The sequence below is a fragment of the Nyctibius grandis genome, chromosome 10 (genome assembly GCF_013368605.1).
Source record: "Nyctibius grandis isolate bNycGra1 chromosome 10, bNycGra1.pri, whole genome shotgun sequence".
NCBI lineage: Eukaryota > Metazoa > Chordata > Aves > Nyctibiiformes > Nyctibiidae > Nyctibius > Nyctibius grandis.
In genome coordinates, this window is record NC_090667.1 from 27759751 (window position 1) to 27899443 (window position 139693).

The following is a 139693-nucleotide window of genomic DNA, read 5'->3' on the forward strand; positions in this document are numbered from 1 at the left end:
GTCACCTGGTTGCCTTCCTGGGAGCTGGTTCCCATGTTTGCTTCCTTTTAACTCACATTTCTTGTACCTGAATTTTCTTGTATATTTGATACCATTTTTTCAAACTTAGAAAAGTTGATTTTTTTTTTTTTTCAGATTTCTTTAAATAGCACTGCGAGCAGTGTGGACCAGGTCCAGTATCCCAGCTCATCCTTCAAAAACATTTGCAAAATGAACTGTTTGGCTCCCTTATTGTCCCATGGCGAGGGATGTCCCTGGTGCGTGGATGGCAGCACCAGCCGGACACCAAGCACCTCAGAGTAGCACATGAGGCACTTCTCAGATATGCTCATGTATGTTCTGTACCTTGGGGCATTGCTCCTCCAGACAGAAACTGGGAAGCACCAGTCTATCCAACTGTCAGGGCACGAGTGGATGGCCGTGCCATTCTCCAGGATGGTCCCTGGACCACAGACTCCAACGCAGGCTTGAGGCAGGGCTCCATACAAACAACATTACTGCCTTCCCTTGTTCCTTTTGCACGGGACAATCAAACAAGGAACCCAAAGCTTGGAAATAAACACCAGCACAGAAAGGAATGCTTACCATTCAATATATTATTCCCTTGCATACAAAGTATTTTGCCTCTATAATAGCACACAGGTATTGAAATACGATGGCAAATGCAGAAAGACCATACAGACGTGTCTTATGCGTCTTTTAATTTCCTTTTGAGTATAAGCAGAAAGAAAAGAAACACGGTACAGGAAAGTGCTTACAAAACAACCCCCAGTTTGTAGAAAAACAATAGCATTGATATAAAAAACCCAGAGTTGTTTCCTGAAAAAGAAATGTCTAACGTCTCTGGTCCTCAAAGTCTGTTCCTATTTAATGAAGGCCATTAATGAACCACAGGATCAGTGCTCCATCATTTTTTTCCCTTATAGTTATTAAATATTTTTCAAGGTTTCTCTTACTCTGTTAATAGCTGCTATGAAACTATATGGTAGAAATTAATGTGTACAGGTCAAAATAATATTTCTTTTTATAAATAGCCATTCACTTCATTAGAGAAAATATAATAAGCCTGTACTTTCTAAGCACCACTGTTTCTTTCTAAAGTTCATAGTGCAATTTTCCCTTTCCCCCTACAGAAGTTATACATAAGCAATTATCATTAAAAAAAAATCACTACTCCATTACTACTCCTTTCCCTTTTCCCCTTTTCCTCTTTCTCTTTCCCTTTTCCCTTTCCCTTTTTCCCTTTTCTTTTCTTTCACCTTTGAAATGGTATTTTTGGCATTTTTCACAGAAAGGTAGAATTTGTTATTGTTATGCATAGACATACAACGTAGGCAAAATACCAGTCTGTCTAAGACATGATCGTATCTACTTATGCATTATTAAGCCAAAAACCCCAAATTATGGGTAAGAGTCTCATTCTTTCCTCTAAGTCTGAACACTGATAACAGCAGCAGAGGCACACACAAATAGCTGCCGCACTGTAACGCGGCCCTGCTCGCCTGCGAGATGTCTGCCAGCTGATGTGACCGCGTCGATCCCTGACTGCCAGGCTGATGGGTGTCACCCTGAGGTCTGAACACAGCCCAGCACATGCATGGGTTATGAATCCAGGGATCGGATCGTTTATCACTATTGATCCGGGTGTTTGGTTAGAGACTGGTTGCACATCCTTTGGGGAGCTCTGCAAAAGATCCCAAGGTTGGGTTCATTAACTATTTGCATCCAAAATTGCAAGACTTATCCGAAGTAGCAGATAAGCCTCTTTGGTTTTCCAAACTGCTGGCAATTTTGTGCTGAAAAGCTTCCTTTCCTTGTACTTCGTGCTCCTGGCTGCCCCGACATATAAGGCGACGGGGCAGCATCTTCCTATCGCTAAGTAAAATCGTGGAGAAAGAGATAAGGGACATAGTCATAGACTACAACAATAATCTGGTCACATCACCCCCGTTCGACGTGCTAGGAAGCTCTGCGAAAACGTGGCACAGCACAAGCGGCGGGCTATGTACAGGCAGGAGCCACCGCCCAGCCGTGTTGGGTGCTCGTGGGAGCTGGCTCCTCAAGTTAAAATTAAAAAAAAAAAGCCAAGGTCTGGTTGTACATAGAATGGCGGATGGGCAAGGAGCGCAGATGCCTTACCAGGAAGAGCCGAAGCAACACAGAAGTAGGCGTAAAGCAGGCTGTTTGTGAAGGGGGGGGCAGAGTTATCTGTGAGTACAGAGCGATCTTGTTGAAAGGAGGCAGAGCCAGCGCTGAAGCCTCCGTTTGCAGATGGTCTGCGAGTGAGTAGGAAGCCGGGGAAACACTGCAGGTGCCTGCAGTGGAGTCCCCTGGCCAAGAGCAAGGGGTGGCTTGGCAGGGAGCCCCCCCCATGCCCTGCCGCAGACCCCGCAGGGTGATAACCCAGCAGGGACGCTTTCGGCTTCACGTTAGGGTTTTGTGACAACGTCCATAAGAAACTGCATTGCTTCTCAGCGCACAGCCCCCGGGAACATATGGCCTGATCAGCCTGTCTGGGGTGAGTTAATACCCCGCTGCCAGATGGAGCCAGGAAGCACAGTGGCACATGCAATTAGGAGACAAAAAAATGTTTTTTTTTTTTAAAAAGCGAGTTCACTTCAGAGCCCTGTGAAAAAGGGGCTCGAGCTGAAGATCCATCTGCAGGAATTTTCCTAAACCTGGGGTAGATCTTGATTTATTTGAAACACCTGATGATTTTTTTTACTGCTTTCTTCCCTTTTTCACTGATAAAGGCACTGGATTAACTAAAACTACAGAGCATTAATAAATATCATGTTAGCACCAAACCAGTGCTTTTAGCACTGGCCACAGAGGTCATGTGAAATTCGAAACATACCTAAAAGATAAAGATTGCTAATGCAACTAGCACTGTATTCATTGTCATGTTTTCCTTGAGTGCTGTCGGCCTAATCCCTAAAATAAAATTTAAGCACATCTTGTCTATTTTCCTTACATAAAAACAGATTGAAATGCCAAAAATACCCCTATGCAGATTGTGTAGCACCGTAGAGGGCCAAAGCAGCCCGTAACTGAAGGAAAATTACGGATTGAAAGTAAACAACTGAATACAGTGACAATAAAGTATCACTTGTCGTAATGCTACATATAATGTAGAGTACACAAAATGCAGTGGTTTGACTGCAGGATTGAACAATAAAAAATAAAAAATAGTAAAAGCAGCCTTAATATAATGATTTTACGTACAAAAATATTAAATCGAAATAAATAATTCCAAACATAAATATTATACTGTACATCAAGAATAATATGCGATCTATATACACAAATAAACAGATTAAAAAGTGGAAGGGAGAGGTATTGCATCGCTATCCTTCATCCGTCTCATCTCCGCTGGCTGCTGTCAGAGAACCTGGAAAATACAGACAAGGTGCACATTAGAGTCACATCATCACCTTCGCCTCTGAAACCTGTAACTAGAGATCAGCACAAGAGCGGAGCCAAGGCGGGTGCCAGTGAGGTGGGAAGTGTGTTTCCAGCTGACAGTGCTATACCCGTAAGGGTTGCTGGGGGAAGCGAGGACTGGGAGTGCGGGATCCCACCGCTCCCCGGACACTGCATGGGGTGGGCGGCTGTCACCAATCCATTCGACGCATGAGTGGCCTGATCTGCTCCTTCAGGACCTTTTTGGGAAGATTTCCCTTTGTGCAGAAGCAGCTGGGAACTCACCATCACTATAACACCTGAACATCGAGGCCTGTTCCAGATGATGGAGTACATTTCCCACAGTAACCGCCACATTTCCCGACTACTTTGGTACCATCCTGCAGGCAAAATCAGAAATAACATCTCACGTAAGGGCTCAGGAACTCCACGCTGTGAAAGGGCCAGATCTGGGTTATTCTAGCCAGGATTTTTAATAGAAAATGTCTTGGAAGGAAAACAAATTATGCCTAAATCAATCTACAAAATCACTGTTATATTTAAATGTATGCAAATGTAATTCCCTTTAGTGCTACCAGGTCAGATGGTGAACAGAAATAAGAAAGGGTAGTTTTGATTTAATACACTGAAAGATGCCCAAGGAGAAGGCCATTTGGAGGGATATCTCAAGGGTATCTGCTTTCTCCAATTTGCCCCACAGTGAATAACCGTAATTAGCGGAAAACTTGGCTCACACAAGAGCAAAACCACATCTAGACAATAATAGCTCCTCAGTTGTGCCTGAGCACATGAAGGGCACGGGAAGGATACATGCAGGCAGCACCAAGAAACACCCACTGGGAAGGGAAGACCTGGAGTGGCTCCAGAGCCAAGGCGAGAGGGACAGTGACGGGGTGAGGCTGAAGTGCCATCCCCTCTCATCTCTGCATTGCCACAGCCAGGAGAGACAGAGGAGGATGCAGAGTGGTCCTGGGGTTGGCCCGGTCTCCAGGAGAGCCCAGCAAGCGTGGTGCAGCTCCGGTCTTGAGTCAGAAGATGAATACCTCCATCTGGCCTTCCTTATCCCACCTCTGCAGAGTCTTTCTTCTCTTGGTCATTACAATGGGCAGACAGTCCTTCAGGGCAATTCAACCCTCAATTACCAGAAAATTGGACTTAAGTGCAGGACAAGCTTGCACAAAGCATTTATTTTTAAACGAGCTCCATCCTGCCCTTGACACTATTGATCTGTGATTGCAGCAGGCTGCTATCATCTCTTCTCACTATACCTGCCTTTCTTCTGCTCCTGCGGGCAATTACACCCCTGGAACAGCGTTTGACAGATGCCACTGGGTGACGGAGGTAAGTAAGAGTTGTCTCTTAGACCCCTTGTCCCTTAAAGTTTGTTTTAATTCTCCCAGCTGTGATGGCGGCTGCTCCACGCAACCCCAAAGTCAGCTGTCCGGGCTTCTCCTTTCTGAAGGGGAGAAAAACAGCAAAGCACCTGCCAGAACTAAGCCATGGAGTCTGTGCTGGTCCTCTTCTACCTGTGCTGAAGGATGCTTTGCTGCAGCATGGTCGGACCAGGAGCATTTAATTCTCCTTTAAGAGCCCCAGCACTGATGAGGCTCATGGGTTTAAGGGGCTCCCCAGAGCCAGGGAGATTGAAAGCAGTAACAGGAGAGGATTTTTGCAAATTGCTTTTTGTTACATTATTGTGGTGACCTCCTTCGGAGAGTTTTAACAGGGGCAACCGGGACGGCTCACATGAAGTAACAGCCAAAGAAGCGACCCTGGGTTTCTCTAATTTCAGAGCATGACACAGAAGCAACGCTGTGAAGGTACGCAGCGATGGAGGTGTTAATGGGAAGGAAAATTAAGCTGTACAAGTTCAAATTTGGCTGTGGAGTGATTTTGAAGGCCTGCCTGGCTTACCTGGAGGCCTCAGGTCAGCAGAGCCACAGGCAGCCGCAGGAGACAGTGCCCCGGGGTGCAGCACGCTGCGGGGCAGCCCCAGCCCATCGGAGCTCGGGTCTCTCCCAGGGAGATAAACCCAGCCCAGCCCAGCGGGAAGGGCCACGTTCTCTACAGTTTACTGGCCGTATTTTGGGAACAATTCCTACTCAGGGCACTCGCCTGGTACCCAGACCCTCTCCAGCAGGTCAAGCCCTCCTCTGCAGCCCTGACCCTGCACACCCCGGTCCTGCCTGCTGTGTGATGCACGCTCCGTGCCGGACACCTCAGACAACTAATTAAGGATATGTCTGCCCCACAGCATGCAGCGTTTTCAGCTTCACAGTTAAGCAGGCTCACTAATTAATTGCAATAATTCAAATCAAGTTAAACCTGCTAGGGACCCCCCACCTACAACACTTCTTTTCTGGTGTCAGATGTTAGATTTTTGTTAGTCTCTACTTGGAAGATGTCACCACGAAAGCCAATGCAGCAATTGAAAACTTCTCATGAGCAGGTATAACCATAATTAAAGTTACAACTTACTGGGGATTTTTGAATTTCTGACACTGCGTAATTCCCTTGCGAGAGCCACTTTGCCATTCCCGTTAAGGACAGGCCTGTCCCGTAAAGGTCTATGCTGAAGCGACCCTAAAAAACAAGCAAATGAGCCTGGTTATCCCAAAATGCCATATTTTCGTCTCCCACAGCTTGCCACGGCATCACTCTTCTAACAGCACCTTGACGGCAATGTTTTCAGTTTTTCCCATCGCTCTGATAGCGATTAGCACATATTGTACAAATCACAGCATGTCTCGGGTCAGGGATTTCCTTCTCGTTGGTGGCTGCAGGGAAGGAGGGGCTTTATCTCGGTTTTGCACCGTTTTTTCTCGGTTTTGCACTGCCTTTTCGCGGTTGGCCGGCTGAGGGCATTCTTGGCTTTTCCATGGCGAACTACAGAACTGACGTGCTCCAGCAGCTGATGGGAAAGGTACCCCAGGGATGTGCTGCAGCCGCTCTCTCTGCTCCCTCCTCGACTGGAGAGGGCACACTTGTTCTTATTTTCCTTATTTTATTTTCCATTGGGCTCTCTTATTTTTTTTTTCCCCAGACTTCAGTAAAATCAAAACTCTTTCATTTGTTTATTTCTTAAATATGTCCTTCACTTCATTCCACCCTGTCTCCAAATGTACAAAATGGGTGGAAAATTAAGGGCGATGTCTGCATCCAACACCGTTCCCCCCAGCCTTCCCCTTACTGCCATGGCAGACCCCAGCCCTGCCTGTTTCTGGACCCAAGGAGGGATCCTGTGGCCACATCCCCAGGCTGACCCACAGCCCACCACAGCCGTGCGGTACCAGATAGCTATTAGCTTTGCTCCCTGCACTTGCTGCCTTGGGAATGTTGATTTTCTGCAAGGAGCAAACTGTCTGGGTCAGGTGGATGGATATTAACATGCATGAGCCTTCCCGAGGTAAGAAGTCAATCCCTAAGCCGCCGAACTGTGTGGAGAAGTGTCAGCGCTGAAAGGAGGGAGGGGAGGAGATGGAGAGGTTTGCGCTCTGCCGTCTATTACTGCGACTCCCTAATTAATGTCCTTTGCAAGCGTGGTCCACCCGATACCTTGGACTATCTGACTATCCAAACACATGACTTGCCATCCCCCACTCCACAAAAACTAGGTGTGCTGGGGACACGGAGCAAGCCACCTGTAGCACAATGTTAATTAGTCTCCTAAAGACTTTCAAGAAAGTATATTTCTTCCAAGCCACGGGGCTAGACATCCTGCATCGCCTCCTGAAGCTACTGAGGATGTGACTTAGCCTGTGCCCAGCTCTGTGCTTTGTTGGCTGGGCACCCTGCGGTGCTGATACAGGCTGGATTTGCCCTGACGTGCAGACACCACCTTCGTTTCATTGGCGTTTTCCCAGCCTCAAAGTGGAGTGAGTGGTGGCCCCACCGGGCTGCTGTGAAAATAAGCAGCAGGGCGTGGGGATGGTGGGGCAGCAGCTGGCAGGTGCCATCGTGGGCTCTGATGGATGGGCTCCATCGGTCCAGTGGCAGAAACTCGACCTGTTCCTGCCCTGCAAAGGCTCTCCCTTCTCCCTCTTGGGCATCTCCCCCCTAAGCTGGCTTGGCAGGAGTCCTGATGTCTGTCTGCTGCCTTCTCCATCCAGAGGCGTTATTTATCTCACCCATCTTCTTGCACCCCCATTTCAGCAGAGGCACAGAGGCAAGGTCCCAGGGCATCCTGATGGCCTGACTCACTGCTGCTCTCCCTGCCCAGCATTTCCACCAAGCTCTGCCACGGACCGATCCCCTGCCTTCAACTACACATGCAAAGCCCAGCCCTTCTCCCACAGCTTATTTCTTCTTCCTATTCTCTTCTACTGTTGACTATCTGAGGCCCTGGGGAACGTCCCTTAGCCGGTCCCGATGCTGGCCTGATAATAACCTGATATTTTCCAATATGGAAAACAGAAAGTGCTTTCTGCACAGACAAAGGGAAAAGTTTCTGACCACTGAGACGAGAATGTGACACTCACTGGAGTTGGGCTGATGTGATCAGCAGTAATTAATAGAGGGCCTGAACATAACAAATGGCACCGATACCTATGAAATGCTATTGTCAAATACCTGCGGGCATTTGGCTGCACTGTAGCAGTCCCCAGCAGTGGCATAAGGAACGGGTCGTCCATCATGTGTCCGTGCAAACTGTAAATCAGTCGCTGTGGAGAGTATTTGGTGAATAATACAGAAAGAAAGATGCAGGGAGAGAGACAGAATAAATGTAAACATGCTCTTCGCTAACGTTTAAATTCACTAAAGCTGGTTTCATGCATTAATCTTGAGAGTCAAGACCTCATCTGCTGGATTTTTAATATTAAATCCCCAATTCATCCCATATGTGACTCCCAGTATGCGAGCATTGAATTTAACGGGACGCTCACACGCTCAATGCTTACAGCTCAGTTTAACAACATTGGTAATTCAGGTCCTAGGTAGAAGTAACAACAAAACTCAAATCCATGACTTAGGTTTTATTTCTCTATCAGAAAATTCCCCACTTTCAAGAAGGCCACGGGACTTCCTAAATCTCCCTTTCAAACAAAGGCAACCAACCATTTCTGTGCTCTCGGGGCTGCCCCAGCTCAGGGGCAGGGGTTGCAAAGGCAATTGGGGTATTTTGCTCTGGAGGGATCTGAAGTAACCAAGACTCATTTAGATGGGGACATGAGATAGCTCCTGCCTGACAGAGGTAGGTGCCCAGCTCCTTTTGAAATTCAAAGGAAGCTGGTATCAAATTCCCCCGAGAGTGGTTCCTTTGAGATCTTTACCTAGGAGCTTTTACAGACTATTAGTAGCTTTTTACAGACTGATAGACTGGGAGGTCTCATGGCTTGAAAATTAAGTGATTAAAAAACCCTATCAGATAAAAAGTCATTTACTAGGAAGGATTTTGATTTGCTAAAAAATCTCCACTATTTTCTGACTGAATCCCCAAAAATATGTTGTATTTTTAAGCATTTGCTGGAAACTGACAGCATCCCTGGAGTCAAGGGGACTGAAACTGTAACGCTATGGGATGCTGCAGGCTCTCTGGCAGCAGGATGGCTCCCAGCTCCCATGAATGACACGAGAGACAGCGTATGCCTTACACTGCACAGCTACAGTCCCCTCCTCCCCTGCAAATCCATGGCCCCAGCCCCATCACTCTCAACACACGTTATTTCCCCATGGTCTGGCTCTGCCAAGAGCCTCCTCTGCCCCAGCCCGGAGGGAGCAGCATCCCCGACCCCAGCAGAGTCCCCTGCACTGGGATCCCCTGACACATCTGTGTGTAAAACGGGGTCCAGCTCCTGCCTGGTTAACCTTTCTGTCTGAATCCAGTCTGAAAACAGGAGACCAAATGAAATAAAATCCTCAAAAAAATACGCTGGCCTGCCGGGAGCACACAAATACTCATTCTGCATAGCAGATGCACCAGCAACTGTCTTAATATTTTCCCGTATTACAGAGAAATTGTGTGAGCATCTCTGATGTACTCAGGTCACAGTCTCTAAGTGTAAAGCAGCAAACAGCTGACCAAGTTTAAAAGCGGTTTTTAACAGGAGAGCACACGAATATTGCTCACTAGAGCACTACTGCTCGTTTGTAGTTACAGCTATATTTGTGTAAAATAAACATTTTTTTTTAATGGCAAGGCCCTGTTTTTACTCACTTATTATTTGCATAGTGTTCAGGTCCAGCCTTACTTTGCTGAAGGTGGAAAACCCAGCTGCTGTGTAATCTTTCCTACACTGGCAGTCTTCTCGTCTGCTCCCGTTATACGGACATTCAGTCGGGTTATGCAATCTAAATCAAAAGAAAACCCTTTCTACTCATGACCGGAAAATATTGCCATGGAAAACAAAAATATTGCGAAGCTCAGGATTAAGGGATTTCTTACCTGTATCCATACACTTCTGAAAAATTCTCTGCATCCCCATTTACAAGGGTCACGTACTCCTTTGGGCTGTCAGTCTGCATCCCAGAGCAATACACCTGAGCGAGAGAAGCCAGAACTTTGTCAGGTATCATGTGCAAAGGGATGTCCGAGAAAACTGAAGGTAAGAAATGCAAGAGTGGAAGCGAAGAGCACACGCAGGGTCCTCTTGCATCTTCAGGAAATGCATTAACTATCAATCTGTTGCTGAAATGCACCTTTAATGTCTTTCCTTTGACTTGAAGGAAATATTCGCCATCTTCAGTGACACCTTTGAGAGCCTTAAAGTCTTTGCAACTCCTTGGTAATTCACCTGAAACAAAACAGAAATACTTGTAGTCACTGAGCAACTGTACGTTAAAATTCCTTTTGTAACACTGTGAAGCATCTAAAGCATCAAAACACCTTATTTATTTTTAAGAGGTCTCCCTGAAGTGCCTTAGTACTTAGCTGGATGGCTCCCAATGCTTGGAAATACTGCACATCTCTAGGAGTTTGATGGGAACAGATGCGCAAGCCACGAGAAAGGCAAAGGAAGGTACAAATCTGCAGACTTACAGTCGTGGACGTTGTGACATGTCCTCCTCTCTTCGGGTTTCAGATCCGCGTGGCACAAGCTGCTGACCTGGTCATCATTCGTCAAACACTGCACTGACCGGTGCATGACTCCAACTCCACAGGTGACAGAGCACTGCAAGGCAGAAGACAGAGATTCGTATTTTATCTCGAGTGTTTCTGGGCTCCAGAAGAACAGAGACAGCCTGTTTCCCTTGTATCAAAAGACTGCAGCAAACACCCTAGTCCTGCAAAGTGTTCAAACACAGGCTTAATTTTAATCAAACAAGTAAACCCTTTGATTACTAATCCTTTCATTATTATCATCGTCAGTAGTTACTTCAGGAAGACTACTGAACTTCACCTAGCACTTAAACACTTTACAGGATGAGGCAGTATTGGTTAAGGTGAACCATGCGCTCATGGGAAATTATTTATTTTTCACACTAGGAAGGTTGTACAAGAGAGAAATGTCCACCAGAGGCCTGAATGGTAGAAATCCTCTCCTGGTGGCTGGGACACATTGCTTGGGTCACTGACAGGGGCCTCTGAACAAATATGACATGGGTTGTTGTTTTCTATCCAAATTGCACCAAAACACCCACAGCCTCCAAACCCTCTGTCCCCTCACCCTCTGGAAAAATGCCTAAATCTGCACAAGCACCGTGTCATCCTCAAATGGTCCAAATCAAGGGCAATCTTAATGCTGAAACTGCACAAGTTACTGCAGCTACTGAGCAGCAGCTCGTCTGGGCTGGCTGCTGTTGAGCATGGGCTATGGGAGGTAGGAGCATCTTGCTTCCCCTCCACAACTTGTTCTTTCAGTACTTCAGAACTGAAAATCAGCTCCTTCTACAGGTACCAGCTTAGGCTGCCAAGAAAACAGCGCTGCTCATCTATTTAGAAATTACTAATCTAAAGGAGCACACCATGAAGGAAATGGTCTTCAATGGCTCATGGTATTCGCAACTTGGCATTTACTCTTTATCAGGTCCAAATCCATAAAACTTAACCAAGGAGGTGAGCAGGACTGTCGTGTCCATCAAAGGTGATGGCATTTTACATTAAATCCCTTTGAAAATCAGAGATAGAAAGGGTCGTGGCACTTGGTAGTCACTGGAACATTCAGCGGCCCAAAGCAAGGAGAAATGTCTTACTCTCTGAAATGGATACTCTTCGCAATGAAGTTGTATTAACGAGTTGGATATTTTGCACTGAAATTTTGGGGGAAAATACCAATTAATTGAGGCTGAGCTCTTTGCTGTAACTCCTCTGCCCTGACTCGCAGGGAGGATCTGAGGCTTCCTATGGGGCAGGAGGAACTTATGTTTCAAACGGCTGTGCCATTTACTGTGACAACTTCCACTACGTTTTGCTTGACTTGACCCTCATTGACTTGTAAAGGTTTGACAAATTCCTACAAATGCCTGAGCTGGGTTAATAAATCAAATTTATGGGGGAAATACCACATTTCAAAGAATGTCAGAAGCCCAAAGAAGTGAAATGTTATCACCTTAACTAAAATTCAATCTTGTAGTTCAGGCCCCAGAAGAGGCTCAACACAAATAACTTTGGCAGAAAGGTGAAGATCTTTCCCCTGCCCTGTCCCAGCATTTTTAAGAAAGGGTGGGGGGGAGAGGGGGGGAGAAAAAGAATGAAAAATCCTTTTAAGGCTAAAATTACCAGGTTTTGGCCTATTGGTGATTCCCAAGTCTTGCTCACACATGTGGGCAAGTGGGATCAACCCCAGCTGCCAACTATCCATCACTCCCTCTAACCTAGCACAAGGCTTTCAAGCCCCTTGTTTTCTGGCAATGACCCCACTTTCTGACTAAGCATTCAGCATGACCCTCAACACTGCGACAAATTTTGGCTACTACCAAATTTTCATGGAGATTGTGACTTCACTGGTGGCTGCTGGGACTCCCGCATACAATGGGGTTCAGTCTGGAGCACAGAGCCCTACACAGACCCACGCTGCTGCTGCATGAGGGTATTCATCACATTAATTTATGCAGTTCTTAAACGTTCCCTGGCCAAACCTTGGGACTGTGTCCCCTGTGTAAAAAAAAAAAAAAAAAGTTTCTTTCAAATTTTTCAGTTAAAAAAAGAAGCTTGCCAAACTTACGCTTCCCCAGTTGCCGACGCGCCAGGACGCCGAGACAGGGCACTCCCCGAGGTAGCAGGGCTGGATGTTGGGCGGCTGCGTGCCAGGACAGTTGACCGTGTTCTGGTACCCGTACTCGTAGTGGTCCTTCCCGGTGTAAATCTCGCTGCAGGACACCAGGCGCTGCCTGTATCCCTTCCCACACGTGACGGAGCACTGTGGGTGGAGGAAGCAGCTGTCAGCACCGCACATTGCTGTGCGTGGAGAAGAAAAGCAGCCTTGCCAGCTTGGAACATGGCAAGCTGCTCCAAGGGATTGCTAGTAACTCTTCCAGCCATCCATGGGTATTACGAGCAGCTACAAGCAGGCTGGTGCCCGACACTGTCTTTGAGCACCCAGTTCCTCCCTATAGCTGCTCCAGGACCCCCTACTCCAGGTCGGCTCCTGGACACAAGTTATCTCTCCCCAAGGGCAAAGAAAGGAGCAGAAGATCCTTGGAAACTCAGAAATGTCTCTGTTATTTGGGTTTTCTTTTTTTTGCCCTTTTTTTTTTTTTTTTTTTTGCCATAGGATGCACAGAGAAACAAAATGGTCAAGATTGACCCTGAATTACAGGTACTTGGCAGAAACTGGAAGAAAGGGGAGGTTTTCCCTGTAATGAGAGGACAAACAGTGCTTCTACCCTCCTCACCAAAAGGCTGAGCAGGAGCTGGGGTGAGCTGAGCTCCAGCTCTGTGAGCCCTCACCCACCTCCTCGTCTTTTTGGGCCTGAGAGCTCCCAGGGGGTCACAGGCGGTGGGAGCGGGTAGAAGGTGTCCGGGCAAGGGGCACCCTGATATTTCTCTTAGGAAACTACCCAGGAGACCAGGCTGCTCTGAAAAATTCTCATCTCTCCACATTTCTGCCTCCTGTGCTATCTTGGATGGCTTGTCTCTCCTCCCCCTCGGTCCCGGCATGTTTTTCTTTTTCCCTTTTCTTGTCCCTTCTTCCTAATCAGTGCTGTGTCAGCAGCTGCCTTGTCATTTCCCTCTGCTGTTCCTCCAAGTGGAAAGTAATCCTTCACTTGATGAAGAAGGAAACAGGCTGAGATTAGCCCAGGTCCTCCCACATGCAGCGCCTGCCACAAAGAAAACTCATCTGTTTTCCTTGCCGAGCCCTCTCCCAGTTGCAAGGGAGAACCTGCTGCCTTCGCTCATGCTGGATCCTCACTCCTGCCAAAGATGGCACCAAGGAAGGATGTGTCCCTGTGGTCACATCCAGGCTCGCCCTTCCCCCAGGATGCTCACCTGGACCCTCGCACATCTCGTGGGGCCCCGGAGCTCCTCAGGAGGGGAGGGGAATAAAACCAAATAAATAAACAAATGAAATAAAATGGCACAAAACCAAAGAGGGTGCGTGCTGGATGCGATGCACTTTGGAAGAAAATTGCCTCTAGATATTAGCTAGGACTCTGAGCACGCTGGCGTTTAGTTTTTAATATCTTGGTCTTCTCCCACAGCCTGGCTCCTTTCTCTCCAGCAGGGAAATTGCACACAGAAACAAACCAAGAAATAATAATTAAACCACGCAGCACTGCCCTGCCACTGTCGATTTGGGTTGCAATATCTCAGCGAGGCTGGTGGCGAGAGGAAGAGAACATGACCCGGTGCCGAGTGGTGCGGTCCCTGCGTGGGGACGGGGACTCACCTCTGACCACTCCCCAGTGATCCAGATGTACTCGCAGGGCGGCAGCCCGCAGCTCTCGATTTCGGGGGGCCGTTTGCTGGCGTCGCAGTAGCCACTGTTCTGCACCTGCTTGTTCTCATCCACGCAGACCACCTTGCGGTACCGGGATGCTTCCCCGCACGTCTTCACGCACTGTTTGCAAGAAACAATGGCTCATGCAACCCATGAGGGACTTCAGCAAATTAATCCGCATCCAGAGCAGCCCGAGTGAGCACATGGCTCTGTGCCCTATGCTGGCATCTCTCCTTGGTATCACCTGGGGGCAAATTTGAGACCAGGGCCCCGCTGTGCCAGGCACCACGGGAGCATCCAGTGACAAATTGTTCCCATCCTCTAGAGGTACTAACCCAAATCACAGACGTAGGGAGAGAGGAGAAACCAAGGTAACAGGCATTGGGATGGGGCAGATGCGGGGTCCAGCTGTGACAGGACCAAGAGATGCAGGGGTGGGCATGCCGGGTCAGGAGATGGGCCAAGGGGGAAAGAAAGGGGCCAATCCACAGAATCACAGAATCAATCAGGTTGGAAGAGACCTCTGGGATCATCGAGTCCAACCATTGCCCTGACACCACCATGTCAACTAGACCATGGCACTAAGTGCCATGTCCAGTCTTTTCTTAAACACATCCAGAGATGGTGACTCCACCACCTCCCCGGACAGCCCATTCCAATGTCTAATAACCCTTTCTGAGAAGAAATTCTTCCTAATGTCCAACCTGAACCTCCCCTGGCGAAGCTTGAGGCTGTGTCCTCTTGTCCTATTGCTAGTTGCCTGGGAGAAGAGGCCAACTCCCACTCCGCTACAACCTCCCTTCAGGTAGTTGTAGACTGCAATAAGGTCACCTCTGAGCCTCCTCTTCTCCAGGCTAAACAACCCCAGCTCCCTCAGCCGTTCCTCATAGGTCACACCCTCCAGACCCTTCACCAGCTTGGTCGCCCTCCTCTGGACTTGCTCCAACACCTCAACATCTTTCTTGAAGTGCGGGGCCCAGAACTGGACACAGTATTCAAGGTGTGGCCTCACCAGTGCCGAGTACAGAGGGACGATCACTTCCCTAGACCGGCTGGCTACACTATTCCTAATAGAGGCCAGGATGCCATTGGCCTTCTTGGCCACCTGGGCACACTACTGGCTCACGTTTAGCCGGCTGTCGATCAGCACCCCCGGGTCTGTCAATCAGTACCCCCAGGTTCCCATCATTTCAGCCCTTAGTAAATACAGCTGCCTGGAGAATGACAACACAGCCATCCCCCTTCCAAAACACCCACCATCACACCCTTGGCTGTGGCTGGTGTGGGGGGAGCCCCTCCTCTGGTCCCTGCCCGCAGGCAAGCAGCAGTGCTCTGCCCTGGCACGCCGTGGGGACACAGCTGTGACCCCACTGCAGCGGAGACAGCCCCGTGGGTTTGTTCTCTTTTAAATGCTGCCCTGCCCAATATCAAGAGGAACCCGTGCTAGCCGAGCACAACCGCTCCCCTGCTTCTGGAGACTTTAAGGACTCGGTTCTTTCTCTGCTTGTCTCTGAAAAACCAGCCCGGCTGCGAGGCTGCGCTCCTGGGAGTGGGTCTGTGCTTGGAGTGCATCTTACAAAACACACACATAAAACAAAATAAATCAGCGTAAGAGCAGCTGTCTGGATAAAATCCTATTTCCTTAAAGTTATCGCCTGTAATGGACTTCTAACACTTTCAGCTAACTGGATTAACAAGGAGAAAAATGCATGAAAATAATCATTTTATATAACGTGCAGGAAACGTCTCCCCTAAGGAAGAGGATAAAACATTCCATCAGACCATCCCTATCTGTACAGAAACACCATTTGAAGTCACCTAGGCTTGGAGGACCGTGCCAGTTTAATCTAGTTAACGTCTCACCCTCCGAACATCATTTCCAGCCTCCTCGAAGCAGCTCCTGCTCTCCTGGCTAGCCCACAATTAGCAAGATCTTAGTGGGTTCAGCTAATTGTGAAATGCAGGCACTGTCAGGCCCCCCTTTCTGTAATCAGCTGTCAGAACCAAGACAGCAAATTATGTGAGAACTTAGAAAAATCAGATCAATCCGTGGCAGGAGCAGCAAACCAGGAGAGCCGCAGCGAGCACAACATCACGTTGGTTGTAAATATTTAGTAACTGAGCAAAGTGGAGGGGGACGGGGAAAGAGAGGCAGCCCCACAAAGCAGCATTTATTCTGAAGGAATAACTTAGCAGCTCTTAGGCAACAGTCAACATTGCAAAATCCGCAGTCTGCCAAAAGACCCCAAGGGCTTCATGTGCTTTCAACCTTATTTACTCTTGCTTTAAGTCCTCAGAGTGGAAGCTCCTTCAAGGTCTGTGCCAAAACACAGCGATCCTATGGGGGCTGGAGGAATTTGCTGGAGTGTGATTTCCCCAGAGAGCAAACAAGCTGTGCTATATTTGCCCTTCTCTGACACCTCCCTAGTATATAAGTAAAATCTGAAAGGGGGTTATTGCATATGAATAAGGCATCATGAGCGCTCCATCGTCACGCAGCTTCCCCGAGCGGCACCTTTCAGGGGCAGCACTAACCCCGACCCTCCTGCTCCCTCCTAACGAAGGGCTCTCCAGCACAGTGGGAGCAGGGCTACGGGATGCTGAAAGTTCCCCTTGTCTCTGCTTTGGCATACGGCAGCCCAGCACATGGCCACCAGCGCAGGGTGAATCGTTCCAGCCCTGCATCACTCACAGCCAAAGGAGGCACGTTGCAAAGAGTGGGAAGAAACAAGGCTGATTTAATCTCCTCCCCTTTTTCCCTCCTTCATATATATTTAAGCCTAAATTTGCAAAGTACATTGGCTCACGATTAATTTTAGGAGGGTGAATAATCTCCATGCCATCAACGGGTCTTCCAACATTGGCCATGAAGAACATTGGTCTTCCAACAAAGCCCATCCTTGTTTAAAATCTTTAGTTGCTGGTGAGGGATTGACACTCTCGGGCACATGCCAGCCCGCTTTGGGTTTCTCTGCAAATAACAGTCATATGGCCAAATAAACCTGAGCCATCTCTGTGCTTTCCATCATCATCAGTAAATTAAAGTTTGATTATTTGTATTTTTAGGGATAACTGGCAATTAAAATAATCCCACTGAGATATTAAATATGGCTCAAAGACAGTGAGACCATCATAAAGCAAATCAAAGAGAAACACTGCAGAGGTTCCAATCAGCCACCCCAAGGTTAAAAAACATTTTTCAGATAGAAAGTGGACAGTTCAGCTAGTGTGAAAAAAGGCTATTTTTCCTTTTAATACGGTGATAGATTTTGTATGAAATCTCATGTTCATGACTGATCTAAATCTCACATAAAACAGCAGAGCCAGGGGATAACAGACATTAATAGCAAGAGCTGAAAAACAGGTCAGGCATTTGACAACATTTGTCTCTTCTGCCTCATTTCCCAAATTTTGAACTATTTTCCTGGCAGTTCAAATTAAGGACCATTTCAAGCACTTCTGCAAGTGTTTTAGAAGAGTAATAATAATAATTTAAAAACCCCAAAGGCATTGCTTTGCAAAAGCGTTCATTGTTGTCTTTTTCTTTTTTTCTGCAATCAAAATCTTTCACAGGGATGAAACAAAACCCCATGCCACGAACACTTCAAACATGCCTTGGGTAACTCTGCAATCCAAATTAGGCAAGGATGGCACGATTTTTCCCCAAATGGCAAATGACAAAGATTCAAGAATTGCATTGCAGCTTCCAGAGCTGTGAATTGTCCTTCCACAAAGGCTCACATTAAAAAAAACCCACCAAACTCTTCTTTCTCCCAATTTTTCCTTTTTCTTTGTGACCCTGGTCTGGGTTTTACTTTGACATTAGCAAGGCCCTTTCTATTGACTTTCTTCTGCCTGGCGTGGCCACTGAGAACAGCTAATTAATGGTGATCAACAGAGCAATAAACGGTTTCCAAAGAGTTCCCTATTCCTTTTCATTGGCAAGACCAACTTTTTTTCTAAACAACAACAAGAAGAAAAAGGAACAATAAAAAAAACCCTCTCCACAGATTCCCTTTAAAGATAAGAAATCAGGAACAAGACAGCACTGGGATGTTATATTACATCCTGCCTTTCATGTCAATTAGGGTCCATTGCTGTTCCCTGCTCAGAGAATACTAATGCAGTCTGTACCTCCTCACTATAAATAAAATGTGGCCAGTACTTATGGCTGGGGACAAGGTGCTATTACTTTTTTTTCACCAGGTACATCAGAACAAAATAAGAAGTGCTCAGTAGATGAACTGCTTGGAGTCAGCCATGGGGTGAACTCACACTGGCCATCTCCTGTAGGTTTCTATTAATGGTTATTTATGGGTGAGGAAACTTCCAGCCCACCCCTCTAGCAAATCTCCCCTGGGGAAAAAAAAAAAATCTCCATAACACATTAAAAATTTCCCCAATGCAATGAGGAGCCTGGGAAAACTTAGGTAAAAACATCAGCATCCACCTCCCACCAAGGGCTTGGCAGGGTTGGGGCAGGCAGGGGCCTCTCAGTGCTGGTTTGAAAAGTTGCAAAAATAAGGGAAAGAGGGTGAAAGGACGGGGTAGGAGCCATGGCTTTTCAGGGCTAATTACACTGTTGGGTAAGGACTGCAACTGCATGCTGTTTGGTGACCTACTTTACCGCCTGTAAATTTATTAGCTGAAGAAATTTAACGGGCTCTGTAAAAGCAAAAGTTCATTGCAAGGAATTTGCTAGAGACCCCTCAGCCGTTCCTACGTTTCTTTTCCAGGCTGGGATGTTTCCATGGGGGACCACTGCGTGGTCAGCTCGGCTTTGCCTCTTGCTGCATCCCATCACACCTCGGCTCCCCAGCAGGTGGGAATGGGAAACAGTCCCCTCTGGCCTCTTGTAGCTGTGGCCACGTTACATGGGATTATAAACCCATTTCCAGTGCTGCTGAGACCGGGGACCTCAACCAATTTCATCCCCTTTCAAGACCCCCATGGGCCATGCAGGAGCAACACAAAAGCAGCCTGACTGACAATGAAAGCCAGGCCCCTGTTTGATTAGTATTTCTCCTGCTCCCCAGAGTCGCTCACTGCAGGTGTCAGGGTGGTCAGGATCAGGCTCTGATCATGCACTTCCAAAGTCAGTGGGATCTTTGCTGTTCAAAGGGTGCGTGATCGAGCCCCTGCTGCCCTGTCACCGGGGCCAGCAATGGCTTTGCAGGGAGGCTGATGGACCTGGTGGGAGGTGTCTTCTGCCCCTCTCCATCCCCTGCGTCCCCATGGAGGGCGCATGATGGACAATCTCCCCTCTGCGTGACGAGGACATCCTCTCCATGGGAGTGGTGGCCTCTTCCACAGGCTGTGCACTGCTGGAGTCAGCCCCCCCGAGCTGGCAGCTCCACCACCTTCCCCATTTCCAAGGCTGGCAGTCCCTGCACCGCAGGGAAGAGCCTGGCACAGTGGGACAGGGATAGAGAAGAACTGGGGCAGGACTCTCACCCAGGGATGGCTCAAACCAGAATAAAACCAGAATGAAAATAATAATTTTGGTGCCTGGTCTGAACTCTCTCTGTCATAACCTGTTGTGCACTTGAAGTCTGCCACGGTATCCTGCGGGCAGCCGATGGGAGGGCTCCTCCTGGACCCCTTCCTCCTGCCTGGGGTCCCCTTGTCCTCCTGCCACCACCCACCAGCCTCGGGCCAATCCATCGCCCACACTGCAGGCGAGTCGGAGCTGCTCCCCGAACCACTGGTGCAGCAGCTTTATATCCCCCTCTCCAGCCTCAGGGGCTGGTTTTGCTGGGGATGGATCCCAGTCACTCAGAAAAGCAGTGTCCCATGGGAGGCCTCATCTCATGTCAGCGCTGCTCATGGCTTGGCAAAAAGCACAGACCGGGAGCTCAGCGAAAGGAGAGAGCTGTCGGAAGGAGATGGGGTGACGGGGCAGGAAAGGGGGAATTACCGATGTTCCCCGATTCCTTCAGAGCCACAGACACGGGGCTCACCGCCGGCAGGGCTCAGTCCGAGGGGGGTCACCGCTCAGCCTCCGGGAACAGACCCAAACCCGCCCTACCCAAAACCTGCTCAATATTTGCATACACAGGGCAGCACAAAGCAATGCCTTAACCCTGCGGAGGTATTTCTCAGCTCTCCCTTCCAGCCAGCACACACCAGCATTTCCTCTGGGGTTTTTTTTTTTTGGCAAGCCCGGGTTGCAACCCCAAAACTCCGGCCCTCCGGCAGCCACCCCCAGCACCGGCGGCCCCCCGTCTCCAGCACCACCCCGCGCCGCACGCTTGAGAGCACAAGTGACGCGACCCCGGGAGGGCGGAGGGGGGACCCCGCTTACCGCTTGCCATTCGCCGGCTGCCCAGCGGTGCGTGGGGCACGCGGGGAGGTGGCAGCCCCGCTGCGCGGGCGGACGGCCCGACGGGTCGCACTCGGCCTCCTCGGCTGCCTTCGGGGTGCTGCCGTGGCAGTGCACGGCGCGGCGCTGGACGCCCCGGCCGCAGGACACCGAGCACTGGAGGAAGGGACAAGAGGTGAGTGGCCGTCACGGTGAGTTCCCGGGGTTCGTTTAAACTTCCAGGTGAGGCTTTTCATTGTACAATGGAAAATTTTTGGAAGTGCAGAGCAGGCAGGCTGAAATCCCTGCCTCGCTGAAGCCAGCGGGAATTTTTGCCGTTGGCTTCAGTGCGGTTGGGATTTCCTGGCCAGGATTTTTATTGCAAAAACCTCTGGAGATAGTGGCACTGCTGAACCATCGCATCATGCCCGAGGCAGCGAGGCTGTGTGTGTTATTTCTCAGGCACTCAGCTCAAAAAACTAATAGTTCAAAACATACCAAATGCCACAAGTGTCACTGGAGTGGACTTTAATGAAAAGCAAACTTGAATTATATAGAAGAAAGTCTGTAGCAGTAGAGGGGCAAAGGCATGATACAGCCAGGAGTTCCTCCAGCACGCGTCTAAACATGCACATGCAAGCAAGCCACGGCATAATGTTAGTTTGTGAAACTAAATGTCTTTTTACAATTAACTGCACTTCACATTTCCTTCACTACACTGTGGGCACATTTCTCCCCACTTCTAGGCACAGCACGAAAAGCCTGAACTTCTCTGTTCCGCAGACATCTTCAAATTATTATCTACACTACAATGCTTTTAACAGCTTGCTTTTTCTTCCACATAACATTTCTTATCGTTGTGACTGCACGCTGTAATACGTTTAAGCAGTACTTAATGTCCCTCTGTTATGGATCCTTCCTTGCTAGGTCTTAAATTATATGATATGGATTCGTAATAAAAAAGAATTTGCCTATGTAGAAGCAAGCATGAAAAAATCAAAGGCGTGCATTTAAAACACAGCTATTAGAATTAGCCATTTGCTGAGTTAACAATTAATATAAGCAACCTTATTAATACATCAGGAACTAAGAAAACAAGTTTACAGCCCGTTATTGTAATACCCATAAAAGCGAGTCTTCTTAAGGCAGGGAATTAAGCGGTGCCTAACGGGGAAGCAATTCTCTCTTCTGCAGAGTGTTCCTCCGTAATGCTCCATTCGCTTTACTGTCCGAACACCCCATAAAGCCAAGAGGACCAAAGAAAAGCTGACTGTGAATATTTGCCTGGCTTCAGATATTTGTAAGAGGGTGTTTTGCTTTTTTTTTTTTTTGTGTCTGTCACTTTTGAAAGTAGCAGTTGATCTCTGTCACTGGTGATATAAACGCTTCCCATCTGCTGCGCTGCCTCCCTGTGATTAACAGCGCTGTTTGTCCTATGCATTCCATAGGGGACAGTTAAACTGAGTAATGGCCACAAACTTGGAGAAGCATATACACCAGGATGCATACCATGCTCTAAAATGCCTTTTGGTTTGCATTCATCACCAAATGCTTTTCCTAGCCGAATGGGCTTCCTACATGCGCTCGGTGGCCAGACACGCAGAGCAGCCACAGCACGGAAGAAGGGAATACCAGCGTGGTCCCAGCTAGAGAAGACGAAGCTGCAGGTGTGGGGCTGACCCGGCCACACCAGGGCATTGCTGCTGCCGAGGAGGGGGCAAGGGTTGCGCCCGGCTTGGGTGAAAGTTGGTGAGTTGGGGCCACGGGAGGTTTCCCAGCGGATCAAGGCATCTCCTTCTGTGGGGTGCTTCCCAGCATCAGTATGGCTGTGGCTCTGGCTGGATTTATGGCTGGCTTCAAAATAACACCATCATGCTCTATTACAGGGGCAAGAAAAGGTGGGTTTTTACACCATTTTCATCCTGGCTATTTTAATCCAGAATCCTGGTCAGCCAACCTGTGTCTGCCTTGGGGAAATACAGCTGGCTGACCCTGCCAGAAGATACTGTTTTGGAGCAGCCAACTTTTGCTGTACTTATATATTCCCCCATGGGATGCCACGAGCCAGGCAGCCTGTTGGTTGGTCCTTTCTATAGAGTCTATATGTTTTCCCAGGAGCGATCCTTTCTCCGCTGAGAAAGTCAATCAACAAACTGCCCAGTGCCAGCCCCGCTACGGAGAAGCTCTACCTGATGCTCTACTTGTGTTTTTAGACAGGGCTGGATTTCAGCCTGTAGCTGAAATATGTAAATACCAGACAGCAGAATAAATATTAGTATTTTTGCTACGTGAAAGCTAAATGGCCATAATTGATACTACTTAGGAGATGCAAACACATTAAATCTGACATTTCAGTGCAGACACAAGCACATTCAAAACTTGGAGAAAAAGCCTTTTTTCTTCCCTTCTGATTATTACGGATACATTAAAAATGCTTTGCTGCAGGCAAGTGGATTCATAACAAGCTAGAAAAAAAAATCACCCAGCCTCTGAATACATAATATCCAGAGAGAAAAAAACCTGGCAGCGGAGCACTTGGCTCAGCCGGCTGGGATTCATTTTTAACCATTCCTGTATTTTTAATCCTGATTTTTTTAATTATTCCTTTTCCCAAAAGGAAAAGAAAAAAACCCCTAAAGGTACAAGCAACAGGTCCTGCGCACATATGGCGACAAGGAGGACGCACTTTTATGGGAAAATCTCGCCTTAGTTCTCACACAGACTTTTGCTAGTTTTCCCAGGACAAAAGGTGACCAGCTCACAGCAGCTCAGCTTTGGGATTATCTTTCGGAGGCAATTAGACCTTTGGAAAGCTTCTTTGATAGTATCTAAGTGCAAACTGATCGTGGCTCCCTATTTTCAACAGTGTCACCAGTGATGGGGAAGGTGACACGGAGTTTCCGTGTCCATTTAGATCCTGATCTACCGGGTATTCAGAGTGCCATATCCTTGCCTGTTTCATAGCCTTGATGAGAAGCTCAGCACACCTAAATCCACCTTTATTTTTTCCCAAGCAAGATCCTGGCTAGCTGAGCACACACAGCATCAGGGACCTGGGCTGAGGAGCTACCCCACATGCTGGAAATGCGTTGCCTATTCTTAGTCTTATCATTAGCATACGAATATTCCTTAATTGCCTAGTCACAAGAGATTACCTCAGGCCATAAATCACCTCATCCTCCTATTAACTTGGGTTTCTTTCTCCACTCGCATGAAATTAACTCCAATCATGCGGTGGAAGTCGGAAATTTTAAAACACTTACTTTTATCAATTAACTTTAGCATACTTTAACGCAATCGATAGACCATTACGTTATTATGTTTACAATTATTAGCTGTAAAAAATTGGTTTCAGGAGCAGTTCCTTTAAATAAGGTGTAAATTGGATATGACAAGACAATCTAATGGCCTAGAGTTCCTTCCTTTTATTTTCAAATGTACAAAATGGAGGTTTCAGTCCTGCAGGTAATAAAAGAAATAATATTGACTTAATTTCCAATATGGGAGCAGTACTATGCATTTCACAGGGCTATGCAGGGCTACCTGGGTGCTCCCAGCCATACCTTGGGTAAAAGAACCCAGACCTCAGTAACTGAACCTCCATGGTGAATGCACACTTCACACACATTTGCCCTTTACACACATAATGGCAAATACTCCTATCCTATGAATTCGAAGGTAAGCATTAAAAGAAAATACATGTCTGAAAACAATTATAGAACATCAATGGGTTTATTGTCTTTTTAAATAGTTGCCATTAAACAAGAGTATGCTGTCCTAGTCCTAACATTTGCATCTGTGCCTGTAGAGATGTTAATGGTTTATCTTTCAGGGAACTTGCATACAGTGAGAACTGGTGTTTTGTACCTTAATTTGGAAGACAGACCGCAAGAGAACATGATGTTTTACAAGTTAACAGTTCATTTAGTCTGGGATTTTCAATAATTCTGCTGATTAGCACACTAATGAGGTACAGGGAAAAGTGAAGTTCAGAGGTAAAAAAGTGATGCAGCAGATTCAAGGTGATGACAAAGACATTATTTTCAGGAAAACAAGGATTCAAGGTGCTTGACAACAAGATACTTAATAACTACAAGCACTTTCACATTTCCAGCAGCCTCTGCTCTATGTGTCAGTGTTTGACTTTTTAATGAACCAAAATCAAGTGATGAGCTTGTTAAGGAACAAAAGTTAGTGAAAAGCATTTTTAATGAACAGCTCTGACTGTTCTTTGGGCTTTCCCAGGAAGCTCATAATAAAATTAATTTCAGATTTCTCAAAACTAAGGAAGATTTTGCTTGGGATGTGACATAGTTAAATAATAACAATACTAAAAACATGAATAAATAAGTAGATTATCTTATAGTATTATATACTAATGCCTATTCTAGCAGAAAATTAAAATATACAACAAAGAATTTACTTTCAGATAGACACTAAAAGCAAGTTGCTGTGTTTTCAGCTGGTACAAATAAGTGCTGCTCCACTGCTATCCAGTGAAGCTACACTAATTTATACCATCTGAGGATCTGGCCCAAAACTTTTACCCTTGAAAAACTCAAGAGGATAGAAGTATTAGGAAAACGAGCTTCTAACCAATTTGATGGAGGAAGAATATCAAAGGGTGCAAAAGGGTAAACAACATGTCTCACCTGTCCCCAATCTCCTGCTTTCCACTTCGGACATCTGCCCCCTCTGCATTTCTTTTGCACATTGGGCTTAGCAAGGTGCTTGCAATAATCTTCTTCTACATGCCTCCCTTCCTTTGACAAACAGTACACATTGCGGTGCTTTTGGCCCCTTCCACAGGAGACAGAACACTGTAAATATAAAGTAACAACAGATCAGCTTTCACGCAGGGCCATCTAGGCGGTTATACACAGGCCACAGCTACCCAGGGCATTTTCTTTTGACTGGACCAAAAAGCACATCCCAAGGTCCCCGGCAGCCTACACAAAATTTGAGGGGGATAGGGAAGGGCAGAATTTAACCGCTGGAAATGCTCCCATTTGCACTTAATATTGCATGATATTCTTGGTCAAAGCCCTCCAAAATGCCAATATCAAAACAGAGAAAGCAGCTGACATTCAGCAGGGATAACGAGCTGGATTCCTGGCATTGCTCCAGTGGTTTCAAAGGAGCAGAGTTATCTTACAGGGATCAAGGCAGGAGCCCTCATCATCTACTTAGAAAAACTCCAAAGGAACCATTTCTATTTACCTTAGTACAAAGGGAGGTCAACTGTTGGTAAATTAGGAGAGTAAAGCGCAATGACCACCTTCATGGAGGAAAATAACTGCACAAAGGACAAGGCAGAAGAGGAAAATGCAGTCTTTCCATGTCCTTGATAAAGCTCATGTATTTTTTACCAGTGTAGACTGATTTACTTTTTTTTATTGTTTTTAACACTAAAACCAGGACATGTTCATCCTTAAGATTTATGCATTTTGAAAACAACTCAGAAGGTGGCGAGAAGGCAGAGCCCGAAGAATCAAAGCCAAGAGCAAATCAGCAGGTATGTTAGCTGTAAGCTTTGTAGCGAAGCAACTAATTTCAACCTCCCTGTGCAGGTTCACTGAACTTTTTCATATGTGACCACTTCTGGCATGCAAAACCCCAAGCAACTTCACTTTGATTTCAGATTAGTCTCCTTCAAAAGATTTAGGAATCAAAGCAGTCTGGAATCGCGACAAGAATTTAATACGACAGTTTCGTGTAGAACAAGCCTCTTACTCAGCATGATGCACCCAGAGACTCAGCTTCAATTTCTTCATTACATGTTATGCAAGTCATTACATGCTATGTCACAAGCATCCTGGTTTAATCCTTGAGCACAAACACACTGGTTCAACCATCTCTCAATATAAAACGTTCTGCTTTTCAGAGGTGAGGCTTCTTCCTCCGTTTTGGAGCCACTTCATCAGTATATTTCCTAAGAAATAAATTACAGCCCAAGCTCTTCCCAGTCTATGAATACATTTGAAACCTAAAAAAACTACAATTTATATATATAGCAGTTCTGGAAGATCCATTAGAATAGAAATTGGCATACGCATTGACAGCTGTGATTATTTTAAATTACAGCATTACTTCCAAATTATTCAGCCCCTTTTGTGTTAAAAGGTACACAAAGAACCAGCAAAAGAGCAGTAACTTGCTCCAAAATGGAAAAGTTCAGACCAACGTGGAGAGAAATGGATGTAACTTGTAAGATCAGACATTGCTGCTTAAAAGCTTGCATAAGTGATGTTCTGAAAAAGCTTGTTCTGCTGCAAGACCATTACCGAGCGACAAAAGGAAGCTGACCCTTGTGATTAATAGGGTTTAAGGGCATTAATGATGTTTGTTGGGGAGAGGCAGGAAACCCAGGTGAGCGTGTGGCAGGGATGACTGCCTGAGTCTTCCTGAGTCCAGCTCCAATTTCAAGATAGGCCCAAAACCCCAAAAAGCAACATTCAACCTTGCACTGAGAAACAGAGGAAATACTGTCCCTTGTTCTAAAATAAGACTTTCATGAATTACCCAGATTCATAAACTTCATCTTTTTTTTCTTTAGTATCAACAGAAAAAAAGACTGAGCTAATGTTATCCTATTTTTATAAGCCTTCAAATTTAATCAGAAATTCATTTTTTTCATTCTTTCTACATCTCTCCCCAGGCAATCAACATCAGCAGCAAGAAGGAAATGTCAAATCCTACCAAACTCAGTTATAAACTTCTAATACTTTCATCCATTTATTACCTTTGGAGTAAAGACCAACACTGATACTTTAGCAAAAAGTCAAATGCTCCTCAGTAAGCGCTCTCCTTGCAGGTTGATGCCACTTCACTGTGACAGCCAAAGCTAAAGAGTAAATTCACACATGTGATCAGGGCTCTCTCTTACCCCACATCCCAAGCCAGTACAGCCAAATGCATCTTTTTTCTAATTTAAAAAATACATTGGATTTACTACTTATTCTGAGGGAAGAATAACCACATTGCTCAACAACACAAGGATGGTTCTAGGGACCTGAAATTGGTTGATAAATATTTGATCTCACAATTAATATGGTGCTAATCATTTCCAAAATCGTTATCCCCCTCTCCAAATTGCTTAACTTTGGCACGGAGCCTGATTCTGACATTTATCTTGCGAACCCACCATCAAGCAAGACTGCACGCACGCCTCGGTGCACCCAGAGGTTGAGGCCTAATTTGCCTAATTTCGTTAATACTCAAATGTAATTCCTAGGATGCTGGAATTAATCATTTCTATGTCTCTCTTTCATATAAACCAAAGTTAGGCAGCTATGCGTTTTTAGATCTAAACCACCCATTTGCTTTCATGCACGTGTGAGTTATGATCTCATTTGCACTGATAGAGAGGTTGAATAATCTAATGTAAACAAGTATCAGACTAAAAATTCCTTTGCAAAGAGTCTACTTCATAACTGCCTTCTAATTCATCTCAGGTATTTCTAAATTTTATTAGGCATGTAGATTTTAAGCATATGTGAGCCACATGCAGAAAATAATTTAATAGTGTGCTTCATCTCAATGCCACGTGACTTAGGGAAGCAATACACCAAGCTACTGCCATCAGCCTCATCACTTATTTTAGACCCTGGAGAAACTTTGCATTTCATTAGCAGGACTCTTCATCGCTGGAAACGCTGCCACCCGCTAATGGTATCTATCAATAACAGTGCCATCATGAGGTAAACTTTGACCTTGTGTTCTTTATAAAACATTTGAAATGCACAGATAAAGCCACTCCTTTCATATTCCTCTTTCTTTTTCTTGATTTCTTTCCTATCCCCCACTTCCCATAGAAAATACCTCAAAGTACTGGGGATGGACGGGTGGCTCTGTGGAATAGCAGCCTTGTCCAAAGCTCTTTGAAGACAACAGAAAGACTTCTACTGGTTTTAATCACCTCTGGATCTAGCCCTGAAGGTGTAGCCAAGGTATCGTATTGACTTTTTTCACTCACTAGCTTCTTAGAGTCGCAAATCACATGCACTCGGGCATGCCCATGGCCAGCCCGCCTCTGCCTCCCCTCAAGTGCTTGAAAACATGTCTCAGAAATGCTGTTTCCAGCCTCTGGTAGAGGCACGGCAACAAATAGCACCCCTGGGTGAACCTGGGAGGATAGCCAGGCATGGAGTGTGGTGTGAAAACACCACATTGTGTTGGTTCTTAAAAAAAACCAAGATGAGTGTGGCACATAAAATAGTAGAGAAGTACTATTCAAAAATCAGCTATTGCCATTACACTAAAGACTCTAGTAAACCTTCCTCTTGTTATTGTCTTTATTATCTCCTAAAACTACCACAGTCACACCTGGTGCTTTACACAGAGAGTAAGAACAAAAGGACTTTCCTAATAGCATTAGGATCAAAGCATTTGAGCACAGGGTATTATGCTTATTGCATGATTAGTTTTGTTAACATGCCAAGAACTGGGGACTGGCATGCTGCTGATTTGTTCAAATAAACATACTGCCTAGTTTAAATAAGAAAAAAGTTTAAATAAATACAACAAAAATATTTCCATACCAACTGTTTCCAGAAAGGTCAGAACACGATGCTAAATCTCTCCTGCAATGCATCGCTCTGCTCCAGCGCAGCGGCAAGCTTGTGTTTTTGTTTCCACAGAAGTTTGTTTTCTGTTTCAGAGTTCAGGAATGATGAAGATTATTCTGTTTTACCAAGTATGCGCAAATTGCTTTAAAGTAACCGTTGCTGCATTTCCTACTCCGACATTCTGGAAGGTGAGGGTACATCTTGTTCATTAAGACCTCTCTAACATAGGAAGGCTGCTACTTGATTCAGCGGGCTGGTAGCAGGTAAAAAACAGACCATGTACCCCAAAAGCTCTTAAAAATTTTTACAAAATTTCTGGCTGATTGGGCCCAGGTTCTGACCCTCCCGCAAGAGACCGTGACCTGCTCTTCTGCACGGGGAGTTTGTGTCACGGCCGTGCTGCGGCCAGGCTGAAGGCTGGGAGCGAGGTCGCTCTGGCACTGAAAGGACTCCACAAACCTGGGCACAAATAAGCAAATCTTGGTGAAAAGAAAGAGGCAGCACAGAGCTGGCAAGAGCTACGGAGCGGCTCTGCTTCTCGTCCACTTTCTGCACTGAACAGGCAGCTCAACACAGGGCAGAAAAGCAAACCACCAGCAAGAATCTAGGGACATTCTCCCCCAAAAGTGAAAAGTTTCAGAAAATGCTGTCAGACCACTTTTCCAGGCCTCCCATGCATCAGCCGACGATTTGGGAGGTATTTGAGATAATGAATGCAAGCTGTGGTGATCACCAAACGAATTCCTAAAGATAGGTATGCTCCGATAGCTCACCAAGGGCAGGGCTGGGAAGAATTTGACTAAAACCCACTTTATCAGATTCTGCCAGGAGCAACTTTTTGAAGGAAATTAAAATCAATCCTTGTAGGTTTAGATTTCCACACATTAGGGATTACATGGAAAGCAAGCTCTCGTAAGTAAGCCCTCGTTCATCCTTTCCAACAATCTGAGCTGAAACATGTGCTGGATGAAATAAAGCAGAAAAACGACAGAGCCCTACAATGCTTTACACCCCCTTTCCGTGAGGGGCTGTGCTCCTGGCTGTCAGCAAACTTCTCCAGCTGCATGCAGAGCCCAACCATGCACCCTCATAGCTACATTTCAGCATCCTATTAGTATGCATCCGCTTACTATAACTTACACTGCTGCTATCAGATGCTGAAGTCACAGCCCTGTGACATCTGTACCTCTGAAGTCTCTCGAGCACAAAGGACATCAGAGGACACACCACCAAGGAAAGCCTGGCTCATTCCTCTCCAGCTGAACCTTTACTAGAAGTCTTAAAATGCCCGAGCCTTTGTGTGTTATCCAGCAACAGAGGCTCTGTGGCATCCAAAGTTAATTAGCTTCACAACAGCAAGGTATTTTAGCAGGTAACTCCCTTGGCTCCAGTGAGACAAGCACCAGGCTGAAAACAAGGGTGTAGCTCCATGTTATGGTTTCTCCAGTGGCTGCAGCACTTTAGATGTTTAGGAAATATTTGTTGCTGGCTACTTTGAAATCCCCGTTCCTTCCACCGATCTGCTTTAGCATGGTCTCACACCCGGCTCCATCGGCACAGTGAGAAGTCCATGCCCGCGGGTGGGAGCACGGTACGCAGGGCAGGATTCACCAAGCCAGGCGTTCCTTCCTCGCAAAACTCTAAGAGGGAGCCATACCTGAACACATACAGCTGCCGAGAGCGCATGGTCACAGTAATTTTAGCTGCTATGAGGCCAGAAAATACATCTGGGTGTTGTACATGTAGAAGGGAAGAGTGGTCTCTACATTCAAGGGACCGGAGACCTGAGCAAAACAAACCAAAGCATTGCACTACAGTTTGGACAAGGCTTTAGAAATGCTTAATCTGTGCTGACTTCCCAGAGAAACAGGAGGATTGAAAAAAAGACATGAACATTATGGGGTTTGGAGTGTATAGTGCAAGTATGTCCGTGAGCATTGTCCAGAAACCCTGTGGAAGCGTTCCGAGGAGCCCTCCCGGAGCCGCAGGGCAGCCCTTGGCAGGCACAAGAGCAGGCTTTGCCCCGGTGTCCCCGAGGAGTGCTCCTCGCCCCGGGCACGGGCGAGAGGGAACACCCACGCTGGCTCGCCCTGGCTCTGCAGCGCATGCAGGGTCTCGTCCTCCGGCTGCTCTGCTCTCAGCTCTGCAGCAGAGGCACAGACTTTCCCAAGTGATCATCTGCAAAAGGGAGAAATAAAACAAGCCACTAAACTTTCACCTTCCCGCTGCCAAACCAAGCTGCAGAGACTGGCCAGGGACCTGGGATGATGTCTCGTAACAGGTTTAAAAAAAAAAAAAAAAAAGAAAAAAAAAGGAGGAATTTCTCAAAGAGAAGGGTACAACTTGACGTGTTGTTGCAGTAGAAAGAAGACACTGGTGTGTCTGGAGCCCATTGCTCCAGCAGCACAGACTGCCCCAGATGAAAAGATGCTCTTGGGTGGAGGCTCTTTAACTCCTGCAAGATTTAAGTCCCTGAGCACTGAAGTCAATACAATAATTTCCCCGAGCTGGGAAACCTCACAGGATATATGGGATTAAAGCAGGTAACTGCAGCAGGAGAAGCAGCCATGCATCTCCTCTTCTATGGCATCCACCTACAAAGTAGCACCTTCTCCCCCTCTTTCCCCTGCCCCGTTGTTACATCCCGTATAAAGACTTCACTGGGTGCAGAGATCAGCAGGACCGCGAACACACAAAGCTGCCTTAAAAGCTGCGTCCCTGCCCTGCTGCAGCTATTGAACTTGAACAACAAACAAGCAAAAGGCCCCAGATAGCCACTGCAGGTCTCTCCAGGGAGGGAGGCATTACGTGGCATTTCCTCAAATTAGGAGATGTGTGAGCTACCCAAGGACCCGGTATAATGGGATGTGGAAGGCACTGATGAAGCCTATTTTCCATGCTGTGGCACTTTTGAGAGAGTAGCAATTGAAGCAGCAAGCAGCCTAGGCTAACTGACACTTCATATTTTCAGTGAACAGTTGTGTTATCATGCCATTTAGAAGTCCCATTCAAGAACAGGATTTCTCTGTGCCGGATAGAGGGAAACACAAAGTAAAGAGCTCTGCAAGGAACACCAGCCCTATTTCACAGGTGTGCATCACACCGCAGGTTTGTAGGAGCGCTGGGCTGCTTCTTGCTCCCTGGTTTTATAAAAGAAAACCTTGGTTTAACGCACTAGGGATCAAACACTCTCACCCTACACACGGTCTTGGGCATCAGACAGATTTTCATCCATGCTGCTGGCTCACTCGCCTCCCCTGTGAGCTTGTAAAAATTAAAACATGAATAGAGCATTAAGTGCCTTTGGAACAAGACTGACTACATCATTTTCCCTTAATGACTGCACAAATCAGCCACCAGGAAAGCTAGAAACACAGTAAATATCTTTGTGCTTAGTGTTCATCATCACACATCCTTGTTTCTAAATGCTGCAATCTGAGCAACGGCAGCTATTGCAGTTTGGGGTATACAGCGTGAATGTGGAACAGGGGCAAAAACACACACAGACCTCCCAGCGCCCAGCTCAGGGGTCTGCTTGAAGATGCTGAACTTCACAGCTCATCCTTGAAAGCACATATGTTACTGCTCTAATGCATCTCCTGCAGTCTAACGCATGTTTCAATTACAGCGCTCAAAGCCAGTGCTTTGGGAGACAAATGTTCCCAGCAATTGCCCTTTTATTTACTGCTTTATTTGTCCCGTGCGTGAGCGTGTGCATATGTGCGTGTATAGGAGGTCTGCAGACCTTATGAAGCCAGCAGCCATGGATGGGCCAACCATAATACGACGACTGAAGCCAGCCATCGCTGAACAGCAGTCCCACCATTTGCTGTTCAAGCTCAGGCCAGCTGTGCACGGCCTGGGAAATGACCATCCCATTGAGAAAATGTGTAAGAGGGGAGGTGTAAAAAGGCAACCACTGAGACATACCAAATACAGACAAATAGCCACTGTACGTCTCAGTATTACCCTCCCAGCCATCACCTCCTCTCTTCTGCAGGGTTTCACTGCCTACACACCCTAGGCTGCCATATAACATGCTCACGGGAGGTGCTTCTAGGGGCTGAGGAGAGACTTGCTCACTTTGGGAGCAGGAAGGCAAGTATTTTACACTAAGTTAGGGCAGAAGCATGGGTTGGACTATACACGGTAAGAAACATCAGGGAATACTAATGGAGTTACCTGCTCTGACTGGGAAAGTGCACTGAAGAACTTGCAAAAAGATGCAACATCTGGGGGCGGGGGAAAGAGAAAAGTTTTGAAATACAAGAAAATAACCTTCCTGAGTCCAACCACTGGTCCAGCTCGCGTCTGTCCTGGCAGCGGCAGGAGAGCAGAGAAGACTGGCCATTCTCTGCAGCTCATTACCCTGGCACTTCCCCAGTATTTGGCCATTGGATTAAGGGCGGTTAGAGGGGACACTCCTTTTACTTCTCCATCAGACTAAAAAACATTAGATTTAACCACCAGGTCAGATCACAATGGGTGTAAAGACTAAGGGGTGCCTGCAAGGGAGGAGTGGGGACTGTGACAGCTGAGCATTAAGTTGCAGGAAATCAGTCCTGTGAGGAGCTGATCCAGCAAAGCACTTCAGTGCAGGCTCTGTGTTAAGCACACAGTGCTGCAGGGTGGTCCCTCACCTGCAGTGCAGCAGACAGTCTTCGATGGTTGTTTTCCTGCTCATGGAGCATCAACACTAGCAACCAGGAGACAGCAGAACCGATAGCAAAAGGATACCGATATAGTTCTCCTTATTTAAGGAGAAACAGAAGTGGCAATAAAAGATGTCTGGTAGGCAAACAACAATAATGGAGAAGAACATAAAACCTGCAGATTTTAGAGTAGCAAGAGAAGAATAAACTGATGTTCCTCTGCCAGGCAACTGGGCACCACTGGCTTCACCCACCTGTAACCAGCTTAGAGAGCCACCAGCTGTGGCTCTGAGTCTCAGCAGGGATGGTGGACGAGGAACGAGCCACAGAAACATCCATCATTGCTGCCCCGGACAAGCAACGGGCTGAAACTCTACAAACAAAATCCCAACTGCATTTACCCTCTGGGGTGAGCTCCAAGAAGGGCATGAGACAGTGAATAGGTGGACGGTAAGACGGCTGGCACAGCTCTGCCCATCCCAGCCATCACCCAGGGATGTGCAGTTTTGGAGGGTGGCTGAAGCTGGGCACTAGCAGTGGGATGCTCCGGACAGGTGACACACAGCAAGGAGTACAGGGAAGGGCTGAAACAGGTCGGCTTTGCTTTTTTAAACAAAAGCAGAGGTCTGCACTGTCAAAGGCCTTTTTCTGACTGGGGAACCAAAGCAGACAACTTCTTGCCTTTCATCAGCACACCAAACCAGCAGTCCCTGGAGTCAGTCGGTCCGACTGATCCTAGAGAGGAGGCAGCCAGGAACCCAAGGGGGACATCAGCCTTGGTGGGCCAGCCTAAATGTACAGTAAACAGCTCTGAGATGGAGACAGCTTCAGACAGATGTCTGGCGATATCCACAGGCTACCAAGTTCTCATTTTGGTTTGGATCAGCTTTATTCAATCTTCACTAAGGCATCTATTTCTACCTCTTTTTCTGAAGACATGGCAAGCCACCCAGTGCATCCTCTGCCTGGGTTACAGGTGCTGGGACCATACGTGCAGCCTTCCTCTGCTGTGGCAATGTTTATCCTTCCCCCACAGGCTCTCAGGGTAGGATCGTTTTTATTAGCTTTCTGATAATACCTGGCACTACAAAGAAATACAGACTTGCTGTTGCAGTCTCAGAGCCTGAACCAACATAATCTGAACGAAGGACAGAAAAAGCAACATGAATCACTGAGTGACTGGAAAGTTCAGCATGCCTATCACTTCATTTTCAAGGATGGCTTTGTTATTGCAAAAACACGTGTAAAGAATCATACAGCAGCTCAGTAATGCTGCTGTCACAGCAAATTCATTTTCTGCAGAAGAGAGGAAGAGAACAGCAGAGTTATATCCACTTGCAACCAAATCTGCCCCTGGTTATCACTTCTGCCTTAGCAAGAGCTGACACCCTGCCTGCCAAGAATATTATCAGAACAACGACATGAAGAATATTGTTGTTGAACAGCCTATTTTCAGCCAGTTTCATGGGGAGGGCATTTTGTAAACATCGTGTTGGGGCTTTGACAGAATTAAATACAAATAACCCGAACTTCTCATTGACACCAATTTTAAGATTAAAATTCCTGAGCGCCAGCTCCCTGACACAGATGTTGGCCAGGCAGTCCTCCCGCTTCCCACCGAGTCCAGACCCCCTTCACCGCTACAACCATCCCTGCGTGCAGTCGAAGAGCCCTGCAAAGCCGTCCATGACACCAGCTTCCAGCTCCGGCTAAGAGGATACGACATCATTGTCCTAACCCAAAACTGAATTCACATCGACATAACAGAGTTTGGCATTTAGACAGTTAATACTCTGATTATTTTAAGCTTCCAGTTCTTCATTGTTAGATCAAAAGGTCTTCAAAGACTAAGATACCAGCATTTCTGCCCCTTTGACAAAAAGCTGGGAAGCACACGCTGCCGTTTTGCGGGCACTAAGAGCTACACAACCATCACATTAGCAGCTAGAACTTTTGGTACCCAAGAGCGGTAAGTACTTGACAGATTACTTTTAAAACTATAATATTCTTTAGTAAAAAAAAACCAAACCAAACCCCAAAACCCACCCATCCCTTTTCCACAGGTCAAATTCAAACGATTAGCGTCCCAGTGCAGTGAAGCCCAAATGACTCACCCGACTGAACCAGGACATGGTGCTGTGAGATAGAATTGTTTTACCTTATCGGTGCCCATTTCCTAACTCGGAAAGAACGAAAAGCCCACCACAAGTGAATTCAGCATTATTCATAAATTGGATAAAGCTGGATATTATGGTAAACTCAAAATTTCACAGAGATTATCGCAAGGAGCAGATGTGCTCCGAGAGAAGTGGGTTCAGCCTGGGGTTTTAAGTGAAGCGATGGGTAACACTCTCTGTGAACATCTCCCCCGTTCTGGAGAACACGGTGAGATTTCCTCTCGGTATTCGAGAGCGTGTATGGAGATCTGCATTCATACCGTAAGGCATTCAGAGGAGAAAAAACACTCTCTGTATCCTAGTGACAGTCTCTGCTCGTTTTCTAAAGCATTATTTTAATAAAAAGGTCAGGTCTATCACATGGTGTACAATTCTGCAGTGTTTAAATACATGTTCTTAAATAAACAAGGAAATAAAAGTGTTACCTCCTCTTAGTCCTCTTTGAACATACATTATAATGACAAGGCATCTCACCAGTCTCCTGTTATAAAATTATCATGCACATACAGAATCTGTTTATTCATTTAATTATCTCTTTAAAACCTGGATTTAACCAGCCAGATAAAATCACTTGTTTACTGTATAAAATCCCAGTGGAATTTCGTCTGGGGACTAAAGGTTGGATCTTCAGACTCTCTCTGCTTTAATTTGTATGTATTTTATAGTACTAATTTCAGTGAAACTTGAGTGAAGATAAGCCAATCAGATGCTTGCAAGAAATTAGTTATCCAAACTTCATAATTCATACACTTTTAACTGTGTTTGTTTAATTATTGAGAACGACAGTTTTGGTGGAGAACAAAGCAAGTAAAATAAAAGCGAGTCAAGAGATGGAACATTGCAGTATGATTTCAGAAAATTTAGTAAAAGTTACCCAAACTAAGTATATGACCTTAATTTAGCAAAAGACTCAAGAAATCATTATACAAATTCATTTATGATTACATTCTACTTGTCTTTAATTTTCACTGTTCAACATTAACATTAAACACCGTAAATGTATGCAATATTTATATAAAATTAAATAACAATATTGGAAAAATAAATACACTTTTACATAAATACATAAATCCATACTGCTGAAAAGTTTCAGCTAATACTATACTCTTGTTTCAAAAGTGACCAAGAAAATATGGTAGTGACACTCCATCCCAACAGATGAAGTATGTACAGCTACAGAATGATGTTTGCAACCGATGACAGAGCTAAAGCAAATCCAGGTGATACCACACTAATGAAAAAAAATTTGGACGTTACTACCTACAGTAGTAGCACGAGGTAGACATATATGGGGAGCATTCTGCAGGAGGGACACGAAGCCCTTTTGACCCCATAGATACAATTCAGTCTTCAAACAGCTCTGGGGATCCCCTACGTCAGAGCCAAAGGACACCTCGGTAATAAGACCTGAAAAATCAAGTCACTTTGTGGCAACGACTGGGGCTCAGCTCTGCAGCCCCTTCGCCTGCGGGACGCTGGGGGCTGCGAGATGCCGCAGGCAGGATAGGATGGGATGCCCTTGCCCTCTGCCTCTTTGCCTGACAACCCACCCACTCCCAAGAGATCGAGCAAGGGACAACCCACCAAGGTTAATAGTAGAGGCAAGGAAATTTTTCCTGGGTGAAAAAAAAAAAACAACCCCAAACCAGAATACAGGACTGCACCCTGCATTTCCAACACAGAGGAGCAGACGCAGCCCGGGAGCCTGCTCCTGAACAGCTCTGAAGAGGCTGAATGCTGAGTGACACCAAAATGCAACACAACTCTGTCCGCACCTTTGGTTCTTGCAAATGGTCCAGCACAGGTAACAAAGGTTGGCAGCAACTCCCAGCCGGTAGTTCTGCAGGGAGGCCACCGCACGGGTCGCTTAGGTCTGCTTAGCTCACCTCGCTCATTTTTAGCACCAGCTATGTCATTGTACAGGTGATACATTAGCACCTCAAATGAAATATTTCATATCACTGTCCCTTGTACTGGTGAAGCACCGTATAAACACCAGTTCAGCAGTTTTATGGCTATTGCATAACTCACTGAGGTATGATAAAAATATTGAGGAGCGTTAGTGACGGCATCCGCATTACTGAGAGCACCCACAGAAACGAGAGTGTGGTTATCTTTTAGCAAAGTGACTTTTCAAAACACGACAAGTAAGGAAGTCCAATACATTGCAGACCTTTTTTTTTCCTTCTAAAGTGCTTTTGAGTCAAATTATTTTTTTTTTTTAAATCTTCAGATACGTTCATAACAAAATACACAATAAAGGTCAACATTTGGTTGAAGGCCACTCCAAAACTGGCAGGTCCATGGGTTCCATCCAGCGTGCCAGAAGCGCCCCAGGCAGCACTCGCCTTGGCGCAGGGCTCAGCCCCGTGCTGCACACCGGGGCTCCGGGCTGAGCAGAAGCTGCTGCTCTGGGCAGGGAGAATTTCAAAGCTGTAGGACCCAAAACAGCATCCCAGCCCACCAGTTCAGGGCTGCTCTGCCCTCGCAAGAGCATCTCTGTAGCAGACTCCTCCAGTGGCAAAGGAGCAGTGTAAGACACCTCTGCTCCAAATGCTATTTTGTTATTAGAAAACTCCCAGGGTTTTATGCCTTCCACCACCTTGCTGGTCCCTTGCTGACTTAATGGTATCTAGAGCACCAGCTAGAGATCAGGCCAGACAATAACTCTCCAGAACCAGAGAGATGCATGAGAATAGCTTACAGGTGCCTTTGCACAGTATAATACACTCATATTCTATACACACGGGAACAGAAACAGAGCACGGGTGTGAATGCACACACGTTCAGTGTGTGTGGGGGCAGGTAGAGACATGCACACACATCTATACCCACTTGTACGTGCTTGGGAGTTGATGCAATTTAGGACACATTTTCCCCTGCCATCTTGCCTTTGGCAGAGCACACGTGGCTGGTAAAGCGGTAGGTGCACAGTGCAGTGTTACCGTTAAATATCAGAACAATTTAACTTCAGTGGAAATGTACTGCTTAAATGCCAGGTTTAAATCCATATGCAAAGACCTCAGTCAGAACCAAGACTCGCAATGCACAGCACTCGCACAGTGTAATAAAACGGACAAAGGTGGCTACTTAGCAGAAAGTGCCTTTTAAATTAAAGGACTCAAGCTCCCCTAATGTCAGCCCTTCCTGAACAGGTGTTATTCTGAATATATTGTCAATAATCCTCCTTAAGTGCAGTTTTAAGACATGAAGCATTAGCACCTTGGTTTGAAGCAAATTAAATCTGTTGTTACGGGATATCCACAAAACGGTTCACAAAGAGAAAGAGTTTATGGTCGTACCGAGCTCCAAGGACCAGCGCTCCAGGCAGCATCTCTAGGGCAGTCCTGCACATTGCACTGCTCTCTGTCTGGTGGCTTGTCAAGGATTTCACAGCTCAGATCCGTAAACCTTTCTCCATTCGGGCGCTGGCACACCACCAGCCGTGTTCTTGTCCCTGCCCCGCATGGCTTCGTGCACTGGAAGTCAGCAGAGGACACAGGAATCACCGTCTGGGCAGCAAAAATATGGCCCACAGGGCGCTCGAAGTACTAGCACCTCTCGAGACCTGACAGTTGTTTCTATTCCCAACAAACCCACTCCATCCAGATCCCCCCCAAATGCTGTATGAGCCTCAGATGGGGAGTCAGCTGCTTCAGTTTCTCTCTTCCCAAAGCCGTTCATGTTGCTCCACAATGATATTGCCAGACCCAACACCATACTGGAGGTTAACATCTCTAATTGCTCGTCTCAGATGAATTTTCAGAATGGAGTAGTGTTTTTATTAAGAAAAAAGGCCTTCAGTTAAACTAGACTTCTCTTAAAAACGAAAAAAAAAACCCTCAATTTTTGTAGAATTTGCTTTTGCCTGGGAAGAAAATTTTCCCATGACAAAAGGAAAGGAAAACACCACCAAGCAGTTGCTAGGGTTCACTCATCTATGAGGCTGCCGTCCATGCTCCAATCTTTCTAATAAATGTCACAATATCTCCCTCTCCTCCCATTTTTCAACCCCCCGCTAATGAAAGCCTTCCCCTGCACAGGGAGCCCAGGATGAACGGTGCACTCACCTCTCCCCAGTTGCCATAAGCCCACTGAGGGCAGGGGCCAGATTCGCACGATCTCTGCTCCATGGGTTTGCTTTTCTCGTCACAGTTATTTGCGGTGTATCCATTTTCATCCTGGCACACCACGACCCGTCGCTGGAACCCCCCCGCACACGTGCTAGAGCACTGGAAGACACAATTGCCCACGGCTTCGTTGAGTTCAGGAATAATTTTGCATTCCCAGCCCCTTCCCAGTGCCCTGCACCGTGGGAATGCGCAGCTAAGAAATTTAATAGAGCTAACAGGCATTATTAACTTCAAAACCCAGCTATTACTAATAGCAGTGCAATGACTTAGGTGCTGACTAAGCAAAGAAAATAAACACAGGCCTAGTTTTAAGCAGGTAAGTAATCCCCGCTGCCTTTAAAGCGGTGTTTGACATCCCATTTGTGCTTAATTCCCTTTAGGGATGTCCGTGATAAAGCGTTGCAAACTGGTTGGGGTGAGAGGAGCTGGCATTAAGGCTCTGCTGTGCTTTGGCAACAGCTCTGCACAGCTGTAAATGTCCCGGGAGACGGCCAAGAAGCAGAGGTTGGCCTTTGCCTCATGGAAAATGATGCCGTCAGCTTTCTGCCTGGAGAGCCTTGGAGATATGAGGTGTGAGAGGCTGAGGAGTGATGCCTGCACCCTTCTGCAACACTTGCTGGTGTGAGCAGAGAGCAGGGAGAAATGTCTCTCCTTTCAAAAAGCCTGGATTAGCCCAGGGGAAAAAAAACCCAACCCAAACAAACCAGTAATAAGACAATCAGGGCACTTACAGCACCCCAGGGGCCAATCCTCCACTGATTGCCTCCTGGTATATGTGCACGGTTTCGGTTGGGGCTGCCTCCGGGGTGCAGTTTCAGGCGATGATCCGGATAGAGGAAAGGGTGGATGGGCCTGCCGTAGTCATGGCTGTTTGGATGACAGGGAGACATGGAGCAGTCTTGCTCGGTGGCAGGGAGGTCGTCTGGATCGCACTCACTCCTATCCACCAGCTGGTCACTGTAATTGATGCAGATCACTTGTCGCGTTGCCTTACCTTGACCACAAGTCACCGAGCACTGCGTTACAGTGGGAAGAGGAGACACAGTCACATTTCCAGCTTTGACAATCAGACAGCCTGCTATTGCTAATAACGAACAGCAGAAAACCTTAATCTCCCCGCTTATAAAAGGGCAAGCGTGACAGATTAATGAAACGCATTTCCAGCAATGAGGTCTATAAGGCTCTCCTGCGAGAGACAGCGTGATGCTTACAGAGCTCCACTCCAAGGCCTTCCACTGCCCGCACGGTGTCACGGTGCACATTTCCGTGGCTGACGGCTTTGGGAGGTGGAAACAAGCTGACTCGTCGGCCACCGAGCCCTGATCATCCCGACAGCTGACGTATCTCATCCGGGTACCCTTCCCGCACGTTGCGGAGCACTAGGGAAGAACAACAAGCACTCCACTAGAAAATTTCCTGACATACATTACAAAGGCTTTGGAACGAAAAGCTAGTCAAATGCACTTAAAAATATCACATTGTCTACTGTAAAATAATCCTGAAAGTATTACGACACACGCTTACCGGTGTCCAGGATCCAAATCTCCACTGCGTCCTGTGAATGCCTGATATGGATCTCTTGGCTTCGGGACTATTTGGATGGGGAGGACACGCTGCTATTTCACAGTCCTGTATGTGAAATACATGAGGGAAAAGAGGGGAAATAAAGAATCTGCAGATGTTCCAGTTAAACCACCTCCTCTTCAATGTAATTATCAACCACACACAACGTCTTGAAAACCCATGACCTGCATGCTTGTGTGTTGGCAGGCTTTCTCCTTGCATCCTCTTGGTGAATCAGCAAAATTTGGTATCAATACCCCGAGGGCTTCATACGCAGAACCTCTGTGGACTTTTGACTTCTTCGGAACTCTGCTATAGGGATCCCTATAACCATGTGCCATCTCCATGCATTAAAACCAGATGTTTTTGAGGCAAAAGATGAAAGTTCATCAAGAGAGTTCTGGTATGAAGAGACATCTGCAAATCAGCAACTTTATCTCCCTTCAAAGCCCCCTTCCTTCAGCACAAGACGTGCAGCCCACTTAATAAAGGTTACGCTGTTGAGCTGATTGCAGCCCTTTGATACCCTGCAGCCGACCAGACCACCTATATCCACATGCTGATCTTCACCACACACTAAGCATGCAAGGTTTTGGGGACAGGCATGTCATTCTGCTCAGTCTTGGTACGGTGCCTAACAGGAGGGCTCTGCTCCTGTCTAGACCTCCTGGGAGGTCTGGCAACAGAAATGATGAACAGCCGTGAGTTGACTCCATGAGCCTACGAGTAGTCGTTGCCAAAAAGGAAATTAATGCCGATCGTCACTGTGAGGGAGAGAGCGGCTCTTGACAAATGGCATAAATGATTTCCGCATTGCTGTGATTTTACTTGCACTGGCGATGTGCATGCCAAGCGATGGCTGATGACAAGAGGGTTTGTTACCCCTTGACTACACTGCAATTGGTCTCCATACATGGGAAAAACAGCCCGTTCCTAAATGTTGTGGCCTCAGTTAAACTCTGAAGTCATGCAGGACTGAAGCTGGGCAGGGCATCAGCACAACAGGCTCTCCCAGATGCCAGATAGATGGTAATGTTCTGTTTTATTCAGCTCCTTCAGACACCACGGACACATCCTCTGCTTGAAATGGGAATTTACATGTTTCCTTCCAAGTACCAGTGAACACAGCATGGAAATCCTCTTCAGCAAATTTGCAGAGGGTGTGCAACATTTCTCAATTTACCCGGCGAGGCGGGATGCATCTAGAATTGCAGCTGGCACATACATATATTGTCATGTGTAGCAGACAAGAAATGATGGACCCGAGTTGTCATTTGTACCACACAGCAACGGTCCCGCAGCCAAGTGAGCCCAGACTGCAGCCAGGCAGCCCAGACCCCATGCAAGCAAAAGGAAGTGTACCCTTCCACTCTCTGGTTGTCTTCCCATAGTCATCTACTGCTACTTCTTCAGCTCATGAGCTTTTAGAGGACCAAGATACTGCTCTGCATGTGCTAGCGTTCAGGACAAGCCTTTGCTGCAGCAACACATCCCCTGGATGCCTTCGTAAGCACGCTGGCAAAAGATGGAGACAGGACAGCAGGATTTACCTGGGTATCTGTGGGCCTGGTTGCAGCATTACACTCATTGTCATCCACCACTGACAAGTAGGTGCCCACGACACACTTCACCGCTCTCATCTGGTAGCCTTGGCCACAGGTCATCGTGCACTGGGAGAGACGGAAGAAAGAAGTGCTGGGTCTGTTAGAAAGTATTAATCAGCCCAGCCTGTGTTTAGGCACTCAGCACAAGCAACAAAAATAAAACCCAGCTTCCCTTCTGGTTTCTCTCCACTTCATGCATTTCAGCTTTAAATTAAGTCAAAGTTTTAATTCACTGTGCCCACCAGAGCCTCCCACGCTTCACTTGCTTCCTCCAGAATGAAGGTGCGAGCATTTAAATGATTTACTTTGCTGCACACAGTAAATCATAGTCTGGTTGAAGCTGCATCATATCCTCCTTTAAAACCAGTTGTTCAGCCCCATGGTAGCACAAGTGGCTAATGAATAATTTTGCTGATGGGAAATAAGTCTGACTGGGACAACTGGTCTGACTTTGTTGCTTTTTTTTTTTTTTAAGTCAAGAGTTAACAGCTTTGTGGAAAAGGCAATGCCAGAAAACTCCAGGAGAAATGAGCAACTTGTATTTTAACAGAAGAAAAAAAAAAAAAACACTCACTAACCCAGAAACTGGAAAACATTAAAAGCAACAACAGCTATTCAATGGGAGCAGCTTTTCTGTGAAAATTAGGCCATGTATTTACATGCCTAAATATGGATTTAGGAGCGTAACCTTGGAAACCCTTTTTTTGAAAATCATATTAGGCCAATTTAGTATGACACGGATTAAATTTAGCACAAAGGGCAGGTACTGCTACTGCTGCCCATCCGCTGAACCCAAGTGAACAGAGGGCTGCTTTGGCGTGCAAATCAATTAACACAGTTATGCCGCTGAATTTGGATGAAAGGGTAGTGCCCAGGCTCGGCCCCCAGCACCCAGGTCCCACCGGCCGGGAGCCCCGCGGTACCTGGCCCCACGGCCCCACTTGCCACGAAGCACACTCCTGCTGCTGGCACGTCTGCACCGACTCTGGCTTCGTTTCAGGATCGCAAAACCTGTCGTTTAACCGATCTTCTCCAAACTGGCACCAGGTCTGGCGGTGTTTATGCCCTTTTCCACAGGTGACCAGGCACTGCGAGGAGTAAAGCGCAAGCTCAGGCGGTGCCAGGGATGTGCTGCCAGCTCAGCACCTGCCCTGGCACTGAAAAATAAACCTGGAGACTCGCTGCAACCACTGCTTGACCCAGAAGACGTCTTTTGCAGAGAACAATCCCTGTTCCCACTTAATTGCTTTCATTATTTCTTAAAAGAACGCGATTCATAGAAACAAGAGCTATTTGGCCACAAAGGTGACGAGCAGCCTTTGAAGACTGTTCTCCAACATCCCCAGTCCTGCTGCAGGGAGTAGTCTATCAAGAAACAGTTTTGATGCATTGCGAAGGACACGAGCAGCAGTGGAAGAGGTAATGGTAATAAACATCAGGGAGAGGGCTGAGTGAGACATTAGTAGGGTGAAATCCTGCCCTCCAGCGACAGCCAGAGCTGCCAGGGCTCGTGAGGACAATCTCAAGGGAAAATGAGTGCAGAAGATATTTTTCTTCCCAAAGCTGCAGAGGAACTGTGGAAAAACTGGGGAGAAATTACTGCAGGACTGGAGAGGAATTAACCCCTGTGGCTTTGCAGGGACGGAAACGGCCACTTGACCAGTGGTGCCAAGGCCAGAGACTTTGCTGCCTGTCTCAAGTTTCCCTGTGCCCACGCTTGGGGGGAACTTCTGCAGGAGGCACAGTGCCACCACGCCGCGGGGCACAAACAAAACATGAGGGATGAGCAGGGACAGAGCTCTCTCTTCGAAGGCACCAGCCCCTGGTGGTGGAGGACCAGCAGGGTGAGCCCACCGTTGTGACCAGCACCTACCTCCGACCAGTCTCCAGTTTTCCACTGGGGGCACAAGAAGTCGCTGCATCGCTGCACCGTCAGCTTCTCCTGCTGACTGCACTTGCTGTCATCCAGGACGTCGTTGTAGGTGTTCACGCACATGGCTCGCCGCCGCCGCGTGCCCCCACCGCAGCTCTTGGAGCACTGGGAAGGAGAGACGCTGAGTAAATACTTTCTGCCACTCTATTACAGGCTGAAAGCCCATTTATTTCCTTCTCCCTCCTTGCAGTCAGGACTGTGAATAGACTGCAGAAAACCTCCGGAAGAACAACTTGTACTTTAAGTAACAGGCTATTACTTTATATATTCCTTTAAAAAATCCAATATTACTAAGCTTAATAAAAATCTCACAGCAATAAGTTTCACAAATTCATTTTGGGTTATAACCCCATTATTGCTTTTACAAGTGTTGCCTTTCAGTTCTCCCCAATGGCTGTTGCTTGTTCTCATTTTAGGAGAGATTAATTCTCTCTAACCAGCTGGGCTCCCTTCACTGTGCCCTCCCTAGAAAGCCCTAGTCTCATCGTTCTCTTGGTGCTAGGTGTGCATTCAGGAATATCCTTGGCCATGGAAAAGTGTTCTGCTAAATAGTGTAGAGGAAACAAATGGCAGAAGTCCTCCACTGATGGTAACACATCTTCCTGGCTCCAGCTGGCTGTGATGGGAGAAGGCAGCCAGCAAGGCTCGGCATAACAAAGAGACACCCTGGGATGCTTGAAAGTGTAAATTCATTGCAGTGGAAAATAAGGAGTACCAGGCTGAGCTGGACTACAGCGTCCCCCAGAAAAAGCAATGGAAGCAAAATCACCGTGGCTAACTTTTATACGCTGTACGCAACCTAGAGAGCCTGACAGCCCTATGTGAGCAGGAGACAGTGTCTGCCATACCGCTGAGCATCCCTTACCTCGGTCCAGGCCGAGTACCGCCACCCTCCCACATTACAGTCTCCGGTGCACTTCTCCCTCGTGCTCGGCTTGGGCTGGCTGCTGCAGAAGCGGTCGTCGACCTTCTCTATCTTCCCCTCCAGCCTGCTGTACTTGGAGCAGTAGATCTCCAGGGTGCGGTACCCCAGCCCACACTGGGCCGTGCACTCGCTCTTCCTCGCGATGTGCCACCTGAGCCAAGGAGAGCAAACGTCAGCCCTGGTGCAGCAAAAACCCACGACCCCACACGAAGGCATCTGCCTTGGAGAGTATCAGAAGAGGCAGAAGGAGCTGTGGGGCTCTGGGACGCTGCAGGTAACACGCTCAGGGGTGTTTGATGCAAATAAGGAAGACATACTCTTGAACTGGAAGTTTTGGTTCTTTACAACACTTCCCAATGCTTTGCGGCTTCCAAAAACCCAAGGCATTTAACTCTGGCATTGCTCCTTGCGGGGAAGGAACCGTCACCAGGTTCCTCTGACAAGCAGCAAAGCCACGCTGCGACCCTGTGGGACCACACGAGGTGGCGGGGGGAGTCTGTGGCCAAGCATGGAGCAGTGCTTTGGAGGCTTTCTACCCCACGCTCCCCTGCAGGAGTGCCACCTCAGCCTCTAAAAACGAAAAGCTGAAAAATACAGCATCAGAAAATGATCCGCACAGGCTTGAAAGGTGTGAACTAGGCATTCCACAAGGCAGGACGCCTGCAAAAGAGTTTCAGCTCTCTGAAGTGTGAGTGAGTTACTTGATTCAAGACACACGAGCCCCAGAGGTGCCAGCGGGGATGAGGGTTGCTCCCTCAGGATGGATGGACTCCTGCCCTGGTGCCTCCTTCCCGGGAAGGGCAGCAAGGGCCGGCGCTGGTGGCCCTCAAGGACCCACCTGGGGATACACCCCTGCTTTACGTCAGCCCCGGCCCCAGCTCTGGCAAGAGATGCTGGACACGAGGCCTGATCCAGGGAGACGTCGGAGACCCTGGAGTCAACAGGAGCCGATTGTCCCCTGCGCCTCGCAGGGGTGGCTCCCGGGAAGGAGGCAGTGACATCCCCTGCAGGTCCTGGAGACACCCGGGCTACTGCAAGGGCCCGTGTGGGGAGCGCAGAGCCCCACTGCTGAGCCGAGAGAGCAAACCAGCTCGGTTAGGAGAAGAATAAGATCAAGGGGATCTGGAGTTAACAGCTGCTCAACGGTGGGAGTGCTCACAGCCCTGCCTGCTTTCCAAACTCCTGCATTGGCCCTGCTCAAGTTTCCAACCTGTTGCAAAGGCAACAGCTGTTACCACAATAACCCGACCTACAGCCCTTATACATACAGCCCCGGGTTTAACACAGCCAGAGAAACCCCTCGGGAAACACGGCCATCTGAATTGCTCCACCAGCAGCCGTTTAATGCCACCATTTTTAAGCTCCAGAAAGCAAAAAACAGATTGCTTTTTAAAGGAAACCGGGTTGTAATGATTTAGGCCATGCTCCATCAATTCCAGCTCGCCAAGAGTTGTCTGGGGACAGCCCCAAACCTGCTCTACACTTAAGCCTATTCTTTGCTCTAACCAAACGATGACAAATCCAAGTCTTAGTTACTCTTTTGCTTTGAGCATATGTTTTTCCCTCTTTGCAGACTGTTTGTAGGATGGTGCTGAGCATTTCTGATCCAGGCAGATGTGAATTTCAGGTACTGTATTGCACAGGGAGATTTTTCAACATTAGGTGAATTTTTTTTTATATTTAGCACTAATTTAATCCAACAAGATAAACGTGAAAATGTAGAAGAGTGCCTCTCAAAACGCAGCTGGTGGTTGTCAATCCCTCTTGGTTGACAAAGAGGCAACTGCTAATCCTTTTCTTTTTTAAATCTAATACAGGCTGGTGAGAAAAGGAATTATGGTGAGAGGTGAAAGGACAGAGGAGTAAACAATAAATATACGATGTAATGTATACACACAGCTGAGTAGAGTGCACCTTAATTCACATTCCGTGCTGCAAGGCTCAGTGATGGGGTCAGGCTGAGGAATTCGATCGCATCGCTGGTCCGACACCGTGAGCTGATCCGACTCTCTCGTACACATGGGTTTCCTTTTTCGCTCTCCTACACACAAAAAAACCGCACGTTGTTTAAGTCATACAGGAAAGTGAACAAATCGGTTATTTCTCTTACTCCTTTTATAGTAGCAATTAAGAGACATTTAATTATGCTTTTAAATCTCTTTCAGAAACAGGGAGGGGGTTAAGGGCTCTCTAAGGAGAGCAGAAGGGGTTTAACGCAGGCGAGATGGACGCAGGCAGAGCTGCAGATACCTGCAAGGATGGGCTCGGTGCATTTATCAGGCTCAGCACTGGTAGGTGGGAACAACCAGGCATCAGACCCAAAACACACACCGATGCCCTTTGCAGCCTTAGGAAATGCCACGGAACCTATTTTGCACTTGGGCTTCCTCAGCTGCAAACCAGGCTGCATGGCTTACCTGGTTGAGAGGGGCTGTAAATGTGCCCTGCTCCGACACCGAGGAGCAGCAGAGCAGTGACATAGTATCTACTGCTGCAGCCCAGGAAAACAATCATGCCCGTAATGTGAGAATCTCAAAGAAAGCAAACGGAGAGGGATTTAACAGCATTGCCCAGATCCCAGATGAATCCAGGACAAAACCGTGTCTTCTTTAAAGCCTTCCCAAGCACCCACCTTGGCAGAGCTTACTGCAGGGCTGCCATGGGCCATAGGCATTCCAGTAAAACTGCTGAGGTTTGTCCTCAATGGGGATATTAAACGTGTAACGAACGTCGGGATTGTACAAATTACCCACTGATAAAACCTGAGGGGAAAAAAGATGAAGCAGAGTAAACCAGCAGACTTCGCCGCCCACTGTTTTCAGTCCAACAATGCTGGGCAGACTTTTCCACACGCACAATGTATACTTCACCTGAAGCGTTATTTCTTGCTCAATCCGATCTGTAGAATTAATCCTTTCAATAGTATTATCCGATCCGCTGTATTCGATCACAGCATTCCCAACTTTGATTTCCCTTTTAAACATACTGACGACAAAGTCTCCATTTAATATAAAGTCTCCTTGACTGTTAGATAAGGCTGCATAGGTGCAAAAAACAAGAACTAAAGACGCAGAATTAACTCATACGTACATAATAATGTGGGTCATGCGCTCTCGGGGCTCCCTTTCATTGGGGTGGGAGGAAAAGCCCACCGGCACTCTCAAACAGAAAGGATGTAAAGAGAGCAGCAGAGCTCTTACAGACTTTGTGCCTTCTCCTTTTCCCACCGAAGAGCCTCATTAAAAAAAAGGCTGAATGCCTGAAGTTGTTGCTAAACAGTTCACCCATAACCCAGGGCAGAGAGATACCCAAAAGGCACGCCGGGCCGCTGCTGTACGCAGCGCATGCGGCCTGTATCCCCTCGTATACCGCATTAAGAACCCTGCCCAAATATTTTTGTGTGGATAGCGTGGCTTCCCTGTTGTTTCCAGGCATGTTCTTAGGGTAAATGCATGTACCCTAATTGCCCAAATGTCATTTTCTAGTAGACAATCACAGGGAGTTTGGTTAGTATCGCCCCCTCTCTCTCCCTCTCCCTCCTCCTCCGATACCTTTTATTATTCCAAATCTTAAGGTATGTGAAAGCACTGAAGGCTTAAAGCCTAAATGCTTTATAAAAGGAACAGTTTCCTGAAAACAGCAGTCTGCTGCACAACTTCACACTAATGCGATTATGTAGCTAATTTCCTAAGTTAGTTTCCCCACCATTTCACCCATCACAGCTACATTACTACAAAGCCTCTGTACTGAAAAATCTAAACTTAACACCAAAACACCAAAGGGAAGGTTTTTTTACACTGAATGAGGAGAGATAATGAAGCAAAACACTGCTCGGTAGCAAACAGACATAGATGGAGGAAAAACTCACAAAGCAGACACTCTACTCAACCAAATTCCACACTTTGGAAGCTTTAATGTCATTAGGCAGTAGTAAAACTCATTAAAGGATTCCTTCCCATTTACTATATCTCCTACAACAGTAGGTACACGTCTTGGACTTGACGACAACATCAAATTCCTCCTAAATTGTTAAGCAACTACAAGGTTCACAGTACTGAGGGCCCAAGATTTCACACTCAGTGAGCTGCAAAATAAGTGGACACATGCACACTTCTCATTTGCTTCTAGTCAGGCCTAATGTGAAGAGATGCTTTCCCAGCAATATTAAAGCAACATTAAAGAAGATTTGACTTCATTGCTTTAATATTGCTGGGAAAGCATCTCTTTCCTGAGTAGCTCTTTGGGGCTCCTTCTGGGGTGAACCAGTTTGAATAGGCACAACACAGGAAGGACTGTTTTTCTAGAAAAGATGGAATAATGAAATGTATCTCCCTCCCCCAGGATGGACAACTACCACACCTCAGTAAGGTTTTCTTGTTATTGATGTGCATTCGTGCTGCACCATCTCATTTCATCGCTGTGAATGTGCAGAAATGATGCAAGGCGGCTGCAACTGAATGGCCACGTGTGTGCAGGGACAGCCAGCCTCGTGTGACCCCAGTTGGGGAATGAGGACAGGAAGGACCCGCTCAGCTTTTTACCGAAATGAAGGGTCCAGCCGCTTGGATGGCATTTCAGAGCGACTGCCAAAGCTGTCGGCACCATTTCCCTTTGGCGCACGATAGTTCCTCTACTTGTTTCTCAAGTGAGTTCCTTTACCTTCAGCGGGCGAGGAACCACCAGCCTAGTCCCGTTTTTAACATACCCAGTTACAGCAAGCACTTGGGCTAAGCCTCATATTTTGCAAAAACACTCAACAACATGGGGATTTCGCGAGATGAAACGAGATGAAGTACGGGATGTAAGTATGGGACCCCGTGCCACCGGAGCGCAGCTGGCAGTGCCAGGGATGGGGCATGCAGAAGAGAAGGAGCGGAGCCAGGAGAGCAGCCATCTGCCTGGGACTGCATGTGGCCACAGACTGACTCCCTGCCCCGTCAGTGGCCTGAACAGACTCTGAGGGACACAAACAGGGCTTAATGGCAAAAACCAGCCTTCAACTGGCAGGTGTAACATCAGTCGTAATGTTGTGTTATCTCTGCTATTGAACCCAAACAGAACTCTCTATGGTGGAAAAGAGACACGTGGCCATGCTAAAAGCATATATGCATGAGGCAGACTGGTCTAACATACCACCACAAGCATTTTCATCTGGCTCTAGAGACATACCCACAGATCAGAGAAAATAGTGACTATGTCCAACAGCCAAAGGTCAAGCTATTGTTAGGTTTAAATCAAACCAACACCTTCGGCACAGGGTATTTAATTACAGTAACATATCACTGTCAGGCAGGGACAATGAAGGGCTCAGCCTAAATGCAATCAGAATTATTATTCTCAGCGGAATAGAAAGTAATTTCTCTTTAGATTTGTTTGTACACACGTCTTTCAGAGTATGGCATATTTGCTCTCCAGCCAAGGCACAGTGACAGCAGAGATGTGTTAAGTTATGAGGAGGAGACTGCAGCAGAACTGAGAAGCCTGCTTGGTTCCCAGCTTTGTGCCTCAGGTCCCACCCACAGCCTGGGCTTGATAGTCCTTCCCAGCCCCGGAGACACTCTAATGGGATATTATAATCTGTGAGCTTCCCAAACTTTGCATCAAGGACGGCATGAACAAAAAGAAGGAGCAAGATAAGGCTAAATGTCTAGTAGACATATGAGCTAAATTCTCGGTAAGAAAACATGTCCCTTAAACGAATTCTTCATCCTCCCTAGCAGAGAGCAGCCAGTAGATATATCACTGCAACCAGACAATAAAGCAGAGTTCTGGACTGAAACAAGGACTGCAACTCACCCAGGTAGTTGTCATCCTCCGGTTTCCCTGAGTAACTGTGCTGACGCACATCAATATTTGTTGCACCAGCTGGGATGCGGACCACAACGTTATAGCCTAGAAAAGATTTAACAGAAAGTCAAGGCTGTTATACAGGCATTTCATTTGCTTTTTACAGGAGGAAGGGAAACGAGCAAAATTACCTCACGTTACACAAGCCGATACTTTTCATTTAGGGATAGCATAAATAGTTCTGAAATGGAATATCCTATAGCTAGAAGGATTTTGCATTTTACTTCAGTGTTTTTGTAGATTAAGTGTGGTAATGGATTTTATAGACTTGCATTTTTCACTATAAAGTTTTTAGCAACAGATTCTTACCATAATGCACCGTGTTAAATGTGCCCGCAACAGTTTTGCATGAAGAATTATCCCCACCACAAACACCACATTTATCTCTTCTTGCTTTTGAATTCAGCACATGATCGCATCCAGCTTGCTTTAAGAGAGAATTGAAAAAACTAGATTGAGCAAATGCAGACTAAAACAGCATTTACAAACCTCCCAATTAAGGCACACAAAAGCTTTGTATGCAAAAGGCTGCCATGAGACAAATTGTTTTGCTTCCCCACATTTTTCCACTGATTTACAGCGTGGCCATCCCACACCATTTTCCAACAAAAGGCTTTTTTACAAAGCAAGACTCAGAACTGCCATTTGCACCAGGCGACTCCTTCGCTAGAGAAAACTTCTTGCATCGTTGTTCTCATAGAGAAGAATGTGAAAAATAATTGTGAATGGAAATGTAAAGTGCTCCGAGGTCTGACTGGGGAGAACCAGGGCAGAGCACAGAAGGAAGCATCATTTGGATTCAGGCTTGGACCTCCCCAGCCCTGAGTAACTTAGGGCAGACGTACAGACATCCTCCAAGCACGGCTCTTCTGCAAATCTGGAGGTCACCACAAGCTTCAGCGCAGCCGGGGCTCGCAGAGCCTGCGGATGCTGCCGGCAGCCCCCAGTGAAGAGGGCAGCCGGCAACTGGGTGGAGCGAGGCGTGCAAGTGCCATCCTGCCATGCAAAACTGCAACCACCCTCACTAAAGAGAAGGGAAAATAATTACCCGGCAAAGGCCTTGCACGCAGATGTCGTTCGTGTCGGGGCCACAGGGCGTCCCGTCGATGACGCGATCCCGCAGCTGGTAATACGCTGTATTCCCCGCCACTCGGCAGAACAACTTGCACCGATCCTTCATCAGGACTGGGGATGGGAGGGAGGAAAAGCAGAAGCACGTTAGCCGAACGCGGTGATGCAGGAGGCAGGATCCGCATCCCCCCCCCGCCACTTACTGCCGCTGTATTTGGGAACCCAGCGCACGTTTGTGGGCAGCCCATTGATGTTAAAGTGCTTCCCGTCGAAGTCAGCGCACTGCTCGTCCCGGAAATCCTTCTTCAGCTTCGAGCACGGTTCGGTGTTGCAGGATTTAAACTTCATGCGACGACCCACGCAGTATTTCCCACCGTTTTTAGGCCTGCAGAAACATGAAAGAGAAGCTGGCTGGGAGCGGGCTGGAAACGAGATGCTCTTCTCCCAGGCAACTAGCGATAGGACAAGAGGACACAGCCTCAAGCTTCACTAGGGGAGGTTCAGGTTGGAGATTAGGAAGCATTTCTTCTCAGGAAGGGTCATTAGACATTGGAAGGGGCTGCCCAGGGAGGTGGTGGAGTCACCATCTCTGGATGTGTTTAAGAAAAGACTGGACATGGCACTTAGTGCCATGGTCTAGTTGACATGGTGGTGTCAGGGCAATGGTTGGACTCGATGATCCCAGAGGGCTCTTCCAACCTGACTGATTCTGTGATTCTGTAATTGCACTTCTGCAACCTGTTCAGCACAGTCGGTATTTGCAGCACCATTCTGATGGCTCTGTCCACGTCTATGCATGTCTTTAATTGACATCCCAGGCTGACAAACAGGAAAGATTATGCAGGTGTCTAATAAAAAAAGACCATATGCTAAAAAAGGATGAAAAAGGGAATATTTGCTCTCTGACAAATGCAGCAGTAGTGAGAGAAGCCAGAGAGTAAAGCAACACCTTCCTCCCTAACTGGGGATTTAGTTTCACAGGGAGGGATCCCATACAGCAAGATCCCTCCACAACCCCATCAATCCTATAGATTTGGTGGCTGGGAGTTTGCATCCAATTTACTGGGTTGCAAATAACTAAACATCACAGCAGAAAGGAGAAAGGGCCTCCCTGCAGAGGCTGAAAGGCCAGGCAGCACTTAGTCCTTCAGGATTTCTAGCCCACAACGGTAGAAATGGTAATGCCAGACACTTTAGAACAACTTTATCTCCACATATGCCAGAAAGCACCAAAGACAGCCAATAAATACTTTTCCCCTATTTTATAGTAAGATGACTCTGGTATAAACTGGCCAATAAATACTTTACCCCTATTTTATAGTAAGATGACTCTGGTATAAACTGGGGAGAGCGATATCATCCAAGTCACATAAAAGCCAGTGGATAAGCCTAGGAGAAATTCTCATTTTGCATTTCCTGACTCCCAGATTCAGGGCTGTAGTCATAAAACTATTTTTGTCCTTGTATGCAGACAGAGCCTTTGCCAGATAACAGCTCACTTCGGGGACCGAAAACCTCTCTCTTCAAAGGACATTTCTTCCAGGAACTCAGGTAAGATTTTGCATGCCCATCTATGTGCAGTCTTCTATGCATATAACAAATTGTAATAATAAAATAAAAAAGGATGCACCATTCTTTAAATGCTCCAAAAAACCCCCACCGTCTCTGCTGCTTTCTCCTGAAACGTCAAATGAAATTGGGAGGGCACGGTGAAGGCTTCTACAAGCTACCACCATTAACACGCATAATAAAAACTGCAGTAGCACCCCAGCAGCTTTGCTTTTCTCTGATGTTACAGACAGAAAGGTATTGCAATCTGGATGAAACATTGCCAGGGTCAACTTGGGCAAAGCTATAGTTATCCAAAAGGGAAAAATTATACCAACTAGGAACTATGCTCAGGGGAGATGAAGTTAACATGCATCCCAGCCATCAGCATGGGAAAGCCTCCACTGGCTGAGGTTAGCCGTGGCTCCTCCCTTTAACAGACTGTTTCAGAGGAGTCGGCGGAGGCCAAGAGCATCCTGAGCAGCTGGAGCTGCCGTGCCCTGACCGTGTTGCACCAGGGCACGTGTATGGAGACGGATAGTGGCCCTCAAAGCTCAAGACAACATCTGTGCCCAGCTCCAGCCTCTGCTGCAAAATAACCATTAAACCTACATACATCAGCTGCCCAACTCCTGAACAAAACAAGTGCCTTCACTAGCAAGGAGCGCAGATGAGAAAAGCTCCTTGCCAGGCACTGAAGCGCTGGCTCTCACACCTCCTGCCTTTCAGGGCTTTTCTTCAGGATCAGCTCTGCCTTGCCCTGGGACCAGATGGCCATCAGTGCCCCAGGGATGCTGGCAGAGCACACCTTCCCGTTGAGCCTCCTTGGGAAGGAAGCTGGTTTGCACGCTCGGATACCCTCCGACACGTGAACCAATGAGCGACAAACAGGAACACTCAGAAGATACACCCCTGCCCTTAGCATGGAGATGCCAGCCGTTAGCTCTCCACATTGCATGCAGCCAGTGCCTCCTAACATAACAGGGGCAGAAATCCCCTGCACACGTACGAGGGTCTCTACACACAGCCTAAGTCAACAAGCTCCTACAGCTGGACACAATTTTTAGCATCTCTTGAAGTACAGGCACATCAACAGTCCAGCAGCACTTGTTCTCCCACAAATAACAATTCTTCACTCTAACATTTGAAAACTATTTGTGACTCAAGTAGCAGAGTTCCTGTGAAATAAATGGGGAGACAGAGACACAGAGCAGCTTGCACTTGCTGAAAGATTACTTGCAAAGTAGGGAAGGGCCCGTGTACTTCCCACCACTCCATCAGCACCACACTAGGGATGCTCACAGGTTTGGCAGAAGGAGTTGCCTCCTCCAGCAGCCATGGGCGAGATGCAGAGCACCACCAGCTACACACGTGGGATCTTTCCTGCCAGCATCCCCTTCTCGCTGAGATATGCACTGCCATAGTGCAGACCCCTTGAGTCCTATCCTAAATGCCGAGGGGTACGATTTGTCTTTAGGCACAGCCTGGAGCCATAGCTGGTAACATCAGCTCTACCTGCTCCAAGGGCAGCTCTCACACGCCATCTGGAAACTAAATGTGTGTCACTTGCAAAGGTTATTTGCAACTAAGCAAATAACAGTGATAAAAAGCCCAAGCAACCACACAGTGCCTGGTGCAGATTTCAGTTTACAGACAATTTCACACCAATTCCTAGTGGAGCAAGTCTAAAGCCGGTTTCTACTGATTTATAGTCTATTCTCCACCTTGGTATGACAAACAACTTGGATTAATTTAACTGATTACACTTGGGACCGGTCCAGAGCTAACCCAGCGCAGCAGCCCCTGCGGACGCATCCTGAACTCCTGCCTCGCAGGCACCATGGTGATTTCTGGGGGTTTCCCATCGCCGGAGCCCATCCCACGGACTACTCCCATGCAGGCATGTTATCTACCTCCAGCTACAAAGGGACATCTCAACCATCTCACTAGACAGCACGTGGGGAAACTTCTTAGCTGTGGCAGCAGCACACTGCAGACCTCGGTGAGTCCGAATCATGCACAGGGGAGTTCACAGGATTCATCATGTTCACTTCGAAAGCATTTACACCGCAGCAGGACTGTTGCGGTTTGACAAAGGCTCTTCATTACACAAACCTCTAGCAGGGCATTTCTTTAAAAAAACTGCAATTACAACATTTTTATCACATTGCTTCCAAAATAAATCAATTTAATTAAAACGTGACTTCAAAATATCAAGTTAGTCAAGAAGAACAATGCAGGAGCCTTTTTTTTTTTTAAGGGTATGTCTAACAAAATTCAAAGATCCCAAGCTACTGTCTAGTTTCCTATTCTATAGACACAACCCATGAGACTGAGATAAAACTGAACACAAGGACACATGGCAAACCGAATGATGCTAAAACTCGCCATCACGTTGCAGTGTCAGCTTCGTAACAGTGGCAGCAAACCTCCCCGCAGCCAGCATTCGGGGCTGAAGCACGCTCACACTTCTGACATTGCAAAACAGCCCCAAACCACCCTGACAGCTTTAGGGTGTTTTTAAACCAGGATTGCTTTTCGCAGAGTCTGAGTAAACAAAAAGAGCTGACCCTGAAAAATAAGTCAGCCTCATATAACATCGATATTCAGTGTCACAAAGAAATATGGGATACTTCACACTATGTAATATTTTTAGGGATAATCATCAATGATGTACTGCAGAGACAGAAGGGAATGCAGTGCATGCACAGAAACCTCCTTCTTCTCTCTCGATTTCCCTTCTCTCTGAATCATCTATTTGATTAACTAATGGCCAGTGTGGACACGCTTTCAATCTAACATAATTCCCCTGACAAGCCCCTGCGTACAGCCCGCCTTCGCTGCATTCCCCCCAGCACCTCAGAAACTCTAAGGCCACAGCAGACAGGCCTGGGGAACAGCGAAGTCTTATGCTTGCTCCCACCCCTGTCACAACAAAAGGACCCTGGAGACCAGCTGTGGGGTACGCGTGTTCATCAGCACGCCTGCCCATGTGCCTGTGCTCTGGCAGCAACTGCAGAACAATCTGCGAAGCTCCAGCGTGCACAGAGCAGTCCAAGATCTCCTTCGCAGCATCCCGGGAAGCCCTGGGACTGGGAATTGGTACATGTGCTGCCAGTGGCCAGCACAGTTAACCGTAGGTGTGTTTACACGTCAAGCTCAGAGAGCTTTCAGCACAGGTGGATACTTTTGTGATGGACTAAAATGCAGACATGATCAGACCTGCATCCGGAGATAACGCTCCCCCATCCAGAAAGCCATTCCTGAAAACAGGGCTCCTGCTATCGACATCTTATGAAATATGCCTTTTCCCCACAACTCTCCAGCTATGCCTTGCTTTGAAAACCAGGGCTTGCACCACAGACCCTCTACGTGACGCGCTGCAGCCGTGGACTTTGTCTGTACCAGCCAGCCCCGAATTCCCAAGTGGGCAATCTTGGTGGGAAGGGTCTGGTCTGGTTAGCTAACGCATTCCTTCAGTGTCAAAACACAGGCTGCTGCCCTTTCAGAGGCTTACAGCTCTTCCTACAGCCCTGCAAGATACTCGTCCATGTAGGTGTCAGAGCACATTACAAACAGAGGCAGGAGCTGCAGCCTTATTTTCTGTACCATGGCAGAGGGGTTCATTTTCAATGCCAGATTTAACATAATATTTTATTGGCATGCAAGATACCACCCCAGATCCTCATGCCCAGGAAAAGCTTTAAAAAGCTAAACCATCTTCAAATATAAAAGACTTACTGAAAACTATTTCAGACCTTACTCAAAGTACCTGGGTTGGTTTTCCTGCCTTCTACAACAGAGGAGACCCAGAGACTAGACCTATTTTTGAAGTACTTTGAAAAGCAGGTGAGGCAGGAGAGAACCCAGCAGCATCTCACCCACTTGCATCACCTCAGCAGCCCCACGGTAACAGGGATGCAGATGGTGGGAGCCCATGTTATGATGTCGAATTATGGGGACAAAACAACAGAGTCAGTGTAAAGCTCTGTGGACGGTGCTAGGACAGATGACTCTCCATGGAGGCTTTGCGAGGGGCTGGAGAAGAGGGCAGGGCCAGCTACTTGGGTCTTGAAAGGGGGCCTGGAAAATAACCACCATAAGCACAGGGGATTTCACAGGCAGCTCGGTGCCTAGCGTATTTAGGTGCTTTTGCAAATCCCAGCCAAAGTAATATGCGTCATGAAACACCAAGATCCAAAACACAAGCTATAAGAGAAGATGGAATTTAAAATCCCTTGGCGAGCCTTTAGGATAAAGGAGGTTTTCTATCACAAAAAGCTATCAGTCCAAACAGATGCCTCTCCAGATGATTGGAATACAGCTCACTGACAGCACCCAAAGGTTCAGCAGCACAGCTATTTTTGCGTGTGGAAGGATATTTTGTTTTTGTGTCTCCATGGCTACTGGAAGACCATATGGTGTGTGCTGACTCAGCGCAGCGAGATGAGAACTCCTTCGTGCTTGTGTGTTTCTCAGCATCATTTTAATTAACGTGCTGGTGTCTATGACTCCCTCAGCCTCAACCCTTCTCTTTTGACACTTGCCCAGCCGAGCTGAGCTAGCCTCTCCTGTCACTTCATCACCAGTGCCGCAGGTACAAGCTCTCCCTTCTCCCATTAGCAGTGATGAAACTGTCACTGGCACACCACTAATGGCAATTTCCTTGGCAATAAGATGTCCAATACCAATGATGAGAAAGTGGAATGAGCCTGCTCAACCATTGTAAGACCTCTTGGTCCAAGCAGCTCCGCAGACCCCTCTCCTCTCTGTGTCTCAGTCCCAAATGGGAGCCTGGAAAGCATCCTGCCCACCCCATCTTGCTCTGGTGCGCTGAAAGGAGGCAGTTAAACAGAAGCCAGCACAGTTCACAATTTATGTAAACAGACTGTTTTCATACCAGTTGCTCAACCTATTACTAATATTTCGCTGGGCACACATTCGTGTCCTTGAAGCCCACGGCAAAATTCCCTGCCATTTCAAAGGGTGCAGGATTTTGCATTCCAGGCTGATGGCAAACATTTTTGAGTGCCACTTTTTAATGAGGCACAGATTTCTGCTGAGGTTTGGCTAGTCTGCACCAGCTGACATGTAACTGCATAAAGAATCAGCTGCAAAAGCAGCCAGAAGCTGCAAAACCAGCCAAAGCAGGAGTAAAATGGTAGAAAACTGCATAAAGGATCTGGCCTGTAGGAACAGCTGCAAAAGCAGCCAAAACAGGGGCAAAATGGTGAAAAATGGATAAAAACATGGCTCCTTCCCTCTCCCTTCTGATCCACAGCTTTGGAGGAAGAAAAACACCTCTGGAAGTGGGACCCCCCTGTGCCTCCTCAGGAAAACAGAAGGCAATAAACCCACAGTGATACTGGCTTTTTCCTTCTCTCTCTGTTGAATGGATCCCTTTTAAGTGCACTTTACCCATGAACCAAGCCTGTGACCGTCTCCTCATGGGTTCCTGTGCTGCCTCATCCATGCCAGGTAAAGCCACCGGTGTCCAGGGCAAAGCCGCCGGTCCCCGGGGCACACAGAGGCTGGGAACAGCCGAAGGGGATTTCAGCCCATTGGGGCAACCCAGCTGCTTTTCCCCAGTTCACCCACCGGCGCTTCCCCTCCGTGCACTTACTCGGGCCGGTTGCACTCTCGTATCGCCGTCTTTATGCCGCCGCCGCAGGTTCTCGAGCAGGTCCCGAAAGGGCTCCACGTCCCCCACGCTCCATCGATCACCGGTGTCTCTCGCTCTTTGGGTACACACATCCCAAACCGGCAGTGCTGCGTGCGAAGGAGAGAGACGGGAAAGGTGGGTTTGCATTGCTTTTGCATTACAAGCCCACCGCCAGCGACCAGCCTGGATGCCAAGACTCGCTTACTTATTTCTCAACCACTCACAAAACGCAGCAAAGATTTTGCAATCAAATAAAATTTAACTTCTTTACTTTTTGTCTGTCACCCCCGTGTTTTTTTTCTCTGCACCCTTAAATGAAGAAGAGAAGGCAAGCTGCGGAGTCCAGAGGAGTGATTTACGGGAAGAAGACTGAGGGCGAGAGCAACCACCGAATATTCCCTGTTTACTGGTGGCAAACAGCATGGCAACACTCGCGGCACTGGCTTTTCAAAAAGCTGCTTATCTGATTTCTTGGAGAGCAGCAGGAACCGCACTGTGCCAGGGGAGGAGACAGACAGCAGGGAAAATAACAGGGAAAACTCAAACCTCCCCACAGCTGTACGAAGCCCCAGAACAGAAGAGGAAAAAGAAACTTCCAAAACCAAAAGGCAAATAAAATAGAAAAATGAATTCCTCAATCCAAAGTATTTTTTTCACTCAGCCATAACATGGGACTTGCCAAGGCCTGGCCTGCACTTTTGTTTTCCAGCTATAACTCTTGTTTTCTTTTGTTTGGAAAACTGGTTTAAATTATCTTGGCAAGCCCCTGGCCTCCATTTTTTATGGTATAAATTGTGTCCCTTTGGGGTATGTGTGCTAGTTCAACTACACAGACTTCTGGAGAGGTGAGATCTGGGGGACAGTCACCTTCTGGCCCCACCAGAGTGGATGGAAAAGTGTCCTCAAGACCCATGAGAGCAGGGCTTCCCTCTCACTGAACAGTGCTTGCTAAAGCAGATTTAAACCCAGAGATGTGCTCATCTGCTGGCGGATGCCTAAACCTTGGCAATTATAGGAAGCCCAAACATTGCTGATTGCTCACAAATTAGAGGAGGTTACAGACTTAAAGAAGAAAACATGTAGTGCATCAATAAAACATTCCCTTGCAATATTTCTCTGCACCAGTTGCTGTTCAGGCAGGGAAACACCTGACGATCTTTATGGCAACGGGGTTCGATTCACTGATGTGCCGTATTTTTCCAGCCCTTTCACTAACAGTGGAACAAGGTTGCACCAAGACACACCATGAGCTCCATCCCCCTTTTTAGACATCCTTATGATGACCCACCTTAGAGAAAGCTATCTAGGAAACCAGAGCAAAATCCAGCTATCATGGGGGCTGTGCACTCAGCTCATAGGATGCTGCCTCCGCAGCACATTTAACACCTTTTGCCCACCATGGCCAGCTTGTTGCATTGGTTTTCTGATGAAGAAAGCTGATCTTGGGTGCATTTGTCTATGGACATGGTTTGCAAGATGGCTGAACAACTCGTAGCTTGGGCCCTAAATGTGGTGTTTGCTCAGAGATGAGCATGGTCTGTAGGCTGCAATGTGCCCTGGATTTGCTTTCACCTGGAGATTTGATTCTCCAGATAGAAACTGGCTGAAAATACTGGCTACAGCAAAGGACGGGAATAAAATAAGCTGGAATGCCTGTTTCTTTGCTGCAGGACAAAATCTTACGATGCAAAACTCCTCCTGGCATTTAGAGGGTTGAAAAACTGCACGATGGAATCCCCTACGCCAGTCCTGTACAGGGACAGAGAGGTCCGACAGCTATCATCAACGGACGAAAATACATGACACCAACCCAACGGCGCTGTCCCGGTGGAGAACTTCTCGCAGCAATGTTGATGCTCACAGCTAAATATATAACCACAGTGATGCTTAGCACCACTGACCCAGAGCAGACGACTAAATAGCTAACTAGGGAATGTACACAGCTAACAGACCGTGACATGACCTATATGTCTCCCATCCGATGGTTGAGAATTAACCAGGAAATCACCTACACCCCTTGATTTTATTAAAAATTGGGGGTTTGGAGGTTATGGTAAATCAAAGTGGGAGAAAAAAAAGAGCAGCTGTTTTAAATAAACAGCAAGATTGTCTTATGGAAACGCAATGGTGTTTCTTGGAACCACACTGTGAATAGTCTGGCTGTGCAACCTTCGTGCCTTTTGTACTCTAAAAATAATTTCTATGTTGAGTTACAACAGAAAAACTAAAAAGCCTGCCAGGGTTCTCATTCTCTGATCTGTAAGCTCATAGGAAGGAAGAGAATAAAAGAGTTTTTTGTCTGTAGCAAGCTCAAAATAATGTAGACACACAGTTGAGCAGGAGAGCAATGGCAGGGATGGGAGACACTAGAACAGACTTTCCTTTCCTTTGTCCTGCCAGTGGAGTCCCAGATAATTCACCAAATCCAGCTCCCATCCTTGGGCTGACTCTGGCTGAATAGATTAGCAGGGGGCAGACAAGTGCTGTGAAGCTTCATGCATGCATAACATATAAGCTACCTGCTGCCATACAGCAGGAGACAGAAATGATTGCTACTCGTCTACTCTTCTTTTACCATTCTTTAAACAACCCTGAAAACCACAAGAGACAGAGGCCGAAGTTTACGACCCTCTTTATTTTCTTTCAGCGATTTATTTCCACCCAACAATGCACGGGTGCTGTGAAACACCATAAACCATCACAACTGGTGCTCACCCAGCAAAGGCCAGACTCTGGGCTGGGCTTATGACTTGATTTAGCAGTATCAAATTCAGTGTCCTCACATGCAAAACATGCATAAGTTAATACTCCCATGTTGGTTTAGTAACCTTGATTTAAGAATAAATTTAGAGCCCGGTTAAGTCTACATCCCAGTAGTTTTAGTTAGATTTTTCTTAGCTGTTCAGGCTCTCTCATTTCCAAAGATATCTCCATAAAAAATGGCATGGTATTTTCTCCATCTGCCAAGCCATATTTCACGGGCTTTAAACATGCAGACTTGAGGCAAGGCATTAGTCAGCAAGCAGCAGTCTGATGGGGCTCCTGGCTACAGCAGAGTACCAAAATAGTGATTTATTCCAACGAAAAGCACTCCAGACGCACACCTCAGCACTTTACAAGCCCAAGTAAACACTGAGGAGGAGAAAGTTTATAATGATCCAAACCTTAAGCTTGAACTAGACCAACACACAGATACAAGAATTACTCCGTAAAGCCTTTTTGTGAGAATACATTCGAACGCCTGAACACAAGTGGACTGCATTAGCTTTTCTTAAGAGCCCATCTGCTCTCAGCTGAGAAGTTCAGGTCACACTTGTCTAATTTGTCTAAACTTGTCAAATTGTCTAAATTTGTGGACTGAAATGTTTTTGCTTACACAGTCTTTATTGAGAGCCATGCAGCTGGACACTGCCTCTCGGCTGACACGGGGTAACTCTAAGGAGGTGCTAATCTGCTCGACTGCAGTTGTTTGTGCATCACTCTGGTCATATCCAAGGGTAACAGCAGGTTTCTCAGAACAAAACTGCAGCCCAGATTTTTAGAATTTCAATAAAAGTTATTTCTCAGCTTCCAGCAGGGAGCAGACCCCAAGCTCACCAAGTTGAAGACACAAGGTCTCAAGTCACAGGGCAGATGCCTAAGCTTTATCCTGAGTCTCAAAAAAGGGGGGGATTTTACATAAAAACATTAAATATTGGTGCACCACTCGCTCCAAGGAGTAGCACAGGAACAGGATTTCTACATCTCTAATGCACATTGTCGACAATAAAAACAAATGTGTTGACTGCACTTTCCCCTAAGAAAGGAAGGCAAATTGATACATTATGCCCATTGTCTTGAAGGAAATCAGTCAAGTATCATTGAACAATTGACTTTTCAGACACATGCAACAGAAGATTAATTACCAAGGAGATCCACAGCATGTATGGAAAATTATATCTAAAATAGCATCCAGATATTTTTATTAAAATACGTTTGAAAGACTAAGAACTGAAATGTTGACTCTTTCTAAAGAAAACTTTAACTGTTGATCATTAACAGCCAGAAAAGCAAATTTTTAAGCTATACCTTGTAGAGTAACATCACGCTTTTTTTACTAGACCCAGATGGAGAATATTTTTGTTCAGACACAAATGATGAAAACTAGCTAGCATTTTTCTTCAAAAGCTTCAGTATCTCAGTAAAAGAAAAATCTTCTCAACTTTTTTCCTCCAGATCTGGACAACTAAAAACTAAATACTTACTCTAGAAACCACAATGCTAGCTAGAAACTAACACTGCACATGGAAATTGAAAGTTACTATGAATTACTGCCGAAACTGTTCCATACAGAAAATGTCAACCAGTTCTATATTTTACCCCGAAGTTGTCGAGATGAGGAGTCAGTTGGCAAGTCTGCATTACACAAAATTACTAATTGCTTATAGGAAATATCTAATAAAAGCCTAGGGAAGCTTTGCAAAAGTTTTGCTGAAGAGTTCACTCAAGGGCATTAATTTAAAAAGATAAGCACTCCAGAAGGAATACCTGCTTTAAACAATGTTATGCCAAGCAATTGATTTTAATCACATTATCTGGGGTAGAGTTGACCCATGCACGCCAGGTTTGAGACACACAGAGCTGCTTTGGGCTTCCACCCTTGCAGTCAGCAGCTGTAGCCCATACAACTGGTCATTGGGATAGGATGATTTTGACGGATATGCTTAGCCTGAGCCCTGGGAAACGCATCTACAAGGCATGAACCACCAGGTATTACAGACCTTTCCAGGCTCACATTCTGTCCCATCAGCCCAAGGTGTGTGCTGGGTACGACATCCCTTGTGTGCACCATCGATGTTAATACACCAAAGTCGCCGACACTGCATCTGCTTAAGTTATTGAAAAGATAAAAATATTAAATAAATATGTGTGACATGCCTTACCAGACAAATGATCCTTTATCAAACTGTCCCCCTAGTATTTATCATTAACTCACAAGCTTGACAATAATTTGATGGTTTGAGAGCCTCCCACTCATCCAACCCCACTCGGCCTTATTTTGCTCTGGCAACACCAGGAAAACCAAGGTGCGGAATTCCACTTACCATATACGGGCACACTTGAGATCCGGGTCCAAAAATTAACTCACATTGTTTGTTGACATCATAAATCAGCCCCGGGAGCTGCTGAGGCAACGTGTAAGTTCTTGATGAAGGTTCATCAAGCAAACACTCCCCATAACCAGTGCTACAACATAAAGCAGAAAAAATGGTGTTAAACAGGAGGTGATGAGACTAGAACCCGTTGGTGTTTACCTGAGCCAGCCTTGGGGCAGCCGTGCAGCACATTTGCCATATGTAACAAGCGCTACAGCAGCTACTGTAGACTCAAGCACAGGAGGGTAGGAGGCTGTGTTACCCATTCACCAGAATCCCCGTGCTGGGCTAACAACTGTCAGCCACCCTGGCAAAAGCATTTCTGAGCGTGCACGACCTGCATTTAATTGCTGAGCAAGCGCTGGTATATATTTAGAAAGAAAAATCATTGATTAGCAGAACCACCCAAGGGACCAAGCTCCTGGATTTGCCAGGACACCATTGTGGGTCTCATTCTGCTCCCCATCACAACATGTGGGAAGGCATCACGGCAAAACGGGTGATCACTGTGCATCAAACTGACCCGTGGGCTCCTGGAACAGTGTTCCCACCATGGACTAGTGCCAGGGCTTTATCTTGACCTGTGGAGCAGAAAGGCAGATTCAATCTGCCTCCTAAAACACAGCTCTGTATCTGGGCCACAGGGCTTGGAAAACTCACTCTTCACGTTCGAGGAGAACGCACATTCCTTAAAAGCAATATCCATGGGGGAAGACTTATTCTTCTTCCCCATAGAGAGGCTAGTTCCTTGCCAGCTTATCACGAGGCTGAACTGGCAGGGACTGGATGCCAGGGGTGCATTCCTACTCTATTTAAAGGACGCGTGCACACACAAATCCCTCCAATTTCCTCCAAACGCTGCACACTAGGATTTCAGATTAACTGATGAACCCCGTGGGATGCATGCACATGTAAAAACAGCCTAACACATGCATATGCAAGGCCTTACTCCAGAAATTCAGTGATGTATTTCCTACTGCATTTTGACCACATCCAGGGATTGGTGTAGAAGTTCAGTGTCGGCGCCATGACATGCTGTTGATTTTTACCTCCATCTTCTTTGCACTTATGATTGTCATCATGTGGCATGTTAAATCTAAGGGAAACACAGCAGCAGTACCGTCAGTTAAGCGGCAAATTTCAAGTATTTAGTATAGCAAAGGCAACAGGGTGAACTAAACGTAAGCAAACCCAAGAATTTTTCCTAGATATGCTGCTGACAGATGTCACAGAATAAAAGTATTAATATGCATATATTCATAAGTGCCCATAAGCGTTCCTCAAACTGGGTTCCTTGCACTTGTCTGCAAAAAGCTACGCAGCACCCCAGTAAGGTCTCCACACCGTGACTGCATATATTTAGCCAGACGAGTCCTCGAGGGAGCCTGGAATACGATGCGATCCTGCAGACAGGCTGGAGTCCAGCCCCACCTTCATTAAAAATGTCAAGTTCTCTGGAATTGAGCCAAAGAACCAAGTTTCTGAAGGAGATGAATGACTTGAGCCCACCGACCACCAGTGCCCGCCGTCCCTCGCGTACGTTGGCAGCACCCTATGTTGGCTGCAAAACATCTTCTAATGCATTTGAGTACCTCGGGCTACCCGGATCCTTCACGCTGTTGTCTAAATAGGGCTGCACCGGGGATAGATTTGGCTTCCATAGTTCATGTGGTAGGTTTACAAAATGCCATCAAGCATCACTATCAGCAGAAAGCCACGCGAAGTTTGCAGCACATGACATATTGAAGAATGCGGCAAACACACTAACAGAGACAGAACGGCTTAAAGCGCTTTGCGTTTGAAGTGGAGAAGGGGAAATGACCCGGTGTGATCCTGCGTTCGAAGGCTGGGGAGCTTATATCCCATTAAGATTACCTCCAATGAACCACCTTCTCACTCTGTTCCCTGTAAAAGAGCAAAGAGGCGTTTCCTGCTCGGGAGTGCCTCTAACCCCTCCAGCAGCTCCGGGGCAGCACTAGCGAAGGAATTAGCCACAGGTTAGGCGTGGGGAACGCCAAACCTTCGGGGACTTTCTGTCAGGAAATCTTGTTTAAACAAATACTACTGTGGTTAAAAATAGACCGTCTCAGCCAGCTCTCCGAGCAGAAAAAGGGAGTTTAAAACAACGAGAGATCTGTTCCCAAGTACTCATCCATCCCACACCTACAGACCTCCACCATAAACCAGGCATGAGGTAGTTTGGGACTGAACCAGCTGCCTATGAGTTGTAGCTGGGGGGTAAAGGACTATGTGACCTAAGACGATTTTTCTCATTACCACTCTTAAAAACAGTGAAAATCAGTTAAAATAATTTTCCATTGGAGGAGGTGCATCTTGAATGACACCACCTCTTCCGGGCTGTCCAGTAGCATGAGTTTTCCCTTCGTGACATGGTTCAGGAGGTGGGTCAGGCTCACTTACACATCCCGATCACCTGCCAGATGCCCTGGGTAAATTCCTCCCTTCACACCCAGCTGCTGCGCTGCCTTCAGCAGCACCACGCACAGTGGTGGGACGAGCTGTGGCAGGCTGAGGACCTGCTTTCAGAGGAGACTTCAGTCCCGAAGGCCAGGTGAGACTTGTCCATGCCTCTCGCCCTGGTCCTCCCTGAGGCACCCAGCACCTCCCAGCCCCAGCCAAAACCCTGGCTAGTCCCAGTGGCTTGTCTGAGATGTCACGGCTGCTGAGGAAGACCCTGCTGACCTTCGCACGTAGATATGAGAAGATGCAATAATAAGGGACGTTTTCTTAGTTCTCCTCCCCTGCTTAGGTGCTGCTTGGGGTACTCTGTCACTCACCCTCCACAAAATCTGGGTCTGCTTTTTTTACTACTCTCAGATGGGCTCTGGAGCACCCTACTGCCTCCCAGAGTCACACCACAGCCTAATCTTCCTTGGTGGTGCATCTTCTACTCAAGTATATTTATGTCCTCTCAAATAATCAGGCTCAGCAGGTACCAAGTCCTGGCCCGGCTGGCAAGCCCTAGCTAGCATAAAACTTGGGCTATTTGAATGTAAACGTATTTACGTAAAACATACACGTGGCCAAGTTCATGTGCTATTGTGAAAGCAGTGCTCAGTCCATTATCTTCACTAATTGAACAGCTCCTGTATGGGTCACAGACTGTGCCAAGCTCTGCCAGCCCTAGGAGAGAACACAAAGGTTTACAATAGAAAAAGAAATGTTGCCCACAGTTCAACACAGGCAACGAACATTGTCACTACAAAAAAGTTATTAAAAGACAAAGAAAAGGTTTTCCTTACCCAGAGTATCACATTTGTCGTGTGCTCTACAAATATCCTGTCTGAAAGCAGAACAGACCTGGCACATTAATTTTCAATGCATCAGTGAGTTAAGGTACAAGCACAGTAACGACAATATCCAAAAGCAGTTCTTGGTCCTCCACCAGACCTTCTCATGCTGGTTTGCCACCTCGTCCAGTCAGAGTCTGAACCAACTCCCTACCACAGTCAGAGTTTTTTTATCTTATGTTGAACCCATGGGCAGACCTGGGACAGTCCTGAACCTCTCAAAGTCATGTACCACTATGGCAAGACACATTATCCCAATTCTGCTCACAGTTACACTGCTCCCACGATTGCAAATGTCATTACACCCACATCAAAACTCAAACATTTCCCATAGCTGGATATATTACATGCTCACAGCCTCTGACACACGACTGGCTACAGTTTTCATGAGAATATTCACCCTACCTGGTAACAAGCACGGCTGTGTCGTGTTGAAGGTGACTTCCTTCAGGGTGGTTCTGGGATTGCTGCCACTGGCAAAAGTTTTTTAATGTTGTCTGAGCATTGTAAGATATTGCAGGACCATCCTAATAAGCAACACACATAAAGCAGGTATTTTAATTATCACAAAGCTCACTATAAATGCCAGTGTTAAACAGAAGAAAACCACCTCCATTACCTGTTCATTATGTATCACGACCAATTTCACAATAACAATATTAATTAAATTTCCAATGCTTGGGTCTTTGTAGATAGAAGCCACCTGTTTCAAAAAGAAGTATTCAGAATTATTGCTAACATTGAAGGAAAAAACAATTAAGACAACACAATGTTTTCCATTTTGCAACTGCTTTTCTCCTGAGCTGCTCTTCTGCCCCACTCAGTGGTCTGATGCTGCTTGGAGAGACCTCCTGCCTGAAGCACAATTTTAGAATGAAACAAACCTGCTGTTGTTGCAGAAACCCAACATTTTCTTTTGCTTTAACACACATTTCACCAAATTACAGGATCATTCTTCTCTGAGATACAATGACCACTGACCAAGACTGTCAAAAGCAACTTATTCTCTCAAGTGCCTCACTTTGACATGGACATTTTTAGACCACGTATTCACTGCACTTTTACCCGTGAATGGGATGAAAATCCCTCCAGTAACACAGCTATGCTGGATACTCACTTCCAGTCACTGTGCATCTACAGAGCTGCCTTTTTGGGGACTGCACTAATGCATCCTAGTACCAGCAGCTACTAAAATGCTTGTCCTCAGCCTGGAAAGCCTACCCTAGCACTATGCTAAGGATCAAGGTGACCACAGGCTCCTTTCTCCTTGGAACAGCAAGGGAAGTCAGGCAACTGCACAACCTACTAGCATCGGTCCCTCGGAAGGCACAGTCCCAAAATTTTTAATTCAGCTGCTATTTCACATGGGCTTAAATGAAAAGATGAGTACAGCATGTGGACTAAAGGGGTAGTGACACTTCTTGTGCTGTCTGGGGTTCAGAAAGCTGGATTGGAGAGGTGTGGGAAGGGTTAGGAAACATGATAGGTCTGGGAAGGAAGAAAACTCCAACCAATGTTCCTCAGCCAAGTTTCACCAAGCTTTACTCTAATCCCAGCATCATCTCCATGCCTGGCTGAGGCAAACTGATGGTACTATATAAGAAGGCAGCAGAAAGGGTGCTCTGTGACCACTAGAAAATGATCCATGGGTGAATCTACTCCCCCTAGCTGAATACTCACTATTGACATCAACGTTAAGACATAGTGCTGTAGATTAGCTCCATGGTAGGCGACCATCCTGCTGTCAGCCACAACCATCACTTCCACAAACCGAGGGTAGGAGAGAAACCGCTTTGTTCTTCTATGGCTCTTCTTTTCACTGATGTTCCCAGTCCTGTTGCTATCTGCAGAAAATGAATTCACTTCCAGGCTGTGTTTTAACATCTCCATGTCAGATAATATGCTGCTTTCTGCCCACTGTCTTCTCCAGTGTTTCCGCTTGTTCTTTTTGTGACTGTGTTCATGATCTATGATTAAAAAGCAGACAAAACCATAAAGTATTCTGGACTGAACATAGTTAATACCACATGCCCATTATGTCAAAATACCTATTTACTTCAACCAAGAGTTAGCGGGCTTGTTCCAAACAGCCAACCAAAACAGAAGCACTCTGTGGAAGCCCACCACATAATCCAACATCTAAGGCTTTTCTTAATTTTTAAAGTAATCTCACTGAAGCCGATGGCACTTAAAGGCGGACATTCACGTAAAGGCTTTCTTGTATCAGAGCCGTCTCCTTGCCCGCCCAGGAGGGATGGAGCCTGGGCTGCAGTTCAGTTTAACTCGACATGAGCCTGGTGATGGTAATTAGCCACCGCAGCAGCAGCGTGAGGATTCTGGGCACGTCCAAGGTGGCCAGGAAACCACAGGAAACAAAGGTCCAAATCCTGTATTTCTAACTCAGGCATGAAGGACGGCAGGATTTGGCCTTCATAGTGAAGCAATTATATATGATTTATTTCTGTCTCTAACAATAACATGGCTGGGCTTCAATTCCCCCCCTCCCTTTATTATTCTGTGCTACGGGAATGGTAAAGGTCATCTAATAGCACAGCTGCCACTGGCTAAAGAATAGAATTCAGGAAGTTTCACATATACTGCTTTTGATATTCAATTAGGCCAAACATAAAAGCAGCCTGGAAATATACTCCACGCTGATACAGAGACGACAAAGTGAAGAGGGAGAACAGGCAAATAAAACATATGGAACGTGTACAATTAAGATTTACCATCTGATTAGTATGTAATTACAGCATTATTTAAATGTAAGAGCAAAATCAGTCTTATTTGATGCCACTTTATTTTTAATCAGTTCATCATAGGAAGTAGCTAATTGGATGTGATTCATCCATGAGAGACTGTTCGCTTCTGCATTTAATATAAAGCCAGATCTGAACTGCTCATCTAAGACTCCAGGCTACAACCCTCATGCTCTTTGTAGCTTTAGTTTAATTTCGTCATGGTGGTGAAAAATATCACGTTTCCTTATCTGACCCACTGAGTAGGTTAAAGGAAGCATAATATTAGGGAACAAAGGAATATTCAATCCTCAAACAAGATTAAAATGATAGGAAACTTCTTAGCTATTTTTCCTGTGTGGTTTCCTTTTAGGTTATTTTGTAATAATTTCCAAACAAAGAAATATAAAAGACATTCTCCAAAATCAAGGCAGGCAAAGGGGCTTGGCCAGCTTCTACCCATCTGAAAAATGCTCTTTTTGCCCTATGTGTAAATGGGCAATAGAGTATTTAAGAATTAAATTCTGTTTACTCTGCACTACCTAAGTCCTACAAATTCCCCTTTCTTGATATAGCCCAGACCACCTTAATACAGCAGAGAGTCCGCAGTTATTTGAGTAAGAATTCGAGAAAGCCAATGGCATTTGTGGTTATAATTGGATTGCCCTAGTTCCTCTGCACTAATCAATGCCCTTGTGTTGGCAAGGTTGTGCTCTCATGCTGGCACGGCTTCACGGGCAACCGTGACATTATCCCGACTCGTTCGGTGCCAGTCAGCGCGGGAAGCCAACTGTGCATACAAATAACTTAAAGGTGAGAGGAAGACCAGACCAAGGAAAAACTGCTAACCTCAGCCCTTCAGCCAGTTCCCCTCCTCTCTGCGTGCTCAGCCAGTCACTGAAATTTCCCTTTTAAATAACTGATTTCCAAAAGAAGCAGGCGCTTAAGGAAAAACGCGTTAAGGATGGGGAGATGCTCAACAGGGCTCGAGCGAGGCTGAAGGCAAGGCTGCAGCGTGAAGGCAGAGCTCTGCACCATCCACCACCACGGATCCGCAGAGCCTCAAACAGGACCACTGGGCTCAGGCACCTTCTCCTCCAGCCAGCCTCACAGAGGGATGTTAGATGGCAGAAGAAGAAGGAAATGCAAAGGATTCTTTGAAGAGACACCTGGTATACAGGAGGTGTTCAAAAGAAATTAATTGACATTCACCGGGTTTGCACTGAAACCCTGCAGCTAGTGTTGTCACATGCTCAAAAAAAACCACCATCCAAAAACCAGAGAGGCCCACATGAAATGTCAGATCTGGCTCAGAGAGCCCTGACCTGACCCACCACGCAGGAGAACCAGAGCCCAACACAGCCAGGTACGCCCAGCACAGAGGAAAAACGACCTTTCTGCTGCAGAGCTCTGGCACAGTCATGGAATCATTTTGGTTGGAAAAGACCCTTAAGATCATTAAGTCCAATCATTAACCTAACACTGCCAAGCGTCAGTACGGTATCAGCGTACTTCCCCCATGTCCAGCACACAAATCAAGTCAGCCACATCATCCCTTCAAAAACCAACACATTTTTTCCCAGGTGTGAAGTCACTCCAACCCTTACTGCATGCTGTTTGGACAAGTAACGTACAGTATGTTTGCCAGTCTAGTTACTGTAAAACCAAGCACAAGCGAGTGGGGATCCATTGCATGTAAAACCACTCCTGGACTTTGATAGTAGTGGACTGTTATCTTCACCCATCTTTCTTGCATATAACTACGCTCAGAGATGGTGCACATTCACTTGTAAAAAATTAAACACTAGTGGCAGTGCACTGCTCGCAGCCCACCCATAAAACCCCCACCAGCACTAATGGGAGTTGCATACAGGGACTGCCAGTACTCCATGTGCCTGATGCTGTTGATATCTCGCTTCGTCACGATGGCCACAACAGAAAACTGTTGCTGCACTCTTATTGAATGGTGCAGCGTATTGCTGTTTAATCAAGCAGAAATTAAAATCTCTCACATGACACGAGAAAACTGCGATTTTACAGCGACAGCTTCCTACAGCCTCACACAACACCAAAAAAGGGTGTGATATTTTTCCACCTGGGTTTGCCTTTTTTTTTTTTCTATTGTGTGAATATATTAACAGAAATCAGGAAGGAAAATGGTTTGCTTGGCAAGCTCTCAATCTTTACAAATGACCAGAAAAACATCTACCTACACATGGCAGTAACTGGATAGGCTTAAGTAATAAAATATTTTCTTTAATTTGCAGAAAAAAACAACCCCCAATGAGTAGACAAACACTTTTAAACCATGCAAACTACAGATCAATAATTCAAGTACCAGGCGAGCCTATGCCCTGATTCGACAGCTAATTTTAATTTAAGAAGTGGCTAAAAGGCTGCTGCAATAATGTCCATTTTACTGCTTGCTTTACTAAAACAGTTTAAGGTGTTTGCACTGTCTTTAGACAGACATGGAGGTGTATGTTCATTTTTTTCCCGCTTGGTTTCTTCTTTGTTATGTGGGACTTAAAAAGGAGACCCAATCCTGTGACAGGGATATTCCTTCCTGATGGCATCTTCCCACCCGTGCCATTTATTTTTACTTGCGCAAGAAGCCTCAGCCCAGAGCCCATTGAGCTGATTTATGGATGACTCCTGCTGATTAATGGACTTTGGATCTATCCCAAGGGAGAGAGCAGCAAAAGCTCAGGCCCTATGTGAGTACTTTGCCTGCATGAAAGGGTGACAGGGCAGAGCCAGGGACTGCTTTTGAAATAGTAGCTATTGTTATGCTAAAACCAAAAATTAAAAGAAAGAGTGATCGCTTATCCAACAGTTGTAATCCTTTCCATTTCTACATTAACTTGTCCTTGGAATAGAAAGCAATTTGCACAATTAAATAAGACATGTGACAACGCAAGTAGTTCCAGTTCAGCTCCAAGTTCAGGAGAGCTGCACATAGCAGAGGGGAAAAAAAAAAGAAAAAGTAGTAAAAGAGAGAGGAAAAAATAATCTATTTCTTGAGCTAATAACATTACGAACCTCTCCCTGCTAGAAAAAGGGCACAGTCCTTTCAAACCAACTTACTATCGTACGTTTTCTGAATACGTGACCTAGGGTTTTTAACACAAAGTTTGCTGCTCAGTGGTTGGCCCATAACACTCCTAGACCTGCTCTGATCCAGCTGTGCAGATGATAAAACCATCGTTTGGAAGTTAATTATTTATTGCACACCTCCATAAAGCAGATCAAAATGCATCTGAGCTCCCCCCAGGCAGGCAGTTGGCATGTGACCTGCCTCCCTCGACTCGAGTCGGAGCCACAGCAGCAAACCCTGCCCAAACAGTTGGGTACAAGCTCCGGCTGCAGTGGGCTGGCCTGAATTTGCTGCCTGTAGCTGGTACAACAGCTGCCACTGAAGTGACTGCCATCACTTGGAAATGAGAGGCGAGAGGCAAAATGGATTTTCGTCACGCAGAAGTCAGACTAGCTAAAAATCAAGCTGTATTTTCAGGCTCTTCTTGCCAGCATATGGGATGGAAACTGCCTTCTCTTTAGGACCTAAACATGTCTTAAGCTGGACCAAAGGATTTTTCTATCCCTGGGTCTGTTTTAATTCTATATCAGTATGTTTTATATCTCTAGCTATCTTTCAATATATCTACAGATATATCTCTGATGAATTCACATGAGGCCAGATTCTCACCTCTGTTATCGTGAGTGTGCTGTTCTGGCGACATAACTCAGAGCTGAACACCCCTGTGCTGCCAGCAGCTTCTCACCCTCCTCGGACAACAGCCAGGGTTGGTAACATAACGGGGGAGCAGCAACTGCCTTGCTCTGTACCACACTGAGATGACCAGTCATATAAGCAGGACTAATCCTGCCTTCCCTCTGGATAGCTCCTTGACTGTGCAATTGGAGCTGCTGCTATAGCTAGAAAGGGAAAATTGTCTTTATTAATAAAGGTGAGATGAATGACCTATATCAGAAGAGAAATGAAGGATCTGGGCCAGCTAGGATCCAAAAAGAACAGCATTCTGCACGAAGAGTGAAAATGAAAGTTTGCTCAATTTATATAATCTCCAAACTGGAAAGTCTTCAAATGCAAATCAACCTGAACCCACTTAACAGAGAGATCAACTGGAGTTTCAACCTTCATCAGCAAGAGCTGGACAAAACTGCATAGACCAAACTTTCATGGTTGGAACTATTGAAAATGCAGTAAAATATCAGACCTTTCACAGGTGCCACTATTAGAGCAACACAAAGGAGGGAAACTTTAATTTTCCTTGTGTTGGTCATACTTCCCTTTAAATTAGGAAACAATCTGGGCTGAAAAGAGTTTCCTCCCAAACTGGTCCAGGAGATTCAAAATATTGGGATTCTACAAAAACCTTGTCTTTGCTACTAAGAGAAATGTTTGCACAAACTGATCATAAGCCCTCACAACCCAGGCACACCTGCTTGTTAATTTTCTTGCCTTCCTCCACTTTGAATCTTGCACAGACACTTTACTAAGTGGCTTCCTAGATGTCCAACTGGAGCAATGTTCAGATCCCCAGAAAGGTCCATGTCCAGGAGCACCTGCTGCCGAAATCAGTCCTGCACACCAAGCCCAGAGCCTGGAAATTTGTGTTTGTCATATGTGAAAATACTCTAAGGCCAGAAAGCAACGCTATAGAGCCGTGAGCAGTTTAGACTGGCATGAAGCATCACCGATATAAAAATAAGCAGTCCCACCTCCATTCTCTCACTGTGGCCTGTGGTGGCTTTGGCTAATGAGACTCCAGCCTTGGAGGTGCCAAAGCTCAAGGTGATGCTGAACCCACCTACGTCTTTTGGGGTGATCCTGCTTTCTTCCTGCTTCTTGAACCAGAACACTTGATAACCACAGACTTGCAGTTAGCACCAATCAGCTTCCCCTTAGTAAGAAAACAGTCTCTGTTTTTATAACATGCAAACAGCAAAGACCACGCATATTCTAGACTTTTCCTTTCCTGATGATGTATGCAAAAATGCATTCCAGCTTTAAAGAATTTTTTTTCTGCCTAAGGTAAAAAGTTGTACGTGAAACCTATCAATTTTGCACAGTAGACAGAAATTAGATTAATGAACAAAACAATAAATTGCCTCTAAGAAAGCAGATAGTAACAGGTGAGCTAATCATGCGGCAGAAAGTGATTCAAGATCATCCTACAGACAAAATAACTAAATAACTGCACCTCACAACCACAAGGCACAAAAGCACCGTTGGACTGGTACAAAATTGGTTTAAGGTATGGCTGACAGAAAGTTACAGTGCTGAAAATCACTGATACCACTTCCATGATCCACTAGTTCAGGAAAAAAAATAAACTAGCCCTGTAGAACGACTAAAAAAACCATGGCAAAATACCCTTGAAAACCACCGTGACACTGCACGGGGCTGGGCAGTTTGCTAAAGCACATCCCAGCGTTTCAGCTATGAGTAGACATGTATCTGAGTCAGGTTGCGGGTCAAACTGGTACAAATACACCACAGGGATACTGACATATGCTGCTGGCATTTGAGCACATCAGGAAAACAGCCAGGGCTGCTGCCATTTGTGCTGCCAGGGCTAATTGAACCTATTTGCCTGCAGAGCTCTACAGGCTGCGCTTGTTGAACCCAACTTCTGCCTTGCAAGCCACCTGAGCACCCAAACTCCCATGCCTGTTTGCTTGCTCCTCATGCAACTTTCAATGCATAATAGTCGCAAGTACGCCAACACGTTACCCACACTTGTGTCTAGTGATACCTACGAGGGACCATGCCAACAAGAACACCACCGAGATCACCACAACTTTGTACTGACACCCAGTAAAAGATGAGAAAAAATATCCCATTAGAAAGAAAGAAACTTTGCCTAGCAATCGGCCACAGGGATGCTGGTAATGACAATACAGGCACGTGGGAAGAGAAGTCACAGAATAGTCAGCCTGTTTATTTTCAGTAGTATATACCATGGGGTACAGATGGAAAGTACCAAAGTGATACCTCCCTGCTTCTCCTTCTTCAGCGGATGTCCACACAGGTGATGTAAAAGTAGGTGCAAAATTGCAAGTACATCCATTTTGATTTCAGGAGAAGAATTTAACTCTGTTCACTTACCATGTCCAAGTTGCAAAACAATAACCAATCAATAATTAATTTGTTTAGTCACAATCTTGGTCTTCCACCATTAGGGTGCCAGATGGATGCTTCATACATTTTCAATACTGAGAGTAAAAACAACAACAAAATGCGCGCACCTTGCTTATAACTCACATTGAGAAATTTCCAAGCAAAACCACAGTTATAGGATCTTTATCACCGGCTGTGATCAAATTTTTTAACTGAAGTCAATCTCATACCTTATATTTCACTTGCCAATACCACAGCAAGATAGCACAAACATTACAGCCTGATTCCTTTCCCAACTCCGCATGGGAAAAGCTTGTGTTTGACATCCCAGGCCCATTTGACCAAGTACTAGTTGGCTGTTACTGTGCTATTACCTCAATAGGAAGCCAGAAATAGAATTAATTACATTAGCATATGGGACTTGTGACGTAACTCTCTCGTTTGCTGTTTTTGGGAGGGAAGGAAACCTGAAATAATTACTATCTGACTATAAATTACAATTCGCTTCCTTAAGATGTGAATTTTTCTGAGGGAAAGAACGAAGTCAATGTTTTACCCTGAGGCCAAAAGCAAAGCTGACAACCTAAACAGACTTTTGAAAGAGCTCAAGGATTGCTCAACCTGGAAGCAAAGGCTTAGGAAAATGTCCCTGCAGATCTTCTGCAACCCCATGGTTACGTGAGACCCAGCAGTACAGAATTTGCCTGAAGACCTGCCTGGAAACCAGACACTTAGAATGTGAAATTCTGCTCGATGAAGGAGTTGAAAACCAAAATAAGGTCATAGTTGGAAGCAAGACAAACAGTACAAAAGAAACAGCAAAAATACAAAAGGGCCCTAGCCCAATAGCTTGACTGCAAAGGATCTGGGATTTCACCATGGACCACTCACAAGAGTACAAACATCGAGTCCCATGGAAAAGGCATTAAAAGTTTCTGCCTCAAAACTGCTATAAAGTAAGAATGTAACATATATAGGCTGTAGAATGAGTATGAAATTTTTTTTTTCATTAACGAACCCACACCCTGGCAACCTCAACCTGGGCATCCCTGCCCAAGCATGTGGGAACACAGGGACAGGACCACCTCCTGCCTGTGCTGTGGGTTCACCAATGACTTCCCATGCAGCTGGGTGGCATTGGGAGAGAGACAACAACCATCTGTAAGGGCTGAGCGGGCTGGTGCTAATCATCACACGGAAACAAGATCGCAGTCATCAAGCTGGCAGCACCAGGCATTTGCTTGCTCAAGACACAGGGCAGCACCTCTCGGCTCTGGAGGCTCCCCAGTGTCACATTCAGTGAGAAGGGCTGTTAAAGTTACTATGAAAGTGTAATCTATTACAAATTACTCGTTAATGCAACTGAAAAATCAGTGACATATTACTGATTATGCCTGTGTCACGCTAGCTCGGCAGCAAGACTTGGTTCATGTTGCTGATTTCTCTTGTGCTTTTTACAGCAACCTTCTCAACACAATGTACACACAGAGCTTCTTTTCTCCTCCTCACCCAGATGAGTACGGTACATGGGCCCTGCCTTTTCGGAGCTGCTGTGCCTGGCCGCACGCGTGCTGCCTCCCGAGCAGTCAAACTGCAACGCCTTGCACCCTTTTGCATCCGTTTCTACCAGGTACTGGGACGTGCCAAGTCTCCAGGCTGTGCCCAGCAGCCATCTGTGCTGGTAACGCTTGGTGGTTTTGGAAAGCAACCTCAGCAGCTGAGTCACCGGGCTTTCCCACCGCCGCCGGCAGCGGGTGGGGGCACGGCCAGCTCCGCGTAGGTAAGATCTGCTCTGTCCTGCACTCATCGGAGCCCACTTCCAAAAATCTCACCCACTTCAGCACGAATTGCTAGAAGGCCTCTTTGCTGGCTACAGCCCCTTGGCTCTCCTCCAGAAACAGAAAAAGCTCTAATCATCTTCCTACTAGTTTGGCACCATCAGAGTGTTATTGCTGCTTCTGCATGAGGAGTTTTGCCCATGGTAGATATTCCCACTTTAAGCGCTCTCATTAAGGAGCCAGGACTTTGTGCAAGATCCTCACACACAGCTTCAGAGCCCACGTCTAACACGAGCCTCAGGATGGGCATGGCTGACCAGCAACAAGTCATGGGAACGGCTAGCGCTCGCTATATATTCAGTCCTTGATTTATTCATCTCAGCCACAGATGGGTCTTGAATATCAAAGAATTATGAGGCAAGAACAGGGAGGTATTTAACTGTATGGGAAGGAAACAGAAAGCACTGATCAGGAGAGCAGAGAAGTGAATACAGTGGGAACAAAGAAGGAGCCCAAAAGAGTTCATTCGGGAGTCCTGCACTGTGGTCACAGTAACAGCTTCAAGGAATTTACAAAGTTCGGAGCAATAAATAGCTGAACACACAGAAGTGGGGAGATGAGAAAGCCCAACTCTTGCATTTATACTCATGGTCACAGTGCAACTGTGGCTCAGTGCCACCAGGCAGGTGGAGGCCACATCTGTCTCAGAACAAGGGGTGGCCAACAGGCAGAATGATTGGGTAAGATTCAGTAAAAGGCTAAAGCTATGACAAAACCCAACAAAACTTGAAGAAAATTGCTCCAGAGAAGCCAACAACCAAAATATACATATAAACATATCAATGACAAAAAAAGTGGGGAAAGAAGAGGCAGCAGAAAGGGACACAAGATGCAGATCAAGACGTGGCCTGAAGTGGTTTATTTAGGTGACGAACAGAGGTAGCGGTCCTGTTGGCATCTGGAGCTGGACACCTCCCTGCAAGACCAAACCTTTGGGGTTTCACATGGAAACCAGTGGGTAGGGCTCACCAGTCTGCTCCTGGACAGAGGTCAGACTGGACAGGGTGGGTAGGAGAGCTGCTGCTGGTCTCCTGAAGCCAGCCTGCATGGCGGGCGCAGCTCCCCATGGCACCGCAGGATGCAGCTAAGCGCCTTTTATCATTGGAGTCAGACTGTTCCTCCGCGGGGAGCAGGAAAGCTCCGCTCTCCAGCTTCGCAATGAGCCACTTCCTTTTTTCTTTTTTTAGGATCAGAATTTCTTTTCTCTTCCTCCTCCACCTCAGAAAAGCGGATATTTAATAATTTGGATCGGAAGAGCTTGCTATCATGAAGCGATGGGTGGTAGCGGCGCTGCACCTAGTGACATCACGCTGTCAGCCTGGCCAAGTCTTCATCCCGTCAGGGCTATTCAGTAAAACACAACTAATTATTCTGCCAGATCCTCGACCAGATGACAAATTGATTCACGGTACTAACTAAAAGAAGGGAAGGAGAAGAAATCGCATTTCCTATGACTGAAACTACATTAACCTGTTACCCCAAGGAAAAGTTTGTCAAAAGTTTTTATTGCAGCAGTTGAGCTATACGCCAGACGGCTGAAGTGCATTGCCAGGAGACCTCGGTGCTGCGTGATGAGAGTTCATACGCAGAGCACAGTTTGCATTCAATATCCATCAGCGTTCAGAAGAGAAAGACCTTTTTTCAGAACATCTGCAGAGTATCTCATATGTCACAGGACCTCAAACTGCTATCAGAAACTGCTAATTAAAACTTAAAATCAAATACCTGTTTTTCTAAGCTGACATGAGGACGCTGAAAACTAAAAGTAACACCAGGGAGACCGCTGGAAATGAAAGCTTTTACTCAATCTGTCAGTCTACTCACAAGGGAAACTTCTCCTGGATACTGCAAGTCTATAATTACATCATCATGGCAAGGGCACACCAGTATGCTGCTTATTAATCATTTCCAGGAAGAAGGCTATCAGAAAGCCATTCTTAATAGCACCACTGCCCGGCAACGCGGGCTTCCCTTGCTCACTGCAGGGTGGGTACTTCAGATTTCCCTCGCATGAATTTCCTCTTTGAGCAAATTTCAAACCCTGCCAGAAGCCTACAATGCAAACGCACCGCTTCACACGTTCTTCTGACAAAAGGCTGGATCCCACAACACCCTGCAACTACAATAAAATCCCAAACTCTCATGAAACCATTCTTCTCTAGTAGGAGCGACAGATGCACCCCATCCAAAACAGTGAGCGCTGCTAGATTTTGTGTTTTCCCCTCTGCTCCAAATACACGAGATACCTTCTCTCCACCAGATGTAACCCCAGGGGGGAAAGCCAAGGTTCAGCATTGCCCAACCTGCCTTGCACTTGCTCCTTAAATGAGGCGACCAAGACTTGTTCACCAAACGCGTATGACCAAAGCATCATTCCCTTTCAAAAACTTGGACAACGGCAAAAGGGAGAGGGAGAGATGGAGGGGAAGAGGACAGGAGGACAAGTAAGACTGCCATACCTATCTGGAACCCTTAAGCCTGTATTTGAGAGGCAAGACCTCCTCCCTCCACTACTTGAAGCGACTGAAAAAAAGGAAACCAAGACAAGCAAGAAGCAAAGCATGCTGGAAAAGAGGAGAAAGAGATATACATCATGTAGGTAATATCACGGATGGAGTATTATTCTTGTGAATCATGACTCAGAAGAACAATACCCTAAATGGAAGCTACGATACAGTGGGGTGAAATACAGCAGACTGTTACAACTGCACAGAGTAAAGTCCACAAGCGAAAGTCAGAGCCCTCCCAGCTACCTTTGATTCAATGAGTCCTGTGATCTGCTGCTCCGTTCCTCCAAGGGCTACTGATGCAATGTGCCAGATTCCGTGTTTCTTTCCAACTGTTCTGAGTCTCCTGCATCTGATCTCAAAGAAGGGAGCAGAAACAGCTGGAAGAGAGAAACCAGAATGGCATAGTCCAGCAGCAACCCTTGGAAGGACAAACAACGACAGCCTTGTGAGAGGTACCATTGTCCCCCAGCACGTATGTTTGCATGTGGACATGTATCCACATGTCTGCTAGAAGAAACACACGTTGCTAAGTGCATCAGCTCTGGCTGGTCACAGAGCACCAGAGCATCTTCTGACTCAGCGTGATCAGTGCAAGCTGAACAGACCAGCAGCTCAATACCACGGCCGCGATCCACAGTCATGGGTGCCAAACGAGTCACGCGTGCTAAATGCAGCCTAAGTTTGGCACCACACTTCTCCTCCAGTGGTACCTTTACTCCCTGAGCAACTCCACCTACTTTGCAGCACATGAGCGGCTTGCAGCCTGCGTAAGGGAAGCCAGTCAAGGTCTACTCTGTTTAGGCTTTAAAGCTCCTGTAGATCTAGCTGCAGGCCAAAGGAGGAGGGCAAAACAGCAGGTGCAACAGGAGACCGAAGGAATAAGCTTCTTCAGAGAGAACTTAGGTATTTGCTGCCAAGGGAGAGGATTAGTTGTGAAAATCAGGAAGTCAACGAAGCAGAGAGCAGCAGGAAGCCGCTGCAGATAATAGGGACAGTAGGAGCAAGGCTGTTGCTCACCAAGGCACATGAAGAGGAGATAAAAAGGCTTATGCTCTTTCATATGTGCAAAAGACTAGAACAAGGGAGCAAGAAGGTCAGGGAGATGGTGCTGGTGGAGGAAGGGCCACGAGGAAAAAAAGAGCCTTTGAAAATGAACCATGGAAAAGTGATTAATAAGGGAAGAACTGTCAGGATTGGTGTTAGGACCTTCTCATTTCCACTAGAAAGAAATAAGACATTGCAACTCACAACCAGATTTGGGGAGGAAAGACCAGGAGCACAGCAAGACCAAGACAGAAGGATGTCATTTAAAGGACAGAAACAGAATTTCAGACAGAGAGCAAATCAGATTAGGGTGGTTAGGAATTACATGCAGGAGAGGACAGAAAGCAAGTTTAAAGGCTCATAGGGTATTTAAGGCAAGACAGCCCAAAGGATCTCTTGCCAGCCTTACAGCAGGGATGAAAGGGAAACGGTAACATTTTTCCTGACCGCAATTTCCTTATAACCGATTACTAGAAAGCACAGGCACACCACATCTCTCCAGGACAACAGTACCACCGTGAGCCCGGTCCTAGCGCACATGGTACCATTTCTAGAGGGGTCCCTCTACTCCGCATCCCTTCTGCCCCACACAAACCTACTGGCTTTTTACCGCAAATTAGTTCCCTTTCATAAGCACCAAGTCACCAAGGGCAGTAACAAAACGTGTACCTGGAGTATCACAAGTCTGCCTGTCCCCTGAAGAGTTGGTTGGAGGTGTCCGGTGTCGGTAGACTAGATGTGGTTTATTGTGCTCTTCTTCGTATTCCTGTTCTTCAAGTGATTGCAGCGGCTCTACGAAATAGTCCCCATCGTCAGACTTGAATGTGCCTAGCTAAGAGGGACCAGAGAGGAACAGGCGGTCAGCTGTGGGCGATGACAAACCACAGAGCAGGACTACCCAACAAAATGAGTGGTTAATGAGGGAGGCACGTGAGCGCCTGGTTCTGCAGCGATCCCTGTGAAGGCACGGGCTGGAGCTCCAGCTCCCGCCACACCACTTGCGCCCATGCTGGGCTGCACTGCTCCCTGCAGCCATCCCGCTGGAACTTACGAAAAGCAAATTACTAATCCATAGGCAAGGAGCATGAGAGGCGAGACCCCGTCCCTATGCCAGTGACATTTACCAAGCCACCCCTACCGAGGGGGAGATGGTGCTGCAGTGTGCAGGAGGCCTCACTGCAACCCCATCACGTTGTGCTGGTTTTCATACAGCTCTCCCTGAGACAGGCTTTAAACCCACGTGTAAGGACCAGAGGGAGGTGGCCAGCCAGTGAAAATCCTGCCTATGAGAAGACACCGACACTCCTAGTTACACGTGACTGTGAATGTAGGGATTTGGCGGGTAAATAAAAGATACCCAAGACAAAAATCATCCTGCAGCCATGCTAGACTGGGAAGCATGACCAGTAACTGGGGGGGAGGCCTGCCCAGCCACACACACATGCTCTAGCCTGGGTGAACACGCTCCTGGAGCACACAGAGCCCTCCTGGGGAGCACCTGGGACAGGCACCGGGGCAGCCGGAAGGGTCAGCCCTGCCCAGAGCTTCTGCTCAGCCCTTTGCCAACAGCCCCCTGCCCAGACGGGCACCAGGCGGGCCGGAGGGGCTGCCAGGCAGCCTGCCTTCACCTCTCCTCGGGCCATGCCCCTGCCCGGCCTGCAGGACGGCTCGAGGGCCAGCGCTGCTGGGGAGCCCCCAGCCATCCCTTTGCAGCCCCCGCTGGCACCCCGGGGGACGCCAGGGTGTCCGCGCCCGGGCTCCGCGCCCGCTGACCTCCCCCCGGGGGGCCGCTGGGTGGCAGCTTGACCCCCAAAACCCGCGGAGCAGGAGGAGTTCACCCGGCGGTGGGAGAAACCCCCGACCGGGGCGAGCCGGGGCTACGAGCCCCACGGCGTAGCCGGGGGGGCGGGAGGAAGGGGCCGTCCCCATCGCTCTGCCCAGCCCTCCCTGGCCCTGCTGCTCCTCCTCCTCCTCCGCGCTTCCGCCCCGGCGCGCCGCCGCTGGGCGCCCGGCGGGGCCGCGGCCCGGAGCGGGACGCGGGTCTCACCATCCCGGAGCAGAGGCTGATGACGGCGGTGTGCCGCGGGCGGGCGTTGACGTGCCCCCGGTAGAAGCAGTGCTTCACGTCGGCGTCGGCCGCCTCGGCGTAGAGGCGCCGCTGGTCGGCGGCGGGCTCGCCCAGGAGGCTCACGGTGAAGAGCGGGGCGATGAAGGCCGAGCTGGCCGTCAGGTTGAAGAGGAACTGCTGCCCGAAGGCGGAGAGCCTGTAGTGCGCCTTGGGGGAGGCGGCGGCGGCGGCCGTCCAGGCGTCGGGGGCAGCGCTGGTGCTCCGCCGCCGCCGCCTGAAGTGGACATCGGTGGGGAAGGGCTCGCCAAACTCATTCACCCGGGTAGGAGTCACGATCTCGTACTCGCTCAGCTTCTCCAGCAGCTTGGCTGCAAGGGAAGAGAAGCCCATGCCCCTGAGCGGTGAGGCCGAGCCCCCCAGCGTCCCCCCCGGCTCCCCCCCCCCCCCGCCCCGAGCACCCCCTTACCTTGCCTGGGGTGCAGCTTCTGCCTCCTCGCTCCTATCCTCAAGCCGTCGATGAAGAGCGTGGTGAGTGCCAGCGCCAGCGGCGCCAGCTGCATGGTGCTGCGCGCTGTCCTCAGAGGAGCGCAGCCTTCCCCCGCTTTCCTTGGGCTCTTCTTTTCCTCCTTCTTTTTCCTCCCTTTCTCCCCCTTTTTTTTTTTCTTTTTTTTTTTTTTTTTCCGCCCCCTTTCTCCCCCCTCCCCGCCCCCCGGTGCGCTGCCGGGGGAAGGCGCCGGAGCCGGGCGGTGTTAGGGGCGGGCGGGCCGGCGGGGCCCGGGGAGCCGGGGGCCGCGCATGGTGCGCGGGGGCGGACGGGGCCGGGACCGACGGGACGGGCCGGGACGGGGCAGCCGGCCGCCCGCCCGCCTGCTCTCCCTCGCTTTCCGCCTCTCTCCCCCCGTCGGGCTGGTGGACGGGGCGCTCCCCGAGCCAATTTAAGGGGGCGGGCTCCCTGCATGCAGGAGAAAAGATCCCGCCCTGCAAGAGCAAGGGACAGCCCTTCCTCCTTCTCCCCCCCACACCCCTTTCCAACATGTCACTTTCTTTCATTCCCGAGGAACGCCGGAATCGCAGGTTTTCGCCAAGAAAAGCCCTCGCTGTGGCTGGACGGGGCGGGCGGGGGGAGCCAGAGCCGCTACCCCGCACCCCCGGCGGCAGCGGCCGCCCCCCGCCGGCTCCTTCCAAGTGGTTTTAAAAAGGCAAAGTGGCCCGAGCAGAGCGGCACCGGCTGCTGCCGGGTCTGCCAGGGCCCGGGGGAAGAGCCACTTTGTCACTCACCGGGAGGAGAGCCGAGTTTTCTTACATAATTGATGTTTTTCCTTCTTTTTTTTTTTTTTTTTTTTAAAGACAGCTCGAAGAAATGTACCGACAATCGAAGAATCCCCTGTGTGACGCTTTTTGTAGCAGTTGTTTTCTTCTGCCTTTCTCAGATATGAGGCACTTCAAGTAACTTTTGTTTAGGGTTATTTTTATGTTCTGCAGTTTTCAGGCACCCTGAGGGAAGAGAAAGATGATTTCTTTATCTGAGTTTATTTTCTTTTGCTTTACAGTTTGGAAGTTTTCTGTAAAAATTTAAAGACAGCCTTTAGAGCTAAATGTAATTAAGCTGTCTTCTACCCTTCCTCAAACCAAAACCCAAAATCTTGGTTTTGTTTCTTTTTTTTTTTTTTTTTTTTTTTTTCTCTAAGTGGGGAAAGATACAATGAAATTTAAAGGCTGTAGACAAGGCAAAAGAAAATAGATAGTTGCACTTCCACAGAAAATTTCAAAGTTCTGTACTTTCTTCACTCAACTCTGGGACAAAGAACAGAAATATCACTATTTGTTGCAGAAAGGGAAAACTTTAAAAAAATCAATTCAGAATCCACTTCTGGGCAAAATAGCACCTCCTGGCTCTTCTAAACTAACTGCTGAAGCCCTACAAAGCTCAACCATCAGCAGTAATATTAATTTTGTACAATGAATATAGAAGTCAAAGTAAGCAAAGCATCACCTGCAAAGCCATGTGTCTGTAGCTCTGCGGCTGGCTGGGCAGGCCCTCAGCAGCAGCTTTGCACAGCTGAGCACGGTGCAGGAATCTCCACACTGGTGGAGACCCAAGTCAGCACACCTTTAGGGCAAGGCGTAATGGCACATAAGCTCCCAGCATGGCATTGTGCCCATGCTTATAAACTATGTTTAATTTAAGTCTCGGATGCTTACAATAAGGTAACTCACCCACATTGTCTTCAGGGGTTTGGCAAAGACAGGCTGCTGCCAGACTTGAGTAGCCTCGTGTGCTGTCAGCTCTGACAAAGGCATTGGGTCTTCTCATTGTGTCCAGCCTTAGGGCTGGGGTGAGCACAGCCACTGCCTGATGGTCCCCCAGTTCTGGGGAGCAAATGTGTCTTCCCTCCTTCCATTGTGGGTGTGTAGGAGCGGTGACATGCCTCTTCTGGCAGGTGTCATCTACTGGCAAAAGCAGCTCTTTCCAATAACCCAACATGGTTTTATCTCCATGCAGTCACCTGTTTGAGCGAACCTGGACCAGACTTGCTTTTAATGCTGCAAAGGGCCTGCACGGTAACATCTTCCTGTCTTAGCAGCTAATTGCTTGCCCATGCACACACATTAAGAAAGAAATCCTCAGGAGAGGAGAAAGACCAAACTGTTCTAAAATAACTTCAATCTGCAAAGTCTGCTGGGGCTGCCACGCAAACCCCTGGCTTGCATGGCCTTTCCTGGCTCGGCATAAAAGAGCGTGGCATCCCCACCCGTCCCACACTGAATTGTGTTCTCATTGACTCGGAAAAGCCACCGAGGTCCTTGGGCTGCTGGATGAACAAAAAGGGGAATCTCGTAATATCATCGCATAGCAGCCCAGGCTTCCCTCCAGGCGTGTTTTCTCACTCCAGTTCTTTTCTTCAGGCTTTCTCTGTCTCATCGTCAAATAAATGACTTAACCCATAGCAGGAGTAATGTCTGCTCCCTGAGCTGCGGTGCTGCTCCGCCGGGCTAGTGGGAGCACCCCGTACGTCACTGAACCCCTGACAGTCTTCCAGTGCCTTCCCACAACTTCCACATGTGCCCCAAAACTTTCAGACTTCACAGGGAGAGGGATACAGGGTGATTGAGCTTGGGATAGGGCCCCAGAAGTCGTGGCAGGGGAGGGGGAGGCCATATGCCACACTCAGGTGGGTGCGGACACGTATCCCGGGAGTGCCGGGGCGAGCCAGAGCTGCCGGTTGGGCGTGTTGAGCGATATCAAGCTGCTGGTCAGTAATGGGGGAGTGAAGAAAAGTGAACCGAGTTGCCTGAGGAAGGAGCAAGTGAAAAGCTGAGCATAGCATTAGAGCTGAGTCAGAGGGGAGGGGAGAAGGCTTACGTGGAGCTAGTCCTGCTCAGTGTCCTGGGGGAGAGGGGTGCAGCCTTCGCTCATCTCCTCGTCCTCGGATCAGGAGGGTGTTGGGAAACAGGTCTGCTGCTGTTTTACTCAGGTTGCTGCCCCAGGGCAGCTGCTGTCCCTGTTGCACAAGCGCCCCATATCCCACCGCTCCCAGCCTCAGCATCCCCTCGTGCCAGGTCCAGTGCTGGTGAGAACTACCTTGATCCTTGCAGGAAAACCTATCAAAGCTTTGCTGGTTTTGCTTAGTTAGTTTTCTACAAGGTAAACAGTTAATTTGGGTTTGGGGTGGGATTCAAAGATGCTCAGGAGCTGGCACGAGGTGAGAAGTGGCAGCACATACCTGTGACTTGGGTGGGTTGGACCCTTTTCTTTTTGGCACTGAGATGAATGGATCGAGGCCGTCTTGTATAGGAGCATCCTCACGGTGTCACTCACTGATCTGAAACATTGGCACCTACAGACATGAGGGTAAGCAAGAAGAAAAACCCCTCCATCTTTCAGAAGAGGAGAGCTGACCCATGAAGGGACTAAAGTCTCAATTATGGGGCAGAGTTGGGATTGGATTGAAGTGCTCCTGAGACCAAACTCTATCTTTGCAGTGGCACTAAATACGTTGTAGGAGCGTGGCATTCCCTACTTACAATGCCATTTCCATTGATAATACAGAAAAGTTGTGTGTTGTGCAGCATTTTGAATCTTTACAGCTGGAGATTAGGAAGTGCAGAAGGAAAGCTCTAGCGTAAGTAAATAGATTAGGTGGAGTTTAGAGAAACTAAGCCACAATCTTCAAATAACTTTCCTGTTAGGAAGGATCTATTAATACTTACGGTATGGTAATTGTGCAGACTCCAAGTCCTCACCCAGTCAAAAGTAGCCCCTAAGAGCCCATACCTACCCACGGAAAAATCCCCTTAAAACACTGGGAATTTTGCCTACATAAATACTGTGAATGTTGAGCTGCAAATGCCTCTTCTATAAACTACAAAAAGAGAACTTGATCACAACAGCAAAACTTCAGTGGGAAGTTTAAGGCAGTGCACGCTGCTGCAAGAATACACTCGAGGAACCCAAGTTTCCTGTGGTTTTTGCACTGCTTTTCACCCTCGTTACCATTTCCTTTTCCCCATAGGTGAGGGCAATCCCCAGTCACTAATCTTTGTTCTTTGCCGCTCGGCCTCTCCGGGTAAGCGTCATCTTCCTTTATCTGCTGCATCCACTCGCTTGCCCAACGATTATCCCACAAGGCAGGCTGTTTCCCTTTGATGGTTGCTCTTCAATGCCACAAGATAACCAAAGACAGCAAACATTTTCTCCTCCTGTGTAATCTGTGTGGTCAGAAAGTGAAAGATTTCATTCCCTTCAAACAGATGACTGCTTGCTGGCTGAAATCCAGCCTCTCTTGCTCATCTGCCTGTGCTGGTAACAAGGATACTGCTCTGTGCTGCCTTTCTCTCAGTTTAGGAAGCTGTTCTCACATAAAGGCTTCTCTTTAAAGGAACGTTTTCAGCAATTGTGTCAAGGCTGGATTTTTAAGTTGTTTTAAACCTTTCCCATTTGTTTGCAGGGGCTGAGACTTGCAGGTTCTTGGTGTATACTTAACTTCCAAACTTATTATCTGTGCCAAGCCAACTCTTTTTGATCCTGGTTAAAAGGATTTAAATATACAGTTTAACTCATCTACAGTAGCCATTTAATCTCCTGCTTCCTCCATGGAGCTCTCTGTTCTTACCTCAAGTCGTGCCCCACATAGTGAGCTGCTTCCATCAAGATCTGAATCGCTTGGTTGCTTTGGAGTTTGCTCCTCCGACTCGTAGAGGGCTGGGCAGTGGTACTTGCCATTCCCAGCAATACCAGCACAGCACTCCTATCACTGCTGTCACAGCTTGCCCTCTGTGGACCCACATCCTGGTCCTCATTTTAGGGCCGGTGGCAGAGGGAGCTGTGAAGTGATGTACCTGGATTCTGCAGAGTGGAATTCAACCCTCAGTCCCATCCCGGTCCCCTGAATACTGAGATGTGCAAGTTGAAGTGACTAATCCAAGGTGACCCAAGCAAATAAGACCCAAATATCCTTCAGCTTGGTCCTGGGTCAAGCTGTGCAACTCAAATGTCTTCCCACCCAGCACACTGCAGCAGGAGCTGTGTCCTGTGGGAGCCATCCCTCTGCGCAGAGGAGCAAGCTGGGTGCAGTGGAAACGCAAATATAACCCTGTCCTTGCTCACATCATCCCTGCTCCTTGCCTGGGTGGGGAACCACCATTTGGGAACAGAAGGTGAAGGAGGAAAAGCAAACAAGTCTCTCGTATTGCTCCGCTCACATGCAAGGAAACTGGCTCTCAGTCTGCCTTAGAAACAACTTTGACCCTGGAAAACAGATACATGAGTAGGAACTAGGGACTGGGTGGGAGGAACAGCAAAGCCCACGTAGATGCTGCACATATGTGGGATTTTCGGCTTCAGGTCAGTGCGGATGGACAAAATGATCCCTTGAGGCTTTCCACTTAAAACTGCTGGTTCCAGCTCGCCCCTCCCCTGCTCCCAGCATTGCTGCAGACCCTTCACACACTGCTCCTTTTGCTTACACCTCTTATCTGCCTGGTGGCAAATGCGTGCTCAGAGCAGCCCAACTTCTGGGTCTCACTGCAGCCTGGCAGTTCCTTTGGCCTGACAAGCACTTACAGAACCCTTACCCCTTTTACTACAGGTAGCAATCTGAGACAGGTCCTAAAGTATCTGAGAAACGCTTAATTCTGGATCTTCCCATTTTTGTGCAAATTAAGCCATCAAGCTAAACATTATATTGGTTTATCTTTTGTGTTTGACACGCTATAAATCAAACAGGACCTGAATACACTCCTTTTGACTTGTGATATTATGTACATGTGCATCTGTGCTGTGTTCCAGGTGCCTTTGACAAAACGTTAACAGTAATACTAGGAGGACTAAACAGAGCAGATGTTCTGTAATCCCACACCAAAAGGCAACCTGGGAATGCTGGAAGTTCTGCAGGTACAAAAAGCTTTACCCCTCAAGCCATGTACTTTTATTCATATAAACTAATGATCGTAACAGCTCTGCGAGGTATCACCATCACCTTATGAAGAAGGGGCTGAGATGGTCGACTTGGCAAAGGACACAGAGTCGTGGAGCTCTCACCCTGTGATCAGTTCTACCCTCCCATTCAAGCCTACCTGCAGTGTAAGTGTACAATGTAGTATTTCAGTGCAGGGATCAGTAAACTATAAAACTCTATTTTTAGGAAGATTGTTTTCATTCTTTCCCCAAATGGTAGATTGTCTCCAGAGATAATAAAATACAAATATCCATTAGAGTAGCTTTACAGATACCAAGTTATTTTTCCCTAAGCTCTTTGATTTCCCTAGGGGTGTCACAAGGTAGCCAGCTAAAAGCAAAGATGACTCCCTGTGGGAAGTCTTTGTGATGTTGTTGTATTTGTATAGCGGTAGGAAGCCTGTACCGGTTATAAAGCCATCAAAAAAATTGTCAATGGCTAAAAAATGGGAATGTTTTAGGCCTAATCCAGCTCCTGTCAAAATTCAACAAAACTCCCACTGACTTGGAGAAGTGCAGAATCGGGGCCTCTGTGTGATTTCCAGGAGATATTTTACAGCATCACATCATGCTCATTAATATCCACCTGACAAGCATATATAACATCCAGTATTTCATTAGTAAGATGCAACAGCTTGAAAAAACATTTCTCTCTAGCTTTGAAAAATGGCTCTGCTCCCTACGGTGCAGCACCGAAAACCAGAGTATTTTAACATGCTGCCCAGGCAGCTGAGGGTAGCCAGCACAGACTGGCAGAGGGAGGGAGAAGATAATCTAATGGTAGGCTCCATCACATGGTACAACTGCTGGCATCACGTCATTACTACAGCCAGAAGGTGCACCAGACCAGAGCAGCGAGGCAGGATTGCTTCCCTGATGCTAAAGGAATAAGAGATGCTGCTTAAATGCAATGCTGGAGATGCAACTTCCAGCAAGCCTCCAACTTGCCGAGTGCAGCGTGTGCTGAGGAAGGAGCTCTCCTCCTACACGTGCTCCTACACGCTTGCACACAGTTTCCTCATCTCCTCTGAAAGCAGCATTGATAAGGCACAGAGGAGGGGTGCTTAGGCGGTTAGAGTCAGCATATAAACATGTGACAAAACTCTAAAAAGGGATTTGGTCTCTCCTCAACTATGTTATGTTTGCCCTGGATGAACGAGCGGTGAGCAAGTTCTATTTTCAGCCGTACGCTCTGCAACATCCTGCCCATTTCTCATGATGGCTATCGCCCCGCCTGAGCAGTGGGGCACAGCTAACTCAGCATCCCTCACTCCAAGTTTGTACCTGGATCATTGCTTTGCTGTCACATGCCTGCAGCCTTGGCTTTGTTACTTAACTTCACTGTCAAGCGCTGCTTTTGTAACCAAAATAGGGCACTTAACAGTAAGAATTCAGTGTTTCTTAAATGATGGAGTTTAGGTGAGATGTTAAGGAGCAGGCTCAGAAGTAGAGGGTTGCAACCAAGGGAGAGCAACCTCTGGATGATCTGCAAAGCTGAAACAGAGTTCTCCTCTCCTTCTTAACTGTTTCCATCAGCCATCTCGGCTCCACGCCTTCCTTCCTTCTCACTCCCTAAATACCTTTTTTGATGGCAAAGGCTGTGTAAGAGCAAACCTGGAATCCATACGTTCCCCTTGCAGGTGCAGGGAGAGCTACACAGATGATGTGAATTGGCTGCAGCCTTCGTAACCACATTCATGTCATGCCACTCAGGCTGGGCCGCCGTAGAGAGAATTAATGGAGTGTAAATCCCTGTTTGGAAGTACACAGCATCTCCAGCTTCTCCCTGTAACTCCTTCGCTCCCTTTGCAAACCACGTGAAGAAGGGATCTCCCCAAAGAACCACAGCTGGACATTTTGGGTCATGATAGAAAGAAGTGGAGTATTCGCACAGCCAGAGCTGCCTGGCTGGCGGGTTCAGAGTTAGCTGTGACTCCAAGGGAATCTGTAGTCCTGAGACTAAAGCCTGCTAGCAACAATCCTCTTTTAAAGTTATTGTATGGCTTGGCTACAAAGATAAGGCACCAGATGGCTTGGGAAGAATTTTTAGGAGACAGTTGTGCTGGTATGCCTGGAAGGATCTTGAGAGTTTACTTTTTCAATAGGCTATTTCTTTTGGAGGCGAATGTTTGTCAGGATCATCAGTTTTAATTACTTAAAATGTAGGCTGTTTCTAAATGCAGGCAGTGCTAAGAGAAAGGTTTTTTCTGTCTTTTTTTTTTTTTCCTGAAGAGAGGACAGCCAGCAGGAATCCCTTCCTTTAACTCTATAGGTAGCAGATTGACTTGTGGAGACCAACATCATGCAGTTTTCATCCCAAATACTATCCTGCAGCACTTTCCTTCACTGATGAATTATTCATTGGACAAGCAGGTATTTCTTTTTATCTGTTTTCAGTCAATGAAGTAAGCAGCTAATTTTGTCAACTCTAAGCACACAAAACCATGGAACAGTCCTCAAAATTCCCAAGACTTTCAAACCAAGCCTTACTTTGTCTTTTGGATGCAAGGAGGGATGAACTGGGACAGGACTCCTAAGGATCCCAGTAGGAATACACAGTATGGCTGAAAGACTTAGCTAGCAGTAGCAACCTGCCAGTAATCCAGATGTTGCTTTCATACACCCAACTTCTAAAACAAAGAACAATCAGTTTGCAAAAAGGATTATAGAGCTGTTACCTACAGTATCAGGGACTGAATTTGATGACACCAGGAACAGAGCTCCCACATACCCAGTCTGAGGATATGCCATTTCTTTCCCAGCAAGAAGTGTTACCCAGACGTATTTGGAGGATTTGGACCACGTGGGCCTTCCTGATAACCACGACCCCGCCGGAGCTCCTCATCCCCTGCAGGTGCATGGCAGACCCGAGGAGATGTGCACGTGGACATCATGTCTTGTATACCTAGAGATATGGCAGCTCTGCTAAGGAGGAAATTTCCTGTCCCATGATGCATGTGTATTGGGATATACATGTCATATTTTTCAGGCCTCTCTACTTTCCATATACACTAGAATATAAATAACATTACTGAACTTTGGTGGTGGGAATCAGGCTCACTTTTGTGAGCCAGCTGTTTCCACATTTTCTCCCCATGTTTTATCAGCTTAATTCTTAAATATCCCTAACATTTCCACCCAGAATTTTTAAAGGGAGGAAGCATGACTTGGAAATCACTGTAACATGAATGGATTTGTTGACTTAACTGACATTGTTTTGACATGACAGGGCCTACCGAGGGACCAAGACCCCTTTGTACTGACTGCAGAACAAACACAGGACTGAAAATGGAGCTGGTATCAGAGTTCCCCTGCCTTATCACACTCAGTTAATGCGTTACTCCATGCTAGCCGGCCAGCTAAGAGAGGCATTTGTTACAGGGAGAGGGAAAACTCGTACATAGAGCAGCATTGTTTCTGTATGCTGTTTTCATAGCAGGTTCCTGCCCATGGCTCTTTGTAACTCAAAGCCCATATTCAAAACACAGAATTGCCCACATCTGAGCCATTTCATCTACCAACAAGGTGGACGTTTGTGTTTGTGCAACACCAGGACAGGGAGATGCTGGCCCGTGGCTGAAAGCCCTAGACCCATCATAGCTCGTAAGCCATGCTGGCATCTCCCAGCACCCACAGGTCAATCAAACACCCCAAGAGCCAAAAGGGCACCCCCCAGAACAGATGTGTACTACCGGACTCAGTAAAACAAATGCGTGCTTGTCCTGTTTGATTCTGTGAATTAGTTAACCCCTCTGAACAGTGAGAACGTAACTTTGTAGCCCTGGTTATATAAATATAAAACCATTTATAAGTGTTTAGAGCAGCAATATCTAACTGACTGCATGAAATTTTTTTGAACACTGCTATGAATGGAATATAGGCCTCTGGGCCAGGAGTCAGCAGTTTTCAAGATCTGACATGCTTCTACCGAGAGCATCAGGAGGGATCTGGTGTCACCACCTCTCTGCTCTGACCAAGAACCATGTCCATGGCCCTTCTGTCTTGCAGCTATCCCTGAGCCTCTCTCCTGCAACCCACTGAACAGCACAAGGAACAAAGGAGGAGCTTCTGCATTGCTTCAACACATAAGAACTACTGCCCTGTTAGGCCCATTTCATGACATCTCCAGGGCATGCCAGTGGTGACCATTCAACGGTGACAGGGTAAGAACAAGGTAACCTTACAGCAGTGCCTTACCTGAGCACCAGTTCATCTGCCAGGGATCTGCCATTGGGTGACCCACACCTGAGGTGATGTCCTCGTGGCCCTCTGCTGAGCTGCTCCAGGAGGAGAGAGACCCAAGTCCTGCCTGGGGAGACATAAACATCATTGTAACTCTCACCCTTTTGTAAATGCAGTGTTGGTGTTGAAAAGCTCGACCTTGCACTGCCCTACGGTCTGATATAGATACCAAACATGATAGTTTAGCTTCCACTGAGCACCCAGAACAGATGTGGCTGTGGAAATCCCAGATTAACAAATTCTGATTAAAAAAAACCCACCATAGTCTCAATGGCACCTGTGTGCAGCCGGACTAGGATTGCCAGTGGCTGTGAGCTTTTAGCAGAAAGGGCTGTGAGATCTCTCAGTGCATGGAGCTGTAATTACAGCTGCCAAGGACAGAAGTCCCTTTCTCTTTTCTGCCCCATTCCCTGAGACTTTTCTCATGCCCCAGCCCTCTCCTTGTGTCCTTCCTTCAGGCCATGTATCACCAAGGAGTTGGGTTCCCGTGCCCAGAAACCAGCTCTTGTCTTATCGGCAGATCTTTTTCTTTCTGCAACCATTGAAATCAATAAAAATAAGACAATGCATGAGTAGCTTTTTAATCTAATTATACTTGTGTTTACTTGGCAGAATCTCAGATATTTTGCAACCAATTTATTTGGCCCAGCAAAGAGCTTCCAGGAGAAGACAAGAGCGTGTGATACAGTGACACGGATGCCTGCTGTCAGTCTGAAACGCGGTACAAGCGTACACTTCTCTATCCAAGCCCTTCGGCAAAAGTGCCTGTAGCTCATTTCCTGATTTCGGGAAATACGTGTGAATACAACCAGCCCCACCCTGCAGTTGGAGGTGTCTGGAGTAGCCTGCAAGTGTGGGTACAGCAGTGTCAGGCCCTCATGCCACAGCCATGAGCCCGCTGGCCTCAGGCGGTGTGTGAATAGCACGGCAGTTGGAAAAATTCACACAGAAGATTTTGCAAGCGCATTTACTGGTTCAAACTTTGTCCTAGAGACTCGAGTCTCCTGCAACTGTGAACAAGGAGGCTCCTTGTCATTTACAGCTGAGGTCAGTGGAGGGCCAGAGCAAGGAAGTTTGTATTGCAGCAATTTGTACCTTATCTTGTTTATTGATGTAAACAGAAGGTTTACACTTCCGTTACTGAACTCTCCTACACCAAAAATGTTCAGTGCATAGAGGAGAGGGACAGGCAATGTGTGCACACACATATTTCTTGAGCATGTTCCAAGAAGTACAGTTAAAAAGTCCGGTGTTTCTGAAATGTTTGGAAATTAAGACTCCCTCGCACCGACTGGAAAACCAATCCCTTTGCAGACTTAAAGGGGTCATTCCAGGATGTCCATAGGGTCCGGACATAACTCTTAAGTCTCTTATGGACTTAGGTCAACATCCATTGAAGCCAAGAGTCCTCTCATGAGCTTTAGGTCACTCCCAATTGCTTCTGAAGTCATTGCCCAGGCTTTTCTCATTTTAGTCACAGTACCAGAGTTTTGTATCATTTGAAAAGCTCCAAGGCAAGGGACATATGGAGCCTACAAAAGCATAGTTATTGTGCTAGCTAGCTCCAGTCCCATGCCAAGCAAATTATTCATGCACACTCTGTGGATAGGAGGCACAAGCTTTCATGTGGTTATATGGATAAAGGGAGGAGAATTTGGGCCACTGACTCAGCCTGTCAGCAATGTTTCCCCCTAAGTACAGCCATGGAGCTGCAAAGCAGATTTCTCACAGCATTGACAGTGGGGTAGTACTCTCTTTGGAAAACGTGACCCCTTATTTACATGCGACTTGGAAACCGGTATCATATAAGGGAGCCAACTCTTCCAGAAGTCTGGCCTTTTGATTATAACCTTTCATGAAAGTAAGCAATTGAACAAAAACTGCTTAGAGATAGCATTTCAAATGAGAATCAGACGGCTTGCCTGGAACAGGAGCAATAGCAAATTGCCCAGCCTGTTGGGAGACATGACCATGCTATACGATGCTGTGCTCCTGCATCCAAAAAGAAACCTGACATTCACCAGGTGTTCTGCTTTTTGGGTAGTCTCATGGAGGGAGAAGGAGTTTGAGGAGACACACTACAAAAAGGTCCTTTAAAGGCACCTACTTTTCTATTTCAGCTCCATGACCGAAGTGCTTATTTTTTTTTTTCTCTCAGCAGATTTTATTCAATTACCATTGCAGTGGCCACTGCAGAGTGTGGGGTACATTCCTGCTTCAGTTGTCTTTGTGTCCACTTGGCAGCAATCCTGAACACCCAGAAAAGCAGACAGTTGCTATTTTCCTCCACTTTTACTTTCCCCTTAGAAATATTTCTTATTTGGCCTTGCCAAACAAAAAAAAAAAAAAAAAAAAAAAAAAAAAAGTCTTATGATCCTTTCATAAAGGAATTAAATTTACTCTGTTATTTTAGTTAGTGAAAATAGAAAAGCCAATCTGCTGACTATAATTGTACAATAAAGCCAAGAGTAGTTCATTTCAATCCTTGTTCCATAATACTTATATAATTCAGACCTGGAGACAAAAGCACTAAGGTCATGGATTAACAGTGGCTTAAAGTTGAAAATAGCCCGAGGAAGTAAGGATGACAAAGTAATTACTAGTGGGCAAATCATATGTTAATGGGTATGGGAATTATTTAGTGTATGACATTTAATCAATGTAAATGGAAGAATTATAAAAGCAAATTCAACTTTTAAGGTCTCCATGAATATATATATGACTAGTCTGTACAATGGGAATAGATCTACAAAATTTAAATTTGAAATGACAATATATTAAAATAAAGTATTTTGTAATAATTAAAACAGCTGTTGAAATACAGAGAGTTCTCATGAACAGTGCTTTCTAAGTTCGCTTTTTTCAGCGATGTATAAAACTAAAACCTGTGCCATTCAACTGAGATGCCAAGCAATTGAAAAACACACTGTGCAGAAACTCATCCCTAAACACCTGCAATAAACCACACTTTTCTAGATAAAAGAACACGGTTCAGAGGTAAATAATTTTGGCAATTCACTTTGCTATATCATGTGAGATAAATCACATCAAAGCCTTCATGTGCATACCCAAACAAATTAGCAAAAGTCCATAATAAAAGCTCTGGTGGGGTCCGTCCTCACCAGTGCCAGGATTTCACAAGACACCTAGCAATGTTTCATTAGAATCACCTATTGCAAGAATTACAGCTGGTACAATAATAATTACTGTGCCAAAGATAATTGCAGAGATTAAGAAAGTGCAAAACACAGGAAAACTAGAAAAGGAATTCTGTGACAAGAATGCCATGCAGTTTTTCCCACAACAAATAAGGGAAGAAAATTAGATTTCTAAACAGAGGGTGAACACTTATTTGCCAGGGTAGCAGCTACTGCCTGTACAGAAACCATCCCTCAGAGCCCGTGGGATGTTCAGAACAAGGCGCAGCTGAACATATCCAAGGAGAACAGCAGCAATTAATTTTTTTAGTGCTTCTGTGCTAAAAGAAATTACACCTACACACATTATCACTGTGTGAAAAAACATACATCAGTAAAAATGCCTATGGCCTAGCTCTGTTATTGATCAGACCACCTCTAGCCTTATTGCCCAGGACACCTCTTTGAAGGTGAGTGCCTTGTCTCAGTGATTGGGACTTACTGGAAGAAGTTCATCTTGGCCTTAATTCATAGCTCAGTCAGAGCAGAAAGTTTACAGAGACCTTTTGGGTCTTTGTAACACTGTGTTAGTAACAGCAGAAATAAAACCACTGTCTTGGGATAATGCACCTTCTTTTATACAAACATTTCATCTCAAAGCCTTAAATGGACAATAAAACAATATTTAGTCTTATAAGTCTTCTTTTATTTAGTCTTATAAGACTTCTTTGTTTAGGTTCATAATGTACCTGCCATGTACATTCCCCACATTCAGAACACCTAGCAAGCTCTATTTATTAGTAACCCATCCCAAAGTAAATGTACCATTTGAGTCAAAGATAATCCATTCTGAAGAAGGCTGCTAGCCAGGTCCTGTGGATACAGGAGGGTAAGGTGCTCTTGATTATTTAACAACAACAAAAAAAATTTTTCCATTTCAGAAGTGAATTTTTGCACACCCTTATTCAAAGACATGTTTTCTTCATTCAGATATAGGTTGTGACCTCACGAAAATATGCACTGAGACCTTTCTCATTCCCAGCCTTTGGATGCCAACATCAGGAAGATGATGAGGCACCACATCCTGTGCCCATACATACAACAGTATCTCAGGCTGTTTCACAGTGTTTTACCTGTCCTTCAGTTGCCCCATGCAGAAGCAAAACTATTGTTACATATACGTAGTACAACTTAAAGACTGCTTAACAGGCTGGTTCTGATTCTCTGTGTCTTATGAGCCACATAATCCTATGTAGTGTTTTAGCTGTTCCATACATGAATTGGTGTCTCTGTGCTGTTCCTTGTCCAGTGATGATAGATAATAATGCCTTTAGCATGCAGCACTCAGCTAAGGCAAGCATTAAAAGCGTTAACTCAAAGGCAGGATAATGTCCTATTTGGTTGAAGTAAAAAGTAAATAAATACAGGATTTACTGCAATTTAAGGCTTAAGATGAGATCAGATGCCTGTCATCCCCAAACACCTCTCAATCAGCAAAAAAATAATCCTTTAAAAAATAGATTGTTGGGTTTTGGTGCAAGTTTTTTGTGGAGAAAATGGAGCCATATATTATTCCTCTGTAGAGTGGAGGGAGATGAAGTATGAACTCAGCTGAAATCTTATCCAGGGCTTCTGGCAAGCGCGGGCCAGAAGTGTGTGATTTGTGCTGCTTACCAGATCTCTGCATTTCATGAATTCCAGATGATGTGCAGGGGGATCTCTTTAAAAGGATGCAGGAAGTAAGAACTATCATCAGCTGATGAAGAGGGCAGGGAAATGAAAACGGAGCAAAAGGGAGAGCGGGCTCAGAGCTCTGACGCGCACGAGGGAGGACTCGTTCGTGTTCCTGGGAACCACTGCGTTAGAGCCACCTGCCTACAGGGTTAACTTCCTTCCCCTCTTTATTTCAAGTGAGGGGAGTCAACCCGACCTTTACTTTCAGATCTGAGAGAAGCCTTGAAAATGAGAACAGTGAAGCCGTCCAAATGCAAACACTGGCTACAGTAGACCTATTTATAAATAGTTTAGAAGAACACCATGAACTGCAGAAGGAGGAGAATTTTCTTCCCTCCCTCCCAAAGTTTGCTGCCTCAGTGAACACAGTGGCACGCTTCAATTTGCTTTCTTACATACCAGGAGGCCCGTTGCAGAAAATGAAGTTAAACCCACAAATGCTGGACCCGATTCAGTCAAGTGGCACCAGCTCCAGTTTTGCTTCAGTACACGAAGGGGCTGTTCTGTAAGACAAGTCCCTGGTCCCAACACAGTCCTTCAGCCTTTTGTTAGTGATCCTACCTCATGGGAATGGCCCCTGGACAGGGCTGCCAAGTGAAAAAAAAACCCAAAGCAGGTCAAGTGGCAGGGAGGAAATCTGCCTCCAAGCTCCAAGGACGGAGGGGCTGAGGACAGCCTCCCAGGCTGCCTTCATCCTTCTCTTCCAGCTCGCTCCAACCTAAAAAGGTTTTCTTTTATAGGGTTCATAAAGAATAAATAAACAAACCACTCAACTGGACTGACTGCAATAGTAAGTAACATTAAAAATTCAAAAAGTGAGAAAATAACACAAAGCAGCCAATACCAAAGTCCTCATGTATTCTTGTAACAATTCAGATTTATCATAGCCCTGACTTGCCACACAACTCTCACTCATGCCTACTATTAGCACACTTCTGCTGGGCTGTTACTTTCAGTTTTGAATCTTAGCCCTACAAGGACTTGTCTGTCCAGATGGTTAACCTTTGTTTTAAAGGACGTCATAAGTAAAAACAAACTCTGGCCTTGCAAAGCTTCCTTGTTTGTATTTTTTCCCCCCAATTACTTGGAAAAGTAATCCAGTAGATTAAATTTCCCTTTCTGAGAAGTGTTATCTAATGGCAAACCACTGCTGATGTCACCATGCAGATGATACAGTCACTAAAGTGCAGCTACTTGGTCAGCAGAGATGGCTCAGATGCTTGAAAAAACATTGCAGAATGAGCATTTAATCCCTTTTCTGTCTGCCTTGCAGACATAAACACGGGATCAAGGCAGCTTTCTGGTGCCTGACAAAGTTAGAGCAGATCACAGAGAGAGTCAGCTGGTCATATATGTATTATTTCGAATAATACCTAGCTACCTGTAATTATTGACATGTCTTGGTTTCTCCTACCTGCAGACATCACAGGCTCTCTCTTACCCCATTTGAGTCACATCACAGATGCCACTGGAGCATAAGAGGACTGGGAATAGAAGTCAGTTAAAGGTGAGATGCAGAGGAGAAAAATGCACATCTTTAGAGAGATGTGCCAAACAAAGGTAAACCCACTTTCCCTTCTTTTGCAGGTCACTGAAAATGGGGTGAATTTTACCAACTCAGCCGTTTCCAGCTACCTTCATCTTCTGTTTCCCATCTCATTTCTCCTAAAGCCTCTCTAACAAACTTCACGGGTGATTTCTGGAGTCAGGGTTGTGTCTTTGTATTTGTATTTCATAGACCTCACTAGAATTATTTTCCATGAACTCGTTTGGTTACTCCTGAACTCAGGAGGCTCACAGAGAGCCAGCTGCAGAAAGGACTGAAAATGAGGTTTGGTTTGGGTTTTTTTTTGTGTTTTTTTTTCTCTCTGCTCTCCAACCAGCTGCCTGAAACATCCCACTCCATTTCATAGGAAATGATCTTATATATTGGTCAGGTTGAAGGGTCATTGAGCAAGTTGCTGGCTATGTCAATGGCAGACTTGCTCTTCTAGGATAGCTGCAGCTAAGTTACTTTAATTTCTTACATGTCTACTTTGGAATTAAGGAGAATAAGAAAAAAGTAAAGAGGAGAGGTGGGCCCACTGTGTTGGCCCGGCATAGCAGCCTCCACCTTGGACAGGCTGCTGGGGAAGAGGCAGAGTCCCCAGAAGTTCAAGCCTGTCTCAGGGCCTCTGCAAATCAGCTCCATCAGGACCCAGTAACACCCAGGGTGATGAGGGAAGAGCCCTGAAAAGTGCTTGTGCCTGCACCAAAGTCCCTGACATTACTGGCAAAGCACCCATTGAATTTATTGGCTTTGGATTAAGGTGATTAGAGAAACAGCTGGAAAGGTGAGTGTCTTTAATTAAATGGACAGTAATTTATGAATTACATTGGATGCCTCACAGTAAAAAATAAACTGTTTATTAATAATGGTTTTAGGGCTCAGTTCCTGTTTTAAGCAAAATAAATTTGAGTAAGCAGTCCCAGCTGAGGTTCTGATGGGAGGGAGTTTACTGGAAAAAAACAAGTTAAAAAAGAAAAAGCTACTCAGAATTTACTAGTGTTCATTTGCTATCTTTAAATTTTAGGAGGAATGTAGTACAACCCAGCACTTGCACTTCAAATGTTTTCATGAGCCACTAGCAACAGGCATAATTCTTTGGAGGAGAAACGAGAATCTCAGAAACTCTCTCATTTCTTATTTTCTCGATACTGTAAATATATTTTGTATACACATATGCATACACACAATATGTATATTTTTTATATATATACACCACACATATATATTTATATATATACCCACTTATTCCTGATACAAAGCAGTTTGGGAGTTTCCCTCAACAAAGAATCTGGCGCCCAATTCAAGCTGGCAAACTCTCTAAAACGCACCACACGAGATGGAAAGGGCAGCAATTAAACACCATTTTTGTTGCTGAAGAAGGATCAGTTCCCTGTGATACTTCAAATTCCTTCTGTAACTATGGGTAGATGATTTAGTGCCAGACATTCAGAGGGATTTAGGTTTGTAAAGATGCAGATAGAAAACTTATAGGAATTTCTTTAATGCCTGGCATCAAGGGGAGTTGGACATCTGGGGAGAATTTTGAGAACTGCTCTATGTGCCTTTTTCTCCCCGAATTTGCTTCAACAGATGTAGTTTTCCCTGCCTCAGCTCTTCCTATTTAGCAAATGTCAAAAACATGAATTTCCTCCCTCATCAGGAAGGATCAGGAGAGCGAGGTGCTCCAACAAATAAGTCAGCTGAAAAAAAGGAGACAGAGGAAGAAGTACAAAAAGTTGAATGTATTGCTTCTCACGTTTACCATACGTGAATGACCTATGAAATAATTATCATCAGAACCATTGTCCTCATGTTAGGTAATGCTACCCAGAGCCTATATGTCATTGTTGCTTCTCATACATTGCTTTCCTCCTTTTACATTTAGCAACAAATGCTTGTGCAGACTTGAAGGAGAGCTTCAGATCTGAAAGCAGGGTTCATCTCCAACGCCTTTTCTTAGCAATGATAGGCTGTGCAGTTGCTCATGAGGGTCTACCAAAACTATAGAGCTGAAAACCAGCCCCCACCTGTTCCCCACCATGCAACACGCCTGATGTCGAGTGGAAACTCGTCATTTTATCAACATTCATCAGAGGACCATTATGGTCCAAATGTCAATGTCTCAGGCAGAGTTCTGGAATCACGGAGACATCGCACCATGTCATATGAGTCTGGCATGTTTGCATTTTCATCTTACACAAGCCTCTGTCTCACACCAGAGATGTTCTCGCGTTGCCATCCTATTTAATGCAAAAAAGCTTTCTGTGCCCTCTATCCTCAGGTTCCTTTTCCCTCCTGTGCTCAAGAGGTAAAGAAAGTACTGGAAACGTACCTCCCAGGGCAGCTGCACAATATTTAATGGAAAAACCATCTTTGTATATTTAAAATACAAAAACAAAAGCTGACACGCATCTCTGACGGTGAAGTTAGGAAAGCGTTTAACAAGAAGCTGATCTGCAAGCAACAGAAGCTGCAAAGCCTTGTTTCCTTTGGCTCGCTGGCTCAGGGTTGGGCCAGTCTCTGGGTAGCAACACACAAAATCAAATCAGAATATCTCCTACAGGGAGAATACTTTTCCTATGAGTAGTTTGTGGGGTCTGGAGGTTTACTTGAGATTACAGGGCAACTTTTGTTCCTGATTGAGGGGTGTGAATTTAATCTCTCCTTTCCTCAGTTGCTTATCTTGATATTGCTGATGTATCTAGCTGTCTGTCAAATTTGGATGAAACTTAGCAATATATTCAGGTATAGAGTCTGATTTACAATGTAATGGTGGAAATCTTCTCTAGGAAACCAGGCTTAAAAAAACCCCAATGAAACTATGCAATTGTAGTTTGACTTGTCTACTTCAGCTGTGTCAACTCTACTGATGACTCATGGGAAGTTACTGAAGCAAGTTCACGAACCGTCACTGATACACAGCATGGGAACCCCGGTGATTGTAATTACTAGGAGGATTGGTTGGAGCATTAAATGACAGCTACTTATTGGACTAATAAACACAGAGCTTAGCATTCCTGTAGGAAATGCCAGCAAGTTTTGATACAAGACAAGCAACCATGGAAGGTCTTTCCTTGTGGATGTGGTACATGCAAAGAAGCAGCCGTATTTGTTCACATCATCTTTCTGAGTAACATTTCCAAGGGAAGTGCCACCAAGAAATCCAGACATAGTCCATTTTCTCCCCAGGATACATCCTGCTAGGTTGTCTTACAGGGCATTAGTATGTTATCTGTTGAGCCATAAGACAACAAGCAAAGCCAGAGAAGTGCAGTCTCGTGAAATTTGACATAAGTAGAGGATGCATCAGTTTGCTACTTAAATAAATGTTTAAATATTTAAAAAAAAATTTTGGTTTAAAAGGAAAAGCTCCATGCGAGGGAGAGGACAGATGAAAGCTGACATTTTCTGGACCGACAACAGATATTAGCTACTGATCCAAAAAAACTTGAATACAGAAAGCACTGCCAGGTTCCATTTGGATGGAAAATGAATGGCTGGAGTAGTTAAGTGAAAAGAGATGTTATGCGATGCTGATATGTAAAGCTTCAAAAGGATGTAATTGGACTGCTTTGATCAAGTGAAGAAAGAAGAAATTCCCACCTTGGCTCTCCACAGCAGAGATGGTTGTCTTGGCAAGCTGAGGAGGGGAAATGGCTAGGCTTGCTCTGAATTAGCGTCAGCATCAGTCTCCTGATGGCTCTCCATCTGACCTTGCTGTACAGGAAAGCCACGAGACAGAGGAGAGCAGTAGCTTGCATAGGAGTAATTTGGTGAAGTTGTCCAAGCATTATTCCCCTGCACCCCTGGGGACAAGTTTCAGTTCTTTACATGGCAATGGCCAGGGGAGCTCCTATTCATCGCACACAGTGGAGAGTCTTTGTCCAACAAACAGCCCCAGGTATCCCCTCTGAAGGTGAGGGTCAAATACGACCATTCTGCTTTCTAGACTTCAGTAAGAAAGCTTCATCTGCTGGCAAAAAAAACCTCACAACTGGGATATAATTCTTCTCTGAACATTAGCAACAAAATGACCAAAATATGCATTATTTCACAATCCTCTCACAGGGAGGGTGATGCCTGGAGCTCCAGGAACTCAGGGTCTTTCCTTGCTTCATATACTCACCAGGAGAACATCTCACCTACGTCAGTTTTACAGTGTTTTTACCTCCCACATCCCTTTCACTCCAGCTGTTTACCAAACTCCAGCCACTTTGTTAGGCAGAGCTGGAAGAATAAGTGATTCTGAGAATATCTTGAGGGAGTGTAATCAGTGACTGCAAATACCAAATAAAGGTTATTCAGCTATTGTGCATTCAGTACCATGCTCCAGAGAAAATGAAGTTCTGACCTTCGGCTATTTTGTAACCTAAAAACTACTGCTAATGTTAAGACAAACATTTTCTTGCATACTTGTGGGACACATCTGCTGAAGTCAATGGAAAGATTCCCACTACTTTAGAGTCTAGAGCTTCAGAGCAACCAAAGTTTTCAGAATGCCTTGCAGGTGTTCAGTGCATCACCATTAAATGGGTGCTCCCATTTCATGGAGTTGTGTATTCAGTGCTTTCCAAAAATCAGGCATCTTTGGCTTAAGCAGAAGATCTGTGTGCTCAGTGGAGCAGGCCAGAGGGGGCTCAGGCATGATATGGTATCAGCCTTCTCCCTCCCTCTAGAGAGGTCTGTACCCACAAGTTCACTTTCTGGTATTGATTCAGCACTATCACCAACAAGAGCCCTGGCCCACATCCCTTCACGTTGAACACTTTGATGCCTGACTACAGACCTGAGTTTGCAGAAGCATTTGTAGCTATGTCCTATCTTCACAAAGCCAAATATTAAAATCTTCAAGACCGTAGGACATCTTCAAACTTAGCAGATTTTACAATCCACAGTTTCACAATATCTCACTGCTGGTACATCCATAGATTAGGCTGGAATATTAACTCAATAACTGTACTATACAAGTTCTGAAAGCTACTTAAACCTCGCTATCATCTAAAACCAAGCACTTCTCAGAAGGTCCTTGTTTCTTTGCAACAATATGTGCTTCCTTAAATAGCATAGTGCTCAAAATCCCCATATATTTTAAAATGTTACAAAATGTTTCACATGCCAAATTAGAAGTTACACAGAAAACATCATACGGACCATCTGTGTTTGACCGCTCAGTTAATATTAATTTCTGGAGTTCTGGGTCACAAAATTCTATTCATTTCAAAAGCTGGCTAAACGATCACTTGGATTTTATCCTGTTGGCTTGAATCTTGTGTATCTTGTACAACTTCCTGGCTGTGTAGATGACATGTTGCAGCAGTAAGCACAGAACACTTAGAGGAATAAAACTGAGCAGTCTTTGGACACTGGGACAGTTTTCAAAGGCCATTGCAAATACACTCAATTCATCATTTGTTTTGCATTACTCTAAACCACATATATTCCTTGGGAAATATAAGTAAGTTTTGGTAGGGGGAGGGAATGGAAGAGGGCAAAGGAGGGAAAGAAAGCAAATATAAATACTTGAAGTAGAAATTAATATTGAAGAAATAGTTATTTGTGCTAAACAACTATTCCCAGGCTGAATATTAAACATTTTCTGTTTAAATATAAACCAAACTATTTGTATAACATAAGCACAGTTGAGAAATGGGAATTTATTTCAAGTAAGTGTATATTTTTTCAATTAAAATATAAATATAGTTTAATATTAATATTTATATTATATTATAAAATATAATATAAATTATATTATATTAATATAATATAATTAATATAATATAATATATAATATATATTTATATAATATAATATAATATAAATTATAATATTAATATTATAAAATAAAAATATATTTTTTCACTCAAACTAGTGAAATACCTCAATCAATTTTACAACGATTTAATCAAGGCTCTGCATGACTGCTGGGATTTTGCATAGAAACCAAGCCTTTGGTACACATGGGAGCATCAGAGGATAGAGACTGTTCTAGTGCCCAGTGCTGCTCCTAGAAACTCTCTTGAGCCAGTTTCTAGAGTCCTGCACGTGCTTTCTCTACCAGCATCCCCTTCTTGCAAGATAAAGACAAATATGAGAAACAGAGCTTTGCTGACTTAAAAGGCTGTCCTCATGCTGTGAACTCCATTGCATACTGCCTGTGACTCCTCACCCAACATCAATGGGATAGAAACTGGAGCATTAGGTTCACCTCTCTGCTCCTCTCTTGGCCTGGGAGAGCTCCCCACTTCCTTTTCTCTTCCCCTTCCCCAATTCACATACCCTAGCATTTATTTTGTATAGTTGTCTTCTTCCTTTCCCTATTGGGAAAGCTTTTAAGGTTCTGTCTGGCCCTAAAATGGAATAGAGTAGGAAGAGTAGGCAGTACCTAGCTTCAGGAAAGAACCTAGACAAGAGGACAAGCATGGCTGTTCCTCCTGTTGTTCTCCCTGTTTCTAGAAATCTCAGTCCCAATGCTGTGTCTGAACCATCATTTAGAAGCTGTTCATGAGCCATTACCCATGGATTTGTGTAGTTCCTTTTGATCCCATTCATGCTTCATCTTCCTCAACTTCCAGCTGCAAGGAGCTCCATGACCAAATTGTGCTTTTTCTGGTCAACAGCACAATAGACCAAACAATGCCAGGGACAGATGGCATTTTAGCTTTCTTCCCTGCTCCTCTCAGTTCACCCACAGCTGCAGATATTCATGCAAGAACCGCAAATACAACCCATGAAAGCACAGATACCCCGAGCAGAGCACGTGCTCAGAGGACATGTCAAGACTCTTGATCCAACCAGCTACCTTATGTTAGTTCTGTTCACAGATCCCTTCTCTTTTATTGTGAACATAAATCTCAGAGAATCAACCCGGAAAGTCATCCAGTCATGCCTTTGCTCTGCAGTGGAGCACATTACCAGTGACACCTTCCCAGCAGATGTTTTACCTGCTCTCAGACACTGCCAGTAAACCAAGGCTTGTGCTCTCCAGAGGCAAACCATTTCCATTCTCAAAAACCATTGCAGTTACAAAGCTTACCCCAATGCGAACTCTGAGTCTCCCTCGCCACACTTTAAGCCCAACCCTTCTTGCAGTTTCCTATAATAATTTCTGGGTCCCTTCCCTGCCTCTGGAACAGAAGAGGATAAAAGGAGAACACACAATCTGCAAGATACTTGGGTAGTGGAGAAACTCTCCCCAGTGGGGTATCAGAGCAGACTGGTTGTCTTTTGAACTGTGGTTGTGTTCAAGCCTCACTGTGCCTCTCCATACCCACAAACTCCTCACATATGTGTTAGTCCTTCCAGGTGAATGGGAAGCAGAGATAACCTCACTCAATCCCTTTGAGGTGGTGCTCTGGGGCAGGAGCATATTTTTTAAAGCTGTTGCTAGTGGAAGGCCAAGGTTTCACTCCTTGGTCCTTCCCTAACATGTAACATACATTCAGCTCACTAGCACTGCAAAACATCCCATGGATCTAATGATACATAGCATCAAATGTTTGCAAGACAAAACAGCAACAGTGGGTGCAGATCAAGTGCTAGCAAGAAAAGCCTTGCTAGAACAAAATAATTTCCAGACTGGAGACCTCAGAAAACGTTATCTTCAGAGAAGTACATTTCTGAGATGCTTTGATCAAATGAGTTTCAGAGGTGATTACCGCCCCATAAGTGTTTCTCTAAGCAGTATCCTGTGGGATGGGGAAGGCCAGAATTCAGGCAGAAGCTTTCTCCTGCACAAAAGCCTTGCCACTGACATTGTCAAGGGATCTGTTGCACTCCATTGTGTCCATAATCTTTAAATTAAAGCTCCCTAAATCCACAATAGTCTAATAAGCCACAAGCCTGTAACAGCCCCTTCAATTTTCCACGTTAATAATCCATGGATTAAGAGTCCCTCTGCTGCTACAATAGACAGAACTGATCTTCTCTACTGTGTCAATGACCCATGAATTATAGGGCTGTGTCTCAGATGGTTAGATAATACTTCACTCAAGTCCCCACAATGGATTTTTCTAACAGGGCAAATTCAGGACTCCAAAACTGAGTAAAAGCACATTGTGGCTTTCTCATTTTTGGGACTGCTCTTCCGATTCCTCTTGGCAGTATCCCCATACAAAAGCACAACCCCCTTTTTATCATATCAATCCATTTGTTTTGCAATAAATGGCTTAGTCACCTTTCATTTACAACTGTACATTTAATATGTCATATGAAAGTTTAATAAGAGGCACAGTTTCATAACTGGTTAATCAACTGATGCAAAACCTTCAATTTTCTTGTAATAGGGTCTTATAATAACCTGGAATATTTTATACTGATTCGTGGATAGCACTTCTTAACACCCTTATATCACTTAATAACCCTTTATTATATCATTTACTATGAAGTACTTGCAGCATCTACAGCAGTCAAATTAGAGGGCAAAAGGAAGCAGAGTGGAGTCACTTGAGAAGAACTGCCCAAACCTATCATCCATAAAATGCTCATCGACTTTTCTGATCGGGAGCAAGCAAGCTTCTGTAACAGCTGCACGATTTCACCTTTGCAAATACCACTGCATTCGGCAGGCTGGATTTTTGTATATGGATGGAAGTGCTCTGCCAGCCACTGGCACGGAAAGAAATGTGATGGGTAGGAGTGGACAGATTGTCTCTACGGCATTTTCACTGGGGAGCGTGGTCCCAATGGCACGTTGTCTGCCGGAACAGAATGCCAATGCAATTCTTTTCCTTTACTTTTTAAAGCAGAAACCTTCATATTGAACTCAAAGCCACACAAATCACTGCACATTGTAGCAGGGTTGTTAAAGCCAAGGAATGCCTGTTAGGTTAGCCAACCATGTCTCCATCAAAGCCCAGCTGTTCCATACCATATCTTTTACAGCATTGGGTCCAGACTGCAGTTACTTGAGACATTTAAAACTACACTGTCAGCTCAGGTAGACACAAAAAGAGGCTCTGCACTGCGAGTAATCAGCTACTTCCATCTCTGCTGCTGCATCTTAAGTGTATTGAACAAGAAGTTTGGTTTTATTTTGCCCTTCACAGGGCAATAAATCATCTGGTTAAAAGTTCGAGCAGTAATGCTTTGGGGCAAGTAAAGCTGTGGCCATGACTTAGGGGCCAGGGTGATTCCATGAGGAAGGATCATAATAAGGAAGGATCCATTACTTGCTTAAAAAAATGTATTTACTGATTCTCTGGTTTTCCAGTCAGTGAAGGTCAGTTCTGTAAATCACCCCTAGTAGCTATGAGAGCCTATTAAATAAAATAGTCCCAAATAAAGACTTGTTAACATTGATTCTGGAGCTTAACTCCATTGTTAAATCTTTCAGTGTCAGAAAGAAGATCAGTGCAGCATCTATAGGCAATTAAAATTATAGTCAACGTAATAGTGGCAGCAACCGCTGCGGTGGCTGATAGAGGGTGAAGAGAAATCTCTTCTAATGCAATGATAAGAGGGTGATAGGAGGATGGAACAGTAAGAGATGATGTTTGTATAGTAATTGTGAAAACAAGTGTCAAGCCAAAGCGAAGTGAGTTTTGTGCTGTTGGCTACCACGTGTGATGTGTTCCTGCAGCAAAAACCTGCAATGCCACAAATAATTGGATTCACCTTAGCTGGCTGCCTGGTTTACAACTCTCAGGATCTCACCTCTTATTTCACCCTGGTGGAGATTTTCCTGACTTACTTTATCATCCTTTAGAAGATGATAAAACAAGGCTCTGAATTGCCTATATATATCTTGGGCTGCAGCTCAGATTTGTGAGACCAGATCTACTGCACTAACTGGCAAAAAAACCCCCAAAAAACCTGACCCATTTGCCTCATGGAAAGGCACTAAAATTCTGTCATCAGTTCATTTCCCTTTGCAAACAGGTGTAAGAACAATAACTGTATTGTCATTAGCCACCATATAGAATAAATAAAAGGAACAAGCCCATGCTAGGTGACCCATGTGCAATAGAAAGTGCTGCTTTATCTGCTGTGACTCCTGGGACCTGTGCAGTGGGTCTTCTCCAATTTTGACACAAAGTCGATGTCTTCTGAACTCATCTCGGCCTTTAAGTTGACCTTGCTGTATTTTTCTTGGTTGTCATGCTGAGCGCAATGTTTATCTTGTTATACTATTTATCCAGAGCAGACTATTTTTCCATAAGGGAAATATCAAGTGTCAAGCATCTGAAAGTCCAGAGGGCCATATACTTGGGCCAGACTCCCTGCTCCAGAGATGGGGCAACCCTGCTATACCTCAGTGGGACCACCATACCAGCGCTGAGCTCCCAGTACCCAGCATGATGGTCCTTGGACCTTCCCGTGATACAAACATTAGTGGCATCTAATGCATTCACTCATTCAACCCACATTGGAAGAGTAATTGCTACCGAGAGACCTGCAGTAGCTTTTCAGGTAGGTTAATGCTATAATTCCTCCTTAACAATAAAACAGTAAGCCCAGACAGGTAAGGACAGTGCAACACATGCAAATGCCACACAAATAGCAGAGTCTGTCGCTTCTCTCATGTGGAAACAGTCCAGTTCCCAGGGTGGATGGGGCCAGGAGAAGCACTGCTAAGTGCTCCCCAGCCAGGCACCGGGCTGTTGGAGGCGAGGGCAGGAGGGTCACCTAAAGGACAGCTCAGGATAACCCCAAACCCATTGCACTGAAAGGCACTGCGCATGCTTTGGGTTATGTGAGCTTGCACACCCCTCTGTCCCCCCCCGCCTCCAACTTACTCCTACGTGCTCTCAATATACACACAGCTTGTTAGCAGCTCTGCAGGGTTCCCAGGAGCAGTGAATGGACAGAAACCAGGATTGTATGGTCGTAACAACCAGCTCAGTTTCTTCTGTCTTCTAAGCTCCCCTCCCTCAGCACAGGAGGAGCAGCTCCAGAGGAAAGGCCATGAATGTTTTATTTCCCTGACCAGAGGGTGATTTTGCCCAGTCAAAGCTATCTACATTGTTCCTCGTTACTAAGGCAACAGGTACTTTACAAACGCTGATAATACATAAACTACTACAAGTCTGCAGTTTGCTCTTTCTTTCCAGTGCAGCTTAATAACCCGTATGGATGCTGCTAGCCGCCTCTCTCCCGCTGGGCTAAATGAGCACTTCAGGAAGTATTATCTCCCTTCCAGCGTGGACTCCGTGGTGCCCGCACAAAGACGAGGCACTGAACTGGGGAGCTGGGCCGCTATCAAAGGCGGAGTGTTTTCAGAAAGCTCCAGGGAGCAGTGGGAACGGCTGTGGGAGCACCACACAAATCTGCTGCAGCACTGCTGCCTTCCTAAAAGCAGCAAAGGATTCTTAATGCTCGCTGTCCAGTGGGAACGCATCGCTTTTACAGTCCCGTAAAGGAATCCTGGAGCACAAACTCTCTATTTCCAAGTTGCGTCCCCGTCATCAGCATCAAGAGCTAACTGGATTAAGGGCTGTTTGTTAAACTCTGCCTCACTCCCCCTCTCATATACCGGTCTCTTTGATACACATGACCAGTTACTAAGTGAACACACCAGGTCCCCATTTCTCTTGCGGTGAGAGCAGGGTTAAAATGCTTCACTGGGCTCCTTAATCCCTCTCACATGATTTAGTCAACACCAGTGGGGGAGAAGGACCCGCAGGTTTTGTCTCCATGCCCCCCCCCACTTCAAAAGTCAAGGAGAAGAGATGAATTCAGTATTGCACTTGGGCTGGATGCTGTGGGAGCTGCCAAAAAATTGCAGAAACTGTGAACGCCAAGTGCACCCAGCCGGTACCAGGGGCTGCATCTGCAGAGCTCATGGGCTTGAGAGCTGCTCCTGCCCTAGCCTTGAAGCTTGCTTTTTTCACTACTCAGCACCATTTAAATCTTGAAACAGAAAAGACAAACAGAAATCTAAAATACAGATTTCTGCTCTTGTCCAGAGCTGCTGTAGCGTTAGTTCAGTGATGGGGAGATGATCACTGTGCAGCAGCAGAAGGAAAAGCCACCAGGAAAGAGGAGCAATTGCACACTACTGTGCTAGATGCACTCCTCCTCAGTAGACCTGACATATCCATGATTGATCTGGAGAATTTCATTTTCAAGAGCAACTGTTCTGTTAGAGAAACCAAAGACGTGGCCTTATTTCTGGGGATGGGAGATACCCCGAGATACAATACGCTAATAGGAGCTCAAAAGAAAAAAGACAACCCAAAACCCAAAGCAGCTCAAAACCTAATGACTGATCTTCACTTTTTTTCTTGCCCTGTTTTGGGGGTTTGTTTTGGCTTGGTGTTTTTTTTGGAAAAAGAATCATAGAGGCATCTATTTCAACTATTTTATGCTTGCTACCAGTCAGCCCCTTTGTCCTGATGATCTAACAACACCACAAATAACTTAAATAATGTATGTTTAACTTCCTTCCAAAAGCAAAACACAGGATGGGTAGTGCGCTCTCTCTCAAAGGCCTTTACAAGCACAAAATGATGACAGTTTTACAGACCCCATTCTTGTGCAGGATGACTTGCTGCTGCTGCTTCAAGACAAGGGTCTTTTATTGAAATCCTAGCAGAAAAGTAAACATTTGAAATAAAGCTAAACAAGAGTTTAGTTGTTGAGGAAAAGACAGTCATCTGTCAGCATTTGGCAAACAAGCTCTTCTTAAGAGTGACCTTCCACAGTGCTGGACTGGGACCCAGCACTTCAATTTAACCACTGTAGGCTGAATCCCTTCTACCTAATGAGAAGGCTCCCTGCTGTATCAAATTTGCAGCACTGTTGGCTGCTGGAAACATTATTCATTTGCCAAATAGATCTTAGGGAAACAAGGTTCCCTAAGGGTTCCAGGTGTCAGGAACACTGAAATATGCTACTGGAGTAGATTTCCCCAAGAGAAAACACTGTGAGCTCACCACCTCCCATTGAAAGTCATTAGCAAATGGTGCCTGTCCTCTAGTTGTGAATTCATTACCTTCCCATTTTATCTCCCCAGACCTTGCCTGCACTATCCTCTAACCCAAGCCAACCTCTCAGGGGACACATGGAGATGTATGGAACAAACGGGTGGGCTGCCAGGCTCAGAGAGTAGTGGTCAGTGACTTGATGCTCAGCTGGTGGCTGATCAACAGTGGAGCTCCTCAGAGTTCGATAGTGGGGCTCACTGTCTTTAACCACATTAACCTAGCCAACGGGATGGAGTGCACCTTCAGCATGTTCACAGGTGGTACTAAATTGGTGGGAATGGCTGATATGTGGAGGGCAGGGCTCTGTTCAGCTACATCTTGACTGGCAGGTGAAATTAGCTGACAGAAACCTCATGAAATTCAACAAAGTCCAATGCAAATGCCTGCACCTAAAGCAATAATCCCCATGCGTGCTGCAGATCATCTAAACAGAAAGCATCTTTGCAGAAAAGGAGGTGGGGATAGGTAGACAGGAATTACGTGTGAGCCAACGGTGCACTAAAGAAGGTCAACCACCTACTGCACTGAACTCACAAGAACTTAGTGAGCAGGTCAGGGGAAGCATTTATTACTCTGTATTCCCATAGGAATGCTACCTATGAAGTACTACAGTCAAGACAAACATGAATATGCTGTAGCCAAGGCAGGCAAGGGCTGGAGCACAGGACAGACTGAGAATGGCATTTGTTCAGCCTGGAAAAGAGAGAGCTGAGGACAGGCATCTAATGTGCATCCAATTGCTTTCTCCAGCTGCCACAGGGGTGGCTATGAGGAAGACAAATGCAGATGGTCCTGCTTTGTGCAGGGATTGGTCTAGATGACCTACAATTTTTCTTTCCAACCTCAATTGTTCCATGATTCTATTAAACCATTACAGCGAGAACCATTTGCAGAACATGACATTTGAAGTAATTGACTCCTGGAGAATATGTAAAGCTCAGTTTCACCATAAACTCAAAGAAAAAAGAAAAGAAAGTCACAGGGCTGCTTCTCATCTACCAAGTCCTTCCCTTCCCTCTGGATGACTTGCCAACCCAAACACCTGTTTCGTATGGGTAGAACACAACAAATAGCTGACCCATATCTGTAATTAATCTTGAGGTTGTTTTGATTTTTCAGAGGATTAATGCACCTAATATCCTTAATAAAAACCAAAAAGCCAAAACAATCCAACCCTTCTTGAAATCAAGTAAAACCTAAAGCAGATGGGTAGACAACAGTTGCAAAACAAACAAATATTCCATGGTTCAGCTCAACTTCAAATAATTTCAGCACTGAAAACCTGAGTAAGCAAAGATAGTGTGTTACCTTTGGCAATCTGCATGGCTTCAGCTTTGCAGTATCATTTCTGATCTATGCAGTCTGCTAATCAAAAATGACTATTCAGATTCTAATCAAAATAAACCTCCAAATTACTTCAGATGTAAACTGTGGTTGAGACTGAAACATCAAGTATTTGAAAAAGTTCTTTGTCTGTATACCCTAGTTTAGTCAACCTCATGCCAACAGATTATGCTTCAGTCTTTGGTTAGATGGAGCGTGTGAAAACTAATAGGAGAGCAGTGGTCTACCAGCCCCCATTTCCCACTCCGCTTTATCGAATGACACCATTTGACCTTGGCAAGAACAAGGCACAATCCAACATGCCAGGGAAATAGCAAGACCAGGACATTCATATAATCACATTTTTTTCTTCATGTATCATTTCTCATAAACAACAGAAAAGTCTTAGAGCAGCCAAAAGCTGCAATATACAGTGACTTACTGCCTCTTAGCATGAACCTCCCTCCTCCTCAAGATATACTTTTGACTCCCTTGTTCTAAATTTCTTAGTTCAGAAATCATTTATCAAGAAATGATTCTTTTCTTCCCCTTCAGATTTTCAGGTGTTACCCAGTTTTTCTGGCAGAAGAACAAGAGTGACAGAGCGTCTTATAAATAGGACAGAAGTGCTCTGGGAAATCCATTGCTAGAATATATGGAAGAGGAGGGGGGAAGGTGGGAGAAAGAGCGTGAGCACTTTATACCCTGGATGAGACTGGGATCATTGTACAGACCCTTTACACCACGATTCCTGGAGGTGTTGACAGGCACAGACGATTTCGCCTGGAATGGAGGATGTGGGAGGGAAGGATTAGTTACAACCCATGTTAGTGCATCTGACCTGCTTCGGATTGAAAAAAACCTCTTCTGTGGTTGCTGTTGGGGTGGGTCTGGGTGAAATCCTTGTCGACAGATATTCAATTTATCCTTTTTCTCATACCTTTCAATATCTACCAGCAACATAATGTCTGGCCTGCGCAGATGTACAAGAAGGCAAGTTTCTCTTCACTGTGCCCCAGCCAATGTGAGGCCATATATAGCATTTCTCAAACATGTATCTTGTTGCAATTTTTTTGGTACCAGCCTCTGGCAGACACAGCTTAAGTTTCAGCTTATTAATCAAACTCTTCCACACATCATCAACACTGACCTTGGCACACAGCTACTTTTGTCTCAGGGACTCCTTGAACTCTGTCCTGAGCCTACAAAAATCCCCTTTGTCCCCCAAACCTCGGGAGACAACCAGGGTCACGGTCCTGGTGAGGGGTGCTGAGAGTACAACCTCTGAGGAGAAGCAGGCACTGAGAGGTCTTAATTGGTAGTATTACTACACTAGAAAGTATGTTAGTACTAGGACAAAGCCTAAACCATGCAACACAACGCTGAAAATGTAAGGATGAGAGAGGCCTTAAATGATTAGAATTTTTCTTTTTTTCTGGCCATGTCTGCAATGGAAAATGAGAAGCAGGGGGAGAAAGTGTAGCTTTCCTTTCTCTCTGTAGAAGTCAGGATGGCTTTCCACAACAAAAAATTTTGACAGTTTCACTATCCCTCCTAGGTCTCTCCAGTTGACTGAAAACTCAGTTTGGAAGAGGAACTGGAGGTATGCTGGCCACAACAACCTGTAGTTTACTCCTAATGCTGGGTCAGAGTGCCCAAGACCAGAGAAGAGAGTGCTGAAGCCCCATCTGTCCATCCCAACTGCCCCTGTTTTCTTCCCTGGTTGTATTTGCTGCTGCAAGACACTGCCAGACCATTGCTTGTAATCAGGTATGTTGTACACATCCATGTGGATAACTGTTCCTTTGATCTTCAAAAGAGTTTTACTTCTTTGATTATGAGTTTATCAGTAGCACATAATCAAGCTGCAGACACATGCAGTTTAGTTTTAACCCATTTTGATTGCAGGTACACAGCTAGCAAGTGTCCTTTGTGCTGTATCCAAGTATTTATTGAGATAAACTGCCTTAGCTTTTCCAGGAGAGAACCTTTCTTGGCAGGTGTAACAGGGTGAGTTTCTCAAGATATCAAGAGCCATCACAGATAATAAACAACCTGTACTGTGACTTTTCCCTCAAGATGAACTTTCAAATACTCCATATCCCATGTTGATCCCAATAGCAGTGTATTAAATGTACAGCCTCTTTGCACATGGTTTGACTCTCTGGCCATGTCTAAGGGTTGTCAGGAAAAAAAAAAAAACCACAACACACTAGTAAAATTTAGATTTAGGGCTAGGAAAGGATGTTCTTCTCTTTTCACTCACATCAAGTTGAAAACAGAAAGGTAGAGACACTAAACCTGGAAACTTTGCCCCACAGGCAGGTACAGCCCATAAATGAAAAGTGATGCACTATCTGCAAAGACAGAGTTGAGAAGTACCACAGGAGTAATTAATTACTTTGCATCAGTATTTGGTAGCTGGTTTGGTTTCTGACCCATACGAAAGTGCTGGTGGGGCAGCCTGGAACATCTGCTGCCGCTTAGGCAAAAAGCATCAAAACAAGGGCAAAAAAAGCAGTCCGCTATTTTGTGTTTGCAAGCCTACAGCTAATGCTATGAAATCTGGTTGATTTTAATAGCAATCTGCTCAGCTTTTCATTCATTAGAAGGAGATGAAATTCTGTTTGAGATGCATGTGATGAAGTTGTGTCATCCAAGCATGTGGGGGAAGAAGGACTTGCTAAGCAAGCTCCTCTGGCCATGCCCCACAGTCTGCTCCCCTTCCTGCTCCCTCCATTTCATCACTGCTTTCTCTGGCTTTCTGCTGCTAGTCCAGACTCAGGAGCTCTTTGCATTTCTTTCCTGTGGGCAGCATCAAACCAAATACAAGGATCCTGTCAGAAAATGGACTTTCCAAAAATACTCAGAATCAGAAAAAAAACAGGTCAGTTTTTTTTTTTTTTTTAGAAGAGTAAAAATCCCTTCCATAGCAGCCAAGAGAGGATCAGATTTTTCAGAAGAGTTCAACATGCCATTTAATGTATCCAAAGGTCTCAAAAAAAACCCTGGCCCCCATTACAGCATTGAACACCTGGAGCTGGCCACACTTGGTTTTGGATGTCTGCTCTTAAAAGCAACAATAGCTTGTGCTGTTGTGGGTAATTCAGTTTTGGAAGCAGAAGCCTTGATTTATATGAACTCCATGCTAATGGAGAATTACTTCCAGTTTGTTACAGATTTCAGCACTGAAATTAGGTGGTTTTCTTGCCAAATTCGGGCCCAATGTGATTCCAATTGAATGGGTTTTGAAGAGCTCCAGTCCTTTTTATAATACTGCAGCATGGCTTGCAAACCAGCTTTTACATGTTTGGGGTTACCCAGTGCTACAAATTGTTGTTTTATCAGATGCAGCTGACTGAAAAATGAGAAAAACACTCCCTCTTTCCTCCCACTCTAAAAGCATTTAAAATGCAGCGTTTCCGGGATCCTGGCTGGGTGGAGGGAGTTGGCAGAGTGCATTGTCATGGATAAAATACAGAGGGACAGATGTTCAGCTGATAGCTTTAACAGATACAACGGTGACACAAGGATGACAGCTCTATTAGATTTCAGGAGGTGATATGTCACTTGGGCAGTAGGCTACTCCACATCTTCATAAAAAGCACTTTTTATGGGGTGAGACAAGAGAGCGCCACATAAAAGCGATGTCAGCCATAGCAAGGAAGCTTGCAGACTAGCAAAACAGCCATAATCATGAACTTGATTAAAGAGTTGCTGGAAATCACATTAACTAGGAGCTCAAATCTGCAGATCAGCTCTGTGGCATTTCCTTTCTCCTTGCAGGCCACTGCTCCCTGGTGCATCTTCTTGCCTGGCGCTTGCACCCAGATGTAGATGGTACTCTTTTCAGAGGTAGAGGACTGCCCATTGCCCAGAGCATTGCTACACGATGGACATTTAGAGAAGATCCAGGCTTGAACTAGTAATATCACAATAGCATGCCATTGCTAGTGACAAAACCCAGGCTGGAAATCCATATGATGTCTGCTCCTCCGTACTATTAGCTTTAGCTACCTCAGTCTTTGCTCTTTGCCTGTGACCTTCTTCCACTTCAGCTTGTATTTCCTTTTTAAATGTCTTTTTCAGCCCTTGAATCCCAGGTGTTTCTCTTTCTTTATCTGACACTCAGGCTGTGCATCAGGCAACCATCATGACTTGGCAAAGTTTTACTGGGTCAGTGGAGGAAGACCCTCGAATCCAGATTTTTGCTATTAGAGTTGTCAGTCATACAAGTCCTTAGAGGCTGCAAGAGCATGAAAATTAAATCTACAGATTGAATTAGCCTGCTTTTTTCCCCCCCCCCTTCCCTTAAGTGCACACATGGTCTTGTCATCTTGTCATTTTTATCATTGTTAGTGACAGACCTCAACAAGACAGTGGACAAAACCATCAAATTTCAGCTTGCAGCAGGAATAAGAATACCAGGTATGAAGTCCCCAGATTGCAATGACTTACTCTGCTTTGTCTGTCACTTTGTTATACAGAATGTTTATGTAGTATTTGTATTCAAAGCAGGTTTGGGTGGGTTGGTTGGTTTGTTTAATATATAGAAAAAGATAAGTGTTTTTCCCCCAGGACAAAACAAGGAAGGTTACCGATTTACCAGTTTCAAACTCCAGTGATACTACACTGAGATTCCTAAAAAATTAGACCAGCGACTTGGAGCACACGAGGAGAAATATGCTACAGGCAATAAAGTACAAAATGATGTCCTGATATCAACAAGTGGGGCTACCTGAAAACATCTGCACCCTGCCTGGCAATCAATCAAGTTGGAGGAAAAGGTAAAACTAATACAGTGACTCTGACCCACAGATTTCAGTCCTTGGCCAGTCACACTCAGTGATTGGGAACCAAGACACTCACAAGAGTCCCTGGGGATCCAGAGCAAAGAGTATACAGTCAACAGCTGTGGAAAAAACAATGCTGTTCATTTGAAAGGTAAAGTTCATTTTTACCAAGCTTTCAGTCCAAAATGCCTAGCCAGCTAAGGTAAAAACCAAACCCATGAAAACCTTTTCTTCACATTCATGAGTATTCTTCAGCAACCTCCTTTTCACTAATATTAACATAATATCCTTTTTAAAACAGGCAGAGAAACCTGTACAATTATTTCTTAGGAAAGAGAGAAAGCAGATAACAACCAGCTGCATGCGAGAGCTGTGCAAACACATCACAGTATGTGGACCCAGAAGGTATGCTGAGGGTGGCTACAGGAGAGTACAGGCAGAGTTTCGGTACCTCTGCTGTAGCCATGCAGGGCCTGAACAGAAACAAGAAACTGGTGCTATTTTAAATGACTCATCAACAGCCCTGAGTTTCAGGTGCGATGAATAAGTTGCTTACATGATTTTTGTTTGTCAAATTTAAGGCTTCTTAAAGGACCTATGCAGTTGGAGCCCTTCACCCTTGATGGAAAATCTGCTGCAAGCTGGGCAATCTTAAATAGTGTAAGTAACTCACAAACACTAACTGAGAAAGAAGTTGGTGTGTTGCAAGGCTAGATTTCCTGGGAAACTCTAATAGCAAAGGCCAGGATTTTGGAGGATGAAGTCAGAAAAATCAGTGGGCTGAGGACTATTGTGTTCTTCCTGGGTCACCTGCCTTCTGTTGAAGGTCAAAGCATGTTCAGTTTGTCCTGTTAAAAGTCAACATGAAGTGGGTCTTCACAACTCAGAGCAACAGATTTGAGCACCCTACCTAAGAACATCACTGGCCAAGAAACACCTCATTAAAAAAGTAAGGACCTAAGTATAGGAAATGTTGTGCAAAGTGTCAACGTAATTTTAGAGGTAAGATTCTTTTCCAGGATGGATTGCAGGAGAAAGGTAGTCCCATGGGAAAAAAATGAACATATGTGCTCAGTAAATTCTTGATGCTTCATGAAAAAGCTTGGCCAGGATACAGCTATGGCTAATAGCCCAAAATAAAGCTAGTGGGAAAAAATTTCTCATACACAAACTAAACAGTTTAAAAGCTGAACTTAAAGCCTTCTCCTGAATAGATGTCCAAATCACATTAATTATGTCATGCACCAAGTAGCTAGACAAAGAACTAAGAAACCAAGCTAGGCTGAAAATCCTGAAAAAAACCAAAAACCTCCGTATCGAAATTATAACATTATGAAGGTATCTCACCATTCCGACATTGAGATTCACAGACCATGGGGCATCGGCAATGAGGTAGGGAAAATGTTGTGTACCTACGCTGTCCGCTTGCTGCTGTTCCCATAAAAAGACATTCTCCAACATGCAACAAATGACACTGGAGAAGCTTTATGGAGATATTTTGGGAGATCGTGGAAGTAGCCCCATATATAACTATTCCCTCACGGGCAAAATGATTGCTGAGCTGACTTTACTGTAGACATTGATAAAAAGTACATCAAAGTTAAAGATACTCAAAATAAAGTATTTTCTTCCTAAAAAAACCCAAAACACCACAAAACCCCCAAACATCCCCAAGAAAACCTCCCCAAACCCAAATCTCTCTCTGTTGAAACCAGGCAGAGGAAGACTTTACGTTCCTCCCCATAATGGATGTCAGTTCAGCCAGGGAGCCTGGCCCATGGTGAAGGATTGGAGAATGAAGCCCTCATACTCCCAACAAGGAGCAGTGGCACCATTTTGAATGAAAATGTTTAGGTTGTTAATGAAATATTATTGTGCCCATAGGAAATAGGAACTTGAGCAAAACAAAAGAATAACTTTCACTAGAACAGCCCATTTTTTTTATTAAGGAAACTATTTAAATTAGGCTTTTTACCAGCCACAACAGAACATAATTGCTGCCTGTATTCTACTTGCAGTTTGACCCTATGTCCACAAGGAAAAAAACCCCAAACCCACCAAAAAATGAACCCAACCAAAGTCTTCTCCTTACAACAAATCTTTGCCTTAGCTTGATAACTCAAGCAAACTTTTCTGTGACAAAAGAAGGGAGAACAGCTATACCCATTTAGAGCAACTGAGATTTGGCCCTCAGATGTTCAGAAATCAAAAACCCACAGCAGATGCAATTTTGTCTCACAGCAGAAATAAATATTCAACTTACTACAGGAATGTCCCAATGGACAACTTTTCTAGAAATAAATTTCAACCAGAATTCATTTAGTTTTGCAACAGATGCTTTGAATTTGAGTCTGCTTGTTCTCAAAAGCATGAGACAACAGCTGACCATAAGGCATATCTTCCTGTCACCCTCATCTGCATATCAATTTCTAAACTGCTGAATGAATTAAGAATAGAATCGATCTCATGTTTAGGATTAACAAACCATTTGGAAGAGTTCAGCCTGCCCTGATTTTATTTTGTTCTTGTCACTAAGACACATTCGTTAACTACTCTTAAAGAATCCCTGAGCAGTTTCTAGGGATCGTAACACAGCTATTAAAAGCCTTTTGGATCCAAACAGTAGTTATTTGACACCAATCTATCTTTCCAACTCTTGACAGGCACCACATAGGCAGACATCAAAAAGAGCTGAGTATTTGATGAAATTTTTACCGAACGATCTGCAAGCAGCAGAGAGGTTACATACCTCCAGTGTTTGCACAGGGTTTAACTTGAGGGGCACAAGCTGGAGGTGCCTCTGATGTACCACCATGAGATTAACATTCAATATCTTTAATCATTCCCTACAGTATTTGAAATACGGGCAAATCTGAAGCTTCTCAAATAAACATTGTTTATAATCTTGGGCAGAAAACAATGTGGGAGTTAATGTGCATGTAGAATACAATTTTAAAATTCCCTTCCTATTTTCTTGTTTCTTTGAAAGGGTCCAAATGAAAATAGCACTGTTCTCTGCTCTGAGTTATCTGTCAAAGGGAAATGTTTCTGTGAATGCCACCAGCTGTTTTATATCCTAATTAAAGGATTGGTTTGTTATTGGTACTTGCAGAAAATATATTTTACTGATAACTACAGAGTAAATATTTATGCCTATTAGTTACAGCTAAAGAGAAATAGTTCAGAAACAGCTTTAATGAGTTGTTACTCTACCTGCTAGCAGTGTAACTACTTGAAGTATCGTGAATGTTAAATAGAAAATCAATGATGAGGGCAAGGGAGTCTTCATACTTGCGCTCTCCCCAAAGACAAGGAGAGACCCTAGCCTAGCTTTTACTGCACTCTGTGATATTTTTTTTAGTCACAAATGTGTTGAAATGAAAATGCTATCAGTGAAAAGTGGATGGCTGCTGTCTGTAGTACCTTGTGTGCATTTATTCTACCCCGCAAATGAGTGCTTCAGTTTTGCTGCTCTGTGAGTATAATTTGTTAGCAAATCTCTCTGCCAGGAATTTCACACAAACAACATGTTTTAAGCAAATATTGGAGCATACTAATGAGAGACAATGTTTACATTTACAAAATATATTCTTGAAGCCAAAGTCCAGATGCCACAACCACTTATCCAAGGTTAACTTTATGCACGCTAGAGATTTCACAGACCTGAGGACCGCTGTGGTGCTTGAATAAAGTGACTCACATGCGACCCTTCAGAAAATAATAGCAGCATGAACTTAGAGTCGTTTATATCTGAGAAAAACACTCGCTTACACCCTTAGTTTTAAGCACGTATTTAGGCCTTAGTAAAGCGTTTAAACTCTCAACTGCACAGGGGTAAAATCTGATTCAGAGACCCCATGAGATAAGAAATACCTAATGAGAAATGATTCACTCGTAATTGGAAAGTTGTTTAAAACCAGTGATACACAAAATTGCTGAGTGAAAACATGGCTTGTTGATCTTATCCTATTTCTCATTAAAAAAAGAGAAGGCAAAATTCAACCAAGATCTGGTGACACATGGATTATTCAAAACATGAGTGAAAACGCGTGCTTAGAGGATTTGTGAAAGTAGAAATTTTGTGTGGGAAGAAATAAGAAATCTTTAACGTAACTCTGAAGATTTTCCGTAATTATTTTTCCGCATTCCACAGATCTTCACACACTGAGGACACGTTTTGTCTCAGCCTCACCAGCTCCACTTTTTGATTGACTAAAAATACAGAGAAATAAATAAAATGAATGGTAATGAGTTTTGTTTAAGAGTGATAGCCTGCTCTTACTGTTCACCATCAACCACAACATAGCTCAGCTCAGTGAGCCTGCAAACCGCAGAAGACAACATGCCTTAGAAACAATTCTTGAGCCAATACTTGCAGACCGAGGTCACTTCAGTACCTGTGTTCTGGTACAGCTTCTGCAATTCTATTATTCATTATATAATGGTGCCCATGTAGTGCACATGTTTAAGTACCCTAAAGGATCAACACTCTTGGAAGAACAGCTCATACTCCTCAGCCATGCATTTATGAACATAAAAACTTAATGTAAGGATGAACTATTCCTTGCAGGAGACTATGCTAATATGATGTGTTCAAAAAACATCCCTTTGCCATGTCCCAAAAAGGTGTATGCTGTTTTGAGAGCCGTAGGCTTTACTGTAATGCTGACAAACACATTGAGGCAGATTCCCCATTGATGCCAATGATGGTATTGGAAATTGCATTCGAGTAGGAAATGGCAATACTGAATAGGAAGCTGGTCTCAAAATTCCTATCCAGAAAAAGCACCTTGGTAGCCAATTAACTTGCAATTGCACCATGTGCTTGAACCAGGGGTAAATCTTGCAGGTCTGATCAGAGAGCTGATTGAGCATGAGTAACTAATAAGAACAGATGTGCTGTCCACAGCTGTAACCGCAGGCCCATCCCATAGGCCTGTCTCTGAGAACAAATAGAAGACCTGCTTGGAAGTCCCGTACCTTCAAAAACAAATAAATATTTTAAGCCAAAACAATTCCATTATCATTGGGAGCTTCCTTGTATGGAGTCTGATGGCTGTGATAACCTCAGCTGGGACAAGGCTGAGCACTGGTGGGACAAGATACCACTCTGCCAAGGTGTTACAGGAACCACCAAAGCAGCTGGTTCAGCTTGGACTGCTGTTGTACCTACACCAAGTCAGACAACTGCTGGGTGACAGAAACATTTGCATTCAGGTAGCACAGGCAAAAGCAATGAATCTGCATGCCCTGTTAAGCCAGCTGCTGGGAACTCATCCCAAGGAGAACTGGTTGGTCGTGGGCATGCTTGAAGGCTGTGCTGGCTTCTGGGTTTACCAGCTGCTGGGGTAGTGAACACAAATACTCTGAATGGGTTTCCATTTTCTTCCCGCTATTACAACTACCTGAAAACCTACCATCCTTTTTGCCCATCCCAAATGCTACATGTGTCCAAAGAGCGTGACACTGCTGACTGAATGTGTGATTGCCTTGCAGTAATGGAAAGACAACTAAACAGCTTGAAAGAAGTTGGGGGGGGGGGGGGAAGGGGGGGAAGGTGCAGCCTCCTGACTGCTGTTGAACAACAAAATCCCCACCCAAAGCTTTTTCCAAGTATATTCCCATCCCCACAAATCAAAATCAGGGCTTGCAAATAACACCTCATGGCAAGCCTTTGTTTTTCTCAGAAGATTTCAGTTAGAAACCTAGACTAATAGATTTGGGCCATGAAACAGTCCAAGCTTTTGGATTCTGGGACGGAAGGATTTCCAACCAACTCTCAGTAAGCAGATATCTACTATCTGTCATCACTTCCCTGCTCTCTGAAGCAATTGGTGAGGATTAGCCCTTTTATTCTCCCAAAGAACCTGGTTGTGCCAGGTGTCAGAAGATACCAGACAAGTTTGTGCCAGGTATCTCCAGCCCGGTTTGTGCACGATCTCACCCTTTCTATACAGATAAGGAGCGTGCTCTGCGCGAGGCCATGGCACAGTCAGAAGATTATTTCCCTCCCCTCCAAGCTCCTCCCCATGCCTCCTTGCTCTCCTCTTCTATTGCTACATTCCCTTACCACCAAAGTGGCAACGCCGAACGCTAACACTGATCCTCCGTCTGATGGCTTCTTCAGAACCAAAACTCCAAGTTAAGTGTTCTCATTGCCAAAATCAATTTGATTCCACAGAATACTTTGGGGATGCTGAATGCATTAAGGAGGAAGAGGTACAAGGTCACATAACCCTGGTATTCTGCACTGCCAGTGAGCCATCCTTGACAAGAAGAATTATTCATCTATCTTTCCTATCCATAAGAAATGCATGACCAATATTTCCTATTCTAATTTAAGTCAGTTTTCATTAAGCCTTTTGTTTCTACCATCTGAAGCAACAAGCTTTAAACAGGGTATTATAAATTAAGAGCATTTTACCTTCACCCCTCACAAAATAGACTGCTGACTTAATTTAAAAAAAAATAAAATTAAATCAGACAATGATGCTATTAAAGAGTTCCATAGTATTGTAATTTGAAGTAATTTTCTAAATCAATCAAGAAAGCATAACAGACAAGTGGCTGAATAATACCTTGGATGACTGTCTAAACAAGAAAAATATTTCTTGTTTTCATATGTGTGATGCATATACAGGCAATGATAATGATAGCAAGGAAATAATTTCTTTAATTACTGTGCGATAGAGTATAATAAAATAAAATAGCTATTGTTGGCTGGGATTAAGATCAGATGGATGCCTCAGAAGGAAACCCCCAAGATGTGGCTGGACAAACAACAGGCACAAATACACGCAGAAATTCCAAGAGGCGCTTTATTAGTGGGGCCATTCACTGGATGGCAGCTGATAAGGTTTTCAATAACAGGGACACTGCTAGTTGTATAATGCTCTGTAATCTAAACATAATTAAAAGTGTTAACAATTTTGTAGCCTTTATCTGAACACATTTTTCCCACATGCTTTAGGTGACCGGGTCATAATCCAAAGACAAGCAACTCTCTTGTTTTACACTATTAGTCTAGCGAGTGGCAATTTTTTTCCTGTGCACAAAGGTCACTGTACCCCAGGCAACGTCTCTTGTCGGTATCTTCCACAAATCCAGGATGCACCAAAACAAACACAGATGGATTACATGTTGTCTGTTAACTCAGCATTTCTCTTCCTTTCCTCAGATGCCAAAAAATAATTAAAGAGCATTTGTGTGAGAGTGGTGGTAATGCATTCATATAATTTGGCAATTATCTTGTCAGCTACCTTTATTAGATTCTCAGTACTGTAAATTGCTTTAAAGTATGTGCTATACGGCTCTACTATGCATACTACATCAGCTTCTGCAATTGCAAGCTCAGAGATAAGTTTTAACGGTAAACAAGTTTTGGTGAAGTTCAGGATTTATATTATTTTTTCTGTTTTAAATCAAGAAGCTAAATCTTTCCTAGGAGATTAAGTGGGACTTTTTTGCTTTGCTTTTTTTCTAGAGGAACTCAGTTCCTTTCTAGATACATATGCAAATAAACCAATTTAGAAAGATTCACAGTGTCCCAAAAGCTCCCCTAGAGGCATCAATAGGGACACCAGATTTTTCAGTGGATTTTAAAATCTAGCCAAAATAATATCAACCCAAAGCAAGGGAGTAGGAAAGGAGGTGTAAAATGTCTGACTGTGGGAACCTAACTTAAAAGAGAAGCCTTCACCCCAAACCAGAAGGCAGTGGTGGAAGACCTGGGCCATTGGCAGGGAAGGGTACGGGGGCACCAAAGCTAGGATCCCCACCTTGGCAAAGTGCCAAAGTTGGAGACACACAGGAGTAGAAGAGAGAAGTTTTGTGAAGAACAGCATTACTTAATACATTAGAAATAACTGATGGACTACAGTGTAATCATGATCTTAATGTACCCCAAAACACCTTTTTTTAACTTCCCCCCACCCCCAACCCAGTGACTATGAAAAGTTACAATAAAAGCTTACAAAGTGCTTGGCTGGCTCTGTTTCTCTCATGTTAGCTACATACTTTAAGGAAAGATTTATCTGCCTCCAGTTTCCAATACTTAGTGACACACTGAGATAGACCATAACAACGGCAAAGCCAAACTCCTGCCGTCACACCGAGAGGCATACAGTGTGTATGAGCCATTAAAGCCTACTCCAGCACTACTTGGAGCTCTGACGGATACTTGGAGGGTAATTACTAGCTCACTTTAACTTGCAAAAATTTCTCATGAGCAGGGATAATTGAATGCACAAGACGACTATCTGAATTGCTTGAACATTACATTCATGCTGTAATGTGCACCTAACAAATAGATACTTTTTAGGGTGTATACTCCCCTATCCTCTTCCTAACATCTAGAAACATGCAAAATTTTTCATCTCTGTAGCATTTTTGGGTTTGTTTTTTAGTTATAGGTAACACTGAACATACTACCTTTCCCCATGGAAAAGATTCTTTCCTGGATTACATACGACCACATAGTCTGGATGCAAGAAAAATACAGATGTGTGAAGGGTAAGAAGAGATTCTGGGAACTGCACACAAACCCAGGCAATTTCAAATATATTGGTGAGTGTCTTTTCCATCACAACACAAAGCACCAATGTGGGCATATTATGCCTGATTTCACAATGAGGCACAATTACTGCACTCAATTTGCAAGACTTGATTTCACAAAGCATAGCAGAGGCTAACACCCTCCTCGCTCAGCCGTGTCTCCATCAGCGCTTTGCCTGTGTGAAGCTACCGACACAAGGACCACTACAGAGATGGACTGAGGCAACTTTGCACTTTGAATAACGTGCCTGAACACAAGACCTTGAGTCCCCAGCAATCCAGGATGCTGGAATGGGTGCTTGGGTACCCAATGTGAGGCAGTGACAACAGGTGACCAGACTGGATGGGGCACACAGGCAACCTGCAGACACTGGGGGTCACCAAGCATGTGGGAAAATGTATTATCCCTATTCAGTGTAAAACGGTAAACACAGCAGAAATTAGTGTCAGTCATTGGTGCAATGGGAAGCTAGAGCTGAAAGTCCCTGAATTTGGGCATATCTGACTATGGCTCTTTGAGGAATAGCCCAGCTATGAGGGTAACGAGGCTAAATCGGATGCCAGATCTCTCCAAAATTCAGCTCGTGGATTTAAATATATTCTCTTCCCTAAACATTATGGCCAGAGAAACTTAAGACATAAAAATTCATGGCAGAAAGACACTGAAATTACATAAACATACAGACAACCTATTTTCAAAGTTTATAGCTAAACAAAATTCAAAACAAAGTTAACAAGAGTTCATTTCAGATACAAAGAAACAGCACTGTTTGACTATTTAACAGATATTCATGGAAATTTTGTAACAATATCACAGCATTTCTCAATTTACAAATGGTGTGATATAACATTTTTTTAGATGGGCTAAATGATTATCTTTATGTGAATTTTACTAGTGACTTCTATGGATTGTCTGTATCTGGAGGATTTAAATAAAAAAAAAAACACAGAACTATTATCAAATTGAACAAAGGGCTTCCCTTCTTTCCCCTTCCCTCCCCGCTTGTCAGATGTTTTTCTGTCTTCCCGTTCCCCTTTCTCCACTGAGAATGAAAAACATCTCTGCAGAGATAGTCTCCCAGTTAGAATATTACCTTGAAATTTAGGAATTTTTGTTTTGAGTTCTTGCCCTATGCCCAAATGAGTGACATTCAAGTGACTTACAAGTGAGTGAGGTGCCCAGGAGTCCAAAGTCTGCTTTGATAAATGGCTTAGGAAGACAAATTATAAAAAGTGTTTTGTTATCTAAAAATGCCAGCATACACCTGGTGTTTCTGGCATCCTGGACACTTTAGAAAAATCTCATTAGGACCACGTCAAATTTAGACAGATAAATATCTATTCAGATAGCTAAACATACAAAAGTACTTGGGTACCTTGCCATCACAGCAGGATCTGACCCCCTAACCTAGGAATTTATTCTGTATTTAAACAATATCACATAATTTCCAGGGCCTGGATCCCAGTATCTCCACTTCCAGGTGGGTTCCCTAACCAATACACTCCAGACTCACTTTCATTCCTTTTTAAATTATTCAACGAAAATCAGAACAATTTTAGCCGAAGAGACCTCTACCCTGCTTAGTCCATAGCCAAATGGTTTGGGAACAAGAGACAGGGACATGAGGCTGCTCTGGGTGGAGAAGGGAACCCGTCAACTAGAGGGAGGACCTCCCCAGTCCTGGAGCTGGTGGGTTTAATGGGACCTAGCTCAAGGTTGCCTTTTCTGCTATGCTACAAACACATGCAAATTTCACAGAGAAATCCAGCAACAGATTATTTTCCCTACAATATTTTGACCAGCTGAAAACAGATAGTATTGTTCTTGTACTGTGTTAAGTGTTGCTAATCCCAAAGCCACTGCTTCCTCTGTTTGTAAGGAGAAGAAATATTGTGAGCAAAACAGTCCAGCTTTTTCTTTGGTGTTACTCATTTGTATAAGCAACCATCCCTTAGCATTGCAGTCAATCCTTTTTATGACACTTAACAATTGCAGATATTTCACAACTAGAACTGATCTCTGACAGCTTACTCCCAGATTTTTATTAAGTTCAAACTTGAGCCATATTGTGTCTAATCCTTAAAGTGTCATTAGTATTGATAAATCTATTAAAACAACACTTAAGCCATTGCATTTTGGCTACAACCTAGTGCATCCCTCCACAGTGTTGATGCCACTTATACTAGCTAAACAAACTGGCTGAATTATCCTCCCCCGAGATAAAGTGTACCCTCGCACGACTGTCCTCTGTCCAGCTGAGATAGTTCAGGTGGTAAACTTTGTCTTCGTGATAGCAGTGCTTGGAAATGGGATTAAGGGGAAAGAAACCACAATTGTAGAGCCTCTGCTAGAGGTCAGCTCACACATGCTTCACTGTATGTATCTGGAAGCCTCAGAGAGGTAAATACATAATCACAGTGGTATGCAAACCGTATGGTAAGTTCAGACCAGATACAATTACACCATCAGGAAGCAAATAATCAGCACTCATTTGCAAAAAGCCGCATTAGGAGGGGACAGTCCTATACGTCCCCAGTGATTTATAAGCTACAATTATAATTACCTCTTTGAAACAGCACAGAGAATGGCCTCTCACCAAATGTGCGTACAACACTCAGACATCATGTCTACCCTCTTCTCAGAAGAGAAAACACAAATGAAGGTGATTATTTCATTCTAGCAATAAAGATCTTGCACAGAGGAAAACAATTCACATAAAATAATTTCCAAGTGGTGTGTGGCTCTAGAGGTAACAGTTCTGCCTTTGAACCTGAGGGGAAAAATCTAGGATTCTGTCCAGTAGACAAAAATATCTGCCTCAGTGCCAAAGACATCTCAAGGTGGGCATGACTAGCAGCTCCTTGTCCAGGTAGCTGAAGCCTTTGAAAATGAAGGCATTAGTTGAGCTCTGACCTGGAGTTGTACCACTTTTCAACTGTTTGTGTTTGTACATGAAGAAAAGATGAACAGTAGCCAGGAGAGTGAAGAGGAGGCAGAATCAACTAAAATGTACTCAGGAAATTGCCAAAGAGAGCAAAACAAGCTCGTGAAGTAAAGACGGGGCAGAGGTGAAGGTCAGGATGAGCTACATGGTGCAAAACCTGGGCAGAGGAAGCAAAGATGACTGTACACCACCTTTGCATAACATGGCTCCCCAGGGTAGCAGGTGCAGAGGATCTTTACACTGCGAGCTGATCCTGCCACGTACATGGCACACCCCTAAAATTTCCCTTTCCCTTGAAGGAGAGGAGGGGACTGGAGCAGAGCCAGCCCCACAGAGACCAGCCCAGCATCTTTTGGCCGTTGCGCTCCAGCACCGGAGGGCGGCTTGCCCTAGGGTCAGTGACTGCCTTCACTGAGCAATCTTACCAACTTATTCAAGATATTACAATGGAGAATGTTTTGTTGCCATATTCCCAAGAGAAACAGTGAAATACCAATAGTTTTCAAACATTACACTCAAAGATTGAGAGCATGTTGCAGGACATTCCTTGGTTGTATGAGGCATTTTCATTGAGTTTGTGCTATTCACCCTCACCTAAGATAATAGCAAGAAAGGAAATCACACCTAAGATCTCTGCTTTAAAACAAACATTTACTGTCACTACTTCCCTGTCTGACTTTGGAGCAAACAGGCATTGCTTCCCCAAGTCATCCACACTGCATGTTCCAGTATTATAACAAGAACTTTTATTTCCAGCAATGAAACAGTGTTGGAGCTGGAACTAGTTGAGAAAAAAAGAGGGAAAGAAAAGGCTCATCTACAAGTCACTTCACAGCCTCATCCTGAGGGTTTACTAGACTTCTGCATGTTTAAAGTCAGACCCATCTTCACTGAATAGAGATAAGAAAGGATACCTCCCCTGCCTGAGGGACCAGCTTTCCTCTTCTGCCATACCAACTCTCAGATCAGCCACTTAACAGACAAAATCTGATATCCTCTGACACACTGCAAGAGCCAACTGAATCATAAGATCTATGTGAACATCCCCAGAATTCATGCAGTGTCAGTGCAAGAAAAAGGAATTGACATAAAGTGTAGGATCAGGCATAATGTAGCAATCATATTCCAAGCAATGTATAGTAAAAAATTTTTCTTCCCAAGAAACAGCGATGAAGAGGAAGGAGATGGAATGAGACATGGATAAGAAATAAGGTGGGTAAAAACTAATTCTAGTCTAAAAGGACACAAAATAGGAGATATTTCTCCATTCTGCAATGTTTCAGAGACATTTAAGTGGAATGAGCTGGTGGGAAGGATATCTACCATGCGTTTGCCAGGGAATAGATATGTTCTCATCTGAAGACCAGGGAACAGTGCTAATGCCACAGCACAAATAAAGACTGTGACATGTACCAAGAGCAGAGCTATTATCCATGACAGATAGTGAGGATGGAGCAGCATGTTTTGTGAGTCCCTATGTACCAAATCCAGAGCAGAGAACCAAACTTGGCTTCAGGTTGGGCACATCTGATAAAAAGAGAGAATTTTCCTTAAACAGAGACTTGGAATTTTTACAGCAGAGAGAATGGTGCAACTTTCACCACTCAAATTTTGGCACAGTGCCATCTCTAGATAGACAAAGAACCAAAATTCAGGGAACAATAGAGAAAAAAAGATGAATCTCCACAACACACTGAAAAGAAAACCCCTCACAAATGCCAGAATGGGACTCTCAGTCCTGAGCTCATACCAGAAGCCACAATTAGATATTTCTGCCCAGAACCTTTTTTCCAAGCACAGAACATCTCCCCCCGTTCTCTGCAGCAGTAGTTTCCCCATCCCAACTGTTTCAGCTGCTGCAGCATGGTTGCTCTCGGTAGGCAGTGGGAGCCAATGCCACAAGCAGAGGCTACATTTTTAGTACGTTTCTCCTGAACGCGGCACCCTTTTGTGGAAGTGATGGTGTGTGCAGAGACTCTGTACCCTCGCTTCTTTTGCTAGCCATGAATCAGGAAGAAATACGGCATCCCTTGGTTTCAATTAAAACAAAAGTTCAGGCAAAACCCAGGAAGATGTCGGGAAAGGCTCAAAACAGCAAAGCTATTAACAAATACAACTGCATTAGTAGTTGTTTTCCCAAAGACCACACAACAAGATTTTTTTTTTAAATAAAAACTGCTTCACTCATGTCACTCAAGCTGATTCAGAGCCTGTTGCCACTGCCAGTGACTTCAGCTAGGAAGGGTTAGGATGTACATTAATGGAAACTACTATTCATAACTTGCCTGAGGTTATGTCATTTTCTACAGACACCACTGAACGTGTCCTGCTTATGAGCAGATTCATAGGTGGCTGCTTGGGAGCAGTCTCAAACCCCCCCCCAACTCTGACACCTTTCTTTAACAGCACGTTGTAGAGTGCAGAAGGCAGATGCATCCCAGGCTCTGAATCACTGCACAGAGGGCTCCTCTGTGGCCACTGACTGTACTCTGAGCAGAAGGCAACCCCTATGTTAGCTGTGCCATCTCTGGTCCTTGAAGGTCAGATGTCACCCATATGCCAAAAACCACTTTGCCTTCAACGGGACAAAAATGACCAATAAAAGCAGGGTGACTGCTCTAGCTCTGAGGTCCTGCCTGCCTTTCTGTCCCTAGTACCCTGGGGAACTAGCCTGAAGTTAGATATGAGTTAGTAGTCAGTTCTCCACAGATATTTCATCTTGCTTGTGTGTGTGCAGGAGTCAAACTTTGTAAGCCCACTGCAAGGCACTGTAAATATTTCTCAGGGGTGCTATTGAATAAAGTCATATAAAAACGCACAGGGCTTACAGCTTACAGCTGGACTGCAGCTTGTTCCTCCTAACCCTTGCAAATCAGACACAAATCCTCTGTGCAATTAGAAAGGAAAAAAAAAAAAAAAGAAAATCAGGGATTTATACTGGCACCCAGAGGCTTGTGGACATAGATCAAGAATACGAAAAGTTATGTGCAAAATTCACATGGGGGCATAAGGGACTTTGACTTAACCACAAAAAATGTCAATGCAATTCCACAACTGCGATGTATACAGAGTGAGCAGGATGAAGGGGACCTTCTGGGGCAGCAAAATGAAGGAGGCCACCAGGACTGAGGGGAAGGGTAGGAGGGGATTGGCTTGAGGAAGCATCTAAAATTAATACAGCTGATGAGAGAGGAATCTTCAGCACTTTCCTTTGTCTGCTTATCCATCTTGCCTCTCCTCAGCTATGCAGGGACGCTCAGCAAAATCACTCCGAGTTCACAGTGGATGAGTTAGGACTGCATCAGACCTCTCGGCAGATACCTTTATTCACAACTGAAGCTGTCCTACTATAGCTACAAGGCAGTGCAGCCTAATACCCTTTTAAATTCACACTTTAATTACCCTGATTATGTCGCCTGAATGCCCTCATGCAGACAAATCATTAGACTTCTATGCAGATCCACCAGACATGAGGATTTTCACAGTAACCATCACTCTCCCAATGCTTTGTGGCTCAGCAAAGACTTTTTTCCCCCCACTTTTAAGTAGTCACAGGCAAAGAAGAGGAGTACCTCGCTGCCAGCATCCAAAAGGTGAGCCATTTATTCACTATTCTCTGCCTTACTGGGAAGTCACAGAAAACCCCTGAACTTGTCCCTCCTCAACGACCCGCTCACCAGGAAGGCTGCTCTCCCTGTCTGGGAACCATTGAATTAAGTAATTGTGTCCCAAGGCAACTGCCAGCCTGGCCTGGCCTGGCCTGGCCAAGGGATAAATAAGGCACAATAAGCTCAAAGCAAGAATCCATGACCGCATGACACTTCCAGACTGACTGCTAATGTATGCGTCTCCAGAAAGGTGCAAATGAGTGAATGGCCCATTCGCTGCTACATTTTAAGTGCTCCTGCCTTTGAAGAGAAGTACTAGCCGGAGACAGTGCACCACATTATCTATTGCTTATTTAAGATCTATGTTACAAAAGACTTTGGGAAATTCTTTTCTTTCAAACATGAGAAATATGTTTTTGATATAAAACAAGTCTTCCAAACCAAAATTTTACTCTGGACAGAGCTAATTCAAGTGCTTTCTGGCCATGAATTCACAGTGGGAGAGAAAACTGTTGAGTGTAAAACTGCAAGCGCTGTTTAGCTGGGACCTCTTTAGATAGCTAAGAAGTGAGTCATAGAGACAACACCACTAAGCTGGTCATTCATCAAAACCAATCTGGCCACAGACACCACAAGTCCTGTTATCTCGCTGCCAGACACTACATTTTCCCGTATCAGTCTGCCTTGCAGCCTGGTCTCCTCACGGTCTCACAATCTTCATCATTTTGGTCTTCTATGAATTTCTTTCCTTCTTGAAAGCATTTTCACTTTATCCACCAGGTAACATGGAAAGGAGAATGCTCATACAGACCATGTCCACATTTTTTAAAGTTAACTTGCTGGGTCTTGGAAAAGCAAAATAATTTTTCCCCAGGTATCTTCAGGGGGTAAAGAAAGAAATAATCCGCATAAAAGCATTGACCAATTTAATTTTACTGACTTTCCTCCTCATCCATTGAAAAAAAGCTCATGGAGAGAGAAGTAAGGCATTTTTAACCAGGTCTCTCTTCTGCAAGAGACAGAGCAGCAAACAATTTTTTTTTGATAAAAAACCTCTCCCTAAAATCAAAACAGTAAACAGATATTTGCCCCTGGATGAGAAACACACAGGGTCTGTATTAGCCATGTCACTTAGTGCATGAGCTGTTAGATATTACAGCAACAGGACAACTGCAATAGCATATGCAGAACAACCAAGAAGGAAGGTTTTTCCTAACACAGACCTAAATTATACAAGTGGCTCAAGCAAGAGAGTGCTCTGCACCTCTGCAGAGCATCCTGGAGTTTTACATGGCCAGTGACACGTGGGCAAGCCATTATTTGCTTGCACACTGCAAAATCAGACATTCTGAATGGCAGCTCTTTGTTTCTTCATTTTCAGACTCGCAAACCAAATCCACAGTTGCTTCTTGCATACAGCAAAGCCAAAGTTGCTCTGTGCGCAAATCAGACAGTGAGTCATTCAAGATGGCTCGACACGCACGTCTCCGAAGCACCCTGTGATGCACCACGTCTTTATTTGCAAGAGGCTCTGGGTAAGCAGCAGACAATAGGCTGCTTGCGTTCAAGCCTCTCACTTGGAATGATTTCTACCCATAACAGCTTCCAAACATTGCTTTTGCTGACTGCAAGGGAAATAAAATAACTCCCGAAACATTTGCACCAGTGTTGCTGCTTGGTTTGTCTTGAGTATGTGAGCAACTGTAACACAAATATGCCATCTTCAGCTGGGGAAAGTGGATACGGCTCCAGTGACCAGCCCTGTGCTTAAACCATCTTACACCCACTGACTCCTGGGTCCAACATATTTTCCATTATGTTACAGCAACTGATAGAACTTCCATTCCCCTTTATAGTGTCTGTGCATATCTGATTAATTCTTCTTTCTCACAGGAAGTCCAGCAGCCATAGACTACTGTTTTATTAGGTAGAGTATATCCAGATGATTTCAATAAAGCACTTCAAAAAAAAAAAAAAAAAAAAAAAGACTAGTTTCCTGGTATTATAAACAAAAAAACCTACTTGGAGGGAATAATTTCAGATGATAAATCTGCTGCCATTCACCAACATTTGTATAGCTGATTAGAAACAGTGCATTGTCCTGAGCTTGTCCCCTCCAACTCCCCACTGGGAACACTCCCAGCAGTACAGATATGAAAGATATTGCCCCACACAGAGATGCTAATATTGGTGATAAATTGGTAACATTTAACAGCTATTGTGCCACATTTCTTGACAGATTGCACGCATCTTTTTATACACATTTTTGTAATATTTAGGTCTAAATACATTGGGCATTCTCCTACCGTCTTGAACTTTTTATTTAAACTATCAAGCCTGGAGAAGTTAGAACAATCCACCATCAACATCAAAACCATCAAAAACTAAAGGAGCGTATTGAGGATAATGGCAGTGGCGTTACGGATGCACTCAATAGAATTCAACCACATCCATTATATATAACAACTTGTTCTTGCATCGGTCTAACATTGGATTTTCATCATGCAGCATGCTAGCATCTCATTTACAGCAGTACACAAGGAAGCACATAGGCAATGGAAAGAAAGCATGAGAAAAGTAAAAATCACCTGTGAGCACTACAATTGCATTTGAAATGAGTTTGTTCCAGCCAGACTTTTCCACTGGACTTTGCTGCATCGGTGCTTGCAGCAAAAGTTTTAAGCTTGTAAGCTCAAGCGTTGCCCCCAGAAGTCATTCAGAGTACAGAGCACTGCTGCTAACATGGTATGAGATACTGCTCCCAAAGCTGCTCGGGATTCAAAAGGGGAATTAAGTGAACAACACAGAGGGGGAACACACATTTTCATGGCAGGACTGTGCAAACACATGCAGTCAGTTTGCAGTAAGAGAAGAGCGCTGCTGGCCCATAAAGAAATGGCTTTGGGTTTTTTTTTTTGCTGCATTTTACTAAATACAGACATTCACAATTTCTCTTATTTCTCATGCAACACTGCCCCCCAAATCTCCATACATAGTTTCCTACTTTGACCCCTTTATAATACAGCTCTTTATGACACTGCACATTCAAATCCCAGCACTGAAATATGAATGTAACTGATGAGATACAAAATCCATGTTATTACTGAGCATAAAATGTGGAGTCAAGGGTCTGTGATTAAGTCTAAAGTAATTTTTGCAAAAGTTTATTTGTATGACAAGAGGAAGACATTCTCCCTGCTCACAGATGCTCCGAGAACAGAAAGCACAATAAATTGTGAAATAGGAGTATCTGTCTAGCTAATAAAATAATGGCTGAATTCATGGGCAAACAACTGACATATGTTAGCTCTTTGGTTATCCAAAAATCTGTAACGCTTTAAATAGCGCCCGGATATCACAGCTTATTGCATGCAGGCAGACTACAATAAATGCATCTCTCTGGGTGGGTGCCTCCGC

General features: G+C 45.4%; 1 protein-coding gene across 2 annotated transcripts; it reads right to left on the minus strand.

Moving 5' to 3' along the window:
* Positions 1-603: 603 nt before the first annotated feature.
* On the minus strand, positions 604-85673 carry ADAMTS9 (ADAM metallopeptidase with thrombospondin type 1 motif 9). 2 transcript variants are annotated; one of them, XM_068409740.1, is made up of 40 exons: positions 85479-85673; positions 84992-85380; positions 83614-83776; positions 70350-70636; positions 69289-69372; positions 69075-69196; positions 68622-68662; positions 68397-68502; positions 66308-66454; positions 65308-65449; positions 64984-65091; positions 60185-60330; positions 53217-53398; positions 52991-53127; positions 52252-52369; positions 51892-51987; positions 48966-49132; positions 48728-48857; positions 48010-48136; positions 46036-46246; positions 45111-45275; positions 44161-44325; positions 43184-43303; positions 41595-41699; positions 41282-41449; positions 40802-41086; positions 40008-40169; positions 39240-39416; positions 25194-25361; positions 20545-20718; positions 14190-14360; positions 12525-12719; positions 10400-10532; positions 10060-10154; positions 9806-9900; positions 9578-9711; positions 7993-8084; positions 5902-6006; positions 3709-3803; positions 604-3391 (listed from the first exon to the last, which is right to left on the minus strand). In XM_068409740.1, the coding sequence occupies exons 1-39, from the start codon at positions 85570-85572 to the stop codon at positions 3714-3716; spliced, it is 5796 nt and encodes a 1931-aa protein (XP_068265841.1). In that variant the 5' UTR covers positions 85573-85673; the 3' UTR covers positions 604-3391; positions 3709-3713. The 2 variants fall into 2 exon arrangements, with proteins under 2 accessions (XP_068265841.1, XP_068265842.1); XM_068409741.1 differs by lacking the exons at positions 604-3391; positions 3709-3803 and having other exon boundaries at positions 5909-6006; positions 9612-9711.
* Between the last annotated feature and the right edge of the window lie 54020 nt (positions 85674-139693).

What these genes read in the sequence shown, in the direction of transcription:
- ADAMTS9 (XM_068409740.1), bottom strand. Translation starts at nt 85,572, where the DNA reads ATGCAGCTGGCGCCGCTGGCGCTGGCACTCACCACGCTCTTCATCGAC. An exon ending in GCACATGAACTTGGCCACGT is followed by an intron (nt 66,455 to 68,396) that starts GTATGTTTTACG and finishes TGTTTCCCTTAG; the next exon opens with ATTTAACATGCCACATGATG. An exon ending in TACATCACTGAATTTCTGGA is followed by an intron (nt 65,450 to 66,307) that starts GTAAGGCCTTGC and finishes TTTATGTTGTAG; the next exon opens with CACTGGTTATGGGGAGTGTT.